Source organism: Rhinatrema bivittatum, chromosome 15 (assembly GCF_901001135.1).
Source record: "Rhinatrema bivittatum chromosome 15, aRhiBiv1.1, whole genome shotgun sequence".
Lineage (NCBI taxonomy): Eukaryota > Metazoa > Chordata > Amphibia > Gymnophiona > Rhinatrematidae > Rhinatrema > Rhinatrema bivittatum.
In genome coordinates this window covers 60562023-60706201 of record NC_042629.1, presented here as the reverse complement: position 1 = coordinate 60706201, position 144179 = coordinate 60562023, and the positions used below count along the sequence as shown (strand labels likewise).

At 46.5% G+C, this 144179-nt stretch overlaps 1 protein-coding gene and 1 long non-coding RNA gene across 4 annotated transcripts; one reads left to right on the top strand and one right to left on the bottom strand.

The window, feature by feature from the left end:
• Positions 1–48386: 48386 nt before the first annotated feature.
• ZBTB40 (zinc finger and BTB domain containing 40) lies at positions 48387–107603 on the bottom strand. 3 transcript variants are annotated; one of them, XM_029577833.1, is made up of 18 exons: positions 107481–107603; positions 92863–93991; positions 90290–90420; positions 88498–88690; positions 86683–86816; positions 85690–85882; positions 83832–83968; positions 76727–76925; positions 76244–76377; positions 73045–73213; positions 71913–72386; positions 71392–71598; positions 64462–64626; positions 63981–64195; positions 61918–62077; positions 61332–61418; positions 60407–60633; positions 48387–57207 (listed from the first exon to the last, which is right to left on the bottom strand). In XM_029577833.1, exons 2-18 carry the CDS (start codon positions 93944–93946, stop codon positions 57013–57015), a joined length of 4104 nt encoding a protein of 1367 aa, XP_029433693.1. In that variant the 5' UTR covers positions 93947–93991; positions 107481–107603; the 3' UTR covers positions 48387–57012. The 3 variants fall into 3 exon arrangements, with proteins under 3 accessions (XP_029433693.1, XP_029433692.1, XP_029433694.1); XM_029577832.1 differs by lacking the exon at positions 107481–107603 and adding an exon at positions 105093–105222; XM_029577834.1 differs by lacking the exon at positions 107481–107603 and adding an exon at positions 94784–94926.
• On the top strand, positions 105226–107482 carry LOC115076418. Its single transcript, XR_003852759.1, has 3 exons — positions 105226–105458; positions 106444–106506; positions 106751–107482. It is a non-coding gene; the product is annotated as an uncharacterized LOC115076418 (long non-coding RNA).
• Positions 107604–144179: the final 36576 nt, after the last annotated feature.

Here is a 144179-nt window from a genome sequence, read left to right as displayed (position 1 = left end):
ATTCAGCTGAACTCATCTGGCTAAGTGAGGGCTTGATGTCATCTTTGTAGGGTGCTCTACACCCAGAGATATGGGGCAGCAGTTGCCAGAGTCCTTCCCGGGCAGTAAGCAGGTTTGTCTTCCAGGATTAAGCAATGCAAATTAACCTGGTTAACAGAGCAGGGGTCCGCGGACACATCCGACGAGACTTCATGGGGGACATCATCAATGCCAGACGAGCCCATAGCCCTGAGATCACCAAGTGCACCCCTTTATCGGTTACTGCGCGAGAGGGCACCGAGGGTCACAGCCTTTGCCTTTGGCCTGGGTGTTCAACCATGGGTGGGGTTTACTGTCACCATCTACAAACTCAATACAACAGGGAGGAAACTGCGGCACTCCCAATCACTCTGGGCACTTTGTCATTTGTACCTCGACTTGCTGAATTCATATTATTGTTTGCGATCCGTTAAGCATTGCCCCTGGCTGCATACTCAGATTAGGGGCTGGGATTAGGAAGGTCCAATCATTTTGTCCATATCTAGCTAAGAGGGATGATTATACAGGGCTGGAGAGGGGGTGAGAAGGATCCAGTTGACAGTATGGGGGCTGGAGAGGGGTGAGAGATGCTTTTATAGAGCAGAGACGAGCCTGAGTGACGTTAGGGAGATGGAGAGGGGTGAGAGGTGTTTTTATGAGGCCAGAGAAGGGTCCGAGTGATGTTAGAGGGATGGAGAGGGGCGGAGAGGTTTGTTGAAGGCCAGAGAAAGATTGGAAAGGGTTATAATCTATATCCAAAAGCACTTTACATAGAAAAAGACACCACACCTTTCATAAAATCCTAATCCAGAAGCGCTTTACAAACATAGAGGCAGAGCCAGCGTTTTGGCTTGATAATTCTCCTGAAGCGAGCGAGTGGTGGATGAAACACCCTCTGCAGTGCCTGGCTGCTGTAACCTGACACAAGGTGTTTCTGTGAAGCGTTGGGTGTTTGGGGAATTACACATCCACTGGTGTATGTGTCATCTTCATGGGAGGGTCCCTGAACCGCGCCGGTGACAGGGTAATTCCAGTATTGCCACAAGAAAGCGGGTGCTCAGGAGCTAAGGTGGAGGCAGGCCAGGCTGGTGCGCAGTTTACATCTACAAAGCACTTAAAAAGCAATTATCCAGACGTGGGAGCTCTGGCGAGTTAACGCAGCTCATGTATTTTAATGTGCAGCTGAAAGAGATGAAAATTCACTTAGGGCAAGTGGGAGCTTCCAGCAGTCACTGAAGTGGCAGAGAGTGGGGGGGAAGGTGCTGGCGTGGCTGACGGCGCCCGCAATGCCCCGGCAGAAAAGCCAGCCGGCCCGGTGTGGGGGAGGGGAGGGCAGCGCGGGTACCTCCAAGGAAGAGCCTCCTGGCTCCCCGGCAGAATGCAAAGAACGGGTGCCGGGACCAGAGATGGGAGGGAGGGGCGCCGGGGCTGGGGGGGGGGGGTCCTAGCAGACGCTCCCCCCACCTGCCACACCTGCACACACCAGCAAACACACACACACCCCCCCTCTCCACCTTTTCCCCACACCCCCATCCCTACACCACTGGGCCTCTGGATCCCAAGGTGCCTTCTCTTTAGCGGGGAGGGAGAATTTATTGAGGCTGTTCTTCATCCGCTGAACAAGTAAATATTTAATCAAGAACAAAAATGAGAAAGACGCCCTCTCTGCAAGAAGCAGCGTGCCTTGCTTCAAAGCCCTAATGCAGCTGGTTTATTATTGGGGGGGGGGGGAAGGGTTTTCATGGCTTCCCATGGAGCACAGCAGCTGAGCTTTTGGGCTGGCAGGGATGGTACGAGCTGAACCCCCTGCAGCAACGCATCAGCATGCACAGCCTAACGAAATCAGACGGTGTTCTGCTAAAATGCTGGGTGCACGCATTGTATTTGACTCTATAATATGTGGGCGGAAAGAATCCCCCATGGTAAACCAATGCATCACTTTTCTTGCGTCGGAGGCAACGAGGCTCCCCCCCTGAGCCCAGCCTCTCGGATACTGATCTCATTTGACTCGTGGGTAGGGTGACAATACGGCTCCATGTCCAGGGGGACAAGCCGAGCCAGTCCTGGCTTTACCCCAGTGCATGCAGGGAGACGTGGTTCTCGCTTCCTTGCTGAGGTCTCTGAGGAAAGCAGGATGACGCGTCCCAGCATGCACTGGGGGTAAAACAAGGCCCTGCCACATCTTGTACCCTGGGGCCTGGAATTGGTCACCCTTCATGTATGCGGCTTTCTCCGGGTCGGCGTGCCGGCTGAGTGGGTCTCTGCGCAGAGCCTTTTGCCCATTCCTGGCCTATCAACGTCCATTCCCCAGTGCATTGTGGGGTTTGTAGTCCTGCTTCTTCCACTTAACATTGGCACTACAAGTACCAGGAAAATGGTTGACAAAAAAAAAGGTCAGGGCTGGCCAGAAGTCTGCCTCCAGGGCTGGAGTCACTCGGAGAGCTCTGTTTAATCATGGGGGGGTTTTCAAACACACCCCCACCTCCTGGCAGCCGATCCAGTGGGTGTACTAATAAACCAAAATAATGTTTTCTAGATAACACTTTTAGAAAAAAAAAAAAAAAGCTACAACTGCAAGGAATGTCATTGTCTCATGTTTATATTTCAAATGACGTCGTAAAGAATAGCGGAAGGGAGTGTGGTCTGCTGAAACCGAGTGACACTAATGGACAGTTCCAAAAACACATCTCCACCACGCTGTCCTGCAAAAAGAGAGCCCCCAACCAAAGAGAACCGAGCACGAAGACCACGCACAGAAAGCAAACACAAATGCCAGAAATGTGAAAGGAAGTGCATATATCTGAATATTCTTATTACTACTGAAGGAGTTCGATTCCATGAACCCCTGAAGACTGCACAGCTGTGACGCCTCTCGTCTCATCATGCTGCAGTGAAACGCACAGCCATTTTGATTTACTAACATTTGCAACGCAAACGGAACCTAATACGTAATGACGTACTTACACACTAACGTTTAGTGAACATGACTCCATTTTAGATTCATATTTTGTATTGTATTAATACGAACGCCGTCGCAAATGTCTAACCCGTCAATTAAATGACGAAACAATAGTCTGATCATAAGCTACGCCTACTAGAGACCACGCTAGCTATTGCTTGTTCAGCAGTTTGTAAAATGTTTGTTCAGCAAAACCAGAACGCATGTGTGAAAGATAAGAACTGTAAAATGTATAAAGGTTTGCTCCGAAGGGGGCGTGGCATGCAGTTGTACTAAGCCGTTGTCTTAGCTGCATCTTGCTGGCAATAAAAGTCTATCTTTACGGATCAGTTGTCTGGACCTCCTTACTGACAGAAAAGAGACGGTTACATTTGGCGAGCTCAGCCAGGAGGTACCGGAGACGCTATTTTAGCTCTCCAGAAGGTCCGGTAGTTTGGTGGCGGAGCGGTCCCCCTGATACACCTGGTGAGTGGCCACCGCTGAGTTCAGCGATCGGGTTTCTGAGGGGATCGTTCCACAGAATTTCTGCCGAGATCTCTGGGTTGATGATCCGGGAAGAAGGCTTTTGTGACGATCGGAAGACCCCTGCAGGCGAGTATTATGGGTACATGGAAATAAGTAAAGACTAGCTAGCTAAGGAAATAGCCCGGTCTATCCCTGGCGGACCGAGGGGGCCTTGATCACACCCCACGCAGTGTGTTAGTAGGAATTACGTTCCGAAGACCACGCGGATAACATGGAATAATGATAACATGGAATAATACATATACGATAGTGGGAATAGGTTTCTTGTTGTGTGAAAGAGAGTGAATGGCCTCGCAGTTCTAGACCGGGCGACCGCGTTCTAGTCGGGGCAAGTGTGACCCTTTTGTGTCTGACGGATAAGGACCCCTTACCTATCCGTTTTCCTTTCCCTCCCTTGTCTGTGAACTCTATCCTAATGGGAGGGAGCGGGTCGACTCCGTTAAAAGTCATGACGGAACACTATAGTGAAGTGTTCGATAGACATAAGTGTACAAAACCCGGAATGATTCAACGATGTACCCATAAATGGCCCAGTTTCTGTGTGGATTGGCCTCCAACAGGAACTTTTAATTTCCAAACGGCCACACGGGTACAGAGGGTAGTTGTACGAGAAGGGAATCCGGGTTGCCCTGAGGATATACCATACATAACCGCGTGGATCGCAGTTATCGAAAATCCTCCAACATGGGCAAAGAAGTTAGTGGAGGGAGCCGCCCTCATAATGGTGACTCAAGCATGTAAGATGGGAGACCGGAAATCCCCAAACCGGAAGAGAAAGGGCAAAGCGGCCATATTGGAATCTAAAGAACATGCGTCATCTGCGGCGGCCATATTTGTAGTACAAGGGAATCCACGGACTCCAGAAAAAAAAATTAAACCCCTGCCAGCCGCAGCATTGCCCGACGTTGAAAATATCTTGCCGCCACCATATGCCCCTAGTTACCCTGTGGCACATCCTATGCCACCAAGTCCCCCAGTTCCCTCCAATGCGCAAGCCGATCCAGGGATGGCACCAGCTCACGAAGAGCGGCCCGAAGCGGCAACCGCCAAGGAAGAAAGCGGCGGCGAGTCATCCGTATCAGACGGAACTCGCAGTAAGACCCAAGCCGCAGCAAGTTTACAATTACCAATCAGGGAAACATCAACTGTCGTTCCTGTAGTTCCAACTGAAGAAAACGAGCATCGCACTACGCAAACAATAAGATTATTTACCTACATACCTTTCACATCCAGCGATCTTTTCAATTGGAAACAGCTGGGGCCGTCATACGCTGAGAAACCAGAACAGATGATAGACTTTTTACGGGGCATTTTTGCAGCCCATAATCCTAACTGGGCTGACATTCGGCACCTAGCCTCCATTCTTTTCACCACTGAAGAACGCCGACAGATACAATTAAATATGGAAGAGGCAGCTCGATTAGGAGCCGGATCAGATGGACGTCCCGAAGACGTAGTGAGAAACTTAGCCCCGACTGCGGATCCCAACTGGGATTTCCAAACCGCGGCAGGGCGGGAGCGCATTACCGCCTATCAGACCGCATTTCTGGAAGCTTTAAGGAAAGGGAAGCAGAGAGTTGTAAACATGGGAAAAATTAAAGATGTGGTGCAGAAGAGAGACGAGTCCCCCGGAAATTTTTTGGAGCGATTAATGGATGCGTACCGTCAATACAGCCCATTTGACCCAGAAGATCCCAAACATCAGTCCATCATAGTGATGAGCTTCGTTAGCCAGTCCTGTCCAGACATTCGTCGGAAGTTGCAAAAGCAGGAAGGGTTCGAGGGCATGAATATCAGCCAATTAAAAGTAATGGCTGATAAAGTGTATGTGAACCGAGAACCGGATGGAGACAGCAAGGAAAAGAAAGAAGCCAGAAGGTTAAGAGAACGTGTTAGTTTGTTAGCCGCAACGTTGGAAGAAACTAATTTCGGGAACCCGTCCAGGCAGTATCACGGGTATCCCGGATTCCGAGGAAGAGGCAGACCACCTTCTAGAGGGCTGCCAAGAGGACGAGCAAGTAGAGAAGGAGGAGTTAGAGGTGGGAGAATGCCATTGAAAACCAATCAATGCGCTTATTGTAAACAGGAAGGGCATTGGAAGGCTGAGTGTCCGGAGTCCCTGCAAGCAAGGCAGGAAGAATATACTCCGCCCAAATCTAAAGAAACGGAATGGCAGATGACTGTAGGTGAAACTTCCGGCGAAGATAGTGAAGCATGACTAGACAAGGGAACCCTTCCCATAGACCCCCTAGTGGAGATAAAAGTGGGGGCTGAAACGTTCAAAGGACTGCTGGATACGGGGGCTCAACGATCTGTGATGACCACAGCCATCACCATGCCTACTTCAAGAAACATCTCTATAGTCGGGGCTTCGGGAAAACCATTAACTGCTCCCTTCCTTCAGAAACGGCAGGTTACAATAGGAGGACAATTAGTGTCCCATCAATTCCTCTATGTGCCAGGGTGCCCAGTACCACTCATAGGAAGAGACCTCCTATGTAAATTGAGGGCCACCCTGCAGTTCGAACCTACCGGTGAAATCAAGGCATCCTTTGCCGATAGTCCAGTTTCTCTTATATGTCCACTACAAGAGGAATGGAGACTACATCTCCCCGTTCTTGAGCAAATCACTCTGCATCGATACGAAGGGGATACCCCTCTTAACGAGCAGCGCAGACAACTGATGGATAGTGTACCCCAAGTGTGGTCCGAACAGAACCCGGGAGGAATAGCTATCGATGCTACCCCCATATGGATAGAGATGAAGCAGAATGCACAGGTTATCAATCAACCTCAATACCCCGTTCCATATATGGCTAGACAAGGAATTGAGATACACCTGCAGAGGCTGTATGATTTGGGAATTCTCAGGCGAATCCGATCTGCTTGGAACACCCCTCTACTGCCCGTAAAGAAACCCGGTTCTTCTGACTACCGACCTGTACAAGATTTACGGAAAGTGAATGATCAAGTAGCAGATCTAGTAGCCCTTGTACCAAATCCATACTCAATCTTGGCTCAAGTTTCCCCTACCTCCAAGTGGTACAGTGTCATTGACCTCAAAGATGCTTTCTTCTCCGTTCCAGTAGCAGAAGAATGCCAGAAGATCTTTGCCTTCACATGGGAAAATGCACAAACTGGAATCAAGCAGCAGTACACATGGACTCGCTTACCGCAAGGATTTAAGCACTCACCCACGATGTTCGGGGAGCAACTGGCAAAAGACTTGAAGATGTACCAAGTCACGTATGGGCCAGTTATACAGTATGTGGATGACCTTCTGTTGTTTCGTGAAACGTATCACGAATGTGCTATAGCCACACTCCACTTACTAAAGACGTTGTACTCAAAAGGATACCGTGCAAGTAAAAAGAAGGTGCAAATTTGTGAATTGGAAGTAGAATACTTGGGATTCCAAATTCGGGAAGGTACCCGCTGCCTTGGAATATCCCGTACCAGTTCAATACGAGGTCAACCTGTACCCACTTGCAAGAAAGAGCTCCGAGCGTTCCTTGGAGCTGCAGGATACTGTAGGCTGTGGATTGCTAACTACGCTGTTATTGCCCAGTCCCTGTACGACAAGCTGCGGGGAAAGGAGGCAGAATCTCAGCCTTTTCAGTGGGAAACCCATGAACTGACAAGCTTACAACAACTGAAAGATGCCTTGATTGAACCACCTGCCTTAGGATTGCCAGATGTGATGAAACCATTCCATCTATTCGTCGATGAAAAGAAAGGCATGGCCATTGGGGTATTGACTCAAACTCTAGGCTCATGGGAAAGACCTGTTGCATATCTGTCAAAAGGAATGGACAATGTTGCAAAAGGATGGCCAGGTTGTCTTCGAAGCATTGCGGCTGCATGCTTACTAATTCCAGAAGCAGTCAAATTAACTTTTGGACAAATCTTGAATGTAACGACCCCCCACACCATTCAAGGACTGCTAGAAACTCACGGACCAAAATGGATGACTAATTCACGTCTTGTAAAGTATCAAGCTCTGCTATGTGAAACTCCTGAAATCCAAATACAGGATAGCAAAAATTTAAACCCGGCTACTCTTATGCCGGCACCTGAACCCGTCGCACATGACTGTGAGGAGGTCATGACTACAATACATTCCAGCAGACCAGACTTGAGAGATCAACCATGGCAGGGAGCATGGACACTGTTTACTGATGGAAGTAGCCAAGTTATTGATGGAATTCGAGTTGCTGGATATGCTGTAGTTTCTGAAGACGACATTATTGAAGCTGAGCCCTTACCTCCTGGGACATCAGCCCAAAAAGCTGAGCTAATAGCCCTCTCTCGAGCTTTACAATTGGCAGAAGGACAGACTGTGAATATTTATACAGATTCCAAATATGCTTTCCTCACAATCCAAGTACATGGAGCCCTATATAAGGAGCGAGGGTTTCTAACAGCTGAAGGAAAGCAATTGGCTAACGCGTCCGAAATACATCAATTGCTAAATGCTGTATGGGCACCGTACAAAGTAGCTGTCATGCATTGTAAAGCCCACACTGGAAAGTCAGATCCCATTGCAAAAGGAAACCAATGGGCAGATAAAGCAGCAAAACAAGCAGCCCGTGCCCATCTATTGCCAATTCCAACTACAACATGTCCACTTCTGCAATTTCCAACAGAAACCCCTACCTATTCGACAGAGGAAAATGACTGGGCACAAGCTGAACAGTTCCACCATCACAATGGCTGGTGGATTCTACAAGATAACAGAATATGGATACCAGAAACATTAGCTTGGACTATTGTCAAGGAAGCTCATAACAAAACCCATCTCGGACGAGATGCACTAATAAAGTTACTGGGAAAAACGTACTACATCAATAAAATCATCCAATTAACAAAGCATGCAATCAGTCAATGTGTCACATGTGCAAAAAATAATCCTAGAAGTGGACCTGGTCCATCACCCGGACATATTTTAAGAGGAACTACGCCATTTCAAGTTTGCCAAATCGACTTCACTCACATGACTCCGTCCAAAGGATACAAAGCAATGCTGGTGGCTGTCTGCACCTATACAGGATGGATCGAAGCCACACCGACACGAACTGAAACCTCCAAAGAAGTTGCGTCCTTGCTCCTTCACCAAATCTTACCACGCTACGGATTACCACGACAAATTAATTCAGACAATGGCCCAGCATTCACCAGCGACGTTATCCAACAACTAAGTAAAATTCTGGGAATCACATGGCATTTGCACTGCGCATGGCGACCGCAGAGCAGTGGATCTGTTGAACGAGCTAATAGAACTTTGAAAAATCAGATAGCTAAACTATGCCAAGAAACAAAGACCAAATGGCCAGACGTCCTACCTTTAGCTTTGCTACATATCAGATGTAGTCCAAAGCGATCTGGTCTAACACCTTATGAGATGATGTATGCAAGACCTCCACCTCTCCCCTCTTTCCCTGAATCACTGCAGATACAAGGAGAATTATCCCTCAGTAATCAGCTCAAAGGACTATATAACACAGTCATCGCGATTCAGGACTATGCATGTAACGTTGACCCATTAGTTTTGCTAACCCCAGTTCATCCATTCCAGGTTGGAAACTCTGTATGGATGAAAGACTGGGATGAATCCGATTTTCTTAAACCACGATGGAAGGGTCCATACACAGTACTACTCACCACTCCTACTGCTGTAAAGGTCTCTGGATGTCCTTCCTGGATTCACTGGACTCGCCTAAAACCTGCTGCCTCCAGTTGGCAAGTCTCCAGGATTGGGGACAACAAATTAAAGTTCACTCACTACAGGCAGCAGACTAGTCCAGATTAGATGACTATAGTACTTTGCTAAAGAGTACTAACATATACATTTTTCTTCATTTCAGAATTAATCTACTGAACTACTTACAACTCGAGACCAAAGTGTCACCTTCAACTTCTGGCCATGAGAAACAGACTACTACAAGTTATTCTACTACTTTCCTGTTCTAGAGCTACATCTCTTGTTCTACCTCTCAGCAAGAACTGCACTGAATGTGTCAAGTTAATCCGTACCACAACTCCAGATGGATTCCAGATTGTCTCTACCATTATACACCAATCCCAGCCACCAACCTTATGTGCAACTCAGCCTGCATGTGCATTGAATACCACTCAAGGATACCAGTCTTTTCACCGATGTTTACAAGATGACAAAGTCATTTGTCATACCCCAACAACTCCCAAGTACTATAACATTACCCTCACCGCTGGACTACCAAAGAGCTATACCTCAACTATCGTTCCAGAAGGAAAAGGTATCCTATACTACATCAACTCAACCAAAGTACTTATCGGAGGAGAATCTACAGCTACAATAACCTTCGACGCCTGTGAAGCCATTGGAAAACACCCTAACGCCCTCCATTGCGGATCTCAGTCCTGGAAAAAGTCCTACGCTCACAACCACAAGTACCTTTGCCCTTACAATCGGGTAGCCAACCCATCAAATTGGCTACCATGTCAAGGAGACTTAATTTTATCAGGATGGGCTCTGGTATGTGACTATACAGGAGGTGGATATCATGGCTGCCATGGAATTGGCAGATTAACTACAGTAGCTGGTAATATCATGTCCATACAATGGCCAATACGAGGTGAAGGATTTCCCTGGCAAGATACTTGGGGCTTTGGAATCGATGGTACAGGAAAAGACCCCATGACTTACATAACCATCACCCAGCGTCGAGACAAGCCTCGACCAATCATCCATCAAACTACTGTAGTAGGCTATCAATCTTTCTTCGATGAAATATCCCACGCATCAGAAGAATTGAGAAAACATGCTTTCTCCAATCAAGCAAAGAATATGTTTGTCAATCTGGCTGAAAATATAGCTCTCTCCCTCGAAGTTAAAAACTGTTTTGTCTGCGGAGGAACGAACACTGGAGAGCAATGGCCGTGGGAAGCTAAAGAAGTCTTCCAAACCGATCTTAACCAATTAAACACGACTATAACTTACAAACGAAAACCACACCCATACGAATGGGCTCTCCAGACCGATGTCATTGGCAGACAGTGTATTTCTCGACAACATTCCCGAATATATACTACCTCTGTTGGTAATTCCCCATGTACTGGGGTGCTTACTGCTAATCTAACTAAACAAACCTGGTGGCAAACTGAGAATTTCACAATGCCCACTACCATGTGGACTGAAAAAAACCTCAACAAAACGTGGACAGCAGCTGGAGTGCCAACTACCATCTTCGCTGCACCAGACGGCTACTACTTCGTTTGTGGCCGACGGGCATATGAATTGTTACCACTCAACTGGTATGGCACTTGTTTCCTAGCCACCATACGACCAAGTTTCTTTCTCTTGCCAATCACAGCGGGAGAAACATTAGGCGTACCCGTTTACAGCCCCATGAAGCCAAACAAGCGTCGCAGAACACCTAAAGTTTCTATTGGAGATTGGAAGGATCAGGAGTGGCCTCCTGAACGCATTGTACAATACTACGGCCCGGCCACATGGGCTGAGGATGGCTCCTATGGATATAGAACTCCTATATACATGTTAAATCGCATCATTCGCCTGCAAGCAGTATTAGAAATGCTGACTAACGATTCTGCAATGGCTCTCAATATCCTTGCCAAACAAAATACCAAAATAATTACAGCTGTCTACCAAAATCGTTTAGCCTTGGATTACCTCCTAGCACAAGAAGGTGGTGTCTGTGGTAAATTTAATCTCTCCAATTGTTGTTTGCAAATTGATGATAAGAGTAAAGTAATCGAGGAAATTACTGACCGAATGATCCGGTTAGCCCATGTTCCTGTGCAAACCTGGACCGGTGTCCTTGATTGGACTTCTTCATTACCAAATTGGCTCACCTCCATTCCCGGATTAAAGGACATTCTCTTTCCTCTGCTATTTTTTATTCTAACTTGCATTTTGTTCCCTTTCTGTCTACCTCTTATTTTCAGAAATCTCAGATCAATGATTGAAACCATTGCTGATCGCAGAGCTGCAGCTCATGTTATGATGATCAATAAGTATGTGTCAATTTCCCCATTCCCTGATTCTAATGCATCTGACTCTGATATTTCTTTTGACTCTGATACTTCAGATAACGATTATTTTGAAACCAAACTCTAATACTCCCATTAGTCGAACATCCCCTGGACCACTTTTGTTGCTAGGGTAAGTCGGGCTACAAAGGGGGGTGACGCCTATAGGGCCCATCCGTCTCAAACCCGTGAAGTAACCAACGACCTGGCAGCATTTTAGGGTCCAAATTGCAAACTCCATGTATTAATTCTTGTTTCTCTTTTCAGTTATCTAACAGCTACAAGTGATACTTCCACTTTTCCTCGACGTTGAAGTATCAAAGGGGGGAATGAAGGAGTTCGATTCCATGAACCCCTGAAGACTGCACAGCTGTGACGCCTCTCGTCTCATCATGCTGCAGTGAAACGCACAGCCATTTTGATTTACTAACATTTGCAACGCAAACGGAACCTAATACGTAATGACGTACTTACACACTAACGTTTAGTGAACATGACTCCATTTTAGATTCATATTTTGTATTGTATTAATACGAACGCCGTCGCAAATGTCTAACCCGTCAATTAAATGACGAAACAATAGTCTGATCATAAGCTACGCCTACTAGAGACCACGCTAGCTATTGCTTGTTCAGCAGTTTGTAAAATGTTTGTTCAGCAAAACCAGAACGCATGTGTGAAAGATAAGAACTGTAAAATGTATAAAGGTTTGCTCCGAAGGGGGCGTGGCATGCAGTTGTACTAAGCCGTTGTCTTAGCTGCATCTTGCTGGCAATAAAAGTCTATCTTTACGGATCAGTTGTCTGGACCTCCTTACTGACAGAAAAGAGACGGTTACACTACTGTTTGCATCTGCAGTGCTGTACAACTGGATGAGAGGTGCATGCGTTGGCCACAAGCTTTTCCCAGATCTAACTGGGCTCTCCCTACCCAAGAATTTCAGCAGGGGGGTGTGACTTGCTTTGGGCCTTGGTCCTGACCAGGGTCGTCCTTTTCTGGGGGAGGGCGGCAGGGCTTCCCCAGCAGCCCCCGATGTCTGACATTACCTCCTCGGGATCGCCAGTGGGTCAGGCAATGCAGAGGCCCCCCTCCCCTGCTATTTAATCTTGCTGGAGGAGGGGCGGGGGGGGGGGTGGTGGAGGGGCACACCCGGCCTAGGGTCAGCCATGGCCACGATCCTGATCCTAAGACCCCCGGCCATCACAACAAACCTCAGACGGGGGGGGGGGGGGGGGGACGACGACACAGGAACCGTCCTGTGTGCACCGAGTCTGGCCCTCAAGACTCCCTCCCGCCAGAGGCCGTGGGCATTGCCTCTGCAGCATCCCTAGCCTCGGCTGGGGCCGGGCGTTGGACCCAGTTCTTTCTCAAGGCCCGCACGCCGTACGACTGGCTCCAATCACGCCGGGAGCCGAAGGAGCAGGAGGAAACTGGTGGCCCCTCTCCCCCCCCCCTAAAAAGAGGGAATGCTAAGGGGAATAAAGGTGAGCTTTGCTCTGTGGCGTGAATGCAGGGAGGCAGGGGATAACCATGTGCGCTGTTACAAGGGGGTTTTCAGGCGCGCTCTTTCCCCCCTCCCTCCACCCTTGTCTTGCCATCTGTTAGGGCCCCTCTACAAACGTGGGGAGGGTCTTAATTTGGGCTGTTTATCTCTTCCTTTGCCAGCAAAAGCAAACTATGAGATTTTACTTGCCATAATCAATTTAGCTTGCCTGGACTGATTGCGTCCAGAGGAAGATTCTCTGACGGCTTGGCGACGTGAAGCTACACGAGGAGTGTTTGCTGCCTGACACAGCGGAGGCCCAGACAGTATTTGCTTATAATTATAGCTGAAGTTAGTGAGGTTTGAGTGATCATCAGTTACAGTGACACATCTAGGCCACTGGAAGAGGCCCGCAAATTAAGTACCCGCCGTATCTGTGGCTTGGCAAATCACGGCGGGAAGAGACGCTGGGTGTCGGAGTGGACGGTCAGGGGAAACGCCAGTGACTTGGGGGTCAGCCCACGGACCGCGAAGCCGTAATGAGGAGCCGTCCGCAGGGAGGGTAATAGAATTCTGTCCTTTGTTGTGACGCCACACTGTAAAAAAAAAAAAAAGATGATACTTCATTTTGGGTCTCAGACTTTAGAAGGGATGCGAGAGAACTGGAAAACGTTAAAAAAAGGGATGTGCTCATCCAAATCTGGGACTCAGAGCAACTCATTAACTTTGTTTTATAAAAGTAATAACACATTCTATTTCTGAAAAAAAAAAAAAACAGCTTGGCGCAGGTTTTTAGAAGGGCTCCGGCTCCCAAACAGGAAGAATATTGTCATCCTCACTAGGAATGTGCACGATGCTCATTAGCCCTTTTTGGATACGTGGGGGTTCCTCTGCTGACATCCCCACTATCTGGAATTAGGCAGAGGAAGAGCAGTGAACATCAACTCATAGCAATGGCAGAGATCAGAACACCTCCATCGCCGTACGGACTCGTTTTAAATAATGTCCTCTGAAGCACTGGCATGCCCTGCTCCCCAGGACACAATGGGAAAATCAGATTACGATTAAAGGCGCACTGTACAACTCTACCCATGTCTGCCGGCACACACAAACAAAAAAAGTTGGTTATATCTGTAGCATTGATGAGACGTGTGAAAACATATACTGAAGAGCAAAACAGTGAAATAAACATCTTTATTTAATAACTCCTTACCGAAACTGGGAAACTATTTAGGCGTCACTCAAGGATAAATCAAAAAGGGCACATTTAGTTGAAGAGCCTTGGGCTGAAGAGATCTAGTTTTAAGTTCCAGGGTTTGGAGTATTAAGTTTAATGGTACAGTGAATCCGAGGAAACCTGTGGACTGTAATGTCAGCAGCAATGATGTCACTATCTCTGTGATGTCATTAAGAATGATGTCACTGCTCTAACCACTAAGAGGAATAGCCTAGTGGTTAGAGCAGTGGGCTACGAACCAGGAGACCAGGATTCAAGTCCTGCTGTTGCTCCTTGTGACCTTGGGCAAGTCACTTTACCCTCCATTGCCTCAGGTACAAACTTAGATTGTAAGCCCTCTGGGGATAAGGAAATACCTACAGTACCTGAATGTAAACCAATGTGATATCTCAGATCAAATGTTGGTTTGTATATTAAAAAAAAAAAAAAAAAAATCACCATTTCTGTGAGTTAATGGGTTTGTCACTATAGTAACATAGCAAAGGATACCAAATAAAGACCAATATGGTCCATCCATTCTATTCAGCACGGTGTTTAGTGTTTTATCTATGAGGAAAACAGTTTGGGAAAAAACTGAAAGCAGCAACTACAAAGTTTAGGAGCCTAGATTAGGCATGGACGTTGTTTAAAGACCAGATGTATTCCACACATTACAAAAGGTGGAAGGAAGGCTAAATGACTACCTGCATGGTTGAAAGGTGAACTGAGAGAGGCTATAATATCTAAAAGAACATCTTTCAAGAAATGGAAAAGGGATCTGAAGGAAGAAAACAGCATAAGCACTGAAAAGTTAGATGTAAAGCATTGTTAAGGAAGGCAAAGAGAGAATTTGTAAAGAAGCTTGCTGTGGAAGCAAACACTCATAATAAAAACTTTTTCAGATACATTCAAGGTAAAAAGTCTATGAGTCAGTCGGGCCATTAGATGATCAAGGGGTAAAAGGAGCAATTAGGGATGACAAAGTCATAGCAGGGAGACTAAATTAATTCTTTGCTTTGGTATTCTCTGAGGAAGATGTAAGAGATACACCCATGCCAGAATGATATTCAAAGGTGATGAAGCAGAGGAAATGAAACAAATCTCAGTGAACCTGGAAGATGTACTAGGGCAAATTGACAAACTAAAGTGTAGCAAATCACCTGGACCAGATGGTATACATCCCAGAGTGCTGAAAGAGCTGAGAAATGAAATTGCGGATCTGCTATTGGAAATTTGTAAACTATCATTAACAACATCTATGGGACCTGAAGACTATGTATCACCAATTTTTAAAAAGGGATCAAGGGGTAATTCAGGAAACTAGAGACCAGTGAGTCTGACATCTGTGCCAGGCAAAATGGTAGAAACTATCATAAAGAATAAAATTGCTGAGCATATAGATAGGCATAGTTTAATGGATTTAACCAAGGGAAGTCTTGCCTCACCAATTTGCTACATTTGTTTGAAGGCATAAATAAACCTGTGGATAAAAGTGAGCCGGTTGATATAGTGTACCTGTATTTCCAGAAAGCATTTGATAAAGTCCCTCATGAGAGACTTCTTAGGAAATTAAAATGTCATCTGATAGGGGCAGGGTCCTATTGTGGTTTGCCAGCTGGTTAAAAGATAGAAAACAAGAGAGTAGGGCTAAATATTAAATTTCCCCAATGGAGTAAAGTGAATAGCAGAGTGCCCCAGGGATCTGTTCTAGGACCACTGCTTTTTAATATATTTATAAATGACCTGGAAATGGAAACAACAAGTGAGATGATCAAATTTGCTGATGACACAAAATTATTCAACGTTGTTAAATCACAAGAGGACTGTGAGAAATTGCAAGAGGACCTTGGAAAACCGGGAGACTGGGCATGCAGATGGCAAATGACATTTAATGTGGAAAAGTGAAAAGTTATGCACTTAGGGCCTGATTTTAAAAAGCATTTACTCGAGTAAAACAGGGTTTTACTCGAGTAAATGCACTTTACTTGAGTAAGTGGGCTTTTGAAAATTGCTATAATATATGCCATTGAATTGTCCATAGGATTTACTTGTGTAAGTGCACTTTACTCCAGTAAATGGCTTTTGAAAATTGCTACAATAGTAGTTACATTTACATGTGTAACTCCTTTTGAAAATTACCCCCTTAGGGAAGAGTAACCCAAATTATGGGGCGGATTTTAAGAGCCCTGCTCGCCTAAATCCGCCCAAATCCGGGCGGATTTAGGCGAGTAGGGCCCTGCGCGCCGGTGAGCCTATTTTACATAGGCCTACCGGCGCGTGCAGAGCCCCGGGACTCGCGTAAGTCCCGGGGTTTTCGGAGGGGGGCGTGTCGGGGGCGTGTCGGGGGCGGGACCGAGCGCAGCGGCGTTTTCGGGGCGTGTCGGGAGCGTTCCGGGGGCGGGCTCGGGGCGTGGCTACGGCCCGGGGCGGTCCGGGGGCGTGGCCGCGCCCTCCGGACCCGCCCCCAGGTCACGTCCCGGCGCGCTAGCGGCCCGCTGGCGCGCGGGGATTTACTTCTCCCTCCGGGAGGCGTAAATCCCCCGACAAAGGTAAGTGAGGGGTTTAGGCAGGGCCGGGCGGGTGGGTTAGGTAGGGGAAGGGAGGGGAAGGTGAGGGGAGGGCAAAGGAAAGTTCCCTTCGAGGCCGCTCTGATTTCGGAGCGGCCTCGGAGGGAACGGAGGTAGGCTGCGTGGCTCGGCGCGCGCCGGCTATACGGAATCGATAACCTTGCGCGCACCAATCCCGGATTTTAGCGGCTACGCGCGTATCTACTAAAATCCAGCGTACTTTTGTTTGCACCTGGAGTGCCAACAAAAGTACGCCTATTCGCGGTATTTGAAAATCTACCCCTATATGTTGAAATAATCTGTTCAATGGGCAGTAGCTGCAAAAAAAGCAAATAGAATGTTAGGAAATATTAGGAAAGGAATGTAAAATAGAGATGTGAATCGGAACCAGAATCGGATCCGATTTCAGTTCCGATTCACATCTCTATAGATGTGAATCGGAACCAGAATCGGATCCGATTTCAGTTCCGATTCACATCTCTAATGTAAAATACAACAGAAAATATCATAATGTCTCTCTCTGTATCTCTTCATGGTGCGACCTCATCTTGAGTATTGTGCGCTGTTCTGGTCACCACATCTCAAGAAAGATATAGCAGAATTAGAAAAGATACAGAGAAGGGGGACCAAAATGATAAAGGGGATGGGACGATTCCTTTATGAGGAAAGGCTGAAGAGGTTAGGGCTCTTCAGCTTGCAGAAGATACAGAGAGGGGAGATATATAGAGGTTTATAAAATAATGAGAGGAATTTGAATGAATAAATGTTAATCAGTTGTTTACTCTTTTGAAAAGTACAAAGACTAGGGCACACAAAATGAAGTTACTAAGTAATACATTTAAAACTAATAAGAGAAAATATTTTTTTACTCAACAATTAAGCTCTGGAATTTATTGCCAGAGGATGTGGTGGAATCCAGAGGCCAAGTGGAGGAAAAGTCCATTAAGCATTATTAAGGTGGACTTGCAGAAATCCACTGCTTATTCTTGGGATAAGCAGCTTGGAATCGTATCTACCTCTTGGGATCCTGCCAGGTACTTGTGACCTGGATTGTACATGACTGGAAACAGGATACTGGGCTTGATGGACCCTTGGTCTGACCCAATATGGAAAGTTTTATGTGCTTATGTACCATGGTCCTGCTGCTCCTCAGGCTCATAACTTCATGGGTATTTGGAGAAGCTGAAAGCAGAAGCAGGTATAGGAGATTTTTCAATGCACATTCACAGCCTGTTTTGAAATTCACTATTTCCTTCCTGATCAGAGAAGAGCTGAGGTTCCCCTTCTAGCATCTGGTAATGGTGTCCCCGATGGGGTCGTGTGGCAGGGTGTTACCTCCCCATAAGGTACAGGTTCTCAATCTCAGTCAAAAGGCCAAGATAAAAAAAACAAAACATCCTTAGTTTAATATACAGACAAGCTGTAACCGTCCTGGCACCTGATCTTTTTGTTTAAAGGATAGTGGGATGCAGAAACCAAATCCATAGTGGATCATAGCATCTTCAGGCATCCACAACCAATGCAGTCAGTGAAAGCATATGCAGACAAACTACAAGCTCTCCAGCACCATGTCCTAGAATTTCTTTTCTGACTAAAAATGTCCATCTGCTCAAACCCAGGATCGAACCAGGCACTGTGTACATGTACATCGTCAGTTTCACCCTCTTCCAAGCATGCTGTTTTGTCCTGGCTAGTGGAAATACTGTTCTGCACAGAAGAGTTCAACCTCTGACTGCCCCAATGGTCTCTCAACCAGTCCAGAGGTCCAGAGCTGTGCTCAGCAGAGGAGATGGGCCATCAGTGCAGAGTCCCAGATTAGTGCCAGGTAAAAATAAACACAGGTAGACTTAGAGGACTCATCAGGGCAAGCCAGTGACCCCTTATACAACCCAGAACCTTTCCTGCAAGACAAAAGAATGGATTATGTAAAAAATAATGTGTGCATTATAAAATATGCTTATCTTCACCCTGCATCATAAGCGCGTACGTAGGCTTACGCACAAATCCATTCGATGCATTCAAAACAAAGTATTTCAATGCATTGAATGCACGTACTTTTCCTAACTATTTTTAAAATAAAGTAGGACTTGCGCGTGTAAGTTGGTATCTTTTAAAACATGCACGCAAAATTGAAACTAACAGTTTTACCAATTTGTCCAGTCCTTCTCCAGGTCATCGAGACCCTCCTGGCTTCTCAGCCTGAAGTCCCCCACAGTTCACCCAGACCTCCCACCACTTATGTAACATGCTTAGCAGGTGTAAAATTACAGGAGTTTTTTAAAATAGCAGTTTACACACGTACATACTGGCCCTGCTCCAGACCGCCCTCTTTTTACATGCAAATTTGTGCTCATGAAAGCAAAAATATGCACATATGTTTGTTTATAAAAGAGCATGGACGTGAGCAGATGCTATTTATGCACGTATATGCTAATTCTCACACTCTTAACCCTTTGAAAATTTGCCCCAGTTTTTAAACTAAGTTTAAAAGCCCTAAAATGCTAAACTGTGACGCATTAGAGATTAGAACTTTATTAGTAGAGGTGCCCACAAACATTGCTTCGTAGATTGGTGATGGCGGAAGGACCGCACGGCCCATCCAGTCTGCCATCTGCCCAACTAATTTAGCTTTATATTCCACATCATTCTCTCAGAGATCCCCTGTGTTTATCCCATGCTTTCTTGAATTCAGACGTCGTTTTTGTCTCAACCTCCTACACTAGGAGGCTGTTGCATGCATCCACCACTCTCTCTGTAAAGAAATATTTCCTAAGATTCCTCCTGAGTCTTCCCCCTTTCACCCTCATCTCGTGACCCCTCGTTCTAGAGCCTCCTTTACATTGAAAGAGGCTCCCCTCCTGTGCATGGAAACCTTGGAGATATTTGAATGTCTCTATCATATTTCCCCTCTTGAAGACCTCATGCAGTTTGCAAAGCAATCAGCCACAATGTCCAGTTGAGGAATATTGTTTAACTTGTGTTTCAACCCTAGATTTTATGCAAAGTTAGCAAGCCTTGGTTTTTAATGCAAGCTAGCAAAGCATAGCCTCTTATTTCAGCCCTAGCTTTTAAAGTCAAGCAATAGAACCCTACCATCCTCTTCAATCCTACCTCTTAAATTCAATGCTAGAGAACACTAATCCTTCCTGTGACCCTAGCTTTCAAAATCAAGCTGGAGGTCCTTGAATTCTTCTGTAAGCCAATCTCCAGTGCGTGACGTTTAACGTTTATTTAAACTCTGGCTTGTCACTGGGGCCTCCTCGGCAGACTCTGTAGGTCTCTACCTGCCTCCTCTAATAGCCAGAGCTTCCACTAGGGCCCGTATTTGTCTTGTCCAAGCCCTGATGGACTTCCTCCCCTGAGCCCTTCCTAACGCCTCACTGCAAACCTCACAGGCGCCGACGGACACCCCGGACGGAGCGTGTGATGCAGCCCGCAGGCCAAAGCCGCCCTCACGGGCACCGCAGGCCACATCTGGAGCAGGCTCTCCGCGATCGGAACTCCTCTCCTTTTCCGCACAGTCGCTTCTCCCACCCCCTGCCTCCCTCCCAAAGCTCAGAAGCAGGGCTGAGGATGAAGTTGTCACTTGACAGAGAGAGCTAGAGATGTCAGTGAAAGTGTGAAATCACCCGTGACAGCTGTGACCGTCTCCGGCTCGCAAGATTAAAGGCAGCGCCGGAAGCCTCGCTGCGGATGCACCTGGGGCTGCTCTCTCCCGGCCAAGCTTCGCTGCCGGATCAGTGGGCCAGATTTTAGGCAGACACAGCACACAGTGCTCATATAATGCACGGCCCAGGGCAGGAGGAAGGAGATGGGGGGGGGGGAGGGGAAGAAAACAAGGAAAGCATGTGTGGAGGGAGAGGAAGGTGGAGGTGGTTTGGCCTCTGTCTTTCCTGTAGGGGAATCCTTCCATCCCCTTTATCATTTTGGCCGCCCTTCTCTGTAACTTTTCTCATTCTCCCTCTCCTAGGTTGTGCCCATTGCCCTATACAGGGGCAGATTTAGACATAGGCACGTGCCTAGGGCCCTAGATTCTGCCTACAATCTGGGACTCCCCCCTGCTGCTCTTTGATTTCCAGGGGGGCGAAACCTTCCCACCCACCCACCACAGTCCTCTGCCTGTGGGAGCCAGAATCTCAAATGCAGCCCTGGCCCCACATCCATGCAGAGGGACTGCAGGGAACTCCTGGCTTGCTTCACTGAATGAATCCACACTGCAGTTCGCTTTCAGACAAGAAATGGATCTGCACGTCCTGTCCTCCCCCCCATATCCAGCCATGGGTTTGTTATTTTCATTGTTCCCGAAACCTAACTGCCCTCCCCTGAAAATGTCCTCCTCCATCTCCCTCCCCCCCCCCCCCCAACCCTGCTCCCTGTCTTGCAGCAAGTCGGTAAGAAGGGGCTAGAGAAAGAGAGGCGGCCGTGACAGACAGGACAAAGGTATCCTCCCTCCTCCCTGTCAGCAGGAGCCACGTAGGATGCAGTGAAAGCCTGATCTCTTTTGCTGAGACAGCTAAAACTCCGGGGATGAGAGCTTTGAGATGCCCTGGCAGGCCACGCGCCGCTGGGTAAATTAGCGGCAGCTGGAGGATGAGGCTGTAGGAGGATGGGTATATTTAGCACGCCGGAGGCACCGGGGGCAGTTTAATGTGGGCAGGCAGGAGGCAAGCTTGTTTGCAAGCATAGGACGCGGCAGGGCTCAGCCTCTCATCTCCCGAGTGCCAGTGAATAAGCTGCTGGGCTGCCCTGCTGCGCTCACCATGACCCACCCCCGCGCGCCAAACTCCCATCCGTCCTGCCAACCTAACCCTATGTTGCATGAGAAAACTCCCCACCCAGCGCACATCAAATTTTGGTCATCCTGGGTTTTTTTTGGTTTTTTTGTCTAACCTCAGGTCATTGTGCTGTCAGATTTCAGTTCTGGTTGTCTAACCCCACTTTCCCGTGGGGTTAGACAACCCCACCAGATGTGCCTTGGCACATCTGGTTTTCCAAGTCACCTCCACTTCCGCGTCCCATCTGCTCTTTCCGGTCTTGCCTTGGCACATCTGCAGCCGATGCGATGCCGTGCACTCAGGCCGGTGCACAGGTTGACGCGCGCCCATAGCCCCCGATGCAATAAGGGGACCAGCTCGCCCGGACCAGCGCGCAGCTGGTAGCGCTCATCACATGTAAATGCCATGTTGATGAGGCTATTAGCTATTACCCCCTTATGTAAAAAAATAAATGTCCGCCCGATGCGCACATTTTTACTCTCAAAAATTAACGCCGGCCCCGGAACTGGCGTTAAGTGTCGAGGAGCCCCAAAAGTTAACAGAAAATACTGCTATCGCGGCGATATTTAATCGGAAGAACCGAAAAAGGAGGAACATAAAAATTTTTTTAAAAACAAAAGGTCTTGCCGGCGGTCAGGTCAGGAAAACAGACGCTCAATTAACGAGCATCCGTTTGCCTAACCCGTCCAGAGCCACTTCCCCTGGGCCATGGACGCGCTAGGGACGCACAATTTATCCCTAGCGTGTCCTTCTTGGCGCCGCGGCTCACTTGCCTATTGCATAGAGTGCAGAGGAGAGGTCATTGCGTGCACGTTAAAAAAAAAAAAGTGTGCCCAGTTTGGACGCATGTCAGTATTGTATCGGGCTGCTGACTTTCTAGCCCTCTTCCACCTCCCCATCCCACATGCTCCCTCTCCCCCACACCTTAACACATCTGGTTTTCTACCACCACTCCATCTCCCCATCCTACCTGCGTCTTCTTGCCCTGCCTTAGCCCATCTGGTTTCCTAACCCCCCCCCCCACCTCCCTGGCCCACCTGCCCCCCCCCCCCCACCTCGCACATCTCAGTTGCAGGCGACGGCGTTGACACATTTGCACAAGTTTTGAAGGCTGAGGGGCTGTTTGTAGAGAATGCGGAAACGAAAGGACAGACTGCACTCTCACAAGGCCTGTGTGTCTCCCTGCCTTTAGTGGGAGGGAGTGCACCCAGAGGGGCCATCCGGCAGCACTATAGCTGAAAGGCAAAGAGAGAATCTGCACTTTTGCCTCTAATACCTTTGAAAAAACCTCACATCCCTGAAACTTCTGAAGACCTCAGTTGCTTTTATTTGTTAGACCTCTAAATTACAGTTCCGGTCCCTAGGCACCTGAGCCTGTCTGACCAGTGGAAGGTGCAGTTCTGATGCAGCACTCCGCCGCTATTCATAGACCTAAGCATCCCTGAGAAGAGCACGACATCTCCATTCCTGTTCATTTATTTATTTTATTTGTCAGGTTGTATATACCGACGTTTAGAAAAAACATTCCATCACAACGGTTTACAAGATAACAAATTTAAATAATAAAAGGAATAAAATAATCGCATATAAACAATAACAATAAATCATAAAAAAATATTTAATTGCTCAGAAAATCATGAAATTTGCCCTTTAACCTCAAACTGAAAGAAAAAAAAAACAATTGGAAAAAGATTGCAGCATAAGATTTTTCCATCCTGGGTCAGACCATCACACATCACCCTGAGCATTGCTAACTCCAGTGTGAAGAGCAGCGCAAAATTTCATGTGCCCCCATCCAGAGTCACTCAAACGTGCTGAAACATGGAAGTTGCAGCTTTCTGGCTCTCACACTGCACTGCAATTTCATTTGGAGGTGAAAAGGTCCAGGGTAAACTCCTTAAAGTGGCAATGGGATAGGATCCTAGACTCTGGAGCTTGTGAACACAACTGGTGCTGAAATGAAAAAAAACTCTCAGCTCGCTCAGCTCACTAAGCATATGTTTTAAAATTAAAATACATGTGTCTTTATTATATCGCCCATCGTTTCCTAAACATAATCCAGATCAGACCGTAGCAGAAGGCTTGCTTATTTGAACACACGGAGGCTGTGTTAGTTTTTCGGTTTCTGTAATGACCCTCATTAACCCCCGCGGATTTTGTTTCTGAATTTCACGCGAGCCTCTGGCTCACTGAAGTCATGATTTGCTTTGTGCAGGCTGAACGTAGGTAGCTCACATGGCTCTGAGCTCCTGGACTGAAGTTGTCATATCCAACCCTACAGGGACTTCTCTCCTTGCAGCTTTTCACCCAGCTCTCATCAGGGAGCTATCATACATGGAGAAGGAATCAGCGATGGAGAGAGGGAGGGGGGAAGATGACAAAATGGACAGAGAAAACAAGAGTTGAAAGACAGGCCAAAAAGAGAGAGAGGAGAAGAGACAAAGGACTGGAGGCAGAGAAGGGTGGAGCAAAGAGAAGGGGTGAGGAAGAGAAAGTGTGATCAATGTAAGATCTAAAGGACCCAGGTCCTTGACTGTGGTGCAGCCTACAAGGCACAAGAGACATATACATTCTTGCTTAAAGAACAGATAATCGCAGGCAGGGTTTACTACCTGACCTGCGTCAATAGTCTGATCCAGCCCTGGTTTTGCCTCCTGGGGCAGCTACGGTCTTGCAGTCCCAAATTCTCTAGAAAGCCAAAACTATAAGCGGCGTACGCGATAAAACGCACACAAAACCAGTTTGAACCAGAGGATTCGCCAGAAAAGGTTTACAGGGGTGATCGTACACCTCCATGTCAAAAAGGGACAGCCTTTTCTTAAGAACATGGAACCTCATCTTCCCATCGATGCAATGGCCAGAAACCAGGACTGACTCGGCCTGTCCTTTCCACATGGAGCTACAACAAGGGTTCACCACTCCAGTCCTCAAGGGTATTTTATTATTTATTTGGATTTAGCTCCTGCCTTTTCAATGACATCTCAAAGCAAGTTGCATTCAGGTCCTGTAGATATTTCCCGGTCCTCAGAGGGAAAACAGTTGGTCTACTTTGCATTACAGGATGTCCACGATGAATATTCATCAGATATATTTGATTATACTTTGCCCACAGCCTGGGTTAATTTGCATACCCCTAGATTCATCAAAGTACTATAATATCACATGGAGTGAAGAAAGTCTCACAAAGATGATATTTCTACAGTGTTCTCTTGGCCTAGCTTGGTGGACTCTATAACAGGGTACCATCAAGCTAGGGCGAGATAGCAAAGTAGAAATCTCATCTTTGTGAGACTTTCCTGACTCCAAATGATGTCAAATCTTCAACGAGGTGTACTGTGCAGTTCATACGTCTCACTCTGCATGTAAAACTGGCCCCTAAAACGTAAACCACCACCAGCACCTCCCCTCGAGCTATGAGCTGACCCTCCTATAATCATATAAATAGTTGAATACTGTGAAGGCCTCCCCAGAGGCTCTCTCTCCCCCCACCCTCCAGCCCTGAAATGCAATTAGCAAAATTTATCACAAATTGCGTTATGACTGTTTCAGGCTTAACGCCAGGAAAAAAGGTGTTAAAACCATGTGATATTGCCCCTCATTTTCATTAATCCCACCCCTTCCAAAATGTTTCATTCGCACCATGCGATAGTACTATTATCGTGTGCATTAACACCATAACGCATTTTGATGAATGACCCTAATAGTTTACTCTGAAAACCCGGCCTGTTTTGCAGCTCCTTGTGTATTGGAGCTGAGCACCTTGGCTGTAAGAGACGCTGGGATGGGCTCTGCTTATTCAGAACCAGAACCTGTCACTTCTCTATGCAGCTCACCAAATCCCCTGTCCTGAGGTCGGAATTTACTTAGCAGTTTCATCCCCTTCCTCTCCAGTGTGCAAGGATTGCTTAAAAGGAGAGGTTTACGCTCTACCCGCACAGCTCGGAACTCAAAACAGGGAGCAAGGAGCCTATGGCTGGAGACAGAGAGACCAGGAAACAGCTTCCTACGTCTGCCCTGTTACTTTTTATTAACTTTTCCACTCCTTTGTCTCTTCCCATTAGGGAGACGTACTCAGGCTGTCACAGGCTCTTTCCTTTAACCAAGTTAGATTAACCTGTTGACTGACATTCATCTAGTTTAAAGTCTAAGCAACGAAGGAGATGTTTCATCCTTTTGTTTATGGTAGGGAAAAGACTGCCATCTTTTTTCCTAGACATAACCAGAAGCATTGGTTCAAACGGGTCAGCAAAGGTCAGGACATCTGAATACAAGCTACAGAGCAGATGCCCCTTGGGAGCTTCTTCTCAATTATTGATGTTGCAATAAAAGGAAAAATTCATTTTGTTGTTTCTTCTTGCAGGAGTTCAGTAACCATCCAGTTCTAGAGATGTTTTATGAACTTTGATCACATGCTCTGTATAGAACATCTGGCCTGTGCCAACTCTAAAATGAGAAGCTCCTCCAGGTATTTACCAGCACTAAAATGAAGAGCTAGCAATAGGTAGCACGAGCATTATAACTGGAATCCATTGTTTGGTATAATCAACAGCACAACCCCAAAGCCATCAGCTTGGTGACAAGTCAAACTGTTTCCTTACTGAACACATGGCTCGGGGATTCCAAGGGGAAAAAAAAAATAAGACATACAACTGAGTTGGAACCTTAAAGGTTGCAGTCCCTGGAGTCCCCCACCTTGACAGAACAAAAGCTAATGTACCCCAAAAGCCTTAACGAGAAGGAGAAGTCAAAGATCTCACTTTACAAAGAGATCTTCCTACCTATTTATTTATTTCAAATATTTATTACTCACACTCTCCAATGCTTGGGGCAGGGTACAAGTGAATGTACATAAAATATATACATTCAATAAAACAAAGAACACAAAATGAGACAAATATTAATAAATGAACTGTACATTAATTAGTGGGACTATCACTGGCTCAGCACCATTACTTTTGTATATTAGGAAGAATATATATATATATATATATATATATATATATATATATATATATATATTTTTTTTTTTTTTTTTTTTTTTTTTTTTAAACAGATGTTTCAGTTAGAGGATTTAAAAGCATTTTTAAATAAAAAGGTTTTTAGCACTTATTTAAAAGGGTTAGGGTTGATCTTGCACAAGGAAATGGGCAATGTATCCCATAGTAAGGGTTGGGCCAGCTATCGTAGAAGGCAACTCGCAGGGACGAAACATCTAGCAAAACCTGACTAGACGTTGAAGAATGAAAAACACTCGCAGGATTGAGTTCACCCCTGGCGAGGTGGTGTTATTCAGGAATTTGGGAATAAATACTGCATGTACATGAAGCACTGGAGGGATATGATCCCGGATGCTGGCTTCAGCCCAAAACGCGGGCAACGCATTCTGGAACCAGGCACTGATTTCCCAGCCAGGGGCCTCAGTCAACCAACACCAACAAGTCATAACACCTCGGACACACTTTTAGGTGGAATTGCCTGGAAGAGGTGTCTCGTCTCATCCTTGCTGAGTGCCTCAGTACTGAGCACTTTGATTGATGGTCGACATATTCCAAGAGGCCCATTTCGTCAACATCACTTTTTTCTATCTTACACATGGGCGTATCTTGGGGTGATCTTTGTAAATCCGACTGGGCAGAAACACTTGTGCCAAAAGTGCAGCATAAGGGAATATTTATACTGTGTGGGGTATATCATTGAGACCATTAAAACTGGGTTCTTTCGAGGTTTGTCAAAAAAATATTATGGGGCGGAGGTGCAGGTTTATGTGGTCTTCACCATTTAAATTAGAAAGAGGGTCGCAATTTCAGTTTTGGTGGACTCGTGCAAATTCAGAAGGTAAGGCTCATTTAGGGAATTTTTGGATCACTCAGAGTGCTTATAGGTATCCAGTCAGGCAAAGAATGATTCCCCCAATTAAACCAGCTAACGTTTGTACTATACAAGCCTATGGACTCTGATTTATACTGTAATACTAAAAGCTTCCTCAGGGTAAATTTATCTTTAGTGGCAGCTCCTTAAAGGTCCCATTCATCAACTTTATCACATTTTCAATGGACTTTGGCAAGGCTTCTAAATGCTGAGGTAAGACCTCAGACTAAAATCTGAGCTTTGCCAGAGTGTAAAGGAAGAGTAGCCCACCTTATTTCTTCCCACTTGACACACCTTCAATGGTAGCTTCTCATTCTGGATGAGGCAATTACTTCTAGTTCATCCTTTCACTACTTCCTGTGACATCACTTCCTGTCTTTTTAAAGAAGAGGTTTGTTCTTCCTCCACTGGCTATTTAGTGAGCTTAATAGAAAATGTGCATACCTCCCAACATGGCCTTACCTATTTGGTTAGCGTTCCTTGAGGAGAGGAGAATGAGTATAATAGACTGAGAGAACTTTGGTGGTAATTCACTTAAAGGTGAATTTTCAAAATATTCCGCATGTAAAATATAGCATATACACTTGATCGCTACACATCCCCGCTCAATCCATTTCATTGTTTCAATCCGTTGAAAAGCTCGCAAAAACGCTGCTCAATCGATGCTCCTCTCATAAAAATGGCGAACCTGAGCAGCGTTTTTGCGAGCTTTTCAACGGATTGAAACAATGAAATGGATTGCGCGGGGATGTGTAGCGATCAAGTGGCTTCCCCTGATGAAGAAGTAATTCGAAACCTGGCCTTGTTGGGGCACACGCCGCTAAGGATTACACCGAAGCCTGAGGGTTTGAATTTGAGATAAGTGATATTTAAAACTGGCTCCGTTTTTTGAAACGACGGATTGGCGACCTGAATTTCCTTGTTTTAAACTGTTTGGTCTCAATGGTATTAAAATAGCTTCTTGAACATAAAAAAGTTTTGGAATTTAGAAAAATTTAGAAAAAGAGTTAAATAAACAGAGAAGAAGTTATTCTAAAAAATAATTAAAGGACTTTAAGGTGGATGGTGGTGCTGATGATTAAATAAGAAACCAAGTAAGGTTCACTGGACAGTGCTCCTGATGTTTTTATGAAGCATCACTGCACACCTTTCATATATTTTTTCAAAGTTTTTCAAATGTGTTAGTGGGATATACAAGTGAGATTAATTTAGTTAATTATATGTAAAAAATTGGAAATTTAAATCAGTACAAGTCATATAAAAAAATAAAAAAAATAGTAAAGATTTTGAGTGTGGGTTAGTTGCTGTGATTGGACTAGATCATAGCAGAACAAATTGTGGCCCTCATGGCAGAATGTCCCTGTGGGCCTTAGGTTTTTAGATCTCCAACTCAATTATGAGCTCTCAAGCTCATCTGAGTGAGGTAGACTGAAACATCATAATACAAAACAGCAAGGATCTTCTTCCTCAAATGCCTGGTCACAAAATTCCCACATGGAGGAAACAGTGCAGCAGAAAAAAAAAAATGGCACCAAAGCAATCTACAGCGCCAAAGCACTGAAAGTGCTCAGCATCGAGATATCATGGCACACATGCTGCGGCACTGAAACATCACAGCGCAAACGCTCGGCACCGAAACTCACGGCTCAGGGATGTTGGTGCCAAAAGACGAAGCCACAAACCCTGGTGCTGAAACAGCATGGTGTCATATCATAGCACAGGAACGTCAGCATCAAAACACTGAAGGAGAAATGGCTCCGACAGCGACAATCCATCAGGAAGCAGTCTATCATTGCCACCAATATTGGAACCTGAGGGGCTGCCTTCAAGAAGTAAAAAAAATACCCATTTTACCCTTTCCAACTTTACCAGATTGGAATTCATTTGCACAGAAACTCTGGCAAAACAAAAATGGAACCATCATTCCAGAAGCCAATTCTGGAAAAATTGTGAGAGAAGAACTCTGAGCAATGCATCTATATTTGAAAAAGGAGAAGAAAAGCCATTGGAAGAAAGATCAAAGTCAGGTTCTGCACCATACACTGAAATGTTATTTAGCGATTCACAAAGCTGCTCTGACTTGATGGATTGTGCATCAAGGACCGAATCATCTGACTCATCTGACCTTTCCCCAGAACCAGGTAGAGCTTCCGCTCCACCTGACAATACAATGTATCCAACATTTTTACATAAAATGATGGAAGCGATACCATTTAGTATGGAAGAGGATAGTACGAATTTTAATAGAACTAAAAGGAGCTCTAAAGTTCATTCTTCCCTCAAATATAAGGCAGTAGAAGACTCTAGAATGTTACATACAATAAAGAAAAGGGTTTTTCAGGGGGCCAATGTGCAATCAAGGATTGATGCTCATCAATTATAGATGATCCAATATCTGAACAACCTTCAAAAACTCAAGGATCACTCAGAGGATAACGTGAAGCTTTTCAATGACGTAATGACAGAAGCAGAAGACAGTGCAAAACATTTGACTCATTCCCATCTATGATTCATTTGATACTGCCTTGAGAATTTAGCATTTGCCATCACAGCAAGAAGAATGGATTGGCTAAGACCAAGGACTCAGGGCAGATGTACACAAAAAATTGGCAAAACAGAACATAATGGGAGTGTTGACCACACTTGAAAAGTCAAATTGAAATATAAGGAAGTGCAGTGGTAAGCTGATGTCTACTCAAGTAAAATAACTCTTTATCGCTGCAATATATTGATGCAATATAATTTTATCATCAGAGGCTTCTTTTGTCAAATGTTAAACAAATTTCAAATGAGTGCATCCCCTGACACAGTTCCATGTTTCTCCCACAGACTGCGTCAGAAGGGACAAAAAGCACCAAGGTTTAGTCATTCAGAGAAAAGTTCAAACTGCAATAACTGCAAAAGACTGGCAAACACACAATGCCAAGATGACAACTTATTAAGAGATGAAGTGAAAGAAACCATGGAAGCAATAAAGAATCAAAGCAGTGCTCTCTAATCACTTTCTTCGATACAGATGGATATGATGTCCCAAAGAAGACATAGACACGAGCCATACAATAAAAAACCATACTACTACTCCCAAAGAAGAAGATACAACCGGTATTACTATTATAGGCAACGGCCAATCATTTTAGAACAACTTCACCAGCCGCAAAAAGGGTAGCAACAACAGTCTAGACCAAGGAATTGAGACAAATAGCAGAGGCAAGGCCAAGTAGCCTCCGCAGAGAGGACTTTGACACACAAAAACGCGACATACAAAGCCAATTTCCGAACATAAAAGTAGAAGGAAGACTCCAATTTTTCAAGTCAAAATGAAGTCAAATAACTACAGACAAATGGCTTTTGAAAATCATAAGCCAAGGATATTACCTAATCTTTGAAAACTTGCCACCTCAAAAACCTCCATGTTACCAAAATCATTCACACCAGCAATTATAGGAATTTCAATCTCTTCTGCAATTGAAAGCGACAGAGCCCATTCTTCAGAATCAGGAAGGAAAGGAATCCTATTCCCCATGCTTTCTAATTCCAAAGAAAACAGGAAATCTCCACCCAATATTAGATCTTGGAGATTTAAACACCTATCTAAAAAAAAACCAATGAGAAATTCAAGATGAACTCATTAGGTACAATTCTCCCGCTCCTACAGCACAGAGGCTGACTGACTTCCTTGGATCTCAAGGATGCTTAAATTCATATTCCAGTTGACAAAAAAGCACAGAAAATGCTAATTTGCACTAGTTGATCAACATTATAGTTCTAGGTACTACCATTCGAACTAATGGCAGCACCCAGAGCATTCATGAAATGTCTAGCAGTGGTAGCTGTTCACCTGAGGAAGCAGAATCTGCTAGTCTTTCCATTCTGTGAAGGGGTATTGCAATGAGTTTTTTATTTTTTCACCTTTTTTAAGCTGATTCTACCACTGCTGATTGGTGAGAGTTAAACTTTTTGATGGCCTGGAGAAGACTGAACATTCTACTTGATATCAAGTTGAGACTGGAAGAGTTGACAAATGTTTCTACCGTATCCTTATCTAAAGTTTCTGTTGTAGTCTATGTATTGGTACTGCTACAAATTGCTTTGGAATTTCAATAAACTTTCTTAAATTGCCACTGAATCCCCAAGTCCCCATTCTCCCGAGCCCCTGTTTTCTCACCACTATTCCTGAATCTCCACCTAATCCCAGTCCCTGCTCCCACCCCCACCTGGAGCTTGTAAGTTGTTTCTCCTTCTTCCAGGTGCCAGTGGCCTCCAATCAGAATGGAGAGGATACACACGCCCCTAACCCCCCCTCCCCCCCCCCAAGATGGAAATACACTCTCTACTGCCATCATTCCCTAGGATAGAGAAGCTGCACACCCTGACACCCTCCCTTCCCAGTCTCCTTGGAGAGAGTCTTGCTGGGTTTGCCTGGTATTTGAAGTTGGACAGTAGGTTCTGGAGCTCACCTTCTCCTCTGTGGCTGCCTGCACCTCCTGCACTGGGGACAGGAATTCTGTCACAGGACCCTCGTTAGCATCTCCACAAGTACTTCCTTCAGCTCCTGTTGCATGGGCTGCCATTATTCAAGCTGATCATCTGCAGAGAAGCCTGTAAAAGAGAATGAGGAAGGAGCCATGTAAGGGGAAAGATCCCAGAAGTCTCCTCCCATGATATGGGTACAGGAGGGGCAGACAGAGCTTCTCGTTTGTTTTGTAGGGCAGCTGCTGGTGCTTTCCCTCCCGCACGGGTCAAACGATCAGCTATTCTGTACCTCTACCAAGTACAGTGCGGGAGGAAGAGGTGCTGGCTGCGGCAACAGAAGCTCCAGCCTCCATTCTTGTGCCAGACAATGCCTATGCCCTGCCCGCTCCCCTTCCCCCACCCCCAGAGTGGTGCCACTACCTCTCCTGCTTCCCCTCTGAAACAGGAAGAGTGCTTGCAGAGGGAAGAGTGGGGCCATAGAGATCAGCGGCACCGCTCATGCTCCGAGAGACCCTGCGGCCTGCCCTGCTGTGACTGAGTCGCGAGGCCCACAGACCTAGATAACAGGTGGCATGCAGAACTGCCAAGCACAAGCCACCGTGCCCCCAGACTTTTGGGAAGACTCAGTTTCCCCAAGTCTCTGATGCCAAAGGCCTGCTTATTTCATGCATCTACCACCCTTTCTGTAAAGAAATATCTTCTGATGTAACTCCTAATTCTACTCCCTCTGCACCCCGTATTATAACCTCTTGTTCTAGAAATTTCTTTCCATTGAGAAAATGGTTGCTTTCACCAGCCAAACTGCTCTTTTAAATAAATAAATAAATAAATAAATAAATAAAAAAAAAAAAAAAAATGTAGGCCTGTACTGAGCTGTTTTCTCCGGTCCCAGAGCTTTTCTAGAAGGAGGTAAAGCATAAGCTTCCTCACCCCACCCTATTGCCACCCAATACTTCCTGCTGAAGGGAGCTCACTCCTGGGTGCAGGGAGGGAGGGTCGCCTTGTGCGCCTGAAAGGGAAGGCACCAGAGGCAGAGGCTCCTCTCAGCCGACCTCACCCTTGGTCGGAAGACGGTGCACGTCTCCAGAAGGAGCCAGCGCAGGGAAAATAAGCGCCGTGCTGCGTAGCAGTGAGAATCCCTCCTGCGGGACATTAATCGAAATGACAAATATGTCTTGACATCAATTATGTTGCTTTGTTGTTGAAGCAAAAAGTAATTAACTTAAGTGAAGCAATTAAGTGAACCTATTATGTGAGGACTGCAAGAGGTTAAGCGGGAAACCTGCTTGGTCCTGAGAGAGAGAGAGTGAGTGCGCATGTGAGGAGGAGAGGGGGTTTGTTGCTTATTATTTGGACCTGAGACGGGAAAGGTTCCTCAGTGTGAGCAGATTTTAGGGGTTTTTTGTTTTGTTTTTTTTTTAATGCTTATGTGCAAATGTGGCATATCCATGTGTAAGCAGATAAGGAACAGTGACATCTTGTGGGCACTTTAGCAACGTGGACCGTGGCGTATCTCAGCTTCATTTGACCCCTCGCTTCCTGAGTCGTGCGTCATTTTCTGCTGTGAAGTAAAGAGGACTGCAGGAGTTGGACAGGAAGCAGCGTTTTTGTCTGTCTTCCCGAGAGTGGCCACCTGACACTGCTCAACCCTGACAGGCCCTGCTGCCTCTGTGGAGTTGTAGCTCTAAGTTCTCTAGGAGAACCGGAACTACAAGTCCACACATGCAGTTGGAGGGTGGGGGTACAAAAAACCAGGGCTGGATCAACCTGTCAGAAGTGACCTGGGTCTACCCTTCTCTGAACACATATTTTCCATATTGCCCACCGTGGCCTGAAGTAATGACGATCATACCCAGGACTCCAGGATTCGGCATATCCTTCCGCCGCTTTGTAACAAAAAAATAGTGCCTTTCCATTTTCTCTTAAATAACTGTGGAATTAAGGGTCAACCAACAAATTGTAGGTGAGACCTTTTTATTGGACTAACTTAAAACTTCTGTGAGGAGCTTTGGCGAGTTATCCTCTCTTCATCAGGTCAGTGAAGAAACAGCAGTTAAGTCCAATAAAAGGGTCTCACCTACAACTTGTTTGCCGACCTTAATTCCATGCATCCAAGTGGACTAGCACGGCAACCACGACTCTTTGCTTTTAAATAATTGGCAATTCTTTTTAAAATCATCGCTTCTGTCCTCTGCGCTCCTGGGATTGATTTACAATTTTACAGTCTGACCGGGTCTCCTCTGCAGTGAAAGCTTTCCACTGGCTTGCAGCAGCCTCGGTGCATCTGAAGCTATCCTGCAGGTCGTTGGGTAGCTCGGAGATTCTCTCAGGCCCTCCAGTTTGGAATTTCAACAGACTGGAAATAAAGGTCAGGAGACAAAAGTAAAACAACGGAAGGCGATACCTTTTTATTGGACTAACTTTAATACATTTCTTGCTTAGCTTTCGAGAGCTAAGACCCCAATCATCAGGGTCCTTGAGAGAAGACACAACCCATCGTTAACAGCCTCGGGGACTCCCTAAGGGCAGGGGGGTTAGCTGCCGGAAGCGAGGCAAGAATTGTAATAACTTTCAATCAAAAAAGGGATCGCCTCATATTATTCTGCTTATTTCATTTCCGTGCATTCAAGTGGACTGGCCCAGCAGCCACCCTGCTTTGTCCGATTTTTAGCTGAAAAGAATTGCCAGGTTTTCCGCAGCTTTAGTTTGCTGGCAGAGTAGCGCCCGGTCTGGCCCCATCCTGTTGCTCAGGGGCCAGAGCCGGGTGTGTGCAGCGGAGGGACCCCCCCCCCATGCCTCCAGGAGAAACACAGAAAATGAACTGGCACTCCTCAGAGTACCCGGGGTGCTTAGACAGAAAATATGCACGGATACATGGTTCTGTACATAGAGATTGTGCTGACGTGTCCAGACACAAAGGAAGGGGGGAGAGAGCGGCAGACCCAGGTTACTGGCGATCTAGGTATCCCTTACAGTCCCTCCCCTTCCTACACAGTAGGGGGTCGCCATCTCCATTCCCCAAGAGCCACAAACTAAGGTTTTCAGGATCTCCATAATGAATATGCATGAGATAGATTTGCATACAATGGAGGGTGTGCATGTAAATATATCTCATACTTAGTTGTATGGCCTGAGACTATTAACCACAAGTAGATAAGTGTGGTGCTTGAAATCCTATTAGCGATGTACATAGTCATGTAGAAATGTATATGCTTGTATAGTCTAATAAACCTGTATATATCTGTACAAACTACCAGCCTTGTTCACAGTCCCATTTGTTTTTCCTGGGGTGAAGGGAGATAAATCCCACCCACTGACACCTTCTCCCCAGGTGGAGGCACCAGGCGCCAAGAACCTGAGTACCGACAGACTCTGCCCACGAGGTAAGCGGTCAAGGGGTCAGGTGACAACCAGGGAACATTAACCCCTTGCTGTCATGCTTAAGGGATGAACCTTTTGCTGTGGGTCCTCCAATATTATTTAGATTTGCTGATTTTGACTCACATTCTGAATACGGTCAGATATGAATACACAAATCCCTGTATTTTCCCATACGTCCCCTCCCTCCCCCCCTTGACTTCTCTCTGTGTTCCCAAGTCTGTCTCCTCCCTCCTTACCTGAATGCTTTCAGCTCCCTTCTTCCTCTATCCCTTTCCTTCACCTTCAAGCCTTGGATTCTCCTACCCCCTCCCTCCTTCCTCCGGTTCCTTCTCCCCCCTCCTCATGTCCATTAACAAACGACCATTGCCATTGTTTTCTTTCTCTCTGTTCTCTCCTCTTCTCACCCCCAGTTCCACAAACCCAGCTTTCATTTCAGGAAACCGCTGACGACGACAGTCAGAAAGTGATCCTTGGGGGATTTGATTCCCCCTTTCCAGCCTGGAACAATGAACTCATGGAGGCTCTCTTGCATGGGCGGGGGAAAGGCTGCGTCTGATTAGTTGGGAGATGGGTCCTTTGCTCATTGGCATCTCCAGGGACCCTCATGCCCATTGCCTGCTGCTCTGTGCGCCAGCCGTGGGTGTCTAGTTTAGAAAGAGCCCGGGTGCGTCGGCCGTCAGCTTTAGAAGTGTATTTCAAGGACACTTGATGCAAAGCAATTGAGAGAGTTCTAAAGAGAAACTTCTCCTACTGTAACTCTTTAAACTCCCTACATAAGGACATCAGTCAGAACTAAGCTTTGCCTTGCCTTGTTTTTTTTTCTCTTCCTTTAGAGAAGACACAAACCTATAGTTAACAGTGGAGCCCCAGGGGTCTAAGAGCAGAGGTAAGAAATATATATATATATATATATATAAAAAAAATCAATAATCCCCTCCACCCCTCAATTGTGTGCAGAAACCACAGCGTACAACATTTCTCAGGGTCTCACAGTGTTCACTGGTAATAAGCAATGCAGAGAGAGGCCAACCAATCCCTCCTAGGACCCCTGCCCGGATAAGAGGTGTTCAGAATTGAGGCCAGAGGGAGGGTAAACCGCAAGCCTGCCAACTTGCCTAAATGAGCCGACGGCCCTGGGCTTCGGTGCGGCTCAAGCTCTGATCCCCCATCCCGGGTCCACGCTCTGTAGGAAGCAGAGCGAGAGTCAGAAAACCAGGCCTGGACGCCAAAGCTCAGGGTGAGAGGGGAGTTAGACTGTAAACGTTCAAAGTGTTGGTGCAGACTTCCATCGCTCCCAAAATTACATTTAAAAAAAAAAAAAAGAAAACTAAACACACTGCTGCCTCTGTGAAGGCCGGTGGTGGTGGTGGTGGGACTGTAGCCCTGACCTGCAGCGCAGGCGCTGATTTACTTAAGCAGCACCGATCAGGCTGAAAGAAGGCACCGGTTTACCACAGGATCGCACACAGCAATGACCACGCCGAGAGGGCTTTGATTTACCGAGGGAGCTCAGACTGCACTCGATCAGGGAGTATCCACGGTAGCCTTCCACCTCCCCCCTCCGACTGGCCCCTTGCAGCCTGAAGTCCCAGGGCCCCTTTTCAGGACAAATCCGGCCCCAGTGCTGGTTATGAAATGTTTCTGATGGCCGGGGGTGGGTGCTACATTTGGTCTCCTTATCCCACAGTACTGCAAACATCTGGCCAGATGGAGACAGCATGGCTGTAGGAGACAGAAAGCTTTGAAAAATTTGAATAAAAATCATTGCTTTCTATTTCTCAAATTAAAATGCTTCCTTGTCCAAAACCTTCATAAAATAGCAGCAGTGCCCAGCTGTTCTCGTTACCTGCCAGTCAGCACTGCGAGGGGCATCGGGCCTGGCAGCTGTAAGGCTTGCAAAAGCCATAGGGTGATCAGCAGCCATCAGTAGCAAAGAATATTGCACAGAAACCCTTTTCTGTTCGTCTTACTGGTGTGTTCACTAACTCTGAACATAAATGTCATATAATATGAACTCTCAGAGCTAGGGCATTACTTTTGGTTCTTCTCTGATAAAATGTCAATTTTATCGCACTACAATGGTGATTAGGATTCAGCTACAGTAAAGTCCCTGCTCCACAGAGTTTGCAATCAAAGCAGGTCCCTGAGGGAATGGGAGATCAAGTGACTTGCCCCGGGTCACAAGGAGCATAAGCGATGGAAGGGGATTTGAACCCTGACTTCTCTGCTTTTCAGCCCATTGATCTAACCGCTAGGCTAGGCTGCCTCTCGTCAGAGCCTCGCTCGCAGTCCCTAGTGCAGTTCTGCTTCCAGCAGCGATCTGCTTGCTGCCGTGCGACCAGACACCCTTCTGGGTTCAGCGGGCGATCGCTCTACTTGGAAGCTCTCAGCGTTATTGCATTTATTCTTACCTACTACAAACATCACCGTCCTGACAATCTCTGGCCTTACCCCTTGCTTTTCCCCCCCCCCCCCCCCCTTCCTATAGCACTACTGGTCGCACGCAGCGCTGTACAAATCCTCAGAAGAGAAAGTTCCTGCTCGGGGGAGTTTATAGTCCATTCATGAAGAATCCTCCGTGCCTGTCCAAAGCTTTCTTCATCGGTCACCATAAGTGGTGCCCACCAACCCCCATGGATCCCTCACCCTTCCTGTGAACAGAATACTTCCTTGCGTCACTCGCGTGCTCCCCACCACCGCTGAGGTCCAGAATTTCCTTTCCATTGAAATAGCAGTCCATCTGCCAGAAGACAGGATGAAACCAGAGAGCTTTGGCCTTTGGAGCGGAGCGGCAGCAGGCTAAGAACCAGGACAGCCGGGGCTCAGTTCTCATTGATTCTCCTCGTGACCTTGGGAAAGGTCACTGCATCCTCCATTGGCACAGGGAAAGGGCTCCAGTACCTAAATGAAACCTGCATTGAACGGTCTCACTCTTGCAGCTTGCTCTGGGCCCTGATATGGGGGGGGGGGGGGGGGGGGAGGGATCACAGAAGTCATTTCTCTGATCCGATGTGAAACGTGGGTCCAGCCACAGCTGTGACTGCTGCTCCAGATGACTGGGATGCTTTATTTTTTTCTCCATTAGTGCGTGGCACCTGGACGGTTTTGAATTGTTCCCTACTGGCCCTGTCCTCAAAACGTTCCCAGATACAAGTGACCTTTTACAGGCTAGGGCTGCGCTCAGCATTAGGCCTGGCAAGTCTCGAGCCTGAGGCGAGGCAGAGAGCAATGGCAGGGACCCACCAGGCTTATTGTTCTTGGCCGTCAGCGGCCACATTGCATCCGGCATGTTTTGCTGTTCCGAGCAATGATAGGGGATGAGGGCAGGGAGATGGTGGAATGAGGCTGATTGGTGCTAACATTTAAAAAGAGAGAGAGAGTAGCTTTTAAAACCAGACCATGGGGGGAAAGCCAGCCGTTACTCAGAAGCACACGGTTCAGAGAGATGCATTGTACCAAGGTACTTGCCAAACAGAATATACCAATACAGAGGTCATGCTAAAGGCTGAAGTATCCCAGTCAGACGAAGACCAAGACTACCCCGAGGTGAATGCCTCTAAACTGTATCATTTGCTAACAAGCAGGTTGTGAATACATAGAGAAATGAAAGTGCAAACAAAATACAGACTTTAACATGTCTGAATGCAAATGCCACAAGCCTGAACTTGTAAGACTGGAGAGTTAGAATGCATGGTATTATATAAGGATATAGACATTACAGGCAGTTCAGAGATGTGATGGAAGGACAATCAATGGGACACTGTGAAACCAGGGTATAAATTATATTGATGGGATAGTGCAGACTGAATTGGTGGAGGGGTAGTACTATATGCAAAAGATGGCATAAAGTCAAGCATTATAAAAATCTTGCAGGAGACAAAATGCACTGTGCAATCCTTATGGATAGAAATTCCTTGTGCAACAGGTAAGAATATAGCAGTGGGTGGATACTACGGGCCCCCTAGCCAAAATGAAGAAACAATAGCATAGAGACTTTGACAGAATGGGGAAATCAGAAAATAAATTAGAGGACTGGTTGCAAGAGTTGAAAGTTTGCATGACACATGGACATTGTTTAAAAGTACCATTTTGGAAGCCCATAAAAAATATACTCCGTGCATTAAAAAAGGTTGAAGGAAAACCAAACGTCTGCCAATGTGGTTTATTAGTAAGATAAAGGAGGCAGTTAAAGCTAAAAGGGCATCATTCAAAAAATAGAAAGCAGACAGATGAAGAAAATAGGCAAGAGCATAAGCACTGGCAAGCTCGATGTAAAACAGTGGTTAGACAGAGACTTTGAGTTGCCAATCTGGCAAATACTATTCATAAAAACCTTCAAATATATTATATTTTATTATGAGATTTTGCCTTTATGGCCAACTTCATTTCAAATTGTCTCTTAGCCTGCCTTAGGATCCATTTCTTCAGATGGATCCTTCTTCCAATTTTTGAAGGATTTTTTTTGGCTAAAATAACCTCTTTCACCGCACCTTTTAACCATACTGGCAATCGTTCGCCCTTCCTCCCACTTTTAGTAATGTGTGCAATACATCTGGACTGAGCTTCTAAGATTGTATTTTTAAACAATGTCCACATCTGTTGTACACTTTTTAACCTTTGCAGCTGCACCTTTCAGTTTTTTCCTAACTATTTTCCTCCTTTTATCAAAGTTTCCCTTTTGAAAATTTGGGGTTAGAGCTGCAGATTTACATATTCTCCCCCTTCCAGGCATTAGTTCAAATTTGATCATGTTATGATCACTGTTGCCAAGTGGCCCCACCACTGTTACCTCTCTCACCAAATCCTGCGCTCCACGAGACTAACAATCAGCACATTTGAACCAAATAATGAAAAGACGTTTTTCACTCGGCGCACTATCAAGCATCGGAATCAGTTGTCAGAGGACGTGATCAAGGCGAGTGGCAGTGGCTTGCACTAGGTTCCTGCAGGAAAAGTCTATAAACGTTTATTAGCCAGATAGACTAAACAAAGTATTGCTGTCCCAGGAAGTAGTAACAAATTAGATTTGCTTTATGAGATCTGCTAGGAACTTGCAATCTGGATTGGCAGGGGTGTTTCTAGCCTGAGGCAGGGTGAGGCGACTGCCTGAGGTGGCAACATTCTGGGTTCCCACACCCCACTGTTCTGCAGGGCACCCGCGCAGTGGTGCACATCAATGAAGGGGGAGCTCCATGGCACATCGATGATGTCATGCTGGTGGGGTTTCCACACCCCACTGGTAGAAATAAGACCCGAAGATGGGCCTGAGGGAGATTGAGTACGAGCAGAGGAAAAGGAGGTGACAAGAGGAGGGAAGGGGAGGGGGTGAGAGAGTAAGGGAAAGGAGGGTGAATGAACAGGGAGAGGAGAGGGAAGGTGGTTGAGTGAGTAGTGAGTGGAGAAAAAGGATGGGGATGTGAGCGAGGAGATAAGGTGAGAGGGAAAGATGGAAAAGGGTGGGAATTAGAGAGGAAGCAAGAATGAAGGGTGTGTGTGTGTGTGTGAATGGAGGAGAGTGCAGGGTTGCCCAGGGTCTACAGTTTGGTGGGAGCAGAGCTGTGTCAAGACTGATGATGGTGCCTCCTTGCTTTTCCTGTCTGCGTGAACCCCTTAGAAGTTATGCTGGATGGGCCTGCCCAGGTGGGAAGAAAGAGGTGCAATCACTGCAGTCATACGGAGCAGGAGTACTGCCAGCATGCATGACCAGGAGTAGGAGCTGCATCAGCCCACACCTTAGGAAGAACGAGGAGTCCCATTCGCTGTGCAGGCTGAAGGTGTAAGCTGCTGCTTGAGTTCCAAAGGGGGAAATGAGTGAGTGACCGTGTGTGTGAGCAAACATTTGAGAGAATGTGAGCGAGCATGCCTGCGTGTGTGAGAACGTACAGATGTGTTTTAGAGTATGTGATTACAGTAAGAAGGGACAAAGTTGATGTGCAGTCTACCCCCTCCCCTCATTAATTCACAATTTTGGAGTGACTGGAAATCAAAAGTTTGCAGGTATGGATAGCAGGGAATATTTTTATTCTTATTAGTTTTAATTGTTAGGTGGTGTTTGAAATATTTTATTGTTTTTTGAGAACTTTAAAAAAAAATGTTAGGAGTTTAATTATTGAATCATGTTCTCTGTTTGTCAGTTGTTTTGAAATATTTATTCTTTTTATTAGTATGGCCTTACTATTATGACTGACATGTTATATTTCTTGATTTTATTATTGTTTTATGAGGAACAATGATCTATTTTTCCAATGTTGCACTGCACATCTGTTTCTTGTGGTTTCCAGTTCCGTTTTTGTCTGCACATTTCTATTTATACTTTATGGCCACTTTATTCTGTATTTGGTGTTTGTATGCTGCAAGTGACCAAGGTGAGCTTCTGTAGGTGTGTGTAGTTTCTGTGTAAGGAGTTATAGCAGTTTAGCTTCTTCTGTTTTCCTAATGGGAGGTGCACTGGAGTTTTAGGGCCTGGTGTAATATTTGCAGTATTGCCTTTTCACAGGTAGCGTTGTTGCTGGGTGCATGCTGGCAGTTAGTTCGTTTTGGTAGGAGATGTTTACTATATCATAATTGAGATTAATTATAACTTTCTGAAGGCACCACAGCAGTGCATGTAAAAATAATATTTATGTTGTGATATTTTTACTTCAGAAGACAGGGACGGTAAATTTAAACCCAGTGCATGCCCACATACACGTGTATATGGGCGTGAGCACATATGCGCTGGAATTTTAAATCTGCACAAGTGCACATGCATTATATAAAATATACCTAGTGCAAGTAATTAGTGCTCCTCATTTTAAGCAGTTACATGAGGAAATGTTATTCCTATATGTTTCCTTAGTTATCAGCTTTTACACACACAAGTGAGCTCATTGTAAAACATGCTCGGGTGAAGATGAGCATACAGGGTGACAGTATTATACAGGTCACTATTTGCAAAGTCTTACACAGGAGACCTGCTAATAGAGAGATGGTAAGGGGTAGGAAAAAGGGAAAGGGGACTGCAGGGCAGTCCAGTCATACACAGAAAAAATGTGACAGACACAAAGGGTTTTAAAAGAGCGAGTGGAGATGGTGGGGGTGCATTATCATTCCTTGACTTATTCTCTTTTCTGCTTTTTCCAGGTTTCTCTCCACTTCCTCCCCACAGGTTCTTCTCCACCTCTCATCTCCACCCCCTGGGCCTCACAAGATTCCTCTCCTCCTCAGGTTGCTATCACCTCCTAGGTTCCTCAGTGTCCTGGGGCCCAATACTATGGGCAGGGTAGTGGCAGGCAAGCAGGATGGGGGACACGGTGAGCTTGTGCACCCTACCTATACCCTCGGTTGCTCCTTCCCCATGGTGCACGCTTCCTTTGTAATCAGAAAGCACAGAAGGGGTAGGAAGATGAGGAGCAGCTGCAGAGAATGGGAGCCTATGCTGTATTCCCACACCGACGGGCTTGCTTTCACTACCACTGATCTGACTGCCAGGGAAGGAGGAAAGGCAGAGGAAGGTTGGCCTTTTAAACATGGTAATGTTTGATATGACTTTTAGCAAGGGGATGTATTGTACTTTGAAGATGTCACTGGCAAAGGCACAGCCTTCAGTGAGATGAGCCAGATTCTCACTGCATGAGGACTGCAGCTCAGATACAACTTGCACATTCTACTCCAGGGCTATTATAGCAATTCAAACATTCTAGTGGGCAATTTGCTCTGTGCTACCTTATTTATATACTACTTCCCTCCAAATCCCTTACCTGTTGAGGAGCTCATCTAGCCGACTGTCCAGCATCCCACAGGCCAGCCCCGTGTCTTAGTCATAACTGGTCTTTTTGCTTTTTTTACTCCGTCCTGCAGAAAGACCCAGAGCATCCACACCATTGCATGACAATAGCGCACCTTGTTACAAAATGTGCCATGAAACAGATTTGAAAAGTCGGCCACCCTATTTCCCCCTTTTCTTCAAAGATTTCCGGGGTATGCAGAACCAGACCATTTCAGTCTGAAAGCACACTGTATTGAGCTGCCTGTTGATGAGGCACTGTGGTGCGGAAGCAGCATCCTTACCAAACGTGGTAGGCCTTGAGCGCCATCTGCTGGACATTTCCCCACCTTATAAGTGGTCTGGGCAAAGTCCTGCCTTCTCTATAGCAGACAGATCAGAGCTATGACACATGGTAATAGCTACACTGTAGCAATTAGTAACATTACTATTAAAGTAAGCATTTTTTAAATGATTTACGATACTCATCTATAAACCAATACTGTAATACCCCTGACCCTGCCACAGGAGAAAGTCGTTCTGGCAACAGTGTCATCAAGCACCACTCGCACAAGTCCAGATTGCCTGTTAAATCTACAAATAAAATCACACATACACAACAGTACGGATCAGACATCAAGGTCACAAAGTACATCACACATGACCTGGAGCTCTGACTGGACTATATTGGTTTTGAGGTTAAAAATGATGTCGCAGCCACAATTTGAACAAAACAGAGAGGCGTGTATGTGAGGAAACATCTTAAAAACAGCCTATCCTATATGAACTGTCACTGCCACAGAGGGAAAGCCTCAGTGCACAGACACCATCAGACAGCAGCGAAAGCAGCTCCCGACAGCTTCAACCCAAGTCCCAACGCCCAATAGGAACGTGCAATGCTTTCTCTCGCGGTGGTAGATACGGAACGGCAGGTTGTAACACAGCCTCACACGGGTAGGACGGAGCTCACATTTCTACACGGACTTGCCATCACAGTCCAGCTTCGGAGAAACGTCAGCAGGGACAATCATGCGGAACGTAGCATGAGAAGACGTCTTGTCCCAAAGCTGCAACTGCCAGATGCATGCCGCGTCATGGAAAATGTCATTGGGCCGAGCAGCGTGCAGCTTCCAAACCCAAGAGCAGTGTTTTACAGAAGAAAGGTGTAGAATGCCTAAATGAGGTAAGGGCCCACTGGATCCTTTTGAGGTGCACAGGCCTTATAAGGAGGACATATTGCAATTGGCTAGAGTAAGCTGTGGGATGATACTGTGTCCTGAGCATCCCACATAGGGCGTGCTCTAATGCTGCATTCCAGGTTTTTGACGTATGGGACCACAGATTGTTCTGGAGAGTTGAAAAAAAAGAGAAAAGTCCAGTGTGAGGGGAGAGCGAGCACAGGCAAGGTGTTGCTGTACGGTGGGTGGGAGCTGCAGACCCAAGGTCTGCGGATTTTGTAGTCTCTAATCCGTATCATGGGAGATTTTGTGTTGGGAAAAGACTCGGAGGCTTCCAATTCCAATTTTGCTCTTCACTCTTGGACTGGTGGTGGTTTGCCGGACAGGGTCTGGCTGGAGATTTTTGTGAGAGTTTTACACAGACTTTCAAATTTTGCAGCAGGTGCCATAGATCATTGTTGGGAATCAGAGAAAAGAGAGTCACTCAGGTACTTACATGAAGAGGAAGAAGAGTACCACTATTTTAGGCATTCACAGGGAGACAGAATGAGGATAGAGCAGATCAGCTCTAGTGCACAGATGCAAGGGATTTTCCCAGGGTACGGGAACCCCAAGTCCATTTATTCAGAGAAGTCATTTCCATTAACTATTGCGACTAGGCAAGCATGAAAGATGATTACTACACTGTAACTGAATATTAATATTAATCTCCCAAGAGGTGTACATCAACTTATCACTATTGAAAACATCTATTTTCAGTAACTTTGTTTGTTGAAACACCAGTCACTGTGCGACTGGTGCCCAAACCTAAAGGCCTTGGACAGAGTCCTTCACCCTCATCATAATGAATTTAGGAGCTGCACTGGGGGTGCTTACTGATCCCAGGAGCTCCAAAACGACTCCATCATTAGTACAGAAACAACAGGAAGGGGGCTTCAATGACCCCCTTTCCAGCTCAGCAGGTCAAAATCAAGAGTTATCAAGGTTGGCCTGCCATGCGGAGAGCACTGGGTGTGATCCTCCGCTTCCTAGGCTAGGGTTGCTGCAGAAGCAGCATTCAAAATCTCCTGAGGCGGTGGGAGGGGAAGGAGTCATTGTGCTAAAGTGACTCCCAGCAAAGGGGGGGGGGGGGGGGGGGGAAGGTTTAAGGCCTATGATCGCAGGTTCCTGGGAGGAGTCCTGGTGCATGACTTTTGGCCAAGGAATCCTGCTGCAATGCCCAGGTCTTGGTGAGTTGGGAGGGGATCCCCCAAAGAGTTGCAAATGAAGGCTTTTAGCACTGAATCCCAGCTCCGGCTCAAACTGAGCTGGAAGCCTGAAAAAAGGAAGAGGAAACTGCCGTGCTTCCCTACATCTATCCACAGCCCCCCCCCCCCCCCCCAAAAAAAAGTTGTTACTAACTGACCTATGCTAAGAGGAGGCCGAGTCATGCCTGGTTAGGTCCCACTGTATCTATGGATGTTCCAAATTCTGAGAAAGGCAGGATTACAAGTGGAGATAAAAGGAGGCCAGGCTAACACATTCAATGACCCGGATTAAATAGGTGATTCCACAGAAAAGGGAGGCCCATAAACCTCTTGCTGGAAGGCTAACATCTGCCTTTGCATCAACGAAGACTGAAGCCAGTGCTTTCTCAAACTGACCTAACCAGAGACAAAATAATCCAGAAAGAGGTCACACACAGACAATATCCCCACAGTCAGCCTGAGAGAGATGTGTGTCAGGAACGGACTATATCCCCAAGAATGCAAAAAATGCAATACACCAAAAGGTCTTGCTATCAGGAGCAGAGAATATTCCTATCTTCCCCTACCCTCTCTCCACCCTCCCTTCCTTACCTGTTTGCTTCTCCTCCTCTTCCCTCCATCCAGCCAGGCTGGGGGTTGTGCAGCACACTAGGGGTCACTATTAGATACGTAAATATTTCTTGTCCTTTCTGTATCACTGAGCAGAAGATAAATGTGCCAGTTACCTACAAACGGCACCTGTCCGGAAAAATCTAATTACACTTCCTAATGTATTCTGGAAAGCATTAATTATAAGATTATTTTAGGGAAGAGCAGATAAAGAGCTATAAAATCTAAAATGACAGGGGTGCTGGCCCCAGGGCTTCTGGCGATTCTGTGGTGCAGCACCACAACCACTGAAGCAGTTACAGAAATGACTTGAGATGATGCAGACCACTCAGTATCTTTGTGAGCAATTCTGCGGAGGAGCTGGTAGGAATACTTTGTTATAGATCTTAACTGTCAGCTGCAAAAACACAGAATGATGCAAGGAAGCTTGTGGGGGGAGGGGGGGGGAGGGACGGACAAATACTTGGCAGATAATTTTCAATGCAAAAAAGTGTAGAGTTCATGCATTTGGGGTGCAAAACTCCAAGAGACCAGTGAACAATGGGAGTGAGGTACTGATGCGCTCCAAGCAAAAGCAAGACCTCAAGATGATCGTATCCGATGAACTCAAAAGTATCAAAAGCAGTGCAGCAAGATGAGAGACCACACCTGCCAAAGGGATGCATGCAGAGTAATTGTGGTGCTCAGAGAGGCTGCTAAATACTGCAGGGCTTGCAACAAACTCCTATCTAATAAGGTTTAAGGGCCTAAGCATGTAACATGATAAATAAAATCCGATAAAGACCCAAAAGATCAATCCAGTCTGCCCAGCAAGGGTTGTAACTGCCTTCTGCCCCCCCCCCCCCCCCCCCCCACCTTCTGCTTAGGGTTGTGACCGCCGATCTGTTCTGGTTACCCCCGTGCTGAAGCGTTTCACTAGAATTACTGCCGTTTACCTTGGTTCTTCATTTCCTTTCTCAGGCCATTAGGGGTTTGATTTCTGAGTGTTAATGTCTTTCAGATATTTAAAATCTGTATCATATCCCCCTCTCTCTTCTCCTCTAAGGTATACATATTTAGGCCTTCAAGTCTCATGTGTCTTTCAGTGCAGACCATTTTGGTTGCCTCTTTGGACTGCCTCCATCCCATCTCTATCCTTTTTGAGATCTGGTCTCCAGAACTGAACTGAACACAATACTCCAGGTGAGGCCTCACCAAGGACCTGTACAAGGGCTTCACCACCTCCTTTTTCTCCCTGCAGGTTATGCCTCTCTCTGTGCGGCCCAGCATCCCTCTAGACCTAGAGCAGTGTTATTCACTCCCAGCCCTCGAGGGCCACAAACCAGTTGGGTTTTCAGAATCTCTCATGAATATGCAATCACACTACCTCCACTGCATGCAAATCTCTCTGATGTATATTCATGAGGGATATCCTGTTGGCAGTGCTCAAGGGGTGGGAGTGAATATCACTGTCCTAGAGGAAAGGGGGGGAGAAATATGAGACAGGAATTCAAACACTTCAAAGGTATAAATAATGCACTAGAATCATTCAGAGGAAAATGCTGTAAATCAAAAGGCCTTGGTATGAAACGTCCATGGAATACTCAAGAGTTAACATCAGAAAATATGTGTTCGCGAAAAGGGTGGTGGATGCATGAAGTGGAGTCAAAACAGTAACAGAATTAGAGATAGTTGATCCCAGAGATCAACTGAACTCTATGGCCCACATCAGGAATGAAAATGGGCAGTCTAGACAGATTCTGCGTTACGTACTAACAGCATAGGAAAGCAGTATATTCTTCATTGAGCTACAGAACAAGTTTCGCGCAAGCAGCAAGCGTACACGCTTCCCTCAACCCAGAACGGCTGCAATATGAGCAGCAAAAGCCGTTGAAGCTTCCTTCGCCCACTGCAGGACAATGCCAGCTTCATATATACGCACTTCACCACCAACTAACGATTTGTAGTCCCTATCGACCAACAAATGAATTTGGTTGTCAATCTACCAGTGAAAGGTAACATGAGCTCTTCTTAAAAGCATCTAACAAATGTTTTTTGAGGTTGTCACTGGCTGTTCTGGGCTAAGCAGAGCGAGAACGGCAGCTGCTTCAAACTCAGCCCATAAGAAACTCCTATCTCCCCAGCTGGTCCGGTTTTCAGAGGAGCCAAATTATGCTAATTCACTTTTCTAGACCCAATTTATGCAAATATCTAATGAATATTAATTGCAGATATTGTCAGGACCAGATATGAAAACCACAGATTAAGTAAGTAGGGTTTTGACCAAAAAGAATGCAAAAGAATAAATAAAGAAGCCACAGATTGCGCTGAAATATTCTATTTTCCTTTAATTTCCTGCCATAAAAAGGCAACATATGGGACCAGGAACCATAGCAAAAAACCCATTCACAGCAAAGAAATCTGAAAATAAGCAAACACTTCCGTGTCTGATGTGGATTCCTCTTCTCACCTGCTCCTTATTGCTTTTGGATGTCTTTCAAAAGGTAAAGACACCAACCAGATGGTGTGAATTCCAGCAGAAGGGTCCCTTCCTCTTTTCCTTCATTCTCTCAAAAAACAAAAGTGTAAGATATCATTCCTATTGCTGCATGACACTCATTATCCCAGCTTTCCATGGCTGAGTAGATTTGGAGTCAAATATATTCAGCAAAGGAACACTGCCCTGAGGTCTCCCTATTGGCATCAGTAGCATGGGGTCTACTTAATGGTTGGCTACTTGCCAGGTGCTCGTATCCTGGCTTGGCCTCTGTTGGAAATAGGATGCTGGGCTGGATGGAGCCGCTGTCTCACCCAGAATGGCAGTTCTTATGCTCTTAACCCCCGGAACGAACACCACTGGTTTTGTGTGGCATCATGGCCAACGGCGAGCCAGTGCACAGGTAAGCAAAACCTCTTCTGCAAACAACAAATAGCAGGGAAGCTGTAATTTCACAGAAAATGCTCCCCCCCCCTCCTTTTTCAATGCTCAGCAATAGCCTGCGACTCTGGAAAGAAAATGCAGTCGGACATTTTAAGATGTGATTTCTTCCCCTCTTGCAAGGTTTTCTCTCTTCTTTTCTCAGTTGTCTGTCCTCTAGGGTGCTGTGGGCCTACTGATGCTACCCCAGAATTTAAAGTGGAGCAATTTTGAAGCGGTTTTCGAACAATGCCCAAATTGCTGTCTCTCCGTACTGCAGAGCTGAACATGCTAATTTAATAACCTGTAACGAGCGCTCTTGTGGACAGGAGGACAATCAGCCACACAAGCGGGCGACGACATCCATTGGCATTAATGTGGAGCATCTTCACCAGGAATTCCGGAAAATCCTAGAAGGCTTTTCTGGGTATGCACAGGATATGCTCAGTCTTGTGTAATAGCTTTGAGAGAAGCCAACCCCAAGAGGAGGAGGATGGGTAAGGGTGGCTGATTATCCTGCTATCCATGGAGAATGCCTGATACAGGGTAACAACTTAGTTTTCTCCACGTACAAGCAGGAGTAAATCAGTCACACAAGTGGGACTCCCTAACTCTGGTTGTCTTTTAAACTAAAAAAAAAAAAAAGCGGCTAAACAATTTAACAAAAAGGGGTGAACATGTTTTTGGCATGAAAACTTATTTTCACATTTTGGAGGGGTTTTTTTTTAATGGAAGACAACTTGAAATAACAAAAATGGACTCTACAGGGAACGGAATAGGCATCTTCCCCTCAAAGAGACCCTTAAGGACAGATTAGCCAAACCTATTGTTGCTTCAGGAATAAGTGCCCAAGCAATAATGAAATGTGAATGTGTGAACTGAACTCCATCCACATCATAGCCTTGGAAATATTAACAGAGGCCAACCTTAGATGAGCCATCGTACTGACACTGCCATGGCTCTAACATTATGAGCCTTGATATGCCCTTCTAGAGTCAGACCTGTTGGGCAAAGCAGGAGGAGATGCAATCTGCTATTCATTAGAAAGTACTCATAGCAATCCCAGCCCTGTTGGGAGTCAAAACCCTCCAAAACGTTGGGTAGACCTATGGACTTTCTCCATTCCAGGTAAAGGTAACAGTTCTTTTGCAATCTAAGGTCTTGCCCTCACACATTGCAGTGATTTCCAGGAACATCATGAACATGAGGAGCCAGCATAAGGCCAAAGGCCAATACATAGGACCAAAGGTGCTATTTCTATACAACAAATCTGAGATACTTCCTGTGACTGGCATGTATCTCTTTTTGGATATATGTATCCTTGAAATCTGGAGAGCATAGCCAATCTCCTTTGTTTAGGAGGGGAATAACAGAGCTGAAGGAAATAAACGTGAAATTTTCTCTTAAGAGAATTTTGTTTCAAAGCCCTTAAGTCCAGAATGAGATGGAATATTCTAGCCTTTTTGAATACCAGGAAGAACTTGGCAAAATCCCTGGCCTTTCTTCTGTGGTGGGGCAAGCTTGACCACGTTGGTCTGCAAAAGGCCAGAAAACTCTACTTGGAGCAGCTCCTGGTGTAGAAGAGCCTTTAAATAGCCCCTTCATGAGCGATTTGTTGGAATCTCCAATAGGTGCAATCTATACCTTTTCTTTACAATCTGGAGAATCGAGCTGTTGGAGGTTGTAAGGGGCTAACAGTTTGTGTAAACCTCGGCCTCTCTCTCACAGGTAAATCCTCTGGCACTGAGACGGAGAACAAGGACTAGGGCTCTGGATTCAGTCAAAATTTCGTAAGAATGAGATGTCATGCTGGGTTGTATCTAGGTCCATCAAGCCCAGACAGTGGCCAGTCTGGGCCACATGTGCCTGGCAGATCCCAAAAGAAGATCTCTCTCTTGTTACTCAGTCCCAGGGATAGCAAAAGTTCTTTTTAGTCTATCTGGCTTACAGTGTTCTATGGATCTTTCCTCCAGGAACTTGTCTAAACCTCTTTTAAACCATGCTATGCACTCCTGGTTTTGACTGGGATGCCCTGTGGGGCTTTGAGCTTCTGCAATCAGGAGCATGTGATTTTGATCCTACTTGCTGCCTGAGATGAGTAGATTTAGGTAAACATCTTTTCAGAGAAAAAACAAACAACTATCTCATCGATCCACGCCAATACCTGCTTGATGTGGACGCAGTGTGTGCCCAAAGCATGTAACAGAGTCTTTTATAAGAGATACCATATCCTTGACTCTTTCTAAAGAGATTTTCTCCACTGCAAGGAATGTTAGCAAGCCTTTCCTGGAAACTTTCTCTAAAGTGTGAAGTCCACAAACATAAGAGCCTGAGGCTTTCAATAGTCATGGAGGCAGCATTGTATGTTGAATGAACTCAATGTTTTCTTTATTCTCTCCACTGTTCAACAGATGAAAGAATTCCTTGTTTCTCCTGAGGGAGATATTCAGAAATGTCTTTGCCTCTTCCAGTATAGAGTGGATGTACTCAAATCATAAAGATCTGATAGGATACTATGAGGAAGCTCAGCACAGCAATCTAAAATAACTTCCCTCTGTAAAGATCCAAGTTCTGAGAGTCATGACCTGGGGGTACTGAGGAATGCACTTTTGATTTCTTGGCCTTTTACAGGATGGATTCAACAACCATATATATGTATGGTAAATGGACCTTGTTGAATTTGACAGCTGATTGGATAAACTACTTGGTGCCCACTTTCCTACTAAGAGAAAGTATGGAATGGGGCATCTGTACATCTTGCAGGTGTTGATGAACAAGCATTGCCATCAACTCCTTAGAGGAATCAAGGAATTTCAGGAAGCCAAAAAATGGGCTCATTCTCCACCTCCAAATTAAAGGAAATAGTCTGAGCTGGGAAGCAGATGTGTTCTGGAGGGCACATACTCCTAGCCTGAAGAGGAAAGGGGTCCAAAGAGAGATCAGGCAAATAATCCTCTTCCCAACCAGATCCATGGGCAAATTCCCAGGACTGGTCAAACTTAAAATCCAATATCAGTAATGCAATGGAAGTCTGAGAAGGCATGACTCTAGAGTCATAGTTTAATTTGGGCTTTGGGGCTGAGCAATGCCATACAGGAGGGGAGGGTTCCCACTCTAAAGCTATTTGGTTCTATCTCAGTGCAAAGCAAGCAGATAGTCTTTACACTGAGACACCGGTGTTACCAAACTGCAGGTCTTCAGGATCCACTCAACTGGCCATACAATCAGTGTTGAGTCATTCAGTGCCAGCACCTACACCTGCTGTCCAGGCTCAGTAGAACAGAAGATGTTCTCTTGGGTAGTTGGATGCAAAATACAGACGGCTGATGACTGGACCTTTGATAAGTGTCCTTGCCTCCCGGTTCTATACACCAAAAGGAGATTGGTGTCAATCTTCAAAGTGCTCTTTCAATGCTTGATGTCATGACTCCTTATGTCTGAGCTGGACTTTAAGGAACCCAGTTTGGGTATCAAGCAGTGGGGGCTTGTGTTTTACTCCTGGACCTATCCTTCAGTTTCAATGCCAGGACAGGCAGAAACTCATTACCAGCGGATGGTGCAGTTCCTGGGTCCTTCAAAGTCCCTTGGTGTCGCAGACCACAAAGCAAATATGCAGAATTTATGGCCTCTTTCAGCCACCGGGTGATCATAGTCTTGGACGCCACATTACCCCGCTTTGGACCATTCCAAAGAACAAAGAGATGATCCGAGATTCTAAAAGTGTTGGTAACTTCCAGATAACGTAGCAGCGCCCTGTGGACATCCAACTTTCTCAAATCCTTTGAAAGAGGATCTGACCTATCCAGATCGGAAAACGAAGGGAGTTCCACGACTGATTTAAATGAAAGGAGGAAACCACCTTCGGAAGAAAGGATGGTACCGTCCACAAGCTAACCGCCGAATCAGAAATCCTCAAGAAGGGTTCCCGGCATGACAACGCCTGTAGTTCAGAAACTCACCACGCCGAGGAAATTGCCACCAGAAATACCACCTTCAACGTGAGGTCTTTCAAAGTAGCTCTCTTCAATGCCTCAAACAGGAGCACACATAAAGCCTTAAGAACCACATTCAAATTCCAGGATGGACATGGAGAACTCACTGGGGGACGTAAATGCTTTGCCCTTCTAAGAAAACGAGAAATGTTGGGGTGTGCTGCCAAAGTCACCCCTTCTATGGTGCCGCATAAACAGCCTAGGGCTGCCACCTGCACCCTCAAGGAGCTACAGGACAAGCCTTTAGCTAACCCGTCCTGCAGAAAGCCTAAGATACTGGACAAGGATGCTCAAGTGGGAACAATCCTACGATCAACGCAACATGACTCAAAAATCTTCCAAATTCGCACGCAAGATAGCGAAGTCGATGCTTTGCATCTCAGGAGAGTAGTCACCATCGCGTCCGAGTAACCTTTGCCTTTTACGACGACGCCTCTCAAACGCCATGCCACTAGACAAAAGCGATCTACCTGAACGAAACAAAAGGGGCCCCTGGTGAAGAAGGTTCGGAAGGAATGGAAATCGCAGTGGCCCCTCCACTGCGAGGTTGACCAGATCCGTGAACCATGGTCGACGGGGCCACTCGGGAGCCACATCCGCCAGGTGATGCTCTATTCGACGAAGCACTTTGCTGATAAGGGGCCAAGGGGGAAACACATACAACAGAATCGTTGTCTGCCAAGGCAGCGCAAGAGCATCCACGCCCTCTGCCCCCGTGTCCCTACGATGTGCAAAAAAGCACGGAGCCTTGGCATTCTTGAATGTCGCCATTAGATCCATGCACGGCGTGCCCCATCTGTCGCAGATGAGTTGAAAGGCTCTGTCCGCAAGTTCCCACTCTTCAGAGTCGAGCTGATTTCGGCTCAGAAACGCCACGTGTACATTGTCAACTCCTGCTATGTGGGACGTGGCTATGCAGGCTAGGTTCTGCTCCGCCCAATGGACCAACAGTCGAGCTTCCAACGCTACTGGACAACTCTTGGTCCCGCCCTGACGATTGATGTAGGCCACTGTGGTCGCATTGTCAGACAACACCCTGACCGACTTCCCCTGGAAAAGAGGGAGGAAGGCTTGCAACGCCAGTCACACTGCCCTGATCTCAAGACGATTGATCGACCAAGGAGACTCCTCTGGAGACCAAAGCCCCTGCACTGACTTCCGCAAACAAACCACTCCCCAACCGGAAAGGCTGGCATCCGTAGTAACCTCAGTCCAGTCCGGAACCATCAAGGGAACGCCACGGCGCAGATTGTCCAAGCACAGCCACCAAGCTAGGCTGGATCGAGCGGACTCCGTCAAGGGCAGAGGGAGGTGGAACTGTTCGGAAATTGGACTCCATCGGAAAAACCCCTCAGAATCCGTTGTGTTATCCACATCTTGCCCTACAGCAGCTGCTCCTGTAGGAGAAACCGGCCTCAGGGCTGGCTGCTGAGGAGAGAGGGGAGGAGGGGAATTCCCCTTCCCCACCACGAGCTGACCCGTGAAAGCAGTGGAGCCCAAAATGGCCCCTTTTCCCGCACTCAGCGGTAAGGGCCTTACAGTAGACGGTGGCAGCTCCCCGAATGCCCACCCCCCAGACAGACCCCGACGTTCCCTCTCCTCTGGGGATGCAGGCTGAGCACAGCCCATCCCTCGAGAGGTGCGCGCCCCGAGCCGCATGCACTGCAGAGCAGACCACACAGCATGAGAGGGCCGGTAAAGCAAAAAATTAAAACTGTTTGTTTTGTTTTTTTGAGATGGGGGGGGGGGGGGGGGGAAGAACGGAGCGAACGCTTCCCAACCGCCGCGGCAGAAAAGACAAGAGAGAGCCTCGCTACTTCGCTCTTTTTTATGCACGCCAACCTGTTCCGCTGTCCTTGGTCAGGTCCTGACGCGGTCTGGTTGAGGTGAGTGATCCAGGCTCCCCGGTATCACCCCAAGCTGGGCTGCCCTGTGGCAAAGGTAGGGCTCTCGACCCTGAGCCACAGCTGCCCGCAGAACCAGGGGGAATGGTCCCCTCAGGACCTGCTAACTCCCTGGGAGGCTAGAGACCTTCAGCTGGCTGATCTCCTTACCGTTCCTGACTCTTAGTTCTTTTTTTTGTTTTTATAAACCAAACTTAATTAACCAAACTAAACCCTGTCTACTTCTATTCCTTGTTTTTTTGTTTTGTTTTTTTTTTACTAAAGAATCAGTAGAGACTGTGAGTGTTGCACCCATGCCATCTGCTGGAGACAGAGTAATACTGGCAGACTGTGGGTGGCACCCTGGTATATTTTATTTATTTTATTTATTTATTTATTTAGTGTTTTTATTATGACTGGCAGAGCCAGTCAAATCTTGCTCTGTCTCCATCTGCTGGTGCGGAGGCAAAACCCAGAAGTCTGGACTGATCCGGTACGTACAGGAACACCCATTTGTGTGGCTGATTGCTCCTGCTTGCCCTTGGAGAAAAACGTTTTTGTGAATAGAAAAAAAGAAAAAGAAAAGGTTTACGGAACTGCTCAGAGAATACCCAAAGGGACAACCTCAACAAAACCAGTTTAGTGAAAACGTCCTCGCAGAGATAACCACTGTGCAAAACATTAGACCTCTGGATGACGGTGTGTGGCTGCCTGACCAGATCCTCCTAACCTCTGCTCAATCAGCTGGCTTAAAACCTCTTCATTATGGATTCAGGGGGAAATCTGCAGACCCTCTGCTTTGAACAAAGTCCAAGGGTACTTTTATCTGTGGACTTTGCACCGAGTTTCAAAGAGGAAGTAAGCACATATTATCCCTTTAAAACTTACCATAAGCACAAAGTACCCGGAGGACTTCTGCACCTGCTTCACGTGCGGGTGCATCTTCTATGGAAAATAACATGTGCGGACTTCAAAATAGTATTTGCGTGCATTACTTTCCGATCCTGCCCTTGCAAATGCCTCCTCTTTATGCGGCTAAGTGCACATGAGTTGAGGAACACTGCATGTACTTTTAGCTGTATAAAGCAGAAAGCAATTTTAATCAATTTTCATACGTAAATCGCTATTTAACTGCATAACTGGCTTTGAAAAATTATCCTCTCAGTGGCTACACAGCAGTAGCAGGTTTGGAAGCTCAAGCTCCATCATTTCCAGAACTGACAACAGACCATGCCTGATGAAGTCACAGCTCCCAAAAGGCTCCTTTGGAGAGACTCTGAGGTAACTCAATTTTATCAGGACAGACTGATCCATCCCTGATTCTACCCCACTGCATGCTGGGATTTGCAGTCCTGCTCTTCTTAAGAGGCACAAACTAAAAAGTCCATGGAATGGGGCAAAACCAAGACTGGCTTAGCTTGTTCCTGATAACCCTAACACAATATTCGTGTGTTTTAAGATGGTCACATGTCATCACCACAGGGGAACTGAAGTGGTAAGAGAACCAGGACTAATTTGTTTAATGGGTGCTGCAAGATAGAAGTTTCGGGTAAGGTTTCAGCAGGGATCATGTGAATGCACTTAAATGTTTGTTTGTTTTTTTTAATCTTGTACTTTCTTTGGAGGGAAGGGGGTTTGGTTAGCTAGGCATCCCATCTGAATTTCCTAAAGTATGTTCACATTCAGTCAGTCTGGTGGCTCCGTGCCACACTAGTGTTCCATAAAACTAACTATAAGACCAACGACACTGGAAATATCCCAGCTACAACAGCGAGGTCCTTAGGAAGGTTAACACAGCACTGTGAATTAACTGACAAGTAGCTGCAGTAATATATCACAATATATTCCATTCAATGCATATATATATATCTCTATATATATATTATATATATAAATATAGATATATATATCATGATACAGAATGCTTGAGAACTGCTGGGGACCCCTGCTGTGATTTTGAAGCTCAGGCTGCTCGCTCTCTCTCTCTCTCGTCAGTAAAAATGTTTGAGGCTCCTGGAGGCATCTGGACTGTGGGCCCTCACATGAACTCTGCGTTCTCCTTGGAGGCCAATAAGGGTGCTGTTTCAGTCCTGGGGCCTCCGTCCCCCTCTTTCCCTTCCCGATACGAGCTGCAGATTCTTCCTGGAGTCCCTGCCATGGACTCTTCTCACTTTGTCTCTCCACAAATGAGAGTCACTGTACCATCCAGCAAGTCCTCCACGCTGACTGCCACTAGCTCTGAGCTGGCCTGGCTTGTCTGGGAACTCGGCAGTGCCACAATCACCTGAGAGCCAGCTAGATGAGTCTCTTCTAGGGCGATGACCTGCTCGGTTGATGCTACATGCTCCGATGTCTCTATCACCTATGAAAGGGAGAGAAGCTCTCCATAAGCACAATATCTTTTTTTTTTAATATTACACTGTACCATGTCCTTCCTAGCAGTGAATTATTTACTCTTGCATCTAGGGAGATTAGATACAAAACACAGAAAATTACATTTATTAAGTGAAATCTCACATAATCCTGATGCAAAAGAGGAGAAACTCAGGGCATTTTAATATTTCTCTGAACAAGAAAGGTGAATAATTTGACTGGGTGAGAAATTCCCCATTATTTAAAAGGCAGTTAGTACAGGTACCTCTCTGTGAATTAATCGAAGGAAATATCTTCTGGATTAAGAGAGAAGTGAGAAGATGTATTTTTGTGGATAAATGTTAACAGTAAACCCAAAAGATTTCCTAACTGTTATTTTATCAAATTACAATTCTTGCCAGCAGTTATTGATTAAAACAAAATGCTCAAGTGTTGATGTTAACAAGTGCTGCTAGTAATGCCCCCTTATAAATTGTATTGTATATCAGGAGAGAGAGTCGACTTCTAGCCATATCCTGAGAGACATCGGTTGCAATGCTAATTAACAGCCTCCAATGGCATATGAGCCACATAACTCCCCTGTGGTACATGAGCCACACAACTAATTCCCCATGATACATAAGGAGAAATTTAAAATTACCTGTTTATTTCCTTTTTTTTAGTCCTGCCAGACCAGTCCAGACAGGTGGGTTATGTTCTCCTGCTAGCAGATGGAAAGAGAAAAAAAGCTCAAAGCTGACTTCACTCTCCTTGTAAAGGTCTGGTAATGCCTTCAGTATCCTAAGTTAAAGCTAAGGCAACTTTTCATTTTGGTTTTCAAATCATCATCACAAATAAAACCTGATAAAGTAAAAAAAAACAAAAAACTTCACTCCTTGGTTATTAGTCCAGGAATAAGAATTCCTACATCACGCTCACAATTAGGCCAGCTGCCTTCAGAGTGGTCAACGTATTTGCTATTAGATTCTGAGCTTGTCAGAATGACAGCCTTTGATCACTGCAGCTTCCCTGGATTGGTTTGGCAGGAATAAAGGAAATGAAATTAACAGGAAAATATACATTTCACCTTTCTTATCATCCATGCCAGACTAAGTCCAGACAAGTGGGATGTACCAAAGCTTGACCCAATCTGGGCAGGAGGAAGCCGTGATAGCTCTCAAGACCCCTGTGTTCAAGGCATTCCGTTTCCCGGCCTGCACATCCATGTTGAGTTGCTTAAAGCAGGGATGCAATGGGGGCAAGGGTGCTGCCCTGCCATTATCTTCTGAAAAAAAAAAAAGATTCTGACTGCCTATGAGTCCTGCACCCTCGTCGAGAGAGATCATTGACCATCAGACCTGCAAACTTTTGCTGGAGCAGGCCAATGTACTCCTCTCAATTGCTCCTGAAATCGATGCCTTAGAAACCACTGTGCTTTAACAAGACACATTAATATACCAAAGACATGCTACCCTAGGAAGCTCAAAATGAAGGGATGCCAGATCCCTTCAAAACTAAGCTCACTTCCAAAATGAGGAGATCTCTCCCAGCAGAAGACTTGGGTTCTTGATTTCTTGGAAGAAACTATCTAATCCAAGAGTAGCGACAGAGCTTCCTTTGCAGCAAACCAGAGCCAGTCTCTGCACTCTGCGAGATTTGCAAGTTATACCTTCACGCCAATCTTCTCTGGTGAAAGGAATGGATCCCTCAAAGGGAAATATTGCCTCCTCGTGTGAACTAATCTCACAGAGGCTCAAAAACTTTTGCCCTCCTTTTTAGGCTTCTGCTCTACCAGGGAAATCGGCCCAAAGACTATTTCCTAGGAGCCCTGTCTGTAGCTCCTGCTGCCGGATCCACCAAGGGAATAAAGTCACAGGGGACCACGCTATGCTTGACTCAATGGTGCAGGAACTCAGACCCCCAACTCAGACTGTTCCCAAAGGGAAAGGAAGAATCAGACCCCAGGGCTCTGCCTACACTCCACAGTGGGAACCTGGGTCTAAAGCCTTCCTGGGAGTGGCCTACACGTAGCTGGAACATCAGTCCACACATCTGTACCATCTGCTGAAGAGCTGAAGGCAGCACCAGACTTTATAGGGGGAGTGAAGTCACCTTGGAGCTTTGTCTCCATCTGCTGGCAGGAGGACATAGCACACTTGTTAGGACTGGTCTGGCATGGATGATAAGGAATAGCTGTGAGCAGGCACTAGGGGTTGCTTTTCTTCAGAAGAGCACACATTGAGAGATGTTTTTTTTCTTTCCATGCTGTGGTCTTTCCTCTCATTCAAATATTTCCTTATTCTCATCATTATTCTTTATGAATTCTCTCTTTACACTTGTAATATCTGCTTTATAGATTACAACCCTACAAATAGTTTCCATAGTAATTAGCTGAGATATCTTCTCTTTCTAATCCTATCAAACCATCAGAAACCCTCTCCTCTCATGGGAAGACAGAACCCACCACCCAAGAAGCGACAATTCTGAGAACATGTAACCATCCCGGTAGTTCAGACCAAAAATGAAAAGGATATACATTGAATAAATTTCCAAAAATAATCTAGAAATTGATTTGGATCTTCACATATCTTCATATAATCTGAGATCTCTCCACGTTTTTACAATAATCTTTGTGGGGAAAAAAAACAACTTTTACATTGTAGAATATATTGATGTAATGTCAATGTTTTTAAGAAAAATACCCTTTCAGCTTCTTACATAAAGAAAATGCCGAGACCAAATGTTATCACAAATATCAATTTTGATCTCAAGCATACATCTGACAAGCAGGTGGAATCTCAGTCTGCTAAGCTAGCGCTTCGCGCTTACAGCTTCTGAACTACAAGCTCCATAAAAGTAACGGGGGGGAAATACAATCCAAGTTTACTGTGTCAGCTATGGTCGCCATATCTTAAGCTTCTTGATTTCAGGAAGAAGGAAACTGACGTGCTCACGATGAGCAAGTGGCCCTCTACCACTACACGCCCGACTGCATCGTTTTACCTCGAATAGGTGCACAGAGTAAAAGTCTCTAACGGAGTAAGACAAGTCACCACAAACCACACGAGAGGGTTTATGAAGTAAAACTGTGAAATCCTGTTTGTCTAGCTGGCGAGCGAAGGCCTTTCCTACACCAAAATAGGCATCACTAGTCCTCAACTTGTTAAAGACCGTCCCTTGCGTCTTCCCCACAAGGACCCAGAAAATACCTGTCCTGGCTGTGCTGCGATGCCCTGGGTTTCCGTGAAGACCACCTCTGGGTGGTCTCCTTCATAGTGTCTCTCCATCTGTGCCTGTGTGGTGAAGAGCTCCCCGCAGATCTGGCACCCAAAGGTGCTCTCCGTCTGGCTGAAGTGCTCCGTGGCCACATGGTGCTGCAGAGCCCCCGGGAAACGAAAGGAGTCCGTGCAGTACAGACAGCGGAACGGCTGGGAGCCTGCGGGCAGAGAACAGGAAATCTCAGAGAGAGGGCAGCTCCAGGGATGGGATTTCAAGTCTGTGGGAACTGAGAAGGGAGGTGGGGCGGTGATGAAAAGCAGACGATCACATTTTAATAAAGAAAATCGTACGAGAAAAAACGAGAGAGAAATAAATGGACAGAAGACACTCATTTTTATTCTGGGCCTTGTAGTTCCTCCTCTCTCTTTCAGCTGGGATTCTGAAGCCATAAGCCTTCCTTCACAATACTGAAGGACTTTCCCCCCTCTATTAATTGATCCTCTCACTGTTCCTAACCTGGCTATTGCCTGAGGCCAGAAGCCAGGCACTAGAGCTCCTTCAGGAACCCCGTAACATGGGCTCTAAATCCAGCCACCAGGTGTCACCCTTAGCAATAACCCTGGACGTTCTCCCTCCCCTTAGAAGCTGAGTGCTAGCTCCACAGCATCCCCAGCCCCAGATGATCTGGGCTGCAAGAGACCCGACTCAGGGATAAAACTGGGGACACACTGTGTGGCAGAGCACAGCCCCGCCACCGAGCCGGCCCAAAACGCCACGCCACGTTGTGCAATGATCAGCGCATTGATACATACCTGGCACCGTGCGCTCAGACACCACCCAGAACCCTGACATTTACACGCAACCGGAGCACCAACATTCAGAGGGACAAGTAGCCTCAGACGCGACAGGTCTCACCTGAGTGTTTGCACTTCACGTGAACCTGCAGAGCAGTCGGCGAGGAGAAGAACTGATTGCACTTTTCGCATTCATGGAGCTTCATGTCTGTCATTGAGAGGGGCAAGATAAAGCCACAGCAAAACCCCAAACAGGTGTCATCAAAATGGAACGTACAGCAGAGTCGCTACAGGCAAATTCAGTAGCCTCCCTCTCGCTTTCTAAATCTGCCCTGCCCCGAAACACTGCCCCACTCACGCCTGCGTGACACACTCCTCACTCGACGCTACCGTCTCCTGTGTAACACATTCTGCTTTTCTGTGTAACGTGCTCCTTTACCTTGTACGCTCCTTGACTGGGTAACACGCTCCTCTCGTGTGCGGCAGGTCCCGTCACCTGCAGATGCCCATGCAACAAACTCATCTCCTCCAAAAGCCCCACTCCCCCTGTGTAAGACCATTGCTCAGCTGCATCCTCTCCTCTCTTTCTCCTCGCTCTGTCGCTGCTAAGTATCCTGGGTTCCTATCCCAAACCTTCCTGAACAGGGTTTAACCGCCCCCTCCGGCCTCCCTGCCCACCCTTTCCGTACCAGTGCCCCCCCTCCTACCTGCGTGCTCTGCCTTCACGTGCTTCTGCAGGGCGGTGGTGCTGGAGAAGACCTGCTCGCAGGAGCTGCACTGCAAGGAGAACTTGGAAGAGCGATGATTCTGAGCCGCGAAGACGTCAGGGTGGTGGGTGCGGTTATGATACCACAAGCCCGACAATTGCTGTGAAAGAGCAGGAGAAACCTCAGTTTTGAGGGGGGGGGGGGGGCGGGGAATCAGGCAGAGAGAAAAAAAAAATCTAGGAGGGAAGGTGATGCAAGAAGTGTAGATCATGTAACCTAGGTATGCCTGAGCACTCTCCTCGTGACCTTGGGCAACGTCCTTCCTTGCCTCAGATACAGACTGTAAGCCCTCTGGGGATAGGGAAATACCTCCAGTACCTGAATGCAATCTGCTCTGAAGGATCAAGAAAGGCAGAACACCTGCTGTCTTTTTTTTATTTTTTTTTAATATCACACCCTTCTTTTTTTTTTTTTTTCAGGTATCCTGCGTTCCTCATTACCAGCTAGGAAGAAAGCTTTACCTCTGTAGAGCTAGATTTATGGATCTGGCAAAAGGTTCATGTTTTTTGCTTAAGTCATTTTTTTCCCCTGAGGAAGTGCTATACAGTTTGGGGCTGCAACTAAAAATAAACACTTTTACTCACTTATCTTTAATCAGATATTCAACAGCACTTAGCCAGCCCAGAAGGCTGCTGAATATTTTGATAAACCTGACCACACAGTTGTGCACACGGATTTAGCCAGCTAGTGCAGAATACAGCACTGCTTTGCTAAATTTAAAATTTAGCCAGAATGCGCCAACACAGGCCCCTTTACATCACATGGGTAGCAGTTTTACCTGCACAAACACAGCCAGATGGAGCCCTATTTTAATAAGCAAAGATACACCCAGCTAGAACCCAATTTTACCCTGGCAAATCTTTTGAATATCGACCCCTTTGAAAACCAAGCAAACAAGTGATCTGCAAGCTATTTGCACTTTTTTTTTTGCCCGAGGCTTCAGTCTAGGTTGCTGCAAACTGAAAGCTTGCACACATGCTGCCCCCCCCCCTGTTCTGAGAGTCTGCCATGCACAGCTCATTACTGGGCTTTCTAGGGTTCAAGGCTCTCTCTCCGAGCTCTGCTATTCCAGTGCATGCCCCCGCCCCCTCCCCCGAGCAGCCCTGAAGACCTGGCTAGTTTTCGCAGAGCCTGGGACAAATGCGCCCTTGAACACGATGTCAGTGTGTCCTGCGACCGGAAGCCCAGGACTCTTGCCATGGTCAGGTACGGTCAGCACTCTCCGGCAGCACTGCTCACCCCGCGAGCACATCCCACCCACTGCAAAATGCAGGCAGCACCAACAGAGGCCCCTACCGCTTCTCAGAAATCACAAAAGGGCTTCAGGGGCTTCCCTGCTCAGAGAACAACTTGCAAGCCATTTACGCAGGAAAACAGTGATTTTCGCTCACAAACTGGCTGTCTGAAAGTCGCTCTCCCTCGCTAAAAGAGGGCGCATTATTGCTCAGTCCTTTTACTTTTAGCCGCATTTAGGGAAGAAATTCTGGGGTGTGAGAGTTTGGGGCAGGATTGGAAAACAATACGCACAGATTGCATTCTCCTTACAAAATGTACTGAAAATTACTCTCTCTTTGAAACCAGATGTAAAGCTTGCAGGGACTTTGCCGCAGACCTGGCAGCTGGAAAATTGCCCCTCTAGTGCTAAACGTGGGTTGTTCCAGAGTGTGGAAAAGCTAAGTCGGACGGCTGGCAGGCCAGGAAGAGTGGCTAGCTTCCTTTCAGGCAGTGCTTGGGCATTAACTATGGCATGCATGCATTCCTTCCTGATCCTCTTCAATTCGGAGACTCACCTCTGCCGCCTGCACCACACAGTCCCAGCACACAGATGCACCTCCCTGAGCTTGTGCAACTCTTGAGGCTTCCACATCTCCCCCTGCCTGTGCTCGTGCAGTCAAAGACGCTCATGCATTCCCTCCCGAGTTGGCACAGTTCCTGAGGCTCGTGCATCAACCCCCTCCTGCACCTCGCCCCGGTGCACTGAGCCAGCACATTCTTGCAATCACCTGGTAGGCCTTGTCACAGATCTCACAATTGTATGGCTTGCCTCCCACGTGAGTGACCATGTGACGCTCCAGCAGGGAGGGGGCACTGAAGATCTTGGCGCAGGTGGGACACGGGTGGTACTCTCGGGAATGCACCTCCTGAATGTGCTGGCGATGCTCATCCAGGGTGGGGAAACTCATCCGGCACTTCTGGCAGTCATAGGGGTCTTCAATATCTGACGGCAGGAGGAGGAGGGAGGAGAGACAGTCAGAGACGCAGAGGGCTCACAAAGACGAAACGGTGCGGGGAACGGTGAGACAAACAGACGTAAGCAGATGAACAGAGACAGCAAAGAAACAAAGGACAAAGAAGAGAGAAAGAACACAACACACACTTACATCAGTAGGTGAGGAGAACTGAAGAAGGTTTGTGGGTGCCTAGAGATTGGCCAGTCACTCCCCGCTAGAGGAGCGCAGGTGCGTGGAGAATGACATTACTCACTGTGGAAAGTGCGTAGGTGTATGGACAGCCCATTAGCCTGGCTGAATCCTTTCCCACACTCCCGGCAGACGTAGGGCTTGTCCCCCGTGTGAGTCCTCACGTGCCGCGTGAGCTCAATGGACTGAGCAAACACTGCATCGCAGTACTGGCACACGTACATCTTCCCTAGAAAGAGAATTACGGCAAATGTATTCACGTATAAACGGGGCGCCCTGCTCATTACCCGCTTATCGCTCAGGGCCTAGGGTCGCCATCCTTGTTTTAGTGGTCTAGATCAGAAAAGCTGCTGTGTTCTTTTTGCAAGGGATCAACAATCTGCCCTCATCCGCACATGGCTATGCCACCCAGTCAGCAGATCCCTCAGTGCAATGGGGAACCTCATACAAGACCTTCTAGATTTCCACAGAAAGGAATAAAGTGGTAATTGTCTACCTGTAAGTGTTATTCTCCAATAGCAGCAGAGCAAGACACCGTATCTTGTTGCTCTTCCGTTGACAGTACAGTTTATCTTAATATCCAGCTAGCTCAACAGGAGTTGAAGTAGCAACCAGTAGAGGCAAAAACACTAACCACAGTTATGGACTAGCAATGTAAAGAGTGGTGGCTACAAAAAAACCCCCAAAGTAGCGAAGAAATAAACTACTAAAAAAAGTGACAAACAATGAAGATCATAATACAATAATAAAATCCAATAGAGGAGGTGGATGGACTGTGGGATTTCTTATTCTGCTGCTATCAGACGAGAGTTATAGGTAAGTGTCCTGGAAATTCCTGGTGGGCACTGCATGAACATGTGGGGGACGGGGAGGCAGAACGTAAACGAAAGCTTCTCAGAAGCCGAACGCAGGAAGCTGGCAAGAATTGGTTACTGTCTGGGAGATGCTGCAGAGGAACTGCTCACAGTCCCTTGCAGGGAAGGCAACTCCAGCTGAAGCTCATGTGCCCTTATTTTGGGTCTGGGAGGGAGGATCACACACAGTCTGTGACCTCTCAGTAACAGAGCAGTCACGGCAGTAGCTGAGCTAGATGAGTGAGGGAAAGAATTAAAAAAAAACAAAACAAAAAACAAACAGGAGAAAAGCCCAGGTAAGATGTGCTCACAGTACCTCGGGGCCTTTGGCCTGCTCCAGTTGTAACGAGCATGCGAGAACTGGAACAGTTTCAAATGGGCTGTCTAGCCACCGCCCCCCCCCCCCCCCCTCCAGAAATAAGTAAAATAAAATATAGGCAGGAAATGGGGCCTGACATAGTCCACATCAAGCAGACATGTTTACATTCAGCAACAATTAGATGATGTGATTTTTTGTTCAGTGTAACTCCGAAACAGGAGAATTGGTTCTTACCTGCTCATTTTTGTTCCTGGAATACCACGGATCAGTCCAGACTCCCTTCCAGCAGAGGGAGTCAGAGAAAGTTTCACCAACACTGGCATATAACCCGGTGTGCCACCTGCAGTCTCCTCAGTATTGATCTGTACCCAAGCCAAGATTTATCCTGTAACAATCCTAACAAAATATACAACCACCTCCCACAACGAGCAGGAGAAAAGGCAGAATCCCGCCCTGGAAAACATCTTTTCTTTGCAACTCCAAACCAGGAGAACAAGCCTGAAATCCTGAGCAGCTCTACAGCCTATATCCAATAGAAATAAAACAGAAATGTGAGCAGACTCCCCTTTCCCAAGCAGGGCGGGACTCTGGAGTGATCCGTGGTATTCCAGGAACAAAACCTAGCAGGTAAGAACCAATTTTCCTTTCCTGTTCATACCTGGATCAGACCAGACTCCTGGGATGTACCCAAGCTTCCCTAATTAGGGAAGAACACTCTCACCGAAACCCCTGGCCTCTGGGGCCTGGACATCCAAACGATAATGTCTGGCGAAAGTGTGACACATTTCTTGTAGCGACACCTGCTGGCACTCGGCCCAAGAAGTCACCTGTGACCCGAACAGCATGAGCCCTCAATCCCACTGGGATAGGACGCCCCTTACAGATACAAGCCGAGCTTATTGCTTCCTTCAACCACCTCGTTATCATAGACTTTGAAGCCTTCTGCTCTTTCTTAGGCCCACTCCATAGCACAAAGAGATGGTCAGTCACCCTGAAGCTATTGGTGACCTTGAGGTAACGCAACAACGCCTACTTCACATCCAAACATCGCAGGTCTCTAGAATGCAGAGTTGACATGTCCAAATCTGGGAAAGCCAGGAGTTCTACCATTTGATTCGGATGGAACGCTGACACAATCTTCAGGAGAAAAGAGGGCACGGTCCTCAAGGAGATCCCAGGATCTGCGATCTTCAGAAAAGGCTCTCTACGTGACAATGCTTGTAGTTCCGAAATTCTTCTGGCCAAACAAATTGCTACCAGAAATACCACTTTCAAAGTGAGAACCTTCAACATTGCCATCTTTAAAGACTCAAAAGGTGCCACACACATCCCTCTTAGAGCTAAATTAAGATTCCATGAAGGACATATTTTCTGCACTGGAGGACATAGATGTTTTGCCCTTCGAAGGAGGTGAACCACATCTGGGTGAGCAGGCAAAGACATTCTGTGTACCTTGCCACGAAACAGCCCAAGGCCGCAACCTGAACTTTAACAGAATTAAAGGCCAAGCTTTCACCAATCCTTTCTGCAAAAATGCTAAGATGTGAGCTATCAAGGCCTAAGTAAGTCTTATTCCCTGACCCGTACATCAGGACTCGAAGACTTTCCAGATCTTCACATAGAACAAGGAAGTGGAAGACTTTCTAGCCTGCAACAGTGGAAATGACATCCTCCGGATATCCTCTCTCTCAAATGCCAAGCCGCGAGACAAAATTGATCTACTCAATCCGAAAATATTGACCCCTGACGAAGAAGCTTCGGCAAATCAGTGAACTGCAGCGGACCATCTATCACCAGGTTGACTAGGTCTGCGAATCATGGGCACCGTGGCCACTCTGGTGCTCCCAGGATCACTTCTCCGGGATGACTCTCTATCCACCGTATAATTTTCCCACCAGAGGCTATGGGACTAGGGCATCAACCCCTTCTGCCCCATGTTCTCTTCTGTGACTGAAGAAATGGGGCGCCTTGGAGTTCCTTTGAGATGCCATCAAGTTCAGGTGGGGAGTACCCCACCTGTGACACAGAAGAGCAATTGCCTCTTCCGACAGCTCTCACTCCCCAGGATCCAGCCTCTGGCAACTGAGAACATTGTCCACTCTGGCTTTGTGAGATGCCTCAATGCTAGATGCTGTTCCGCCCAGCTCATAGTTACCCCTTGTCGGTTGATATAAACCACTGTGGTTGCTTGTCCAACAATATGCGCACCAAATGGCAGCTTAACAGAGGCAGAAAAGTAAGTAACATGAAATGCACCGCCCTTGTCTCCAAATGATTGATAGACCAGGACGTTTCTTCCTTGGACCATTGCCCCTGGGCTGATTGACTCTGGCACTTCCCCCCAGCCGGAAAGACTGGAATCGGTGGTAACTACCACCCAGTCTGGAATTTCCAAGTCCACTCTGCGACCTAGATGATCCTGACCAAGCCACCATGAAAAACTGGACCTGGCGGAAGAAACTACTCCGACAAAGGATCCCAATGGGAAAGAAGAGACCTCTGGAGAGGCCTCATATGCGCAAAAGCCCAAAGGGACTAGTTCCAACGTTGAGGCCATAGAACCCAACACTTGAAGTTAATCCCAGACCTTGGGTACCTTCGTATGCAACAGCCTGCATACCTGCTTCTGCAGCTTCAGAATGCGATTCATGGTAAGAAAAACCTTTCCTAACCTGGTGTCGAAGTGCCCTCCCAAGAACTCCAGAATCTGAGACAGGGTTAGATGACTTTTCGCCAGATTCACCACCCAGCCTAGAGACCTTAGCTGCTCTAAGACGTGAGACACCGCTTGAGTGCAGAGGGCTTCAGACTTTGCCCAAATGAGCCAGTCATCCAGATATTGATGAATCAAAATGCCCTTCTTTCTGAGTGCCACTGCTACAACCATCATCACCTTGGTAAACGTACGTGGAGCCATTGTCAGACCGAAAAAGGCAGGGCATGGAATTGAAAATGCCTTCTGAGGAACATGAACAGTTGGTGATCTGGATGGATCACAACGTGCAGGTATGACTCTGTCAAGTCTAGCGAAGTCAGGAACTCTCCTTTGTGCACTGCTGCAAAGACTGGGCATAAAGTTTCCATTCGAAAACGAGGAACCCTAAGAGCCACATTCATCTTCTTTAAATCCAAAATTGGATGGAAGGACCCTTCCTTTTTTGGCACCACGAAATAATATGGAATATCTTCCCACAGTTTGTTCCCCCATAAGCACGGAAACTATGGCCCCCCAGCTTTTGTAATCAGATCCATGGTTTCTTGGACCATCTTTCTCTTGCTGAACAAAGCACATGGGGTAATCATGAACAAGTCCTGCAGCAGACAAACGAATTCTAATGCATAAGAGTTTCTTATCATGCCTAGGACCCAGAGGTCTGTCAGGACCTTGGCCCACTCCTCGTAAAACAGAGTCAGACATCCTCCAATAGGAGGGGACCGGCCTCGCTTCATTGTGAAGACTTAGCTCTGCCAGAACCCTGGCCGAGACCTTGTCTGCTTGGTTTTTTGCCCCCTCAAAAAGACTGATTCCAAGAATGCTGCCTCCCGGCTCCTTGTCTTTGGGTTCCTGCCGAGAGCCTACTCTGATGAAACTTTCTATTCAGCGGGAAATGAGAATGCCCCACAAAAGAACTCCTGGCTTCTTTTAAGCTTATCCTCTGGCAGCTTATGCCCTTTGGTCTCACTGAGACGCTTCATGAGCTCCTCCAAGTCCTCTCCAAACAGAAACTTTCTCTTGAAAGGCAATGCTCCTAACTGAGACTTAGACCAATCATCTGTTGACCAGTTCCTTAACCAAAGGAGACATCTGGCAGAGACTGCGGACATCATAATTCTAGAAGAAGTTCTGATGAGGTCATACAAGGCATCCGCAACATAAGCCACTGCTTTCTCCTCCAGACAGTCCGCTTGCTTAGCCTCAGATGCAGATAGCGTTCTCATAACCTGTAACTGCTGAACCCAGCATAGGCTAGTCTTTTGCATGAAGCTACTGTGAACTGCAGCACATATGCTGAGCGCAGAAACCTCAAAAATCTTCAGATGAATCTCCAATTTTCTGTCCTGCATATCCTTCAGCACCACTGAACCAGCCACAGGAATGGTGGTCTTCTTAATGACCGCAGACAATGATGTGTCCACCTTCGGGAGTGTCAAAAGTTCAAGCATGTCCTCAGGCAACAGATACAATTTTGCTATTGCCTGGTCTACTTTCAGGCCTGTCTCGGGAGTGTCTCACTACCTGACCACAGATTTGTGAAACAGGAAGGCTTTGCTGGGCCCCTCAGGCCATCCCATGACAGGGTCCCCCCCTTCTTGATCAGACTTCCTCCTGGGAACCTTGATCCCCAACTCTTCCAAAACATGAGGAATCAAGGGCCATAATGCCTCCTTACGGAGGAGATGCACCACTTTAGGTTTGTCCCCTTCAGCAACTAGCACCTGGCTCAGCCCCCCTATCTGGATCCGTCACATCCGGGCTAGTATCAGTGACAGCTGGATCAGGAGAGACCGATACCGGCAGAACTCTTTCCTCTGAATCCTCAGAATCCACATCCAGACTGCCAGGATGCGCCATCATCCCAAGGACCCTATGAGCTTGCCTAAGAATCTGATCCCTGGTTTTTTTTTTACTAGGACGAGGACCAAGGGGTCCCTGAGCTCGGTCCGATTGCTTCCCAGCAACTTTTCTTAATAAGTATGCCTCATATATAAGCAGCACAAACTCTGAAGAAAACATTGTGGGAGCCCCCCAATTCAAACTTGAATAGGTCCCTCCTCTTCATCAGAATTGGGCTCCATTCTGTTAGTAGAGCCCTTTACTGCTGGAGACAGCGGGGGAGGGAGATCCTCTGATCCCCTGAAGAGCCTTCAGAAGTGAAAAGCATAGCCGCCTTTCCCACTCCCGGCGAGGGGGGGGGAGGGGGTGACTTCTGCCTGGTTTGCAGTGCTGGTGTGGCTTCTACCTGTCCAGACCCGCCCTCTTCAGCAAAGAGGCAATGGGCGCAAATCCCAGAACAAGAGAGCAGTACATGCGCATTGCTGCAAGAGTGGCAGGCGCTGCCGTGCGTCATCCAACTGCGCCAAAACAATCGCTGCACCGGCAAAAAGAGGCCCGAGCACGTGGCCGACCAACACTGCCGCACCGGCAAACAATACCCAACCACGCGGCTGACCAGCTCTGCCACCAGATAACCCCCGTCCCAGCAGCAACAAACTCTCCACCACCCGCAGCCCCCCCCCCCCCCCCCGGCTGCTACAAACCCTGCCACTAACTTCGGTTTCTCTCTTTCAATCTTTTTTTTTTTAACTTTAATAAAATAGCAAAAGGTGCTTCCCTGTGCGGCAGGAGAGCTGCAGGACTCCAAACGTTCTCCTGAGGGGTAGGGAACTGGCACCGCCAGCTATGCAGCCCTGGTGCTGTAAAGATCGAGCCAGGAAAGAGTCCTCGACCCCCCAACTCATCCATCTCAAAAACCAGGAGAGAGCGCCCCCCCAGGGCCTAACAATCTCCTGGGAGGAATTCTTCAAAGTACTCTTCTCCCCCCTCCCCCCATTTTTTTTTTTGGGTTGCAGGGATTTGGACCTCTACCACCTGCTGGAGACAGAGAAATACTGAGGGACTGCAGGTGGCACCCCAGGTTATACGCCAGTGTCTCCCTCTGCTGGAAGGGAGGCAAAACCCAGGAGCCTGGACTGATCTGGGTATGAACAGGACCTGTGGTCACAAAACCCCAATCACGCTATACATTCTTCAACGGAAGCAAAACCATGTCAGCTAGGGAGGTCGCAGGCCGCCTTTCTCCGTGCCTGCCATCCCACGCACCTTCTGAGTGTTTCTTTTTGGTGTGGTACGCGAGCGCCGCGGCCTGCGTGAAGGTCATGTGACAGTGCTTGCACACGTACGGCCGCTCCCCCGTGTGCAGGCGCTGGTGGTTCTTCAGGGTGGAATTGGCAGCAAACTTGGCGCCGCAATCAGAGCAGGAGAAGGGCTTCTCGTCAAAGTGCTCCGTCCGCTTGTGATACTGCATCCCTGGGAAGGGGGTCAGCGACAGGTGCGTTCCCCCCGTTGACAGAGAAACAGAGAGAGGGAGAGACTAAACAGTAAAACCTTCATTTGTTTAAAAGTCACATTTTCCCCACAGATTTAACAACCCCTGGGCGGATAAAGAATCTGCTTCATCCCATTTATCTACAAGAGAAAGAGGACGACCAGAAACCGAAGAAGAGAGCGAGAGAGCACGAGTGAGTGGTGGTGAGGAGGAATGGGATGGGGAGAGAGAGAGAGAGAGAAAAAATATATACCCCTCCCAAAGCCACACTCCGATCTAGGTGATGGTACGTTACCTGAAGGATGGGCGAACTCCTTGCCGCAGATGTCACAGGTGACCAGCAGTCGGCGTTTTTTCCCTCTGGTGCTGCTGGCCGAGTAGCCGTGGACCTGCTGCCGGTGTCTCTCCAGTTCCTTCTTGGAGGGCTTGAGCTCATTACAGTCCACGCACTGCAAGGGGGTCTCTCGGGCCATCCTGCAGCGCTTCACATGCACCTCCAGCCGGCAGCGGAAGTGGAAGCTCTTGCTGCAAGACTTGCAGACGTAGCTTTTTCGTGAGGACACAGCGCTGGCCTTTTCTTGCTTTGGTTGAGACAACTTCTCTTCTTTCTCGTTTGACGCTTCTGTTTTGACCACTTTGTTCTCGTCCTCTCTTCCTGATGGCTCTGGTTTACAGCTCTCCCCTTTCTCCAGTGCCTCGATCTGCGACTTGTTGTTCACTTTCCACTTCCTAATATTTTTCGTCTCCTCATCTCCCTTGGTAAGAATTCCTGGGAAGGAAAAATAAAAAAAAATCACAAGCGTTAGAGGTCAATGTAAAATGAAAGAGCTACAAGACAAACCCCCGTCTAGCCAAACACAAAACTTGATATGAGGAAAAGAATTGATATAGTTAGAGTGGTAAAGTGGAATTTAGTTCAAGAGGAAACTGTCATAACTACATCAACGAATATGCTCAAGGGGAGGTTGGAAGAGCCCCTGGAGGATACAGGATTAGTGGGGGCAAAGATTCGCTTAGACTATGGATGGCATTTTGGGAACCATAAGAGCAAGGACAAAACGTGCTTCAAAAACTTTTCACCTTGTAGGACTATTACACAGTTGGAAAGAAGGATTACGTTGAAAGACCTGCAGTCCATGAAGTCCAACCTTCTTCTTATTGCCTAGGAGATAATCTGGGGGGGGGGGGGGGGGGGGGGGATGAAAACACACTGTGCATCTGTAGTGGCAGAATTCAGACATACATGGGACGGGCACAATGGGACCCCAGGGGTGGGGTTTGAGAACGTGAGGAGATCAGACAATCAGTGGCGTCTGACACAAACGCAACAGGGAAGGTGGATGGGTGGGGGAGTAGACGAAGCTGTCCTTGTCTGCCCAATTCCTAGGCGGTTCATGCTTTTGCAATTTAGGGATGACATCCCTTACCCATCTGCTCCAGCTCTTGCATTACTGGCTGCAGACCAGGGAAGGACTCATGGACATGGCACAACAGCTGACAGAACGTCACGGCAGGGACTGAATGCTCCAGGGCAGTGCTCAGAACCTTCTCTGCAGATGCTCCACCATCGGCCTTCTCAGCAGACGTACTTATAAGCTGAAAGAATACAAAAAGAGGTAGTAGAGGACAAGAGTCAGAGCAGGACCCCTGGAAGAGAGCTAAAACGGTGGCAGAATTCAAGCATGTTTGGGACAGACACAAAGGAGCTTTAGGAGAGGACCACAGATCAAGTAATCTATGGCGTAGACAGGAATGGGCCTGCTGGGCAGACTAAGTGGTCCTTATCTGCCGACATCTTCTGTGTTTCTGTGGAACATTAGATGTTGGTCAGCGAGAGCTCCACTTCTACTAGGGAACAACGGATGCTGCTGGTTTTGCTGTAAAGTGTGGTCACATAGATTAATTGCTGGGAATACCAGCTGACCACACCACACACAGTGTTGGTGTTACATGCAATGCGTTTAAGCAGTTGCAATTGGCTTCTTATAGGAAGCTGAATAGGAAAATAAACATTTTTTTTTTTTTTTTACAGTCAGATTAATCACTGAATAATTCTAGAAAAACATTTTCTCTTTTCAGGCCCTTGTTAAATAGTAATAATTCTCCTAGAGTGCTTAGGCCATTGGTGGAATGCCATGAACCATTTATCCATTTTTTTTTTTTTTACTGGCAAGATGACTAAGTTGTCAGATTCTACCCATCTGCCTTCTTGGGTCCCCCCTCCCTGTACTGGTGACTGAACCCCTGCTGGATGGAGCTTCAGCAAGCAGAGGTACAGGCTATTTGGTCAACTATGCATGCCACCACCTTATCTGCTAGGCCCCTGCCTGTCATCCTAGCTTTGATGCCCAAGCAGGATTTAAGTAAGCCTTTGGCTCAGCTGATAAGTGGTTCATTTCCTGTACTTTATAAAACTCCGCTTTAAAGCCACCCACGTGGATGCTGATCACTTTCGCCCTGCAGCTAATCTCCATTTTCTTGGAAAGGTGACTGAGAAGACTTGCACCCCAGTAATTTGATTCTTTGCAGGATAAGAGGAGTCTTGATCCCTGCACCAGCCAGGGTTCCGTCAGGGCCAGAGAACAGAAACTATTCTGGTGCCTCGACAGATGACCTCCAAATAAGGGGAGAGCAGCTTACTCGTCCTGCTTACTTTAAGTCAGCTTGTCACGTGTTCAGCCCTGACATATTTTCTCACTGGGCTACCAAGTGATGGGTACTGGGGGAGGTGCTGAGAGTCTAGGACTGGTTTTGAAGATTTTTCTCAGTTTAAAATTTGTGTTCATAGAATCTTTCTGGTCTCACCTTGACCCTATGGATTCTGGAGTCCCCCCATAAGGTTCCACACTTTTGCCCTTCATGTTTAATTTGTACATGATACCTTTGGGTTGGCTATGGTGCTATTTTTTAATGTCAGCTACGATTTGTAGGCTGACGACGTACAGTTGCACATTTCGTTGGGTCAGGCACTTCATCAGTTTTACAGAACTTAACAGAGTTAAAACAGTTCAGAGTTCAGTCCATGGGAAACGCCATTTGGAAGAGCTATGTCTTTTCAAGAGTACGGTACTATACATAGTCCATACAGACTCTGGCTTCAACTGGATGAGCTGTTTATTGAGCTGTAAGATCTATGTCGGGTTATTGAAAGTCTTGTGGATTGTAGTGAGGGGACAGTTAGCAGAAGCAGGCTGTCAAATATGCCGAGCTTAGTTCACGCAATGCTTTAAATATCAGGCAAGCAATTTTACACGCGACTCGGCACATAATCAGCATCCAGTGAAGATCGTATAAAACTGGAATTTTACAATCTCTATACTTCTCCTTAAAAAATATGACACACGAGGTGGCATGCTGAACCAACTGAAGACAACGAAGATGAGTTTTGGGTAAATCAACCAACAAATTGTTACAGTAGTCAATTCTCTTAAGTATCAAGGAAGAAAGAACTACCTGTAACTGATCTTTGTCCAAGAATGAACAGGCCTGTTTTTATAAAGGTGAAGTGAAGAAAAGTTAAGGCCACAAACTTTACAGACTTTGGCAAGCATAGACATATTGTCCTGCAAGATCTTAGTCTGCAGGATCACTGGAATAGCTAGCTGTCCTGATACCAAACTTTCCTAACTGTCCTCCACCACCCAGAGAATCTCTCTTTGCAAAATTTAGTAGAAGAGAGTAACGGCTGAGCCAGAAATCAAGATCTGTCAACAAGTTATTTATTACAGATTTTAGTTAATTGTGTATTATGATGACATTCGTGTGTGTATAGTGTAATATTTTTATGTTTTATACTGTATTTATTATGCATGTTTTGTGATGTTTTATTTTGCTGTCAAGAGGGTCTCTTGATTACAACTGTGCAGGTTATAAATGTATTAAAAAAAATAGATCTGTGCTGGACAAGGCATCTGCACTGATTCATGTTCAGTTTAATACTTGTTGGTACACTCTACACAAAAAGCCACAAAAAAACCCAGCCCACTGTGAGCCAGGGCAGCGTGCCAGAAATAAACAGTACTGAAGTTTTACCTGGTCATTACCTTACCTAGGCGGCATCGTGAAGGGAGGGATCTGGACCACCAGATTTGCACCTCACGGATGGGAGCCGGAGCGAGCGTACAAAAAGGTCACCGACCTCCAGCTCGTCCACCTCAACCAAACAGGGAAGGGGTCCCCCAGGGAACCCGACCCCTGGGAGAAATGCTCCTGAGAAAAAAGAAACGGAAAAAGAAAAAGAAAAAAAAGACCGAAAAATCATCAGAAACTGCAGGTGAATGTACCAGCCACCGTCTACTGGAGACAGAGAAATACTGGGGAACTGCAGGTGGCACCAGGGCTTATCAAGCAGTGACAGTTAAACTTTCTCTGTCTCCATCTGCTTGCACAGATGCATAAACCCAGGAATGATCCGGGTATGTACAGGGAATGGTACATTCTATGCAAAAGTCCACAAAAAAACCCAAAAAAACCCAGCCCACTGTGAGCCAGGGCAGCGTGCAAGAAATAAACTGTACTGAGGTTTTACCTGGTCATTACCTTGGACTGGCTGAAAGGTTTTTCCTGTGTGCAGCACCCTCGCCCCCCATGCCCACACCCAAGGAAACTTCTCTTTCCGTACAGTACCTCTTTGACAATCTGCGTCAGTCCCTCCTCTGCCTGTGACGCACATTCCAGGGCAGGGCTTCCGCATATGGCGTCCCTGATCAGCTCACTGTGTCGCAGTAGTATTTCTCTGGCAACACATTTTCTATTAGTGGCTAGAAACGAAAGAGAAATCAGAATGGCATAAGGATCTCCAGAAAGCTCTCTGCTCCCCTGTGTAATGGAGGAGAACAGGTGCCTCTGAGAGGAAAGGGGGAGGGCCTGAAATCTCACCTGTCCTAGTATAATGCAGGTTCGCAGGACACCCCAAAGAGGAAGGAGCAAGCCCGGAAATCTAAGCTCCCCCCCCCCCCCCCCCCATTTACTGCAGGGGTACAGAGCGCCCTTGAGAGGAGAGAGGATCTGAGAGAGAGCCCAGCACCCCATTTATACTACGGGAGCATGGATCAGTGCCTGGCCCCCTACACAGTCTGATGATGAGTATATGGCGTGTAGCAGTCTTACCTGACCGAAAGAAGTGGTCAGCGCCCGGCTCCTTACGTATTTCTTCCATGAGCAGGTTAAGGTGAAATTCCTCCTCCTGTATAGCCAGTAGCACCTGCCACATGGCCACAGCTGGCAGAAGCAGCTCTTCCAGCACCGCCGACACCAAGGAGCTGAACGTGCCCACGCTGCAGTCCTTCTGCACAATCCCCTCCATCACCTGTACAGAATGTAATCCCGGGATAGTTACTGATGAGGAGAGAGGGGGTCCGGGCAAAGGTAATATTATATGAGAGAGAGAGAGAGAGAAAGGGAGCGATAATAACCAGAGAGGGAGGAGGAGGCAAGGCATCGTCAATAACAAGACAGAGGGGGACTGCTGAGGAAGATGAGGGATGAGATGATCACAATCAAAGAGAGAGAGAGAGATGGAGGGAGGGCAATGCAGATAACCAGATAGAGAGGAATTGCTGAAGCGGGGAGGGGTGCAAGATGGCAATCACCAGAGAGCCCCCTAGAACACCAATACACTTATTGGGATCTGCAGGTCAGAAAACAGAACAAGTTGGACTGCTACAGATAACCAACCAGAAACTAATGCTAGAAGGATACCTCAGCTCAGTCACACATGCAGAACACAGACAGACCCTGTTCAAAGACAGAATACGTCATAGTAAATTACAAATTGAAATATACAGATGAAACCTGAACTGGAAACCCAAGAAGCTAAACTCTGCATGCAGTGCAACACCAGAAAAAACAGAAAAAATAATGCATTTCCTCCCACACTGAACAAAATACAGAGACATCACAGATGCACATTTCCAAAACTGAAGAGAAAATCAGAGACTTCACACACAAGTATGAATCAGAGAAAATGTATAAATCTGTGGAAAATAGCAGATATAGCAGCAAAATCTGTTGTATCCTGTTACCAGGTCAGAACCAGAATGACAACACTGTCCAGCATCAGAACCCAGGAACTGCTCTCGCTATATTTTGCTGTTATCACCATTACGTTTTTTTTCCTCTCCTTCTAGTTTAACCACTTTGGGGAGCAATGTTCAAACTCCCTTGTGTAATACAATACCCAGTATCAAAAAAAGTTTAATAATGCTTAATTTTTATATTTCTTTCAACTGCTCCCTTGTAGTTCCTCTGGACCCTGAGAGTGAAGCTGTGTTTGAAACAGTGTCATAAATGATCTCACATTAAGGGAGAAAAAATGTTCCTACTTCATAATTTCCTTTCCTTCAATCCAGCCAGATTAGTTCAGATGCAGAGGTTATATCCACCAACCAGCAGATGGCGACAGAGACTAAAAGGCTTGCTCACATCACCCCGTATAGGCTCTAGTGCTGACCTCAGCCTGCCAGAAACTTCTGTAACAAGCTAAGAATTAAAAAAATATCCAAAAAAACGCCCCACATACTCCTTCCACCCCTACTAGGGGGCTTCCAGAGAAGGAAACACAGCTAAGGAAGAAAACGACTGAACACAGAAAAATATTTAATAAAACTTTACCTGTTGACATATATAACTATTTCTTTCGCACATATAGGTTCCCTGAACTGTATAAATGTTTGGCAACAAGGGAGGATCCTGAACTGGTCTGACTGGATTCAAGGAAAGGAAATATCAGGTAAGACGACATTTTTCCTTCTTCTTCATCCAAACCAGCCAGTGCAGACACATGGGATGTAGCCAAGCTACCTCTTACATGGACGGGAACCTGTCAAACCTGTTCAAGACATCTGAGCCTAAGGGATGCCTCCTATGCAGCCTGGACATCCAGATAATAATGCCTCGAGAAAGAATGTAAAGACCACCAGGTCGCTGCTTTGCAAATATCTAAATTCTGCCCATGAAAATGCCTGCGCTCTCATGGAAGGTGCTTTCAAAGTCTTGGGCAGCGGAAAAGCTCCATCTATATAGGCCGAACGAATGACGTCTTTAATCCAGCACACAAATGAAGCCTTTGACACCACCATCACCTTTCCTAGCCCCGCCAAACAGGAAAAACAGATGGATCTGACATCTTGAAACTATTAATGACCTTCAAATATCTCAGGAAAATTCTCATCCAAATGATCTAGCTGCACATACACTTCCCCAAATGTTTCCCTACAGAAGGGAGGAAGACATACTCCTGATTAAAGTGGAAGGGCAAAACTATCTTTGGAAGAAATGAAGGAGCTACACAAATTTTCACCTTTCCTCAGAAAAGATTTATTTTTTTAAGAAAAAAAGGTTCCCTCTATGACAGCACTTGCAATTCAGACATTTGTCTACTGAAGAGATCGCTACCAAGAATAAGGAGCCTAACTGAGATGATCTTCAAAGGCTCAAACAAAGAACCTGTCATGAAAGATAAATACCAGATTCAAATTTCAGGATGGAACCAGATCTCTCACTGGAGGTCAAATATGCTTTTCTCCCCTCGGGAGCCATGACGCATCTGAATGGGAAGACAGAGCTCTATTCCAAATCTGGCCTCTGAATCAGGCAATGGCTGCAAATTGGACCTTTAAGAATTTAGGACAAACCTTTATCCAAACCTTCTTGCAGAAATTGCAGAATGCCAAAGACCAAAACCCTTCTAACTGGAATTTTTCTAGACACGCACCAGTTCTAAAAAATCTGCCAGATCTGTACATATGCCAAGGAAATAGAGGTCTTTCTGGCCCGCAAGGGCGTTTTCACATCATGGGAATACCCTTTCCTACTCAAAAGAGACCTCTCAAGGACCAAGTTGTAAGACAAATTCAATTCGGGTCCTTGTGCTCTGCTGGCCCCTGACACAATAGAAGCCTGTCTTGAAATAGCCTCTAAGCATCTCCATCCAGAAATTTGACTAGATCCGCATACTAAGGGCATCTTGGCTAAGATGATCAGTCCTCAATGCTTCAAGAGCCTCTGTAGAACTCCTCCTACCAGTGACCGTGCAGGAAATGCAAAAAGTAGACTTTCTATAGGTCATTCCTAAATCAATGCATCCAACCCGGACAATCCCAGTTCTCTCTTTCTACTGAAGAATCTTTCCACCTTTGCATTCTTGCTGGTTGCCATAACCTGTCTCCCCCAATGAGCCACGAGCTGAAGAAAAGCTTTCTGCAACAACTCCATTCTCCGGGGTCTAACATGTTGTGACTGAGAAAATCCATTTAAACATTCTCTACCCTGTTATGTGAGAAGCTGAAATGGCCCTTACATTTTTCTCCACTTAAGAGCAGAACCACTTCTGCAGACACCTGAGAACATTTTGTCCTGCCCTGGCGGCTGACATATGCCACTACTGTCACTTTGTCTGACAGAAATTGGACTGCTTGATCTTGGAGAACTGGTGCAAAGTGGAGAAGCGCTAGACATATCATTCTAGTCTCTAGACAGTTGATAGACCGCCTGGCTTCTTCTACCAAACAAGTCCTCTGTTTCATTAGACCGTAACAAAAGTACTTCCCAACTGAAAAGGCTGGTGTCTGTTGTCACCATGATCCAAGAGGGAGACTCTAGATCCACTTATTTCTCCAGATTGTCAGAAACTAGCCACCAAGCCAAACAATCTAGTCTGCTCTGAAATAATGAGTCAGAATTTTGAGTCTGAGGGTCCCACCTGGACAACAAGGCTGTCTGAAGGGGCCTCATATGCACTCTCAGCCAAGAAACCAGATCCAGGGTTGCTGTCATGGAACCAACACTTGAAGATAAGTCCACACAGAAGGTCTCGTCATAACCAATAATGACCACACCTGATCTTATAAAGCTTCTGAATTCTCTGCACCATTAACTGGCCAAGCCCTTGCTTCATGTCAAAACACAACCCAAGATCCACCAGGGTCTGAGAAGATTGTAATTCCTGGACAACTCTGGAGATTGCTGCTTTGTTCTCCTGAGACAACTTTGCTCTGATTAACCAATTATCCAGATCACGATAAACCAAAATTCCTTCTTAATGTAGCACCGCTGCCACCAGTACAAAGACCTTGGAAAAGGTTCTCGGAGCAGTGATCAAACTGAAGGGAAGCAACCAAAACGGAAAACGGCCTCCCATCACCACAAAACATTTTTGAGTTTTCTTTGATAGAAATTGTGGATACACCTCTGTTCAGATCCAGCGACCTTAGGAATTCGCCTTGTCTCGCTGTCACTATAACTGAACACAAATTCTCCATCCGAAAGGGGGGACTTTTAGAGCTTTGCCTTGCTTCAATTCTAAGATAGGATGAAAAGAACCTACCTTCTTGGGGACAACAAACTATATTGAATACTTCCCTGACTCCACTGTGGAGCTGAGATCGGAATCACCGCTCCCATGGATAAAAGTTGATTGAGTGTTGACCTTACTGCCTCCAACCTCTATGCAGACGATAAGGGTAAACTATAAAAGCATCTGTAATAGGTTAGGAAGATTCCAAAGCATATCTATCTCTAACAATTTCTAAGGCTTACTTGTCTGAGGTGATCTGGGCCAAATGAGTAGTTGGCCCCAAGACCTTAACTGGGAGCTTTGGGAAGATCCTGTAGTCCCCAAACCCCCTTCCTTAGCACCTCTCCTGGAGTAACAAAAAGGATTAGAACCTAAAAACCTTCCTGATCTACCTCTCTTCCAGTCTCTGTTGCGATTCCTGGACTGGAACTGGCATGCAAGTCTTTTGGACTTGCCCTCAGGAAGTCTGGGATCCTTAGACTCTCCCCAAGCCTTTTACAACGTTTCCAGATCCTCTCAAAAGAGCAGCCTCCCCTTAGAGGGCAGCTTGGTGTGATTACATTTAGAAATCGAATCTGCCAACCAGTTGTCCAGCCATAGTAAATGCCTGGCCGCCACAATCGACGTCATACTTCTGGCCAAAGTGCGAACTAAATAAAAGGATGCATCTGCCAAAAAGGCTGAACCCAGTTGCAACTGAGCTACCTTGTCTAGAGAGGAGCTACTACCTTCTAGTAAAGTTTTCTGAAAGTGCTGAGGCAAGTGTAATCCTGCTCTCATGACAATACAACTATGGGCCACCTCCCAAAGCACCATACTAGCAGCTTCAAAGGCTTGCTTAAGCATTGCCTCAATGTTCCTGTTCTATCCATCCTTAAGAGCTGCACCTCTCTCCACCGGAACTGTGGTTCTCTTAGTGACACCACAAACCAAAGCATCCAACTTAGGGAATGTCAGTTTCTCTTTTGCTTGTGAGACGTGGGGACATATCTTTGCCAGGGCTCTCCTGCCCTATTCTTCTTCACTCAGCCTAACCAGGCCTCAGTTCACAGCACAGGATGTACTCCTACCATCTGCTGGAGACAGAATACTGGAAGGCTGAGGTCAGCATGGAAGTCTATATGGAGTGACATCAGCAAGCTTTTTAGTTTCCAACTGCTGGTTGGTGGACATAATCTAAGTGTCCGGACTGGCTGAAGAGGAATAGGATCTGATTGGTTCATGCAGAATGGTAGATACCATAGTCAATAATAACCAAACAAATCCAGTGAGTGTGAGATCATTTGAGACTCTCTTGCTATCACTGATTTTAATGTTTCACTGTGTTCATTAAGCTTTTTGTTGTGCTATTTTAAAGCTATATATCTCCGCCTCAAGCCTTTTTTATTGGCAAGGAAGACCATAAATGTGAAAAATAAAAAAAATTGGATCTCCATAAAACATTGGGGAGACCTACATGGAACAGCAGTGACACATCAGCATTGGATATTCAAGATTGTAGAGCTTATCAATTGTGTGGACAGGCAGATAAGATGGGCCATATGGTCTTTTTTTTTCTGACCCTTATGTTTCTAAGTTAAGGATGGGGAGACAAGCATGGAGAAACCATGTCAAAAACTCAATCAATCCACATGGGGAGGCAGGAATGTTATTTTTATTTATTCTGCAACAGACTCACTAACCTTTGTGGCCGATGGGATTATTACAAAGTTTGGTAATAAGATAGAGAAACGAGTCTGGGTGTTGGCTTAAGAATTTGTCTTGGAAGAACCAAAGCTGAAGATGGGGCTGAAATGGCATTGCAGTGGTTGGGAAAGGAGATCACCGCTCTTAACAAGATTTTGGACACGTTTTGGGACAGATATGGAGGCAAGTGGTAGGGAAAAAGGTTGTGAGGTCAGATAAAAGACACAGAGGAAGAAGGGGTTGATGTTTGGGGGCTGCATTTGCAGCTGCTCAATCATTTTGGCTTTTACCTGCAGCCTTCACTATATTAAAACAGGTGCCGGAGACAAGAAAGAGACACCAATGCAGATCAGAAGCCAGGGTATTCCAGAAAGGAAATAAGTAGAAAACTACAAGGTTAAAATTTTGCCTAATGAATTTTTTTTAATAAAAATAGGCCTTTCTCCATCAAAATTACCCCTCTCTACAGAATCCTAGGCACCTAGGATTGCTTATGTTCTTCATATATCAATGTGCCCATTAAAGATACCAGTGACTAAAACTATATCCAGATTCTTTTTAAACGATGCTACTGAAGCTGTGCTAATAGGCAGACTCTATTAAAACCAAGGGAAGCCCAACACTTAATCAACGTTATCCTTAGGAGACAAACAAGTGCTTCACAGTCTAACCATGCCTGCAATTCCCTTATTAACTTCACTGTGCACGCCTAGCCCCCGTATGCCAGCATACCCTACACTCCAGCATCCTGTCACACTTCAAAACTACTTCTTACTGGCCACCCTGCATCCAGAACCACTCCCCACCTCACAACTGCATCCTACATTTTGTCAACTTGTCAAACAGCATCCTGCACGTTTCACAACCACACTCTACACTGCAGTATCGTATTGCACACACTGCACCCACACTTCAAAACATCCAACGCCCTGCACGCCACAACTATACAACACATATCCAACCCCCAAACTACCGCTTCTCACTTCTGCACCAGATAATCCCATCTCACTCACCACTACAGTGCACCCCCAAATCCCAGGACACCTGGGTCCCTGAACCACTCTTCACACCTGCATCCCCTTTCTACTGACAGTCAAAGCGCTCTCCCCTTTCAGGGACAAAAACGCATTGAGAAAATAACATTCCCTTTCCAAAAAGATTCCCGTTTCAATTAAAAAAAAAAAATGTATAGTTCACCCGTTCTCTGTCAAAACGTAATGTTCGTTCTCTCACCTTCCTATCCCTGGGCGCTAAATTCTGAACTTCCGAGAGTCCCTTGAGCAGCAGCTGGGGGTCCGTGAGGATCTCAGCGAGGTTTTCGTGGTACTGTCTCAGCAGCTCTGTTCCGTAGTCCTCCGGGCTGGGCTGGGCTGCGGACGCAGGGAGATTCAGAAAATACAGCACTTAACACAACCAAAGCCTCCTGCCCAAACTGGATCCCAGCGCTCTTTACAATTACATTACCCCAAAAAAAACAGTCTTGCAGCCAACTCGGACGTGGGCGATCTGGATAATTTGCTACCCAACAACTTCCAAAGAGAAGAAGGAATGATACCACAGATAACGTCTTCCGAGAGGATGAAGAAATAGTGACAGAAGAAGTAAATAAGCATCAGAGAATGACACTGACCCTATTACTGGAGGCTTAATCCATCAAGCCGTTGTCAAGTCCTTTTTTTTTTTTTTTGCAATAAGGAGAGTCAAATTCCTTATTCTTCAATTTTAAATAAAAAAAAAAATATCTGAAATTCCTGTGATTTAGATAAGCTGCAGAATTACAGACGTGTCCAGTCACATCTTGTACATTTTGGTAAAGTTAATGCTGCAACACACAAACCAAGGGGCATCTATTCAAGTCTTTCCCCCCCTCATCAATGTTTTTATAGTAGTTATGTATTCCTCCAGGTATCCAAAGAACACATGCAGCAGGAACAGCAGCTGTGCAAACTACACACCCACACCACCCCACCACAGAATAGGTACACCACAGGCAGCAGTGCAAGCTACACACACAGTCTCACCACATAACAGGCATAGGGACAGGCAGCAGCAGTGCAAGCTTCCCTCACACACACACACACCGCCCCACCACAGAACAGGTACAGCACAGGCAGCAGCAGTGCAAGCTTCCCTCACACACACACACACACCGCCCCACCACAGAACAGCTACAGCACAGGCAGCAGCAGTGCAAGCTACACACACAGTCTCACCACATAACAGGCATAGGGACAGGCAGCAGCAATGCAAGCTACTCACACACACACACACACAGCAGAACAGGTACAGCACAGGCGGCAGCAGTGCAAGCTACACACACAGTCTCACCACATAACAGGCATAGGGACAGGCAGCAGCAGTGCAAGCTTCCCTCACACACACACACACACACCGCCCCACCACAGAACAGGTACAGCACAGGCGGCAGCAGTGCAAGCTACACACACAGTCTCACCACATAACAGGCATAGGGACAGGCAGCAGCAGTGCAAGCTTCCCTCACACACACCGCCCCACCACAGAACAGGTACAGCACAGGCGGCAGCAGTGCAAGCTACACACACAGTCTCACCACATAACAGGCATAGGGACAGGCAGCTGCAATGCAAGCTACACACACACTCACACACATATACACACACACACACCGCAGAACAGGTACAGCACAGGAAGCAGCAGTGCAAGCTTCCCTCATACTGCTGGGTATAGTGACCCTCAACTCTGCTCCAGAGGGAGCATATCCAGGGGGTGAGAAGATAATTCAGTCCTTGCCTGTTCAACACTAAGCCTCTGGGCTAGTGCCAATTAGTACTAAATTAATGTGGATGCCTGGACTGAAGGAACCAATTCAGCCACCAACTGCAGTGCCAACAAGCCAAAATAGACAGTAAGGAAGGCATATATCCAAAAATAGACCGTCTGAACAGAACAAGAAATGGTGTGCACGCATTACACTTAAAGTGGACGTGTATATGAGCTTAGAGAGTTTCACTCAATCAATTTCAGAAAACCCCAGCAGCCCACAGCAGTGCAAGCTCTCTCACCCAGTGAACAAGAACTCTCTTGTAGCACTCGTCTCTGCCTCTCATACCTGTGAGATGGAAGCCCTTCCCATGCGGCTCCAGCGTGTCCAGCAGCAGATGCAGGGCGGGAAAGGCCTCCCTCACAGCCCGCAGGAGTTTGAGCAAGCTCTCGGCATTCAGCGACTTTTCCTGCACCACCTTGCTCAGCAGCAACTCCATCGCCTTGTGGTGAGACTTGCCTGCGCAGCAATCCAAAATCACCTATAGCCGAGGCAAAGATGCCACACCGAGGTCAGAAACAAGTGGCCGTCCCCGAGCACAGCTCAGATCTGGTCGAGTTAGTCATGTGGGGGGAGGGAAGAGGAGGGCAGCTGCGGTTGGCCTGGATATGGGAATTTACACATGCATCTATCCAAAGTGGATAAGTCTGAACTGGGCAGACTGGATGGGCCATTTTAGTTTGCAATCAGCGGTGCATTCTGTAGCCAGGAGAGATTCCCATGGCTCCGCAGTAGTTACAGTTGATCGATATATGCCTGCACGTCAGAGAAGAAAATACCTCACTTGCCTGGGAATGAGGCGAAGGGCACCACAGGGATGACTAAGGGTTCTCCTCTGCATGCCTGTGTACACGTATGCTCATGTAGTATAGCCTTCTCAATTTGAACCATGTTCACTGCCATGAATAAGCTTCCTCTCATTTCTCTGTGTGTCTGGACTAGACTGTAAGCTCCACAGAACAGGGACAAACTCCATATACGTACCTGTAAAATACTGTGTACATCTGCTAGCGCTAAAGAAATGAAAAGTAGTTGTAGTAGTAAAGTGTATTTATGTGTACAGTAGTTTGATCAGTGCTAGTAGGACACCTCTGGGGGTATGTGTATACACACACACACACGTACATACATACACATACACCTAGGGATTTCCCACTGGCATTAAGCAAGCTACTATACAGAGCTGGAAGTTGGCAGACTGATGTACAAAGATTTTACAAGTTTCCTGCTCATAGCTTTTCACAGATCACAAAAGAAACAAAAAAAAAAAGTTGCCTTTACTTGCTTCTGCTGGTTGGTTAAGAAGCCCTCCTCTGCTGTGTCCAGACATTCGATGATGGGGCTCAGCTCTGTGATGCTCTGCACCAGCTCCTCCTTGTGCTCCAGCAAAAGCTGAAACAGGCTCTCGTCATCTCCTGCAAAGCAAAACAGCCTTCAGGCACCATTTCAGCTAAACGAACAGCACCAGCTTTTCTCAGTAATACAGAAGAACGATTCCATGGCAGCTCTAACAGAAGAAAAAAGAAAATCAGTGGCCTGCTCCTGCAGAGGCAGAAGAAATGCAAGAAAGCGGAAATGCTTTAGCCTTCCTTTTCACCTCCGTAAAAGCAACCTTCCTGGTTCTACAGCCAGGGCACAAAGCAGAGACAGTAACAGGTGGAGGGGAGAATGGGAGGTACCTGAAGGTGGTTTCGCTCTGAGAACGTGAGAGACATTTGGCAAAGAATTTATTCTTTGCCAAATGTCTCTGCACCAAAAGTTGACAAGGTGACTGCCTGGTGTTATCGCCTTTGTTTCTCATACTCCAGGAAGCCTACTTAGGTTCCTTAGAGCAGGTGTCTTAGGCCTTCTTATGCCTTTCAGCATAACAGGTCCACTTCCACAGACTCAAGCCCAGCCAGCAACCTTATAACCCCCTTCTGCCCGCGCAAGCATATTGAAATGCTTTGATGTTATTATGAAAAGCTTAACGAGAACACGATTAACCAGACAGCTTGGTATGTAAACACGCCTCTATAGACAAATATCTGCTCCGATGAAACAGATAATTTACAAAATGATCTTTTCCTTAAATGTGATTTAGATGCTCTTATGTTTGCACAAGATAACAAGGCCCAAATACTTCTCTGTAAGTGCATCATTCACTTCATACTTAAACGTCTTTTATAAGCCAGGACCCGTCAATGCCTGCAGTCCCCAGGCTGATATCCTGGGCAGCCACGGTGGCTCTCTGCCCCTAGTGAATGGTGAGCTATAGGGACATGAACACTCCCTGAAATGCAGCAAACCATAACAAAACAGCTCACGTGTGAAACAGCTTTAATTTAATTATTTAAGTACCAAATGCAAAGTTTAACATTGTAAGTATTTTTACTGCACAAGTCTCCCACCATCTGAAAATGGTTTTGCTCTGTAAAATGATTCCTGCACTTAAAACATGTTTTTGGATATCTGAAGCCCTGTTTTTTGGTGGCGTTTTTTTTCACCCTTTACGTACACCTTTCAGTTTCTGGATCCAGAGTGTCTTGTAGGCTGATTTATTCACATTTCCCTTTTGGTTAATCATTACATGATTTCTGTTTAAAAAAAACAGAAAACATCAGGTGGCTTCAGAGGGGACGTGGGAAAGCAGAGATGAGGGAGGAGGGGGGGGTGAGGCTGAAAATGTTACAGGGCGAGAGGCGCGCCCTTTCAAGCAGACCTGACGAGGGGGCCTGTTCATACGGTTTGTAATGGGGGAGCGTTTCCTGGGCTGGCGCTGCTGTGTTTCGTGAATTTGAGGAGGTGGTTTAATTAAATTGGTTGGCAGCTGCTGAGGAAGGGAGGGCTGGCCAGGTTGTAGGGGGCCTTATATACTTATGTATTTTAGGAGGCGTTTGATTATGTATTTTCAGGTCACTGGATATTTGGCTATGTATTTTTTTTTAATCCCTGTAAACTGCACTGGGTGACCTTTTGCTGGAACAGAAATATGTGCACAAAAGTCAAGGTGAAAGACTCACCCCATAACCACGAGAGCAAATGGACTATATTTTTCCTGTTTGAGGCTATGCCGTGCATGAAGGAGGAGGAGGTGAACCTCCCTTGGGTTCTCACCTGCTGGCGGCAGGACCGCGTGCCTGTTTGGCTGTCGCTCCAGCAGCAATGCTTCTACCTCCTGACGAGTATCCCTGCACAGCTCCAGCACCGACAGCACCGTCTGAGCCTCCAGCTCCTGCCCGGGCTTCGCTTGCTCAACAAGTCTCTGGAACAGCGTCTGGGACTCTCCGGTGCAACACTGTACGACCAGCTGCAGAAAAGAAACAAATGCAAACCAAGGGGGGCAGAAGACTGCTGTCAGGCACCCTCTATCTGCCCATTCTTCCAGGCCCTACCACCATTTGGCAACCCTATCTGAACTATAAAGTTGACTATTGCTTTTCTGCCACTGAGGATGCTCTGCGCTTGTCCCAGGCTCTCTTAAATTCCAGTAACAGTTTTACTTCCAACTTGCCCAGCTTTGGGGGTGGCTGGAAGTTTTGCTATCGGACAATTGTATGTAACTCCCCAGCAGGGCAGGAATGGGAGAAGAATGGCATATATGGTGCCGAATTTAAGTGAAGCTCTTGCTTTCACACGACGCAGCTCCAGCCGAAACACCAATGGTTACGTTCATATTAGTGGGACACATCGCTGTTAGGACCGTTTGTTTGTTTGAAGAACAGAAAGGTGTTTGAGAAAGAAAGGAACAAGATAAGTACAGATGGTAGATTTTATTGTTTATTCGGTTGTTAAATGGATCCAAGAATGTTTTTTCGGCACGAATTGCTTTTTGAAAAACTGAAGAAAAACGGGGTCACTAAGGGGTAGATTTTTTTAAAAAGCGCGATCGCGTACTTTTGCTCACCCTGTGTTAGCAGGGTGATAAAGTGATAGGCACTTGAGGTTTTTTTTTTTAACTCCCTATACAATTTTGTGTCTCTGTCGCCTTGCCCACACATCAATCTGCCCTTCGCACTGAATTCTCTGGAAAGCGCTTTCCATGCTGTTTGCTGTGGTATCTGCTCTCAACAGTACGATAAGCCACACACCTGGATCCATGCTAGTAAAGGGGCAAAGCTCAGGCTACAGTGAGGGTTGAAAGCAGTTGCTTGAATCAGAAAGTCCCACGACACCACCATGCAGAGCATCCCAGGAGGGCAGCAGAACCTCATGCTTCAATCCTAAAGGAAAATTATCCTGCTTCCTTCTCAAGATTACACTTTTGACTAGTCCTCCCCCTCTCCTCTTTAAAATTAAAACGTCTCAATACTGTAATAAAACTGCCTCACCAAATCTTGACTCATGAGATGCTTGAATGCTCGCAGGCATGTAAACCAATTCATGCCATCATCAGCCATGCACTCAAAGCTCCAGAGAACAGCTGCTCTAACATGGGAATGTCCCCAACAGGAAAGTAGCAGTATATGCCAAAGGCACATCAATGCCGACCTTATAAAGAGGTACCTTTAATGCCCAGGAGCTCTCAAAGGGCCGAACTGCATGACCAAGCTAAAATCCTACTGCAATTACTGTGCATGGGGTTTAGCAGGCACAAATTTATCTGAGCTCATTTTTACCTTGCGGCAAGTTTAGGCATTGGGAAACAGTGGCCTGATTTCTAAGCTGCGCTAGAAAACGATGTGTACTGTCTTTGCACAAGCCATAAACCTGGCACAAATGCAAAATATGCTGCACCGACAAAGAACATGCAATTCTGAGGCGACGAGTTGCTTACTCCTCACACCTGTCCATAGATTTCAGAATTATTAGCAGTTTCTTGCCCTGTACGTCACGTAGCCTCGTACAGGGCAAGCCTCGTACAGGGCAGTTTCTTGCCCTGTACGTCAGGCGGCTAGGGAACGCTCACCTGCTTCTGCGGCTCCGGGATCGTCTTGCTCTCAGACACTCTTTCCAGGAGATTCGGCATCTCTGACAGAGCCCTGGAGAACACACTTTCATGTTGCAGCAGAAAGTCCAGTACACTCTCCGACTCTGAGGCTGAGAAAGGGGCAAGAAACAGATATGAGCTGCAGCGTGCTCGGCTTCCAACTCGCCAAAACCCCACAAGAAGAGAGCCTGTTTATAAACAGGGTTGCTTTGATTTAGCTCACACCTTTTCGCTGGTAACAGGAGTAATCTTAGGAAATATTTCTTTACAGAGAGCATGATGGATGCATGGAACGGCCTCCCAGTGGATGTGATGGAGACAAAATCAGATTCTTAATCCAAGAAAGCATGGGATAAATACAGGGGATCTCAAAGGAAGTGATGGGAATTATAGTGCTAAATTATTGGACCGAAGGGCAGACTGGATGGGCCAGACGGTCTTTTTCTGCAGTCATGTTTCTATATCTGTTTTTTGGACAAATTAAAACCTCTGAGATCCTTCCTTTGTGCAACATTCATTACATATGTTGTACATTCTACAGAAGATGCGAATGATTGCCAAAGAAATGTACCTTACAGCTACGTATATTGAGTCCTTACATACCAATATCCCTCAATAGGCTGCTCTTGATATTGTTGGAGGACATTCTTAGGACTCGATTTACCAAGGCCCTTCTCTCATTCTGCATTGATGAGAAAAGTCCCATCATATTCCTGTGAGATTGTTTGCGCTTTCATAATTGTTCACCTTTGTTGGCTATTTCTGTTTGCAACAATGGGGCCCAGCTGTGGTTCCAGATGCTGCAAATCGATAGGTAAGCCACCTTTGAACACGCGTGGCTGAGCCTTTGTCCTTTGACAAGTTAATACTGTGGCGATGAGACACAGATGCTGCTTTCCTCATCTGAAAAAGGTTCATTCTTGCACAAATATGGGTGGATCCCAATTTGAAATTGTATTCATTTACTTAAAATGTATGTGATCGCATATCAGAATTTCTGTATGATTCCCAGGTAAACATTCCTAAAAGCAATAAAACATTTCTTTGGAATGCAATGAAAGAACACGTCCTTTATTGGAAATGCTAATTAAAAGGCCAATCCAATAAGCCACGTGTAAAAACACATGTCCAAACCCAGCACAGCCACGCCTCCTGGGCACCCAATTTAATGTTAAGTTAGCTGCTACGCTAAAAAGGACACACTAGGGATCAACTGTCCTTGGCATCGGGCCCTCAGGAGACGTGGCTGCGTCTGGGTTAGGACAACCGATGCTCGCAAATTGATCGTCCTTCTCCCTAGCCTGTCCGCCGTCAAGACTTTTTTTTTTTTTTTAACCCTGATGCTGCCTTCTGTGGTTTCTCCTCCTTAGTACTGCAACAATATTACACACAGGAGGAACCACAGAAAAGCAGTATTTTTTGTTTTGCGGAGGCTTGGAGAACATGAAGATTTAAACGCCAGCTCCGGGGCCGGCATTACGTTTTACATGGTAAAACGTGCACGTCGGGCGCACAGTAATTTTTTTGCCTCGGGGGTAACAGCTGATAGCCTCATCTGCATGGCATTTACATGTGATGAACGCTATTAGCTATGCGCTGGTTTAGATGCCCGTTTTGGAACCGCTAATCCCATTATTGCATCGGGAGTTATCCTGGCACGTCCAAAACACCCGCCCAACTGGGAATCAAGCTGTGGGCACTGTATTGCATCCGCCCCTAAGAAAGCAGATATTGTTATTTCAAAAACCTACGGAGAGGTGCTCGGTGTGAAACACCAAACTGGGATGAAAAATCATATTTAAAATTATCTATCCCTTTTTTTTTTCTTCCCCCAGACTGCAGGGATTGCACCTCTACCACCTGCTGTAGACAGATCAAACCCGAGGGGCTGAGGTGGCACAACTTCCTCTGTCTCCATGTGCTGGAAGGGAGGCATAATCCCAGGAGTCTGGACGGATCCGGGTATGAACAGGAACATATTTATGGGGGATGTTTCAACTGCAGCTTATAAGAACTGAATTCCCAACTATTTTATATGATGATCCTTTCAAAGTTTCAAAACGAGAACAAAATATTAGTATGCATGAATACTTGGGAGGAGTGCTTGGGCATCATGGAGACAAGATTTACTTTTATCTAGACATTGTTTTTAGGTAGATTTGTACTATATTTTTGATTGTTAAGTTTGTGATATGCTGGCTATTTCTTTTTATTCCCCCCTTGGACTGCAGGATGTCCAGTTGTTCATCTTCCCATTTTGTGACTATGGAAAATCCTCAGGACACCTGGCCCCTACTGCACTCTCCAGCTGCAGATTTTGCTCCATGCTCCCCAGTTCCTTTCCGGGGTTTGTATATTAAACTAAAATAGAGAATGAGCCTCAGCTGACCATCCACAAAAGATCCAATAGTAGGTGCTGCAACGGTCAAATCACATGGAAAGAGGATTATTATAAGCCTGCCAATTCTTATAGCATAAAATATACCTCTTACATTAACTCTTGACAGCAAACCCAAGATTCAGTAATAAAACAGAAAGTGGCACTCTTGTACCTTGATCAGTAACCTTCCTCTTTTTTTCAGGGGGCTGCGTCTCCTGGTCTTCCTGCTTAGCTGGGCCCTCAGTTCCAGCACTGGAGCTTTGTGCTGCCTCACCACAAGAATCCTCCTCAGGGGATCCAGAGTTGGACACGACTTCCTCCTTCACATCCTCCTCCTGTGCAGCTTCCTGATGCTGACTCGCATCTTGCTCGGCAGAGAGAGGCACTGCCGTCACCGACTCCTCCAGGGTCTCAGTCATGGTCACTGGTTCTGCCAGGGAGTTCCCTGTCCTAGACTGTGCTACCACTGTTTCCAGCTCTACTGGGGCATCTGCCATTTCTGATCCTGCTGGGGCACTCAGTGTCTCAGAGTCAGCTGCTGCCACCGAGCCCCCTGGAGCGTCGTTCGCTCTCGGGGTAGCTGCTGTCCCAGATTCTGCCATTCTCCCTGATCCAGGCGTTGCAAAATCCATTTGGCCTCCAACTGTCCCAGACTCTGCTGCCACTGTCCCCGACTGCACTGGAGCACCCGGGACCCTTGGCTCTGTCACGGTACCCGTTGCCTCTGTCCCCCCCACAGCAGCCACGGTCTCCGAGTCTGTGGGAGCTGGAGGAATGGTAAGCTTTACAGACGCCTGCGGCTTACTTGCGCTCTCAGTCTGTAGCAGGACGGGTGCTTCTTTCCTGGGCGACTGCAGCAACAGAGCAGGAAGATCCCGCCGCACCTTTCCCTGAGCAGAGCGGCTCATCAGCTCCGTCAGCAAGTTCTTGCAGCTGACGGCCACGTCAAACATCTGCAGACTGTCAGCAATGGAGATGATTTTGGTGAAGTTATGTTTGCCAGGCGGCAGCTTGCCGGTGTAGACCATTTCCAGCAGAAGAGCAAATTCCTCCGGGGTGACCATGGAAGCGTCAATGGAGAGGGTGTCCGTCGTCTCCAGCAGAGATTTAAAGAGCAGGCTGGCAGCGGCCAGGACGACTTTGTGGGCCCGGAAGTGTACCACGCCCACGAAGATGGTGCAGTCAGAGAACCGTTGCTCTTTGCACAAGCTGTGCAGCTGCTGTAACAGTTGCTTGCCATAATTGGGAAGCTCCATGGGTGCCGGGGCATGCAGATGATTTATCGCACTTCCAGAAGCTATCTAGAGGCAATCAAGAAAGATATCCAGTTCATTTCTGCTTCAACAATGCACATGGAACAATATTAACTAATAAAAGCAAGCTCTCCTGCTCAAACTAATCAGATTAACAATAGTGAAAAGTATTAAAATTTGTATTCAGTGCCTTCAGGAAAAAATAAAAAGAAAGCAATGAGAGTTTCGGAAAAACATCCAACACAATATATATTGGAAGTTCTCCCTCCCAAAGTAATGATGCATTAATAGAATCTCTCTCAGGTATTCACTGCTTGATTTGAAATTTATTTATTTATTTATTTGTTTAATATTCTGCCTCTCATGACACTTCAAGGCAGATTACATTCAGGTACTGTAGGTATTTCCCTCCACTTACAGTCTAAGTTTGTATCTGTCTATTGCTGCTCTGAATGATTCGATGATAGCAGATCCCACACTTTTGAGGTTCAGCACTGAAATGGATTCACACGTAATGCATAGCCCTGGACATCACGCTGAAGAGGAGTCAGAACGTCTTCCCACCGTGGCTACCTATTCCTGTAGTGTGAAACTATACCTTGGCGGGGGGAAAGCTTCTTGGACCACTTCTTTTCACTATCTGTGTGTCATTTCTCGACTCTTCTTTAGATTTTTGACCAGCATCAACATTGTTGCTCCAGCGACTAAGTCTCAATACAGTAAGTACCATGTGTAATTGCTTTGGCTGTGCATTTTAAGGACAAGTAAGGGATGACATCAGTTTGTGAACGGGGCTGAAAATCAGAGCAGTTTGAGGCCTGCTGAAAACCACTGACTTACTTAAGACAAAACCAGGATTGGCTTGCCTCTTTATAACCTGGAACTGGCTTGCAATCCCATGTTGTTCGGAGCCACAGGAGTTGACTGATACACTCTAGCAGGCAAATGATTCTTCAGGGTCTGTGTACTTTGGTGGAAGCACTTTCCATAACAAGTCAGTTGATTTTATTAAAAGCATCCCTTCAGTTACTAGCTATCCCCAAATCCTATCAGGAACAAGATAAAGCAAAACTATTACACAAGGAAATAGGTATTCTAGCTTCACAGCGTGCCCACATTATGGTGTTCCATCCTCCAACTTGTCATTAAAACAGGTGTGAAGCTACTCTCGTCTCTAAAATTGGGAAGGAATTCCTTTATTTGTATTCAGAAATATAGAAACATAGAAATGACGGCAGAAAAAGACCAATCGGCCCAGCCAATCTGCCACATTTATTTCCCCATACTTATCTGATTCACCGACCACCAAGTTCAGGGCCCTTGTTGGTTACTGTTTGATTCAAATTTCCTGCCACCCACTGCCATTGATGCAGAGAGTAATGTTGGAGTTGCATCAAAGGTGAGCATAAGGCTAAGGGGTAGATTTTAAAAGAAGCGCGATCAGCCTACTTTTGCTTGCGCATCAGACTCAAGCAAAAGTACGCTGGATTTTAGTAGATACGCGCGGAGCCGCGCGTATCCACTAAAATCCTGGATCGGCGCGCGCAAGGCTATCGATTTTGTATAGCCTGCGCGCGCCGAGCCGCGCTGCCTCCCCCCGTTCCCTCCGAGGCCGCTCTGAAATCGGAGCGGCCTCGGAGGGAACTTTCCTTTGCCCTCCCCTCACCTTACCCTCCCTTCCCCTACCTAACCCACCCACCCGGCCCTGTCTACACCCCCCCCCTTACCTTTGTCGGGGGATTTACGCCTCCCGGAGGGAGACGTAAATCCCCGCGTGCCAGCGGGCCTGCTGCGCGCCGGGCCGCGACCTGGGGGCGGGTACGGAGGGCGCGGCCACGCCCCCGGGCCGTAGCCACGCCCCGTACCCGCCCCCAAAACGCTGCCGACACGCCCCCGCAACGCCGCGCGCTCCGGCCCCGCCCCCCGACACGCCCCCCTCCGAGAACCCCGGGACGTACGCGAGTCCCGGGGCTCTGCGCGCGCCGGGAGGCCTATGTAAAATAGGCTTCCCGGCGCGCAGGGCCCTGCTCGCGTAAATCCGCCCGGTTTTGGGCGGATTTACGCGAGCAGGGCTCTGAAAATCCGCCCCTTAATGTTTAAGGGTAATAACCGCCTCCTCAAGCAAGTTACCCCTATGCTTGTTTACCCAGACATGATCAACAATGCTCCATAAGAAAATTATTTCCTTACCTGCTAATTTTCGTTCCTGTAGTACCATGGATCAGTCCAGACCGTGGGTTATGTCCCCCTTCCAGCAGATGGAGTCAGAGCAAAAACTGAGAGGGCGGCCCCTCATGACTGGTGCACCCTCTGTAAACCTTCAGTATTAAGAATATCCAAGCAACAAAGAAAAACCCCTTGGATGGATCAATACAAAAATGAATATCAACTAAATTGAACATCAAACTGTAAATTTGAATAGGCAAAAATTGCAATGTGAACTTTCAGTCAGTCCCAAACAGGTTCTGAAATGATTACACAGTAGAGCTGAAGGATTATCCCAAAGAAAAAAACCCAAAACCTTAGTGTGGGCGTCTGGACTGATCCATGGTACTACAGGAATGAAAATTAGCAGGTAAGGAAATAATTTTCTTTTCTGTGTACATACCAGGATCAGTCCAGACCGTGGGATGTACCAAAGCTTCCCTTAAATAGGGTGGGCCACTGATATCCCAGCTCGAATGACCCGAGCCCCAAAAGAACCCAAGGTCGTTGACTGCAAATTCAAGTGATAGTGATGTGCAAAAGTGTGCACAAGCTTCCAAGTGGCCGCTCGGCAAAATTCCTGCGGAGAGACCGCTCTGCTTTCTGCCTAGGAAGCTGCTTGAACTCGGAGAGAATGAGCTTTAATACCATCTGGGGGCTAATGCCAATGAACACGGTAAAAATTACTTCCTTCATCCATCGGGCAATGGTGGTCTTTGACGCCTAGTGCCCCTTCTTGGGACCTGATAAGCAGAAGTCGTTAGTAACCTCCAGATATAGGAGGACTCGCTTGACATCTAGGCGCTGGAGCTCCTTGGAATCCTCAGCCTGGAATGATGGCAGTTCCACCAACTGATTCAGATGAAAAGACGAGACCACCTTTGGAAGGAAAGATGGTATGATACCTGAGGATATTCCGGGATCCGTAGAGCGTAGAAAAGGCTCTCTACATGACAAGGCCTGCAGCTCCAAGATTCTGCGAGCGGAACAGATGGCAACCAAGGAAGCTGTCTTAAGAGTCAGGTCCTTGAGGGTAGTGCTCTACAGCGGTTCAAAGGGCGGCCCGCCAAGAATATGAAGGATCAAAATCAAAAACTCCCCGAGGGGCATAAATTGCGAATTTGTGTTTCACACACTACTCCCTTCAAGAACCGGACCACGTCAGGGTGTGTCGCAAGAGGAGGGCCATCCCGATGAAGAACTAGAGCACCTAAGTCTGCCATCGGAACTCGGAGAAAGTTGTAGGCTAAACCCCTCTCCAGCCCTCGCTGTAGATCTGGGCTATGGTCGCACACCGTGGAGAGAGACGTGAGGACTGGCAGCAAGCCTCAAACACTTTCCAAGCTCGGACATAGGACATGGAGGTGGAAGGCTTCCTAGCCTTGAGAAGAGTGGAGATAACCGCCACTGGATATCCTCATCTCCTCAGCCAGCGCCGTTCCAAAAGCAAGGCCACTAGACAGAAGCGATCTACCTGTTTGAAAAATACCGGTCCCTGCAGTAGGAGGTTCGACAGATGCCCCAGGCGCAGCGGGCCATCCACCGCTAGGTTGACTAAGTCTGCAAACCACGGCCTACAAGGCCAATCCGGAGCCACGAGGATCACGGGTCCCTGGTGACCCTCTATACTTTGGAGCACTCTTCCCACCAGGGGCCAAGGCGGGAACATGGAACATAGGATGTACCTCGGCCACGGGAGGGCTAGGGCATCGACGCCTGCTGCTCTGTGCTCCCTTCTGCGGCTGAAAAAATACAGAGCCTTTGCGTTCCTTTGCGTGGCCATCAGATCCAGATGAGGAATCCCCCATCGCGTGACGAGTAGTGCCACTGCCTCTTGGGACAATTCCCATTCTCCGGGATCTAAGCGCTGGCGACTTAAAAAAATCCGCCTGAACATTGTCCACCCCTGCAATGTGAGACGCCGCCAGATGAGACAGGTGGGAGTTCCGCCCACGGCATCAGCTTGTTCGTCTCCCGAGTCACATGGAGACTTCTTGTTCCTCCCTGACGATTGATGTACACCACAGTCGTGGGGTTGTCGGAGAGGATCAGGACTGCTCGGCCTTGTACTAGGGGTAGAAAACGCTGCAGCGCAAGACGGACTGCTCTTGTTTCTAGACGGTGGATTGGCCAAGTTGCCTGTTCTGGTGTCCACTGACCCCGTGTCGAGTGCCGACTGCACACTGGCCCCAGCCGGTAAGGCTGGCGTCTGTTGTAACGAGTACACATTGTAGAACCTCGAGCTCTACTCCTCGAAGCAAATGATCAAGGTCGAGCCACCAGGTCAGGCTGTCCTTGGGTAGGGGCGGTATCGGCAGAGGAGCCTGAAATTCCTGAGATACCGGCTTCCAACGGGAGAATAATGCTCTTTGTAAGGGACACATGGAGGCAAAGGCCCAAGGCACAACATCTGTCGTGGAGGCCATGGAACCTAGCAACTGGAGATAGTCCCAGGCTGTGGGAAGTTGGAGGTCCCAAAAACGCTGAACCTGAGCAAGGAGCGACTGGGCCCGCTCCAGATGAAGAGAGCCTGTGCCTAACTTTGATGTCGAAATGAGCTCCCAGAAAGTCGAGGGACCAGGATCCCTTCCTTCCTCAGGGCTGCCGCCACCACTACCATCACCTTGGTAAAAGATAAGCCTCTATCAAGTCCAAGGACGCCAGGAACTCTCCCCGGTGCACCGCAGCAATCCCTGAGCACAGAGCTTCCATCCTGAAGTGTGGTATCTTGAGCGTCCTGTTGACCATCTTGATATCCAGGATCGGCCGAAGGAGCTTTCTTGCTTGGGGGCTACGAAGTACAGGGAATAATGGCCGAGTGCTTGGTCCGGTAGTGGCACCGGAAGAATTGCTCCCAGATCCTGAAGGCGGTCTAGCGTTTTAATGTACTGCGCCTCGTTTCCTTAGTCCTCACGGAGAAAAGACAAACCTGTCTCTGTAGAATATCCAGGACGCCCTGGTCTGAGGTGATTGTGACCCACTCCTCGTAGAAGAGCGACAGGTGTCCTCCTATCCGGGGAATCAAAGAGTGGGCCGGCAATGTTTCATTGTGAAGATGTAGTGGCAGTCCCTTGGGTGAGGGTGTCTCGGGCTGATCATCATCCCCGAAAGGAATGAGACCAGGACTGCGATCTAGACGAGGGCGGCCTGTGGGGCACTGGCCACACCTGGCGGAAGCGCTGTTGTCCTCTGAAACGGTTCCGCGCGGAGCTGTACGTTCTGGATCTCCGAGGACGATCTTCCGGTAACCTAAGTACCTTAAGCTCCCTGAGCGACTTAATAAGTTGCTCCATCTCCTCTCCAAACAACAACTTACCCTTGAACGGAAGGGAGCCGAGTTGAGACTAGGAGGAGGAATCCGCGGACCAGGTCCTGAGCCAGAGGAGGCACCGAGCTGAGACTACGGAAACCATAGACCTGGCCAGCACCCGGAGAAGATCATACAGCGCATCCGCGCCATATGCTATGACGGCTTCTAGCCTTTCCACCTGTTGTGCCTCCCCTGGAGGCAGGTCCTGAGTCCCAAGTAGTTGTTGGCCCCACCGGAGTCATGCATGCTGCATCCGAGAGCTACAAACAGCAGCCCGAACTTCCAAGGCGGACGCCTCAAACACTCTCTTCAAATACACCTCGTTTGCGGTCCTGCAAATCCCTGAGGGCTGCTCCTCCAGTCACAGGAATAGGTGTCCTAGCCGTGACTGCTGATACGGACGTACCCACCTTCGGTACCTTAAGTAGTTCCAGAGATTCCTCGGGGAGTGGATACAGTTTGTCCATTACTCTGCCAACCCACAGAGAGGCCTCCGGAGTCTCCCACCCCCTGGACAGCAATTGGAGGAGCATAGGATGAAAAGGAAAGTCTTCGAAGGTGGCTTGAGCCGAAGACAGGATCCCCTCTCTTCGGTGCAGTGCTGGCGGCAGGAGCCTCCTGGGGGGCCTCAATATCTAATCCAGCCAGGACATGTGAGATAAGCGGAACCATCTCATAGCTCTGGAAAAAGCGTAGAACTCAAGGAATGACCCCTTAGACTTATTTATTATTTTTTTTTTTTTATATATCGACATTCAATTGAGATATCACATTGGTTTACATTCAGGTACTGTAGGTATTTCTCTATCCCCAGAGGGCTTACAATCTAAGTTTTTTGTACCTGAGGCAATGGAGGGTAAAGTGACTTGCCCAAGGTCACAAGGAGCGAGAGCAGGACTCGAACTCTTGTCTCCTGGTTCGTAGTCCACTGCTCTAACCACTAGGCTATTCCTCCTTGCGCTGAGGGCGTTGGGTCATCTAGATTAGGGTCCACTGCAGGGTCCATCAGGGGTGGAGGATCAGGACCGGTTGGATGGGCAACCGGCTGAACCATAGAGGATCCCGTAGGGGCCACTGGTACGGCAGGGCCAGAAATACTGGTGCTGTACCGGGCCATGATGGTACTGATCCCTGAGGCCCCCCTGCCACATCCGGGAGTTCCCTCAGACTGACCACTTTAGGAGGAGGTGGAGCCTAAACCGCATCCTGATGCTGGCTGAGCCTTGCCAAATAAACCCCATGCATCAGCAGAATAAATTCTGTGGAAAAAGGCTCTGGGGGAGGGATGGCCGGGGGGGGGGGGGGGGGCAGAGGAGGGTCCTCTAAGGGCGGCTCTGTGTCGGGGAGGTGCACTGGAAAGAGAACTGGAGGAGAATGAGGTCCGTCCGGGTCTGAAACCCTGGGAGGCAGTGCTGGAGCAGCAAGTAGTGGATCCAAGATGGCCACCGTTCCTGCGTTGGCCGGAAACGGGCCGACCACCTCAGAGCCTGGCGCGCATTTGCACACGAACCAGACTGCCCTCTAGGGCTTGAAGTGCCCTCCCCGCCGGGGAGGCACCAAGCACACAGGCCGTCCCGGGAGAACCGCGATCCGGGCTCCCCGTAGGCGCTGCAACGCTTCAGCAAGTGAAGAAGGGCTTGGAACCCAGACCTCCGAAAACCTTCGATATCAGTTAAGAAATCAAAGTCCTGCGCTGCCTGCCTAACTTTAACGACCCATTCCGTTTTTGGTTTTTTTTTTCCAAGCCAGAGGGATGTCGCGTCTCTGAAGCTTAGGGGCTGCCCTGAGGAAACGACATCTCCGGGCAGCGGGTCGATATCAAGGGGGAGAGGTTGGACCACCAACTTCACCCCTAAAGGCAGCAAATGACAGCCCTGTAAAAGGAAAGTTAACAAACTTACCCCCAAAACGATACAGCAATAAATACAAAAGATGGCAGGTCTGTCACTGAATGAAAGCTCTGCCTGCAAGTCTGCAGCAGGACAGCCCATAGAAAGCAGAGCAAAGCTACAATGAAAAGCCTTTGCCTTTCTTTTTTTTTTTTTTTTAAAATAAGATCCATCCAAGTAAAAAGTGTTAACAAGAAAACAGGAGAAATAAATCAACAAAGACTATTCTCAAGAAAGAAAATGGGAGAACCGAAGGTGCAACCCGAATCTGCTGGAGTCAGAGAAATACTGAAGGTTTACAGAGGGCGCACCAGTCATGAGGGACCACCCTCTCAGTTTTTGCTCTGACTCCATCTGCTGGAAGGGGGACATAACCCACAGTCTGGACTGATCCTGGTACATACAGGGAACACTATCAGGTCGATCCAGTATCGTCCGCTCGAGGATTGCCCGTCTGTAACGTGCTCGTAGCGCACAATTCGGGCGCGCAAGGCAATTCGGCGATACAGTCTCCAGTTTCACGCGTCCGTATCGCTTCTGAAAACAGACGCATAACCCTTTCCGCACCCGGCATGTAAATGAACGAAAAAGCTGTATAATGAAGGAATTAGCTATTCCCCTGCGATACTGTAACGGGCACTGATATTATCTCCTCCGTAACCCGCTGTTCTGCCGCGGCCTTAACCTGCTAGTTTACCGCCTCCCCCTAGTAGGAGATAGTGTAGTGTAGTGTAGGGTAAAAACATTGCTTACCCGCCCTGGTCCCGTCCGGTCTCCTGCAGCCCCGTCCGGACCGGACGGGGCTGCAGGAGACCGGACGGGACCAGGGCAAAAAAAAACAAACGAAAAAGTAGCAAGGCTCGGGCCTGCTATGGTAAGTTTAAAAAGTGTAAAAAACAAAAAACCTGTGTGTTATATAAAAAAATAAAACAATTTTAAATACCTGTCGGAGGGCCGTGGGTCCCGGTGGGCGGCGGGCAGCCATCAGCGGCATCCGGTAGTCCCTTCTCCCTTCCTCCCTCCCTCCCCTGCCTGGATGAGCGCCAAAATCGCACGGGCGGGTCGGCAGCGGGGGGGGGGGGGGCGGCGGGGCGGCAGCAGGATCCGGGAGCGGCGGGTAGGCGGCAGCGGGGTCCGGGGGGGCAGCGGCAGCGGGGTCCGGGGGTGGCAGCGAGATCCGGGGAGCCAGCAGCGGCAGCATGTTCGATCGGGTAGGCAGCTAGGTGGCAAAGTAAAGATGGCCGCCTGCACGGGAAAATCGTGCAATTGGCCGCTGAAGACGTGACGTCACGACGTTTGGCGTCACGGGGTGTGACGTCACGTCTTCAGCGGCCAATTGCACGATTTTCCCGTGCAGGCGGCCATCTTTACTTTGCCACCTAGCTGCCTACCCGATCGAACATGCTGCCGCTGCTGGCTCCCCGGATCTCGCTGCCCCCCCCGGACCCCGCTGCCGCTGCCCCCCCGGACCCCGCTGCCGCTGCCCCCCCGGACCCCGCTGCCGCCTACCCGCCGCTCCCGGATCCTGCTGCCGCCCCCCCCCCGCTGCCGCCCCGCCCGTGCGATTTTGGCGCTCATCCAGGCAGGGGAGGGAGGGAGGAAGGGAGAAGGGACTACCGGATGCCGCTGATGGCTGCCCGCCGCCCACCGGGACCCACGGCCCTCCGACAGGTATTTAAAATTGTTTTATTTTTTTATATAACACACAGGTTTTTTGTTTTTTACACTTTTTAAACTTTTTTACACTTCCTGGTGCCTGTCATTTCAAATGTCATTTGAAATGACAGGTACCAGCGCACCCAGGTTACTGTATAGGCGCTGTTACAGCGCCTATACAGTAAAATGGGTTGCGCGGGCATAACCCTTCCCTAACGCTTCACAGCCGCGGCATGCATTTGCATGCGATTAGAGGAGAGTATCGGGGAGTTAGTGAAGAGAACTGTGCGTGCGGGGAGGAAGGGTGCGCCTGACACTACCTCACTGTTTTTACCGCGGCCTTACTGGATCGACCTGTATATTAGTCTAATCTACTATAATTGGATTCATGCCTCACCTGAGAACTGTATCTCAGAATAGCTTCTCTAGCCTTTACCATGGCTCCAGGCTGGCTAGCACTGGTCAGCAAGGAAGATGCAAGGGGATATAACTGATTCGGTTTTGAAGGGGACAATTTTATGGTTAGGATGACTGGCAGTGAATGAAAAATCCCAGGTTTTAGAGTGCTTAAGTAGCCAACTCCGGTTCTCAAAAGTCACAAACAAGCCTAGTTTTCAGGATATCCATGAGTCTTCATCAGATTTATGTGCACACATTTGGTTTAAGAACCCGGTTAACTGGCAGACCTGCTTGTGGTCCTTGAAGACCAGGATTCAGGACTCCTGCTAGGGTAGTGCTTATCGACATTGTCCTGGAGGCACACCTACCCAGTCCATTTTTCAGGTTAGCACAATTAATATATATGAGATAAATATGCACAAGATGTATGCAAACCTATTACAGAAATCCTGAAAACCAGCTGGCCAGGTGGTCTTCAAGGACTGGGTTGACAACCACCGACAAACTATCATATTTAGGTGGCAACTTTCGAAGCCCACAGACCTTCAAGCTCATTTTCAAAGCAAACCCACCTGGAAAGTTTCTCTTTGAAATTTACCTTTGCCAGGTACCCACTTTACCCACGGGTATTTTTCCTCCCTGACCTCTCCTTGTCTCTAGAGATGTTGCCCCTTTTCCTCCCTAACTAAATCTAGCAGACTTGTGAAACTTGGCAACTAGATTTAGCCGGGGGGGAGTGTCAGACCGAGAGATTTACTCAGATAACTTCCTTGTTTATGCAGGTAAATCCCTTTGAAGACTGCTCTTTAAGTGTCATCAAAGGTTTTCTTAGGTGTATTGCAGAATTGTTTACAAATTCAGTGTTTCTATGTTTTTCAAGGACTGGCACTATATAGCCCAGGGCTGCTTAAACTAAGTTATTGGACAAGCAATATTGGTTAAGCACCTACCCAGTGAAACAGAAAAACAATTGTATCAATAAACTACTGGTGAACTGGCAAACATTACACAGAACAAGGTGCTCAGAGACAGGTTGCACATGTTGGGTCACTTATTTGGTCTAATGCACAGAGTTTCAAGAGCGATCAGAAGACTGACACAAGTCATTACTTTTACAGCACACACTGCAATACTGTGTACTCCTGGACTAGGGTGCCGGAAGCTTGGCCAAGTTATCTCTGGTCTCTTGCCCAGTGCTCAAGCAGATTACTTTATGCACTAGATCAGGTTACATTGTTTTCTAACTAGCGAAGGTTTTATTGAGATGAAGGTTATTAACGACTGCGTAAAATATTATATGGTGAGATACACAGCAGGGATTGGGGGGGGGGGGGGTTTAAAAGCCCCTCTAATGAAAATGATTTGTTTTGGGAGAACCTCAGGAGCTGGCATCGCTGTCTAATGATCAAGGACAATGGAAAAACAAAATCCACATGGCTGCAAAGCCTCCAGCCTTGGGAAGTCAAACCTCCTGACTTCCAGAGGAGGGAGGCAAGCCCCCTGCTCTATCAAGTGGGAGTAGGGGGATAGTCACAGTACGGGGGGGGGGGGGAGGAAGGAAGGGGTAAAGGAAAATGGGGGGAGGAATACAACTAGTGAAGACGCGGATGAAGGCGTAAATTGCAAAGTCCGCTGCCCAGTTGACACTTCGACTTTTACTCCTCGCAGCAACGACCCGTATCAACCTTACCTGCCACAGCGGAGCCCCTGACTACAGCACCGCAGCCGCCGCTGCCGCTCACTTCCGGGCTCCAGGCCGCCCTCTGACGTCAGCGTTACCCGGTTGGCTCTCCCTCAGCCAATCGGGAGCCGCGGCCGACATAACAGGCGCGCGACAAGCCGTGTCGCGCAGGGGGTAGCGAACGCTGCCGTGGCGGCTGGAGGCCGCACAGCCACCCAAGGAGAGGGGGAGCCGACAACGAACGGAGCCAGACAGGTCCTGCGTCCGCCCGCCGCTTGCGCCCCCCCTGCCGTCCGGGCGGAGGCATTGCTGCCGAGCGCAGCCCCGTCTGGCCTGTGGGTGTTGCTGCTAAACAGCCAAATTCTGGCTCCCTTGGTATTTAACTGAAGATTTTCGTGCAATTTATCGGTTTTTCCCCCCCGGAAATGTTAGTTGTAACGTTGAGTTCATTTGATTATTTTTTCTTCCTTTGTATTAGATTTTTCTTCTTATTTTATGATTCTTTTTCTTCTTAGTGATTTTAAGAATCCCCTTATATACTTTCTTTTCTTATTCTTGCTTTGTATTGCTAATCCACCAATGGAAAGGTGTTAACATGACTCCAGAATAAAGACATAAATGAGAGTGCGGAGAGGAAAAGTTACAGCCAGCCGTTTCCATGCCTAGCAAAGTGTCCCTTGCTAGTGATTTCAGTGTAGCCACGGACAGTAGGGTTGGGTCTGACACTTCCCTATGGGAGGAGGGAGGGATCTATCAGAAGTGAGCGGGCTAAACCCAATTCATGAGCCCACTTGGCTCCGAATTCTTTGGCGTGGGCTCAGTTCCTTTCCTTCCTGACTTCTGTCCCGAGAGGGGTGGCTGGTGGACCCCAAGGGTGGGGGCTTCCCAGGCCCTTAGCATCAGGGGGATTTCAGCTCTGTTAGGTCCTGATTAGCTACTACCATAAGAAGCTTCTGGGCAGACTGGATGGCCCATTTGGGTCCTTTTCTGCCGTCATTTTTCAGATTTCTTCAGTGAAAAGGGGTTTTCTTGGTGGGGGGGAGAGACTGCTTAGAGGAAAGTTTTGGTTTTATGATGATGCACATCGCTTTGAAAGATGTTGTTGTAAAAACTGGAAAGCGATTAACAAATTGTATAAATAAATCAGCCCAGGAGTTTCTGAAGTGTATCAGGAGTTTCTGGCTTTCCACTGGGAAGGGGGTCTGCATCCAGCTTGCAGGTACCATCCAGGGAAGTGCCCAGGGATGGAAGCTTTTCGAGTGTGCCTACTCCCAGGGAGTGCAGATTTGCCAGTGACCGTACCTGGCTGTTTTTAGTTCCCAACGCATTCATGCCTTCATTTTTTCCTCCTTGTATTTAGGATGATTTCAGATTGTCGATCACCCACTGTCTTATCCTGCAGTCAGTATTGTGTGTACAAATGGTAAGTATGCTTTCTAGTTCCTTCTTTTCAAAATAATCACTTCGTAAATTTTTGGCATGCTTTGGCCTAATTTGTTCAGTATTATTTGTCCCCAACAGCCCTCTTTTGGAATGTTTTGATATACAAGGCATTATTTTAATGTACTTGCTATTTTGGGTAGGTATTACATCCTCCTCTGCTATTTGTCAGTTTTTTTATGTTCTTTTATACATATTTATTGCTATGTTTTCTGTTTGTTCTTTAGAATTCCTATTGTACAGTTTATTTGTATGGATTCCTTATGACACGTATGCTGTTCCTCCCGGTTGCAGCCCATGCAAAACACGGTCCCATGCTGGGGGACTTATTATTCAATAAATTCTGCTATGTGCACATTCTGAAGGCAATTTTTGCTTATCTAAAACATTCATTATGTAGCTTTCTATACCATCAACAATACATTTGTTTACAACACACCTGTTATTTGGGCACTTGTCTAGTGTGTTTGCTCATCGTTCCACATCCCTTATGTGGTTTATTCTGATTTAAATAATCACCACTACTAATGAGCCTCCTAGATCCCCTGCGTAGCCGGCCAGACAGACCCTCTAAATGGGCACTCATGTTTCCACTAGGACTTCCAGTTTTTACAATACTTGCACCCTGCCCGACAGACCCAGCTGCTGGTCTGTTCTACTCCCACAGCCTGCCAAACTCAGCCATGCAGTTGCCCATGTTTTTCACCAGGGCATCTAATCTTGCATATTAAGCACTTTGTTCGTTGAGAGTGAGCTTCGAGGGACCGAGCTGCGTGAGACAGAATCCTTCAAGGGACTGAATGCTGAGGGAGCTGCCTTGGATCTCATCCAGTAGCTCTCCAACGTATGAATAATCGTGATTGGAATTACACAGCACCACTTTGGATTACATTAGAATAACAGCTTTAATACATAGAACTCTGTAGAGGTTTTAGTTATATATGTGTGTGTCCTTACCGGGCTGAAATCACAGTATTTATTACCCCTTGTGAGATTGTGTACAAGAGGTTATGGAAGGAAGGTGTGGCAAAGAAACACAAGGCATTTTCCTGTATGTGCTGGGATTCATCTTTGGAACCTGTAGGTAGAAAAGTTAAGTTGTATAGGAAAAGCAGCACGCTGGAAATCATTTAGAAACATCCAAGTAAGTTGTTAAAAAGAACAATACTTATCTAATTCATCCATTTGTTTTGCCGTAACATCAGAGTGAAGCACTCCTACGGAATAAAGATACATTTCAGTATAATATTTTGTCATAATCGATTTGGTTGTATAGTGTAAAAAGAGGATTGGGTGAATAGAAGTAACTTGCTTGAGCCTATTAATGTTGGGAACTTCCAATAGGGTCTTCCTATAATCTAAAGAGCATAACCGGAAGGCGGGTTATGAGGAATAGGTGGGGTTTCCCGGTCTTTAGGGGGTAATTGAATTTTACGTCATAGTCACATTAAATGTTTCCTTCTGGTCAAGGCGAGATGGCAACACACATTAATCATCCTAACTTCGGGGTTTCCAATCTGTTAATAGTTAAAAATGAAAAACTTGGAATAGTTATAAGTCACCCCCATTGTCCTTCCTTGTCCTCAACCTCTCTCTTTCCCCCCTCACCCACCTTCCTTCCAACTCTCTGTTTCCCATTCTTATTCCTTTCCAGCCCATTTCTCTCCCTCACTATTTCTCCTCCCCTTCTCAATCCCCATCCTTCCTATTCTCTCACCTCTTCCCGGTTTCCCATTCTCGTACTCCCCAAATCTCTTCTCGCTCTTTCTCCCCTACCAAGTCCCCCATCTGCTTTCCTCTGTCCTCTTATCCTATTCCCAATCCCCTCAGCTCCTTCCCTGTCGTTTGTGTCAGGTTCCTCTCCCTCCTTCTCGCCCCCATGCTCCTTTCTCACCATCCCTCTGTATATTCCTCTCCTGCCACCTCTCCCCATTTTTCCCTTGTATTTGGATTTGGATTCCTCCCTCTTCTCCATTCCTCCCCCTGTTCTTCCCTCACATTCCTCTTCTGTCTCTTCTCAGCTAAGACAGGGAGGACTAGGTGGCCGTGGCACCCCACTTTAAAAAAAACAAACCACAGGTGCTGTTGCTGTCAGGTTTGCAGTCTGCCATTCAGTTTCCTCCTCCTCCCCCCATCTCCTGCATGGATCGTCACTGCCCCCTCCCTCGCCTAGACCCTCATGTTTCCTGACGGGAAGCCTGGTGACCCTGGTGATGGTGGATCAGGCACTTAGCAGGGGGACGCACTGACTCCATGCATACGCCGAGGCCTTTGCTCCTTTCTGGCTTCCATTCAGGAGAAGAGGCCCGGGAGCTCGCAGGAGCTCAGCGAGTCCCTGCGCTAACTGCTTGCTGCCACTGCCGCTGGGGCAACTGCAGAGCTTCGGAAGGCTTGATGTACAAGGAAGGGAAGAGCAAGACCCTTGTGATCAGGGGAGAGGAACCCACGAGGTTCCATAATATGTAAATGGTTTAGGTTTGATTTCAAATGCTTCATGTACCAACACACAGAGGGAATCTTAGATCTAGTGTTCAGGCTCAAAAATAATCCAAAAAGCTCTGAATACATTAGAATATGACCCAGTGACATGATCTGATCATTTTCTAATAAGATCATGTGTGTGCTCAGCATCCATTACTTTAGAAGTTTACAGGAGGTGGACTTTATGAATTTAGCAAATAACATATTTCTTTCGCTGATCATGACTTGATACCCGGAACGGTGAACTTAGGGCTATTTTATATCAAAGAAACATTCTGGGCTATTGACTAGAAAGGCCCTGAGATTCCACAGTGCTTTACGCCTGCTAAACTAACAGTTGCACCAGTTACAGTGTTGGTGCAAAGATCAATCCTCAACCTACTTTGTGAAACACAAGAGCGGTTATACAAGGAAGCATTTAAAAAACAAAAAAAAAAAGGCAAAAAAATCTTACTTGTCTGAACAGTTGGTATTTACCGAGATCAAGAAACTTTGATTAGTTACTCAAGGGTCTTACCAGGCACAGAATTATCCAAGGGGCAATTGTCTAATGAAGACTTTGCAAAAATGTTTTCAGGAAACAATTTCTGCTCTTCCTTCAGAAATTTCGGTTGAGCGTTGTACTTTACTTGCTTCGTTTGTCATTGAGCCAGATATAGGGAAAAATGATGAAGCTTTATTTCCACAATATCAATCCTTTGTTTCATGGTCAGATAGGATTTTCCCTGATATTTCATGTTCTACACAAGATAGGAAACATGCCTTTCCTCTCTTTCAGGCAAGAAACATTGGCAATTGGTGCCTCTTTTACTTAACGCTATCCTTGCAAGTGCATTCTTAAATTTCAGCGTGACTGTTCTGTATTTTTTTTGTTCCTGATCATTTTAGCTGCCAAGAATCTGCCGGGTGACACTGCCTCCCCAATAGATGCACTGCTAACATGTGGGCCGATACAGTACAGTGCGCTCCGACAGAGCGCACTGTTAACCTATTGGACGCGCGTTTTCGACGCGCTAGCGTTACCCCTTATTCAGTAAGGGGCCGAAAACGCGTGTCCAACCCCCGAACCCAATAGCGTCCGCAACATGCAAATGCATGTTGATGGCCCTATTAGGTATTCCCGCGCGATTCAGAAAACAAAATGTGCAGCCAAGCCGCACGTTTTGCTTTCAGAAATTAGCGCCTACCCAAAGGTAGGTGCTAATTTCTTCGGGCACTGGAGATATTAAGTCGGAGGTCCCGAAAGTTTCCAAAAGTAAAAAAAAAAAAAAAATTTTGAAGTCGGCCCGCAACTGTCGGGTCGAAAACCGGACGCTCAATTTTGCCGGCGTCCGGTTTCCGAGCCCGTGGCTGTCAGCGGGCTCGAGAACCGACGCCGGCAAAATTGAGCGGCGGCTGTCAAACCCGCTGACAGCCGCCGCTCCGGTCCAAAAGGAGGCGCTAGGGACGCGCTAGTGTCCCTAGCGCCTCCTTTTGCCTGTGTGCACTCTCCCGAGGACTTTACTGTATCGGCCCAATGTTTTGGTAGCTTCCTATGTTAAGCCTTTTCCCTTATTGCTTTTTTCTTAAAGTATTCTCTCCTTTGTATTTCTCCCGCCCCTCTTTACTAGCACCTTTGTGGTAGCAAGGTGAGGCACTTGCATGAATGTATATTTTCTTAATTTTCTTATATTTATTGCTCTTATTTCATGTGAGTCTTTGATGTTTCCATTGTACTAGTAATTTTGTCTTGTTTAATGAAAAGTTATACAGAGTTAGAAAATAATAGCAATATGAATAACTGTATAATAAAATGACAGGGTACAATTAGAAGGACTTAGTAAGGGCTGCCAGGAATGCACACAAGGGCACGACCTGAGAAGGCCAGGATGTTCTGTTCCTCCGTCTTCCCTTACATTTACTGCAGGTTCCATCTGAGCCTCAGGTGCCCTTCTGCCTCTTTCCCTCTAGAGGGCACTGTTGACGCGTTTCTGAGGCTGAGACTGGGAACCTCCACCACGCCAGCAGTGTCTCCACAGAAAAATCCACACCCAAATATCGGGCATAGAAGAGGAACCCCCTCCCCACTACAGAGAAACAGTTGAATGAGCACAAATGCGCTGGTACTGCTCACAAGTTTCAGACACATCCTAATTCAAGCGGTGACTTCCACGTCCTTGCCTTGGATAACCCCCCAGTCCCCCTCCAGACAGTTCTGGTTTTCAGACTATCCATGAATCTAAGAAACAGGTTAATTTGCATAGTGTAATTACTCTCAGAAACAGAGCAGTTTGGGGGCTGCAGCAGTGACCCCCTTGCATTGCATGGAGAGGTGAAATAGGTTTTTAACTTTTGCCCGACAGCCCTTTCAAGAACGCTGAGGCTAATGTAATAAGCTGCACTAGGCTGAGCTCCTGTTTGTGTGCACATTTTTGTGCCTGTAACTTTACTCATGATGTAATAAGGATTTTAGTGGACAAAAAATGTGTACACAAACAGGGATACATGTGCACACAAATGATCTCACCTCCATGCCAGTCCCATGTTAATGAAGGCATTGCCTATCACTCCCCAGTGCACGGATCTGTGTTAAAGCCCTGAAGGCTTAACTCAGGTATTCTTAATGCTGGAAATTTAACTCCTGGGGTGGAGATGGAATAAAGTTAACTCACATTTCCAGGGCTAGTGTTAGACTACGGTGCTGTGCCAGCGTGGTCCTGAAACTGTGGTTTCCCGAGGGGGTGGTCCATTCTGGACCCAGGAGACCTGCACCCCAGGAACCCCAGGTCAGGGATCACAGCAATCTAGGGGTGTTCCTGGGCGGGGCCTATAGTTATATGCATAAGTTGCTATTTTAAAAGTACATGCATTTTCCAACTTTCTTGCATACTTTTACACTTGAAAATTATCTGGTGTAAGTTATATTAAACGTGTTAATGGTGTAGTGCTGATCCGGTGGGAGGTCTGGGTAAAATGGGGTGAGTTTAGGCTGAAGAACCTGGAGGGTCTCGATGACCTGGGTGAACTGGTAGAGTGGTAATTTAAGTCGCATGCAATATATTTGAAAATATACCGACTTACACGAGTACATCCTACTTTATTTTTGTGCATAAAATATTCATGCATATATTTTTTAAACAGGTGAGTAAAGTATGCGTGTTCAATGCATTGAATGTATTCACATATAAGCCTATATATGCGCCAATGTGCCAGGGTAAACATGCATATTTTATAATATGCAAATATCTGATATGCACAGGTTATAAAATACTTGCAATGATTTACATGCGGCTATAAACACACATATATGTTGCCGTGCATAGTTGTTTGAAAGTTATCCTCTTGATAGTTTATACACAGAAAAAGTTTTATGCGCACTATGCATAGTTCTCTGCACACGTATTTTAGAGTGCTTTGGAGCAGGAGTGGCCTCATGTTTAAAAGAGTGAAATAGGATTCAGCAGACATGCTGGCACATGAGTTCAAGACTTCTTAACATTGACGAGTCGCTTTATCCCCCTGAATCTCAATCATTGATGCTCTATGTGACCCTGGAAGAGTCATTTTATCCCCCTGTGCTTCAGTCACTGACTTGTGTGTGACCCTGGTGGAGTCACTTTATCTCCCTGTGCCTTAGTCACTGACTCTCTATGTGACCCTGGGGGAGTCACTTTATCTCCCTGTGCCTCAGTCCCTGACTCTCTGTGTGACCCTGGGGGAGTCACTTTATCCCCCTGTGCCTCAGTCACTGACTCTCTGTGTGACCCTGGGGGAGTCACTTTATCCCCCTGTGCCTCAGTCCCTGAGTCTCTGTGTGACCCTGGGGGAGTCACTTTATCCCCCTGTGCCTCAGTCACTGACTCTCTGTGTGACCCTGGGGGAGTCACTTTATCCCCCTGTGCCTCAGTCCCTGACTCTCTGTGTGACCCTGGGGGAGTCACTTTATCCTCCTGTGCCTCAGTCCCTGACTCTCTGTGTGACCCTGGGGGAGTCACTTTATCCCCCTGTACCTCAGTCACTGACTCTCTGTGTGACCCTGGGGGAGTCACTTTATCCCCCTGTGCCTCAGTCACTGACTCTCTGTGTGACCCTGGGGGAGTCACTTTATCCCCCTGTGCCTCAGTCCCTGACTCTCTGTGTGACCCTGGGGGAGTCACTTTATCCCCCTGTGCCTCAGTCACTGACTCTCTGTGTGACCCTGGGGGAGTCACTTTATCCCCCTGTGCCTCAGTCCCTGACTCTCTTTGTGACCATGGGGAAGTCACTTTATCCCCCTATGCCTGTCACTGACTCTCTGTGTGACCCTGGGGGAGTCACTTTACCTGCCTGTGCCTCAGTCACTGACTCTCTGTGTGACCCTGGGGGAGTCACTTTATCCCTCTCTGCCTCAGTCACTGACTCTCTGTGTGACCCTGGGGGAGTCACTTTATCCCCCTGTGCCTCAGTCACTGACTCTCTGTGTGACCCTGGGGGAGTCACTTTATCCCCCTGTGCCTCAGTCACTGACTCTCTTTGTGACCATGGGGAAGTCACTTTATCCCCCTATGCCTGTCACTGACTCTCTGTGTGACCCTGGGGGAGTCACTTTACCTGCCTGTGCCTCAGTCACTGACTCTCTGTGTGACCCTGGGGGAGTCACTTTATCCCTCTCTGCCTCAGTCACTGACTCTCTGTGTGACCCTGGGGGAGTCACTTTGTCCCCCTGTGCCACAGTCACTGACTCTCTGTGACCCTGGGGGAGTCACTTTACCTCCCTGTGCCTCTGACTCTGTGTGACCCTGGGGGGGTCACTTTATCCCTCTCTGCCTCAGTCACTGACTCTCTGTGTGACCCTGGGGGAGTCACTTTATCCCCCTGTGCCTCAGTCACTGACTCTCTGTGTGACCCTGGGAGAGTCACTTTATCTCCCTGTGCCTCAGTCACTGCTGCTCTGTGTGACCCTGGGGTTGTCACTTTCTCTGTGCACCAGTAGAACAAAAGTGGGTGGCATCATCGATGGTGACGAGATGGAAAAGCTCTCTCAGAGCTCGGAAAAACTGAGGTGGTTTTTCTGAGCATGTGCTGACCTTCTTGTGTAGCTCTGCAGTCCGTTTTTTTCTGCTCATGCAAAAGGATGTGCTTTTGCTCTCTCTCTCTCCTTAAGCTGCTCATCACATTTTTTCCTTCAATATTAAAAAAAAAAAAAATTACCATTGTGGTTTTTTCTTTTCGCTTCTTCTTTTTTTCATAAGTCTCCAAAAACAAAAAATGTATATATTTTTAAAATTGAGTTTGACCTAGCCTCAGCTTTTTTTTTTTTTTTTACAATGGTAGACAGCAAACTGGGAGTTTAAAAGATGCCCTGTTGCTCCTACAAAATGACTTTATCTGACCAACATGAGCACTGCATTCCACGCTTAAGTCCATCACATTTCATATCTAACTGCACTGAATGATCCTTAGAGCCAGAAGATCCAGACGCTGCACACTGACAGGCCGATGCAATAAGATGCATGGAAAAATCGGGCACCCAATCTGAGCGCCCATTTTCCTAACGCGCACATCTCCCATGTGCCTGATGCAGTATTCCAATGAGAATAAAATTGGAGCAGCATAAAAAACGGCACGCTAACAGAGAAATGAGCGTCTCTGGTGCTCAAAGGTTTATTGCATTGTACATATGGATGTCTAAATTGTGCTTTCCTAGGAAAAGTGCATTGTTTACATGAAGTTATGGAAATCAGCAATGCTTGTTGTTTCACCAAAAAGGAATCACCCACGATTTTTTTAAAGTGTCTTTTATCTAATCATCATGCTCCTCGCCTCTAATCCCTATACACATTTTTTATTTTTTGTTCTAACCCCAAATAACTAAATCTTATACTAATCTCTCTAAAGAACCCTAACCTACAAGTGGCACATTTATCACAACACAGAGGACCACAACTTTTATCGATGTTATTTTTAATGTATATTGTTAGGCTTGGTTTTTATTTCTGTTTTAATGTTTGTTTCTATGTTGGTGATGTTTTCATGGTTTATGTGATGTAATTTTTGCCTTGTGCCTTTGGGGAGTGGAGTATAGCAAAGATAAATAAATAAACACACATCTAGGTAACAACTACAATGAAAATTTAATACTAGCTTTTGACTACAATGTCAAAAATATTTCCCTATTGGATTAATTTAAACAGCCTTCCAGTGGGGGTTGGTGGGGAGAAGGTTCCAGCACTTCGACCCACTAAGGTCTTTGATAACCACAGATTGTTGGGTACTAAAGATCATACAACAGGGATATTGTCTGAATTTCAAACCCTGTCCCGTCCCCCCCCAAACAATCCTCCAGGAAGCCACACACAAAATTTCTGGCAGTTATTGCTGCTCACCTAAGAGTGAACAATGTGGGGTTTGTTTGTTTTTCCATATTTGGCTGACTGGCTTATTTCAAGCTATACCCTTCAAGAAGCTGCTTACCCCTGTACTCTTCTTATGATGACCAGCCCTCAATCCCTAGGATACATCATCAATTTCCCAAAATCCGATATAGAGCCGACTCATATATTGACTTCCTAGGAGTCCACCCGGATACCACAGAAGAGAAAACATCTCTCCCTCAGTAGAGAATACACAAACTGATCAAAATAATTCTAACTCTTTCAGAACACAAACGAAGTTCTGCCTGTATCTTCATGAAAATGTTGGGGGGTCACATGGCAGTGGCAGTCCATGTTACCCCCACTGAGCCCGAGACAGGCTCGGCAGCACCTGAAGTTTCAATGACACCAGCACCTACAGCCCCACTATGGCACAAAGTGAAGATATCCCACACTCTCGTCCATTTTTCCAGCATGGTGGCTGTATCCGACAAATCAACCGAGAGGTCATCAACCTCGGTTTCAAATTACGATAACCAGATACCTCCAAACAGAGATGGGGAGCGCATCTGAACAACCTTTTCTGTCAAGGAACTTGGTCTCCACAAGATAAATTAGTTCACATAAATCATCTAGAGCTCAGAGCAATCTACAGTGTTTTGAAAGCATTCACTCCATGGTTAAAAAACAAAGTGGCACTGATCAAAACAGATAACCAAGTAGCAAAGTTCTGTATCAACAAACAAGGAGAAAGAAGCTCATTCAATCTTTGTCAGGAGGCCTGCATGATTTGGAAATAGGCAGTTTCCCCAAAGGATGTATCTTATAGTTGTCTATCATATTACTCTACATTGGCTCCTTATCTCTTTCAGGTCTCAGTTTAAAATGGCTTGTCTTACATTTAAGGCAGTGCATGGTTTGAAACTACAGTATTTAGTTGACAAGATTAAGAAATATGTACTGGGATGATGTTTATGGATGGGAGATAATCGTCAGCTTTGTATTCTCAGATTTGAAATGTACAGAAGATTCGGCTCCAATTCTATCGGACTCATTTCCTAGGAAACATAATTGGAAGATGATCACCTTTTGCTTCTGTCTTTTTTTTTTTTTTAACTTTTTCGTTTTAGAAAGCTTGCAGTATAAATTGTAGATATGACCTGTCAGCATCTTCTAAGATATGAATTTATTCTGTTTTGCTTGATTTTTAGGTTTTGTATGATTATGTAATGATAGTTAAAGATGCAAATTTTATTATGTTAGATGATGTTTAAATAATTTTGTGTTTGTCTTATATTTGTCTATTGCCTAGAGTCCCAGATGGGCAATGCATAATTTTAAGTAAGTAAATAAAACTATCCTCGGAAACCAAAATCAGACAGTGGACAGACTAAATTTTCAAGGTCATTGGACAATCACATAACACACAAAGGGCTCGATATTCAGCTGGCAGATAGCCAGATAAGTAGGACTTATTCGGCTATCTAGTTAGCTGGGCAAGTTGTAGGCGGGCAATAGGCAGATTGGGATGGTGCTACTTAGCCAGATAAGTTAGTGATATTCAGCCTTAGACAGATAACTTATCCATCTAAGTAGCGTTTTGTCCGGGGATATTGAACAGCACAGTTGTGCTGCTGATTATCCCATCTAAGTTAGCTGGATATGTCTATCTGAATAACTTAGATAAATGGACAACTTTTGAATAATGACCCCAAACTGTTTTAACTTTGGGGCACTCAGCAACATCATTGAACAACAAAGTCCCCACATACTGTTCCAGGAGACTAGCGAGGGGTAGTCCAGCTACCCATTGATTCTCAATCCCATGTATTCCCTTCAGTTTCACTTACAGCCAAGACAATACAAAAGTTTAAAGACAGAGAAGGGTATAATTGTTTTGATAGCTTCGTTTTGGCCACTTCAAATTTGATTTTGTGGCTTCAGCACCTAAGCTGTTCAGCATCCAACAACTTTGAGGATATTCCCCATCCCTAAACCTGCAGTGCAACAGGAATGTTTCTCATCCCAACCTTCTGTCCTCTGCATTCACGGCGTGGATGTGGAAAGTCAACTAGTGTCTTCTGTGCATTTGCTTAGTGAAGCCAGTAAGATTCTTCTATCTTCAAGAAATACTCTACCGGTCTGTTACATGCCTAAAACTGTGGCTAGAGCAGGCTACACATTTTATAAATAAATATACAAAAACATCAAGGGATTTTCTATCTGGTGCTCATGTTCCTGTTCCCCTTTTATTTCACTTCTTCCTAAGCAGGTGCCAGGAACATGGAACCCTTTTGGCGCCTCTTTGCTTTGGGACTGCTGATTTTCAGTACAGGTGGTCTCCCTTGGGAAGCCGGCTGCCATAGATGGGGCTGCAAGCACCTACGCAACACTGCAAGCAATGCAGGATATGTAAAACGTGCTGTCCCCCGACCCAATAACGTACAGCGGTCTAACAGCAGTAACAACAGAGCAAATCTGTGGATGGAGAGATAATTCATACTCCTGTACACATCGATGGCAATTAGCGTGACCAACTGGCAATTACTTCATCTGGGCAAATTAAGACATTTGTGGTTTTACCCCTAGTGCCCCTATGGTGATGTTTCCCAACCCTCAATTGGGGGCACCCCTAACCAGTCGGGTTTTCTGGCTATCCATAATGACTATGCATGCGACAGATTTATGTACATTGGAGACCCAGGGTATGGAAATCTCTTTCATGCATATTCATTGTGGCAATCCTGAAAACCTGACTGGTTAGGTGTGCCCCCCCCCTCCCCCCCCAGGAAAGGGTTGGGAAACACTGCTCTATGGACTTGCAGTTCTGGTTTCTTTAAGAAAATCAGAGGTAGAGATGGAAGAGAGAGCAAAATGCTATTTAGCTATCCAGATACAGAACCTGTGCTGCCAGAGAAGAGAGGTTAGGTAAAATGTCTGACATTTCCTCTTAAAATCAGGCAGCAGCAGCATTAACAGAAAACAGGGACATCGCAGTCTCTGTGGAGCACCTATGCCTGAGAGGATACGAATGCATGGCACATAGGGAGCCCTAGAAGAGAAGGGAGGGATCTCCCCAGCTGCCAAGAATCCAGCCTTCTCCAGGACCAACCCAGCTGCTAGAACACTGCATTAATCCTACCTATGATAAAGATTCAGGCATATTCATGTTGGCATTTTTCTCTATAGATTGTGCTCGATATTTTCAATACTAGATGAATGTCTGTCAAAATTGACAGGATGTTATAGTTTAGAAGGTAGTTTTCAGATGATTATACATGGGTAAAAATGTTGTTTGGTTGGTTGATTTTAAATTGCCCCACTCTGTGTGGGTTAAAGTTATGAGCATTACTTTTAACAATAGGGAAAAGGAGCCATGGAGGAAATAAGCAAGGAGATGTCAATTTGCTTCAAAACCGTTGCAAGTCTGCAGAGACCCGCATGCCCTGCTGGCCCAGACTTGGAAGGGGAAACTCCCCAGGGAGTTTCCCTTTGACAATGAACTTGTAGGTCTGTGGTTTCCTATGTGCAATGAGCTTGATTAATGAATTCCCAAAGCCTCTTTCACCTTGCGTGTTTGTTTGATTAGATTGTAAGCTCTAGGGACTCTTATAAGTTTTTTTGTACAGCGCTGCTTTTGTCAAGTAGCACTATAGGAGTGTTAAGTAGTAGCAGTGGTAGTACTCCCCATGGAGTTTTCCTTTGAAACTTTGCAGCCAGCAGGGAAGAATGGATACTTGAAGCACGTGCAACGTATCGGACCGATTCATAGCCCCGGTTTGGCCACGCGTTTTCGACGCGCTATTTTTACCCCTTATACAGTAAGGGGTAATAGCACGTGGGAAAACGCGCAGCCAACCCCCCCCCCCCCCCCCCCCGGAAACTAATAGCGCCCGCAACATGCAAATGCATGTTGATGGCCCTATTAGTTATTCCCGCGCGATACAGAAAGTAAAATGTGCAGCGAAGCCGTTCTGGAATTTTCCCATCTTGAAAGTCTTTCTGGGTTAAGAATGTAAAGAATTGCAAGACTCACAAACAACGTTTATTGGACCGCAAACAACATTCATTGGATCTCTGAAACGTGTTGTCAATTATCTTGCTATGTGTTGAAATCTCTTTTTCATTTTGCTTCTTTTGTGCTTCCAAAGTTTTACATTTTTCAGCTGCTTCCTGAATGACACTTGCTAGAGCGTGAGGCAGATGTGCTGCATCTAATTTTCCTCCTTCACGAACCTGCCCAGCATTTTGTGGTGCTCTGTAGGACTGTTGCTTGTCATGTGCCTAACAATGTTTTAGCTGTTGACATATTTCATTCTTCATTTTTTGGACTTAATTTAAAAAAGGTTCAAGTGTGTCATGAATTATTTGTTGTATTTCTATGAAATTTTAACTTATGTGTGAGGGTGAAATATATATATATATATTTATTGGGAGCCCTGCATCTTTCCAGATTGCATGTGTGATATAATGTGGCTGTGTGTATGTTTGTGTGAGCAATAGAGGAAGAGTGTGTATATGTCTTTCTGAGTAGGAGATGTCTATATGTGAGAAAGGGGCACTGTATTTGCATGCATGAGAGAGAGAGGTCTGTGTGCATGTCAGGTCACATTGAAAAAGAGAGAAGATGAGGGTGTTTATGTGATTAGGCAAGAGAGGGAGGCTGTGTGCATGCATGCATGCATGGGTAAAAGAAGGAGGTTGTGCATGTGAGGGAGAGATGGCGGAAGACGTGCCTGTGTGTATTTAGGTGAGAGGGAGCGACTTTGTCTATATATGGGTTAAAGCAGTGGTTCTCAACCCAGTCCTTGGCACACACCTTTCCAGTCAGGTTTTCAGGATATCCACAATGATTATGCATGAGATAGATTTGCATACAATGGCGGTGGTCCTCATACATATTTATTGTGAATATCCTGAAATCTTCAACTGGCTGGGTGTATCCCGAGGACTGAGTTGAAAACCCCTGGGTTAAAGAATATGATTATGTATGGATGTGTATGGGGAACAGAATGACATGTATGGGTGAGCATAGGTGAGAGAAAATGGTTTGTGTGTGAATGAGAGAGGGAGGCAGTATTTGTGTGTGAGATCTTTTTTTTTTTTTTTTTAATGCTCTCCTAAGAACTGGCTGAGGCCGACGAAATGAGGAATTGCGATTTTTGCACATCGGTGGTATATTTTGGGCACTGAAACATTAAATGTGCTAGGCCCATGACAGTGAATGAAGCCACAAGGGAGGTGACGCTTGTACATCGCATCAGCAGTGTTTTTGGGGCACGGTGGCAGCTGTACCAGTTAGAGGTGTTCCCGCAGATCGGGCACGTGCGGGCTCTCTCGCCAGGACTGTGACGGTGAATGGTGGGGGAGCATGGGAAACTTTCGGCCACATTAGTGGCGGTGTGGAGGCTGGGGCCCTGTTTGGCCCTGCCCTTTCAGCAGAAGGGTTTTGTACTGGGGTGGGATGGGTTGCTGAAGGTCGTGGCGGGACGAGGGAAGAGTGGGAGGTGAGCCCCCCCATTCTGTGTGGATGATTTACACAGCAGCTCGGCCCCCGCCAGGACCGCCATTCATTTCCCCACAATGCAAGATTCTGGCAGGGAGCAGAGTGAGCCTGACGTCAGACTCCAGAGGCGAGGGGGGGGGGCATCCCGCTCCTGCATCTTTGGCAGCTGCCGGGACCTGGGGCTCCCCCCGACAACCACGCTGAGCGCCGAATGATGCCCACCGTGCATGCACACCATACACCGCTGGGACAGACAAACAGGATGGCATGGGATGAGATGGGACCGTTAAAATGAAAATAGGACAAGTATGAACTCCTTTCTATAAAGAAAAGACTGCTGAGGTTTTGCATGGCAAACTGTAGTGTTTATCTTCAGTGCCTGGATCATTGTATTTGTGCTGTGTCACTCACTCAAAACAACAAGACAGTCACCAGTGCTGAAAAATTCCCTTTGTGCTGCTTGTGTGTTACTAATGGTCAGTTTTACTGACCAACAGGTAGAAAAGGTGGCTCCTGGACAGGTGTACTGAGTTCCTGCTGATGTCTGCGCAATAGCACACATGCAAAAGGTGTCTTAGACTAGGGAAACTAACAACAAGCAGATTTAGAACAAATTGTTGGAAGTATTTTTTCACTCAGCGCAGTCAAACTATGGAATCAGTTACCAGAGGCCGTGGTCAAGCCAACAACTAGCCTAGTGGGGTTCAAATGAAGGCTGGACAGGTTCTCGAAAGAAAAGTCCATAAACAGTTATTGGCCAGGTAGACTTGGGAGTGAGATACAAGAAATAGATCAATTATTTGGGATCTGACAGGAACTTGTGACCCGATTGGCCATTGATGGGGACAGGGTGCTGGGCTCGGTGGACCTTGGTCTGACCCAGGGTGGCACTTCTTATGTTCTGAGTCCATGTTTGTGTGTGTGTGTGACAGCAGCTTCCATGGTGATGCGTGTGTGGGCATCTGCCCTAGATCAATATGCAAATCCTTGTTGATGTGCGTGGGCGAGCTTGCACTGGATAAGCATGCAAAGTCCATGCTCATCACGTGGGTCTGTAGCAGGATACATGCCTTTTTTTTTTTGTGGCATCTGGTGCAGATTTGAAATAAAATAAAACCGAACAATAAAATTGCATCTTTAACAGGCGTCAGTGCAGGCGATGAAATTGCTAATGAGAAAAAGGTTTCCAAAAGCCTGGCCAATTAATTGGAAGCAGACAGATAACAGCCAGCATCCTCCTCCTTCCCAAAGAAAAGATCTGTTTCTTATCCACCGGCCAAGAGTCCAAAGACCCAAAGGATCATTTCTGCAAAACAAGGAAAAAAACACCACCCAACCCAAGTGCGAAGGCAGGGGGACAGGGCTGCATTCCACATTCTACATGTCTGACCCGGTTTTCTCAGATTAACTCTCCAAGGCGCTGAGACTTCCAGCAGTTCTTCCAGCTCCATGACAAGCTGCTCTGTAAAACCAGGACTTAGGGAAAAAACTACCCTGTCTGACTGGGAGAAAGATGTCAGGATGGGATATGCATGGCATTTCACACACAGAATCAGACAGTATACAAGCATGCGCGGCCTGTCCTTGTTGCACATATGGCTGAATTTTAAGAACATAAGAAAATGCCATACTGGGTCAGACCAAGGGTCCATCAAGCCCAGCATCCTGTTTCCAACAGTGGCCAATCCAGGCCATAAGAACCTGGCAAGTACCCAAAAACTAAGTCTATTCCATGTAACCATTGCTAATAGCAGTGGCTATTCTCTAAGTGAATTTAATAGCAGGTAATGGACTTCTCCTCCAAGAACTTATCCAATCCTTTTTTAATAAGAACATAAATGGGTAGGATACTGTAGCTGGCTACCTTTAGGCAAAGCTACAGCTGCAGCCTAGTTGGCCAGATGGTGGCTGTAAGTATACTTGAATCTAGGCAACTGTAGTAGAGCCGGCTAGATTTAAGCCTGGTCCTCCTGTGCATAGGGATGGCTGGCGCGGAATATGGCTTGCTTGACCAAAGCTTGGGTCTAACTAGCGAATCCTGAAGTTAGATGGCTGGGCCCTTTGGAAAATCTCCCTCACAGTATACGATCTGACAGTGGGAGGTCGGAATTATCAGCATAAGGTATGCATGGCCTGTTGAGATCACACAGAGTATGCAGTGAGACACCGCGTTCATTGAGATGCGGGGGAATGAAGCTGCCTGCCAGCCATTAAGCCTAATTTTGCTTTGTCCGTGGTTTACACCTTTGCCTGTGTGTTCCGCGTCTGCCTGGTCTACATGATGTTTGAATATTTTTGCTTAGTACCTTTTCTGTATAGTAAATATTCTATTAAACACTATTATGAACAGGGAGCAAGTCGCAGCTGTTTACGACATCTTTTGTGACTGCAGCTTGCCCTGAGAAGACTATATTTTATTAAATCCCTATATGCTGTGTTGCCACACATCTGTCTTGTTGACCCTCCAAATCCTCTGATACTCATGCAGGGCCTGATTCACCCAAATTATTTTTGGCCTCTTACAGGTGAATGACAGCGGGAAATTAGAGGGCCATTTACCCCTGCAACTTTCAGTCTTCCACAGGCAAAGGGAGACAGATACTCAGGGGTCCATATTCAGCGCGCGTTTGTCCAGCTAAATTCAGCACTTAGCCAAATGAACAAAAGGATTTAAAATTTCTCGCTTGCTGAATACTTCTGATTTATCTGGCTAAGGGGCGGATTTTCAAAGGGTTACGCGCGTAACCCCGAAAACCCGCTCCTGCGCGCGCCGAGCCTGTTTTGCATAGGCTCAGCGACGCACGCAAGCTCCGGGACGCACGTATGTCCTGGGGCTTTGAAAAAGGGGCGGTCCGGGGCCAGTTTCGGAGCGGCCTCAGAGGGAACGCAGGAAGGCTGCGTGGCTCGGCGCACACAAGTTGCACAACTGTGCACCCCCTTGGGCGCACCGACCCTGGATTTTATAACATGCACGCGGCTGCTCGCGCATGTTATAAAAATCGGCCGTAGTTTTTAAAATCTGGCCCTAAGTAATTAGCCAGATAAATGTTAATCAGATAACCCAGAGCCATTCTAGGTGTGTCCCATGCACAAAATCAAAAAAAGGCACACCAGCTCCAACCATCCAATAGCAAACCATCCTTCTCATCCCCTGCAGCACTAACATAAAAATGAGGAGTGTGGGGGTGCAGGGGGTTCTACCTCCTAGCTTTTATCTGACTTGCTGAAGACGCATCGTCCAACTTTATGCTAGGATCCAAAAACAGTTTTGTACACTAATGAGATTTTGAAAAAAAACAAACCCAAAACCCTTTGTCTTTGGCTCAAAATAAAGAGTGTAGGAAAGGCCGACATAATCTGGATGAGAGGGTGGAGAAAAGCATTCCTGGGGTGAATGAGAGAGAGATTAGATCAGTGCTGGCAGGGTGAGAATAAGGTGTTAATGCTGCTGCTGGGGAGCGGATACCGATGTGAGACTGAAGAACCCTTACAGTCTAGGGGAAGACCTGGGGATATGATAGGGACATTCAAATACCTTAAAGGTGCTTATGATGCAAGCAAGCAAGCAAGCCTTGTTCATTGGATTGGAAGTTGTAGAGTTAGAGGGTCGAAGTATGAGACTGAAGGTGGGTAGGCTGGGGTGGGGAGTAATGTCAAGAAATACTTCTGAGGGTGTGAATGCATAGATCTGCCTCCCAACAGAGGTGGCTGAGATAAAAATAGTAGCAAAATTAGGAAAGCTTGGGGCAGGCACAGAGAATTCTTAGTGATGGGGAAGTGAGGGTAGGGTCAGGGATCAAGTAGGGTCTGCGCCATTGCAACAGGAAATCGGATTGGGTCTTTCCTTTATTATCTGTCATCCTGTTCTCTGTTGCTATCCAGTGTTTTTCTTTTGCGACTGCAAACCATTTAACAACAATTTCTGCACTGAGCTTGGTGGAAAGGCAGGACTTGGTTTGACTGGGACATTCGGGACAGGAAATGAAGCATGTTCTCAAGCTCCATAAACTCCCAACATTTCCACTCATAGAAAGCTACGCTAGTCCTGGGTTTTTCTTCCCTGCCCTGGGCCGTGCATGGGGGTTTCCCTTCCGTGCATATCTCCGTGGAACCGCGTAGACGTTAGGCGATGTGCCCTGACTTCTTGGTGGAATTCCTGAAGTTTGTTTATTGATTGGATTTTGCTTCCCACCTCATGCCATAGCATGCTAGGTGAGTTACGATCTTAGCAAACATAAAATTACAGCCATTTCTAGACCTGCACATTGGGACCAAAGACGCAGCTCATTAGACAACTGACAATTTACAAATAAACACTGGCACCTAACAAAAATAGAAACTGAAATACATTGTTCAAAAATCCAGCCCCCAAGTACCATCTCACCTCCCACTATTAAAAGGTCATCCTCCCCAAACCTAGCCAGGAACCCCACCAAAACTCCCCCACCATGTCCAACTACCATCTTGCCTCCCGCAATCCTCCTTCCTAAACTGCCCCACAAGAAAAATCCCACCCCGTGCAATCCCTAACCACCTCCTTAGTGGCGTATCCAGAAAGCTCCCTGTCCAGTCAAACCGAAAAATGACCCTTCTACCAGTCGTTATTCCCATAAACAATAAAACCCGTCGGCTCACCATAGCTCTAATCTTCTTCATAAGCTTTCCAGTCACAACCATGCTTCCATCGAAAGCTTATTCCACAGCCGTGGCGTGCTGCGTCATATGGAAGACGTCTCTAGCAGTGACCCCAGTAGCAGGCAGAAGCCGCCTTCTTCTGCAGCACCAGCTCCCGCCACAGACATTGGCAAAACTCACATTTTTCAGCTCCCGGTTCAGGCTCGGCTTTTGCACCATTTTTTTTTTGTTCCAGGAAGCCTGAGAAGCTGTGAGGCATCGCAGAGTTGAATCGCATCTCCTGGAAAACCTTTTTTTTTTTTCTTAGCTATTGCACCAGCTTTCCTGGAATCCTCTGAGTCAAACACATGTTAGCGTTTTTGACTGGTATTTGTGTTTATGTGTTCTTTCTAATTCAATTATCAATCATAAACAGCATGAGAATGGAGGGGGTTACAAATGTGGGGACTGTGTTTTCTTTTCTGCTTGACCTCCTTTGCACAAAGGCATATGTGGGGTGACACCGGGTTTTTCCAATGTCGTGAGCCAAAATAAAGGAATTCAAATTGGTTTTACCAGATGAAAACACAAACTGAGGTTCCACAAGCAGAATGGGAAAGGTAGAGGCCTAGAGGGTCATCTACCTCAATGGAAGTGCGTTTCCTAGGATTGACCAGGAGCCAGGAAGCAGCAGGCCTATCCCGTGTCAGGACCTCTGGCTTGGATCTGGGCAGCGGAGGACTGGGGGCCCTGTCCTGCGACCTCGGGGCAGAGCCGTGGGCAGCTGACTCAGACCGGCCAGGCCCAGGCAGCATTTGCAGGTACTGTTCAATGCAAACAGCACATTTTAGCAACCCAGCAAGAAGAATTCAAACAAAAGAGCAGGCGAGGCAAGTCCATGAGGGAAAGGAAAGGTTCGTAGCCACACAATGCGGGCAGGGACACGACAGGGACACAGTCAGGGCTGTCCTCCGAGTCCGACGGGGGGAAGAGGGAAACGGGTGTCAGGGTCAATGCAAGGCTATGCATGCACACATCTACCCACAGTGGACAGAACACTACTGGGCGGGCCATTTTGGTCTTTATTTGCCATCATCTGCTAGGTTGCCCTGTTAGACGAGCCTACCAGGAGCAGCCTGCTCAGGGAAGGGCTGGAATAAACTGCAGCTAGGGATGGGGGCTGCCGCTGGAGCAGTACAGCTGCAGAAGCAGGCGAGGCATGGACACAGAGGGCACACACGCTGCCTCAGTCATGCCGTCACCCGCTGCCAGGATCACACACGGGCACATTGCCAGGATCAAACTGTTTTATTTTGGCACTAGGGGCAAAGTTCATTTTTCTGCCTAAGGCTGGACAGAAAAACTAAAATAGCGCCCTGAAATGAAAGAATGCACATGCTGAGCACCGTGGAGAGCTAATCTGATTGGCAAGATGTGCTCCGAAGCAGATAGGGTGGCATAAAATGAAATTCAAGTGCTGAGGGGGTTCCAATCCTTCCGCCGGTCAGGGGGCTCTAAAAAGCGATTAGGCAGGGCCAGGTTCCAGGGGGTACCTCTCAGTGATCGGGGCTTGAACTGACTTCCCCTTAGGATGGCGCGGCTGCCTCGTCAACCCATCACAGCTCACAGGCGCCTGCCACCTCAGGTGAACCCAAATCCTGGGGAAGGAGTCAGTCCACAGCTAGGATGGATGGCTCCAATAATGCCAAATGTATTGCACACAGAAACAGGGGTATTCAATTAGGTCCAGGAGCTTCCGCAGCAAGAATTAAAACAAACAGCCAGTAGCAACATAAAATAACAATATAGGGAATTCCTTCCTGGCAGAAACCAGCACAGCTCATCAGTAAGAAACACAGCTCTCTTTAGTGGTTTCCCATCAGGTAGGATGTGCTCATAGGCGATATTCCCCCGATTCCTTCTAGGGGCTCTTCCCATAAGAAGCTGTGCCCTTAAGCCTAGGAGTTAAATATAAGGTTTACTCTTTTCCATGATAAAAAAGAAAAAAAAACAAACCAAAGGGTCCTCCCTGGGAATCTGCACCAGGGAGAACCAAACACAGCAAACAGGCTGAAAACCAGGCAAAAGTTTTAGAGAGAGAAAAAAAAAAGGCACACACTCACTGCAAGTTCACCTTTTGTAGCACTATGTGACACTCTATGACATCACCCAGGCTTAAAGGCACAACTGTTATATTACACCATCTACTACTAAAACTAATACAGCCCATTCTTTTCTATGGATAGAGGTTTAGTACCTTGGGTAGAGGTTAAGGGATGAAGTTATTAGTGGCATACAGGCCAGAATTGGGACTGTGTGACTGCCTCACTCCTTTCCCCGTGGTGATATGATGGTGCAGTGCCATGAACTTTGCTTTTGGCAAAACTCATTATTCTAACTATTGCACAATGAAATAAGCAAATCCAAATCTCACTCTCTTTTGTAAAGCCATAGTGGGACATAGACCTCTGAGTGCCACCCCTCCCCTCAAGCTTATAGTGCAGGGGTCACTGCTTCGGTGTAATATTATATTTGACTAGGGAGGTGTTTAATACATAATGGGGGTAATTTTATAACAGCCTGCGTAACGCGGTTGTCTGCATGTAGAAAGTACATGTGGACATCAGTCCCAGTTTTCAGAGTGGACTTAACATGCATAAGTCTGTTCTGAAAATGAGCGGGTGTATATGGAGCCTTGCGCTGTGAACACACACACAACACATTTACATCTCTGCTTGGGTGCAGGCATAAATGTGCAGACATACATTTGCATGCATACTTTTGAAAATCAAAAGTGCATGTGCAGAAATGTTATCCCCGCCCCCAGCTCCACCCTTTTCAAGCGCACAATCCTTGGGATACATTTTTTTTTTAAAAAGACCGTTTCCACGCATAAATGCTTTTGAAAATCAGGCCCAATGTCTACAGTGACTATTTTTCCTTCAGAAAAAAACACTTTTAAATACGGTTAATCCAAACATAACAAACAGCAGCTTATAACAATGTTAATACCCTCTAGCACTATGGCATGAGTTTCCTCTGCCCTCTGCCCCTTGGAGTATAAGTCTGTCTGCAGTCTGTAACTCATAGTATAGTCCTTGCCATGACGTATTAACATTTAGTTAACGTGTATCAGGGAAGCCGCTTTATTGTCCATGTCCGTGCTGTCTCTTGGCTGTGGAGCTGGCGTTTTGTCTTGTTACTGCAGCTTGTGAAATGGGCTCAAGCATAGAACTCGGGTTGGTCCCAGTAGGGGTTGGGAGCTGGGGTGAAAGAGATGATCAAAAAGCTGAAATCTCTTTTTTAGGTGGCTGGCTCCTGCTATTTGGGGACCTATCCCCCCCCAGCCTCACACAGGCATAAGGAAATGGGGAGGCTGGGAGAGGAAGGCAAGTCCATGAAACCATCAGTTGGGGGAACCTGTCACAGTTGTTTATATTCTGGGAAGGATGGGCAGGGGAGCGGCATGGCAACTTGTACACAGAGAACAGAGTGAGGCTGAGAATCCAGGTCAGAGACCTTGGGAGAAATGCAGAGCGTCCCTTAGCAAGGTAAAATGTCTGAAGAGCCATATGGACCTTTTCCTAAGGTCTCTTGAGCTATTTATCTGTCGGACTAGGAGTGTCCCAAGGGATCACGACTTCTTCATTCTCTGCAATTTCCTCAGGGTCATGATCCCAGTGCTTTCCCAGAGATATTATTATAAATTTTACACAGGTTCCAGTGGATGAGCCGAGCCATCTTATTATGCCTTTCTGTATTTAACCCTTCGGACATCAACACTTGACATTCAGCAGAGAGGTGTGTAACCATGCCTAGTTCTGTTTTACATAATCTGCATTTATTCGTTTTGCTCTTTTTTTTCAATGCTGGCTGGACACTATCTTGTCCATAAACCACTATCCTGTGCTGCAATTATCAATTTGTCATCTTCAAATCTAAGCTCACCTCTCCTCAACCATTCCTGAGTCAGATTTTGATCCATATGATGTTTCTGAAGCCACTCCCTGTATTTCCCCACTATATTATGCCTTTGCCAATTGATTTTCCTTGTCTGCTGGTCAGATTCTTTAACAAGTTTTTTCTCTTGTTTTGCAAATTTGGTTGCCTCTTTCGCAACATGTGCTAGTAAATTCTCACTCATTCCTTTCATTCGCCGAAACAATTGTCTGAGCTTAAAAATATGAGACCGATTTTGGCTATTTACTTTCAAGCTTCAGCACTTTTTGAGTATTAGGATCTGTTCATTCTTTTAGGCATGCTTGTAGGCCTGTAATAGCAGTTCCGTATGTATAATCTATTTCTATAAGGCCCATAACCACCGTCAGCCTTCTGGTGTTAGGAACTTTTGATACTTGTTGAAAGAAACGAGAAGGACCTACTAGAGTCCCTAACTTTTCCTCAGCTGTCTTTCAAGTAAAACCAGCTAGCCTCTTTCTGTGAAATCAATCTTCTACCTCCCCACACAGAATCCCTCACTTGTTGCTTTGAAGTATGGTGATTTATCTTTTCCCTTTCAGACTACAATACATATTTATATATCTATGAGGTATGCAGCTTAGTGTGGCTGTCTTTGTAGAATCTAAGTGCTTACAGGTGAATTTTCAAAAGGATTTACACATGTAAATGTAACTACTATCATAGTAATTTTCAAAAGCCATTTACTCGTGTGAAGTGCACTTACGAGAGCAAATCCTATGGACAACTCAATGGCATAGATTGTAGCAATTTTTAAAAGCCCACTTACTGAATTAACGTGCATTTATTCGAGTAAAACCCATTTACGCATGTAAATGCTTTTTAAAATCATGCCCATAAGGTATAAAAGTAAACCAGATCCACCAGAAATAATTACCATAAAGATCTACTAAGAAGCTAACAATCAAGCTCCCCCTGAAATATACTTAATTTTTGTTCTGTTTGCAGATGGTGTAATATTTAAATGTGACCTAAATTATTTATTTACTCACGTCTTCCTGGTACAAGACTCTATCTATAATAAACCTACTATTAATTTTAATTTTAGTTAGGGTTCATTTTTCACTTATTTGTATGAGATCACTAATTGATTGCTATTAAGTTCATTTTTTTTCCGAGCCCCTAAACAGACAGTACTCTATATAACCATGTTTGAGTGAAGATTTATTTTGCACTAAATTGTCCACAATACTAATTGGTTCCTATTATGTAAATTTTCTTCCTGCCCCTCACTGAGCAATAAAACATCTTTAAAAAGACCTAGAAACATGATTGTTCAATTAAGCTTTCAAATCCTCAAATGAATGATTTCAGGTGTCTTAAATCTCTCAACAGAGAATTCCCATGTTATTCAGGTGTTGTGTCCTTCGTTAGTGTTTTATTTAACTATGTATGTTTCATTTCGTAAACTGCCATGATCTTCTTAATACCCGGTAAATAAATGATTTTAAATAAATAAATAGTTTGTAACTACAGATTTGAGATAGGGTGAGTGAGAAAACCAATGGCGGGGAAACAGGTCTATCACACACTATCAAACAGCCAAACTGTGCTTTTAAAACTTTAATACACTCCCAAACAGAAAGAAATATACTAAAAAGCATAATCAAACTCCCCTCAGCAAGAAATAATTGAGCACTTTAGAAAGACCCGGATTTTATCCAGTGCCAAGTCCTGCTCTCAGCAGCTCTTGTTTCAACAACAACTCCCTCAAGCCAGAGGTTTATTCTGTCCTTGCCTTCCTATTTATCTGTTATTCCAACAGCTCTTCCAGACAGGTCCTTTGATGATTGATGGGCAGACTGGATGCGCCATATGGACTTTATCTGCTGTCATGCTCTATGCTTATTCAATACAACTCTCTCTGTTCTAGGCAACATCTATCACCCTGTCGGTACATCTCTGCAGCGAAAGTTACTAAATGGCTCCAGATCATCACAGACTGAGCCAGTGCACCTAGGGTTTAGTAGTTCCAATTTCTGCAAGAAAAGCAGGACTAGAAAGACAGAGATGCAACGGAGATAACATTGGAACTTACTTAGCCTGACCATGATAACATGGATCCATCTGGGAACCTTACCAACAGATCTCCCAACCTATTACTTTTCAGATTTGGCACATTGTATTCTTTAAAAATAAAAAAAAAAAAGATGACATTTCAGCATTTTAATGTACTAGTCCTAATATTTATGAGACCAATAAGATTTACGTCTGTAGACTAGGACTACCAAACTCTGATAGGCTGACTCAATTCTGGCTTTCTCCAGTGCATGTATGAATTTGTAATTCCAATTTATCTAGCACCAGCAAGACTACAAGCTTACAGATGGCATAACGTTGAGCTGGGTCAGCTGGCAACTCTACTATGGGACCAATGATGTGATTTCTTTACAACACAATCCTTATAGCTGCATCCCTTTTTGAGGATGGAGCAGATATCATAGGAAGGCCCACAAACATGAGCAGTAAGGACAGTCAAAACTGGAACCTGAATGAAGGTCAGGAGAAGACAACTAGGTCCCCCATGGCAGGAAATTAATTTAGGAATGAAAAAATGTATTTGTTTTTTTTCTGTTTAGGTGTACTAAGATGGGGGAAGAAGGAGAAGAATCCTTTTTCTGTTCCTCATTAAGTAGCAAAAGGTGAAAAAGACACTAAGAACTGGGCAAGCCAGCCTTTTGCTGCATCTTTATCCACTTAATCCTGGGCTCAGGAAAACCTACTGCCAGTATACCTAGGCTGCCATGATTGTGTGCCATCCCCCAACCACATAAGTAGCATTTTGCTGCACAATTGACAACCTGCCACACAATCAACATTCCTGACTGAAACTTCCCTACCCCTTAATTCAATCATTAGAAGAAAGCGAGAGGGTGCCTGCCTTCAGTCTCAGTTATCTTTCTTCTCCTGCTCTAGCCCCTCCCCTGGCAGACTGCAAGCAAGGGGAGGGAGGTGAGGCTGAGACTGCAGCAGATGAAAGAAGCGCTCCGCTGCTCGTTAGTCCAGCTTCTTTCCTCCTGTTGTGCCCCGTTCTCCTGTCTAAAGAGAACAACAGGGGAGAGGTGAAGCTGAAGTGGACAGAGAAAACAGTCAGAATGTTTGTTCCCTTGAAAGATCTCTTAAGTCAAACCAAAGATAATTTTGATATAAATATCTGGATGGAGTGGTGTCCCTTTAGAAGAATTTCATCTTTCTGCATAGGTTCTTGCACTTGCATATGTGGTCAACCAGACACCAGCTACAAACACCTGGATGTGTTTCTGGAAGCTTGCAACTGCTGGTGTCCCACAGCTGGCAGAGAGGGTACTACTGCTGACAAGTTTCAAACCTGTGCTAATTCAACCCTTTTTGCTATCTGTTACCAACAGCTCAATATATGTGCATATATTTTTTGTGTAATTAACAGCATGACAAACTGCTGATACTGCATACATAAGCTCATATACTCCGAAAGATGACAAACTTTCTCAAGAAAATATAAAAAGGATGATTGCGCTATTTCAGTTCAAAACAAAAGTGAAATTTCACAACTAAAATCTGTAACGCTTTAACCTGATAAATTGTTGGTTTTTGTACTATGTACCTTTTATATTTGTATATAGTATAAATATTGTTTAAAAACAAACAATTTGAATGGTATTTAATAAAAAGTGACTTTTCTGCATAGAGGTTTGAATCATTATGCAAAAGAATTATGAAAATTTGCCACATAATTTTGAAAAATCTTCCACAAAATTTAGTCTTATAATTTATTTATATTCTGATTTTTAGCCACGTCAAAGCAGATTACATTCAGGTACCGCAGGTATTTCCCTGTCCCCAGAAGGCTCACAATCTAAGGGCTTCATTTACTAAGCATTTTCCCCCGTAGACACAGAATGGGAGAAAAGCCTTAGGGTAAATCAGGCCCTGAGTTTGTACCTGAGGCGATGGAAGATGATGCAACTCGCCTGCTGCCCTAACCACTAGGCTACTCCTCTCCTCGCCACAGCATCTTGGAAAATCAGCTGCAGGAAACCGGGGGTGGGAGGGGGATACTCTGCCTACTGCCATCCAGTCTTATTGGCCACTTAGGCGAGAGGCTTGTGGGGCTCCCAATCAGTCCCAGATGAGCCGGCGTGTGTCGCATTGTTCTGGTTTTCTTTTGGCTGATGAGTGCGGTAAGGCTCTTCCTAAACACTGATCCTGGAATGCTGCTGTCCTGCAGGCTCCTCCGGGAACTGGACCACGCTGGATTTATGGGAACGGGTAAGCCGTCGGTGCCAGGACACAACAAGGGAGGAATCCAAGCAGGGCCATTAGAGTTACGCATGGACCTCATCCCTTCTCGCTGTGTGTGTGTGTGTGTGTCTTCCCCACCCCCACATCCACACGCTGTACATGCTGGTATCAGATGATATTTAGCCCATAAAAATATAATCAGAAACAGATCCTGAAGGGCTGAGATCTGAACAACAGACAGTGAGGAAATGGGAGGGGAAGGAAAGAGAGATACATACAGACAGAGAGAGATAGAGTCACTTCTCCAAAGTGTAAAAAGACTTTTAACAGTGATAAATCACTCCCATAGAAACGAAAATGGGAGCTTTGAGGCTACTGCAGTGCTCGGGGTCGGCCTTGGGTTGCCACCTTTTTGCCACCTGTCATTCCCTTTCCACTGATCCACTCCCCGTAGGATCTTTCACCCTCCTCGCCTTCCCTCCCCCTCCTCCCTTACGATGCTTGGTCTTATCTCCTTTCCCCTTCATACTTGTGTCTTCCCTCTCCCCCCCCCCCCCCCACCCCGGCTGACTTCGGTCCCGTGGTTTGAATCGCCCGGGGGTCCTTTAGTCTCGTGGCACCTGCTGGCACTGTGTGGTTCTGACTGCGAGACCGGAGCAGGCCGGCGGACGCGGACAGGGCTTGGATTAAGACCTGCTGAGGCCCTAAGCTTGAGCCTAAATCCAGCACCGCCGGGTGGAGGAGGCGGGACCAGTGTGAAGTGCAGTTCCTCTTCCTACCACTAGGGGCGGAGGGAGGCCCAGGCATTGGGAGTAGGGGGAAGACCGGGGATCAGCAGTGGGAGGTCGACGAGGGCTGGTGATTGGTGGCAGGGAGCAGCTGCAAAAATCAGACCTTAGTAGATTTTATACATTTCCATCTGGACACAGCTGGCAAAAACTGGACTGTCCGGGTGAATATGGGAAGGGTGACAACCCTAGGTTGGACTTAAGCCAGCCTGGTACAGTATTAAATATATTCACATCTCAGGCCTGCTGGAGGCAACTCAAATGTACAAGTGACTGGAGTGGATGGGCATTGGAGTTAATGGAGCATCTATGATGGCTCCTTTTTCCACATGCTCCATTTTTTTCCCAGGCTGAGGCAAACATTTTCTTATTTTTTGATGATTGTATCTAGGATATTTGCTTTTATGACAGTTACTGTTCTGGTTTGTCTCTGTTGACCCTCTAGAAGCAGAAGAAGGTCCTGGGTGAATTGGGCTTCTATTTTGTATAGATCAGACTTGGACCCGGTCCTCTTCCAATTATGCAGACAATCCTACTTAGTACTGTATCACAGGATTAGTCTCCTGTATGTACATAAAATTATCCAGTTTTCTTATAAAATTATCCATTGGGCAGGCAGAAGGTTCCATAACCATGCTGTCAGTAAAATACTGCATCTGCATTTCTTCCTTAACATAAAATACCTTTCTGGGTTTTTTGGTTTTTTTTAGCAGCACTGGCCCCCCCCAGATTTTCAAAGGGAAACTCTGTAGGGTGTTTCCCTTCGAAAATGTTTCCTGTCATTTCGTTTTGAAAACAATATGAGACAAATGGAATGCTGTAGATGTTTTTGTGTTGTTTTAAAACTAAGGCACAGTCCTACACCATGGCTGAAGCAAGCTAGATGTGAAAAACAGGATTTCAAATGATAGCCTTTTGACATATTCGTCACTGATTTGTATGTTAAGAAAAGGAGCCCAGTGTTGCCCCAAACAACAGGGAGGTAGATATTCAAAAGCCATTTAGAAGGATAGTTCACAAGTTATCTGTCTAAATGGCTAATGCAGCATATTTAGTCACTTATCTAACTAAATTCTAACTACTTATCTGGCTATAATTTAGCTGGATAAAAAGGTGCATTTCAGGGGTGTTCCAGTGAGGAGCTCAATTATCCAGCTTAACCTAGGCAAATATCGGGTCTATCCGGCTAGGTGAGCCAGACAAATGTAGACCTGCTTCAGAGCAGCTCTAAAGTTATGCGGCCTTGTGTGGCTGGATAACGTGATACTTTTCAAGATATCTGGTTAAAAAAAATAATAATAATAATAGGGTAAGCGGGCCAAACCCCTCCCTCCGTCCAAAACATTATACATAGGCCCTGTCGGGCCGTGCAAATGTCACCTCCAAACCAACTGTAATCGTTTAAAAATCCCTGTATTTTATCCGGGCCCCCGATCCCAGTATTTGAATAATTGAAACATCAGCTGAACCCCCTCCCTTCCCTCCCACTCACGTACCCATAAAGACGAGACGTTGCGCTGCCCCCCCCCCGACACCTGACCCTTCACATCTCCCTGGATTACCTGATTTTTGCTATCCGGGAGCGAGGGACCCCGCTGACCCGCTCCTAGCGCCCCCAGCACTGCCTCTGGCTCCCGGCTAAAACTGGAAAAGAGGTCTAGAAATAAAAAAAAATATATTATTATTATAAAAATAGGGCAAGACACGAGATGACAAGAAAATTGAAGAGAAAGAAAGAGAAAAAAAAAAAAAGAATGAGCAACTTTTTATTAGCTCCAGAGCTCACATCAATTATTTAGGTGATTTTATGGATTTATCTCTATCACTTATTTTTAAAACAAGGCAGGGATAATTAGAAACAGGAGTTGGAAAAAAAATATATATCTGTTTCCACAGATCTGGAAATCAGATAACTGTTAAAATGTGGAGGCTGCCAATGTACTGTGTCAGAGTGTGTGCGTCTGGAGATTTATGGTGCCCAGGAAGATGTACACTGCTGGGGTATCCCCGGAGATCTGGGCTGTCAGTCTGTCCCTGGAGAAATACACCTAGGGCTTGCCAAGCGGCTTGTATTGGGCTGACCTGGCCGGTTTTGATTAAAGGAGGCCAGTGGCCGTTGACCTGAAGGATTTTTAAACCAATCACTGGCCTCTACAGCAGTAAATCCTTCTCGTCAAGCCATCCAAGTCCCCACTGCCACTGCCACCACTCTCCCCTCTCCCATGGTTGGTCCTAGGTCGGACTCTGAAGGTGGTGGAAGCAACAGGTTGTGAGAGAGTTGCATGCTCTGATCCCCAAGCCCCACCTCCCATACAGGATGGGGCAGGGCCACTATTGGGGGGGGGGGGGGAGGGGGAGGAGTTTCTTGAGGAGAGAAGAACTTCTGAGATGGGAGGTCCTGTTCAGCCCCTCCCACCCATCAAGGAAACGGGTGGATCTACTGGGGCACGAGGTGGGAGAAAGGAGAGAACAGGCAGTAGGATAGAAAATTAAGAACAGAAATAAAGAGAGGGAGAAAGTAGGAGTGGGGGAAGAGGAACATCCCGGGATGAGGAAGAAGGCGAAGAGAGACTGACAGAGGAGGAGTGAGGAAGAGAGAAGAGCGAGCACAGATTTCAGCAGTCTGGCAGAGTAGGGAACACCCCCCCCCCCCCCCTACAGTGACGGTTTCTGAGGCCCGGATGCAGGCAGAGGAGAAACAGGCAACTGCTCCAGCACCAAATGTATTTAATCTGGCTGAGTGTGGCCGCTGCTGGTATCCAGGCCCCGCTGCCGCGGTCCTACAGCAGCAACCGGAGAAATTCAGCACGAGGCCTTCAGCAGCCATCGCCCCTCGCACGGGCTTCCATGCTTAACAGGAAGTCACTGCAGGAAGGGGGCAGGGCACCTCCAGACCTCTGAGTGTGCAGCAGCTGCAGGAGGCCCTGTGCTGAATTTCTCTGGATGCAGTGGCTACAGGGCCAGTACTAGGACCTAGAGATGAGGAGGGGGAAAGGGGGAGCACCCACCCTGTGAGGGAAGGATATGAGTGTGATCGGGGCGGGGGGGGGGGGTGCTGCCCCTTCTCCCCAATCACATATTTTGCAAGACTGTGGAAAGTACGATATGATGGCTATAGATCTCTTCCCTTTGCATTTCATTCACACAAATTGTTGGGTTCACTTTCGTATTCTCTTTCTCACACACATGTTCACATACTCACATGTCCACCCGCACACGCATGTCCGCACACGCTTCCACCCATCCACACACTAACACACATAAATGCCTGCAGAAAATTTTCTCTCTGGGGATATGGAAATACCTGTAGTACCTGAATACAATCTGTGAAAAGCAAATATAAATCAAATAAATAAAAATAAATAAACATTAAAGTCAATAGGGGAAGCAATGCAGCCTATTTTGGACTCCCACTTTAGAGTTTTCCACTCATTTCTAATTAAGCTCGTGGACAGATATTATCAGAAGGGTTAAAGACTCGCCAGCCAACCAAGACTGTGTCAATGAGGCACCAAAAGTGGCATGAATAGCCCAAGGAACTTTAATGGGGCAAAATGGTACCAGCAATGGCAAGAGTACTCCAAGACACAGTGAGAGGAGCAAAGCAGCAGCAAGAGTGGCCAGAACACCGCAAGGCTCCAAAAGAGGGGCAAAGGGCAGCAACAACAGTGACATGAACCTCCCAAGGCAGCATGAGAGGGGCAAAGTGGCACAAAGTGTCGCATGAACAGCTCAAAGCATCATGAAAGAGGAACAAAGCACCATAAGTGGCAGGAAAAACCCTAAGGCACTGGAGCCTAAGATGTTACTGACTAGAGGTCCCATATTCTCTTCAGTCACTAGCTATTCGATATATTGTGATTCAGGGAATCCAGGACATGATTCTTCTTCTGAATCAATTTTTGCAAATACTGCACCCATTGGCTGAGAAGCAGTAATCATGGAGCAGCACGTTGTTGATTTTGGGAGTTGCACTTCTGTTGTCCCTTTCCTTGCCTCTGTCCTGTTATCACCAGCCTCAAATGCCTTTCCAGCCTTTTTCCCTGCTCCAAAGCAACAGGGAGCGGAAAAGGCGGTGGTGGCATATACTCTCCCAATTGTAATTGTAATTTCTTATAGATAGAGCCAGCTCTCTGTGGCTAGAAATGTCTCTTAAGTTTAGGGGTAGGGCTTCCTTTTTTCTCACTTCTACTAGTACTACTTGTATTTCTGACATACTGGACATTAACACCCAGTCCTCTGCCCCTGCCATTTTTCTGCCTGCTGCCATTCCCTCCTCTCCCCTTTGCTCACAGTGGCATAATGGAATTGGAAGTGGCTACTGGGATTTTTTATGTCACAACATACTTTATTGATACTGTACCAATCACCAGTACCATTACCATACACTCAATCAGGCTTATATATTTATTTATTTTATATTAATTACAATGTCTATGCTGCTAATTCCAAAGGCCCAAAGCAGTGTATAAGAAAAATTCATAAAATTGTAACAAACAAGAACAACAAATCACAGCAATAACACAGACTGAGTTCATTTCAGTGTTTAGCAAGCAGAGTTAGCAGCTTGACAGTGGCACAAATGTAGTCTCTGCTGTCTGGCTATCCCTCACAGTGTGAGCAAAATAGTCTCTTCCTCACAAACACAGACATATACACATACATACAGCAGTGCATGTGTGGGCAGTGCTGACTGACTCCTTTTGCGTGCGCACACGTGCGTGCGCACACACATTAAGACTGTCAGACAGAGAATAATGGACCAAGGCTGCACTTTTTTTTTCACTGCAATCTATCTCTCTCTATAGCAGTCAGACACAAAAAATCACTACTATTCAATGCTTCTGCATCTCCAGTCCACTACTCTACCCTAATGAACAAACAGAAAGCAGTGCCTCTGTCTCTCGCTCTCACAGTGAAAGCACTGTGCCTGCAGCAGTGAAGATAGCAAAAAGCCCTTTGCTGATGCCAAAATTCCTTCTTTTTTAAACCTTTTCTTTCATTCTAAAAAGTTTCTGAAAAAATAATCTTTCCCTGTGAAATCCAAAATAAGGAAAATAGTTTCTTTGCACATGCTCAAACCTTTCTGTGCTACACCAGACTAACATGGCTAACCCTCTGAATATCATCAGCCATGTCTATCTATATGACCAGTGAGTTTGTTTTAAATAATAGCTTCTGCCATTTTGAGCACCAACATCAGGCTCAGTGATCTATAGTTTCCCAGATCATCCCAGAGCCATTTTTAAAAATTTGTGTTATGCTGGCCACTCTCCAGTCTTCAGGTATGGTGGCTGTTTTAAATGCTAGATTACAGATTGCTAGCAACAGGTATTTTCCTATTTAACAGTATTATTTCCATTTTTTGCTTATTAAGCATCAATTTCATATAGACTAACAGTTGTTGTGTAGCTCTAAAGTATATTTTGAATAGCTTTAGGGACTTTGTCATTGTTGTTTCGCAAGTTACAATGTAAACCGAAGTGATAATTAATCCTGTTAATTGAACCTTGGTATATAAAAAGTTATAAATAAATAAATAAATAAATAAATAGGGAGTGATTGATCAATATTTCAATGGGTACCAAGTCTGGAAAGTAGTTTGCATAAAGAAGCTTGTAGATATTTAAAAACGTAGCTGAGAGTGCAGATCCCTGCAGGACCCCTGTTTCCAATTTTACTATATTTGAGGCGGTATTGCCAATTCTCACCTGAAAACAGCGATTTGTTAAAAAGGAGTAAAACCATTTCAACGTTAGCCCAGCCATGGCAATTTCTGAGGGTCTCTGAAACGTAATTAGCGGGTCAGCCGTATCAAATGCGGCAGACAGATCCAACAGGAAAAGTTGATATGGTTTACCTGCATCAAACCCATGAAAAATTGTGTCAGTTATAATTTTTTCTGAAGCCAAATTGCTCTATCCATTCCTTCCCCTATACAACAATCTCTATGAGCTAGGACTCACATCTAAACATGCATACCATAGATGAGAGGAAATATGACGAGGTGCGATGGGGGGAGACAGTATGCCTCAAAGACGACAATAATGCACAAGAAGCAAATGTTTTTAACAGAAAGGAAGTTCTCAAAAAAAAAGGTCATAATATGAAACTAGATTCTTGAGTAAGAGATCAAAGATTTCTTCGCAGAGGGTACTGGATGCATGGAACAACCTCTGAATGGAAGAGGTGGAAGGAAAATCTGCTATCCAAATTAAAGAAAGCATGGGGCAATCAGAGAAATCACTTGGCAGTGTGTAAGTGGGGATGAAACTATAGACCAAGTATGATCTATGGCAGTGATTCCCAAAGCCTGTCCTGGAGGGCCCCCCCCCCAGACAGTCGGGTTTGCAGGATATCTGCAATGAATATGCATGAGATAAATTTGCATGCACTGCCTCCACAGCATTTCAATTTTATCTCATGCATATTCATTGCGGATATCCTGAAAACCCGATTGGCTGGGGGTCTTCCAGGACAGGTTTGGGAACCACTGAGCTATGGTACTGCAGTAGATGGGTCAATGGGAAGACTTGACGAGCCCTGTCTCTGTTGTCTTATTTGTAGGTTTCTAAATGAAAAGCTCATTTAGATGAAGTGCTAGATTGACATACATAGTGAATAAATCATGAAATACAAGGTTCCCCTTTACGATTACCAGAAAACTGCTTGCTGTTAATCTCAGAATGATAAGTTTGTTGGCAGCATTAGAAAAGCAATGAAGAAGCCTTTGAGGGGAGGAATTGCAGCAACAGTTACAGACAAGATAATAAAAATGAGCACCTGTATGTTATAATGATAAATTGTCTTAGCTAGTATGGCAACAGTTAAAAACTGGAGAGGAATGCAAAATGCTTAAAGCTAAAGGGAAAAAACTCACCCCAGTGACGCCCCAGAAATGAAGAACTTTTCTCTTTGTGGAGGCTGTTGGGTACCACATTTTGATGTCGCCAGATGTTGGTTTCGTGCAGCTGGCGAGTACCCATGCTTCCTAACACTGGGAGGGAGGAGCCGAATGGGAAGTGTAATGACCAAGTCTCTGCAGCTCATCAAGTCCCTGTGTTCGTGTGACCACAGCTCATCTTGAACCAGTTTACTGGCTTTGTGAGTTATGTGACATACGCACTCAGGCCCGAACTCCTCCACCAAGTTCCTGACTGCGGTTAAGTCTTGCAAATTGTTGATTAAAGCCAATTAAACTAATCAGAGCCCTCAGAGTGTGCTTGCTGTCCTGCTGTGACGGCTGACCTGCTCAGCTTGGAATTTAGTGGGGTAACTACAGCAAATAACAACAACAGATCTTGGATTAATTGTTCTCCATGTGCTAGTGATTAAGGGTGTGGATTCCAACAACTCAAGTCTCCTGCACGCCATGGGAGTCTCCCGCACGCCTTGGGAGTCTCCCGCACCACCAGTGTTTCTGTTTCTCACCCACTGCCCTGACTGAGAAAGGGAACCGCCAGGAGCTGAAGGACCCAGGGGACCATGCAGGAGAAAAGCATCAAACAGGTCACCTAGCTGTACGGAAGGGACAGGCCTGTGCAGCCAGTGCTAGTAGGAACAGCTCAAGGATTATGTGGTTGGAATCTACCACCTTAAGAAGAGCAGAAGGACTGGAGAAACACTGTCTAAAGAAGAGAGCTTTGTTTTGGATAGAAAGAAGGCAGAAGGCAGGGAATGGAGGGGACGAGGTCGGAGAAACCAATGGGATTGTGGAAGTGAATCTATGAAACCTTCTTACCCTCCATTTACTTCCTACTTATTCTCTTGCTTATGGCCACAGGTCTGACTTCCCTACTGTTTTTCGTTTCTGCTCATGAACCAGCCCTGCTCATATGCTCTCCTATCTGATTATATGCTCATCGCCCCCTTCCCCACATGCTCCGACCCTCCTTTCCCCTTTCAGTAGCATGCTCTCCCCCCTCTCACCTGGTAATACGCTCACCTCCTTTCTCCGCTAACGCATTCACTACCCTCGCTCTTCATGCTGACCCCATCCCAGTCGCACACTTTCTTCCCACCCCCCCCACAGCCAGCAATGCAAACTTGGGCTGCTTATGGATTTGACCTACAATCCATAATCTCTTCACACACATTCTGGATTCCAACCGAGCAGTTAAACCCTTTTGCAAAGAGGAGATGCCTGTGGTTAAAAGTGTGATAACAGATGTCGTATTTCCAGACCTCATTAGGTACAAACAAGTCCATGGTTTGTATTAGGCAGCCAAGCTACACGGTGACAAGAGGCAAGAACCCAGAACATAAGTCACTGCAGGAAAATCAGAGGCAGATAGCAACGGCACTAACACTTCATGACGACACTACCCAAGTTCAACAGACAAAACAAAACCCACTGCTCTTAGTTGCTGCTGGGCCTAGAGGAGGAGGAGCGGCCAAATGTTTTAACATAAAGCAAATGCCCTTTCTCTCACATTTTTTTCCCCTCCAAATTAAAAACAAGGGAACAATGAATTTTAGTTTAAACGGCGGGATAGCACAGCGCATGTCATTTCACTGCTCCAGCGAAGGCGAACGCTCAGGCACTTGCCCCTAGGGAAGAAAGGAAACGTTTGGATGGGGAAAAAGTCCCCCCAAGGCAATCCTATATTCCGAGAAACCGGTTCCTTTAGGATTTCCTCCTAACCCGCTGACCCCGCCACTCATGCACGGAAAGATGACGAAGCTTCTTCAGACCTCGTTGTCCACAGGGAGGCCGGAAACCGTCCTCAGCAGATGCTCCCAATGGCATCAGTGTTTCTGAAAGCCCCACAACGTGACCAGCTCAGGAAAGATTCTGTTCGTTTGCGGGTGGTGCACTCTGGCTGACTCAATCGCCGATCCAAGCCTAGGAATGTTTGGAGATATCGCTCAGTTTCACATATTTTTTTGAAGATCTGGCGCTTCTTTTTTTTTTTTTATTGTTCTAAATTTTTCAGAATAACAATGGAAAAAAAATAGAGTGAATTCTAAATCCTTAAGTACGGACAACTGAAACCATTCGTGCTGCTGTGGAGAGGCAGGGGAGGGGGGGGGGGGGGGGGTGTGGCGAGTCATGCATCCTATTAAAAGCAGATGAGCTGAAGTTCTGATTAAGAGAAGGGCTGATGAGAGCCGAAAAAGCTTCCTATCAGGATAACCGGTGGCCAAGAGACCACCATTTACTGGAAGTATTCGGCTGACATCACTGTCTCATAATGTCCCATGTCGGAAACACTAGGGCTGCAGTTATTCAGTCGGATCTCTTGACCGCCTGCCATGCCCTCCCACACACCGGTATTGCCACATGCAGTGAATTGGTAGCTACTGCTAAGTTGCATCCATAATTCAAAAAATAAACAAAGCTGATAAAATGCCTGTGGAAATTCACAGTTGCTGAGAGAGGTATCGCTTGTTGCACGGCCTAACAGTGGTCCGAGGCAGGCTCCCTCCCCACACGTGTCCACGTGAAGTACAGACAAAAGTGGCCATTCCACCGTGGAACAATTAGCCGGTCTCCTCCCATCAAGGTTTGCTCGCCAGCCTGTTCCAAGAAGGGAATTCAGTCGCATACCAACAAGCTCCTCTCAGAGGTCAGGGATGAGGAGTGCCTCATCCACTGATGACCGGGAACGTGCAGAGTGTAATGCACCTTAGAATGGGGGAACCCAGGGGTGTGCCTCCGGCGGGGGTAACCATGGCTTAGCCTAGAGAGCCCAGAGCACTGAATAGTGTAAAACACATATTAAAGCATGCTGTC

Excerpts from the sequence above, each read along its gene's own strand:
- ZBTB40 (XM_029577833.1), bottom strand. The coding sequence starts at position 93,946 with ATGGAGCTTCCCAATTATGGCAAGCAACTGTTACAGCAGCTGCACAGC. Across the intron at positions 90,421-92,862 it reads GAGGAAGGTTACTGATCAAG|CCTCAGAGTCGGAGAGTGTA; the intron begins GTACAAGAGTGC and ends CCCCTTTCTCAG. Across the intron at positions 83,969-85,689 it reads GAAGGGCTTCCATCTCACAG|CCCAGCCCAGCCCGGAGGAC; the intron begins GTATGAGAGGCA and ends CTGCGTCCGCAG.